Source organism: Lolium rigidum, chromosome 6, assembly GCF_022539505.1.
Source record: "Lolium rigidum isolate FL_2022 chromosome 6, APGP_CSIRO_Lrig_0.1, whole genome shotgun sequence".
Taxonomy (NCBI): domain Eukaryota; kingdom Viridiplantae; phylum Streptophyta; class Magnoliopsida; order Poales; family Poaceae; genus Lolium; species Lolium rigidum.
The window spans coordinates 58,544,708-58,688,886 of NC_061513.1; the positions used below are offsets into that span (position 1 = coordinate 58,544,708).

Here is a 144,179-nt window from a genome sequence, read left to right on the forward strand (position 1 = left end):
CTATTCACCAAGCTTACCATACAATTTTATTTATCACAAAACAAATGTTGATATCTTGCAGAGAACTGGAAAGAAGAAAACAAATGTTTTGGAAAAATCCCAGCTTTCGTTTTCAATTATTCAAATGAAAATAAATCCTAAATTCACATCTTTCAGCGTTGGCGATTACTTGGAGAAAACAGATGGTTGGGGGAAGTGTACAGAACGCTGGTACAGAAAACAATGATTATACATAATATGCATAAGAACTCACCTTTAGGAGAATAAATTATGAGCTACTTCTTCATATATTCTCTCATGAGACTTCTGATTTATTTTGAATTTGCACATTTTTCGTTAGTGTTTGATACAACGCCTAATATATTTTGTTGCAAAAGGGGATCACAAATCAGATGCTCATGAGAGTGAACTTTTCCTTCAATTTCCCTGCAAATGCCATATGAAATTTCAGCCAATGAACAATTAGTATGTATTCCAATTTGCTGCCAGTAATCTAGATAATTTCTGCTAGGACCACATAAATTGGCTACAGAAGAATGGTCGTGTGTAAAACCTGCTTTGCTCCTGATATATTGCATTTTTCTTGTACTGGTAAGAAAACAAGTAGGCTTCATCTTCATCATAAATCATTACCTCAAAATCTTCTATAAGAGAAAGGGGGGTTCCTTGTTATATATATCATGTTATTACGTTATGGGCTATAAATTGACACGTCTCAGCATTCCTGAACCTACAAATTCTAAAATAAAATAGTAACATGCTTGAGAAAATAAACTATTTGTTTGTATCATTCCAGTTTTATGGGATGCATATGTTGAATACAAGGCGTACATTAGCAAAAGGCCAGAGGATCATGTTGATATTAAGTAACAGTATACATATATTAATTTCCAATCTGCTGCACATTAGCTAGCTTGTTCAAAAGGACAACACCCGCCATACCCTGGAAGCAGCTGGCATTTACCAATTCTTTTTTCTCAATTTGGAGGATCTTTACAAAAATGACAAATATTAAATCCTTTCATATGATAGTAATTAACAAAAATCAGGGTTGAACCTAACAATTATCATCATTTAACTGTAGAATTATTGAATCTATTATCAAATTCATATCATCTCTTACAAGAGAAATCACCAACCAACATATCTGAGCAGCGGAAGAACATAGTATCATGAATCCTTAAGCATGCTAGCTAAACCTGGAGGTAGTCTGCATCAAATCAATTGATATAAGTGCATATAACCTGTAAATGATTAAGAAAATAAATGGTCATCTTAAGTGAACAACAAAGTTTTCACTTTATGGTGTTAATATTTAACTACCCTTCCTTGAATACATATTTGTGTGCTAATGCAACAATGTTCTCAATTACTGAAAGAATGAATGTGCCGCTACCTGTGGGTGCGGTGGGGTTGCACCACATGGCGGCTGTGCCAGGGTGCGTTGTACATCGGCCTTCTGGCCCTTCTTCTATGAACCAGATACGTCTCTCCATGACGTATCCTTGAAAAAAAAAATGTCACGGGGAAAAGGGATAACAGGTACTTATAGAATACATACATATAAGTATGAAATCAGCCAAGCTCATCTATGTCCATACAGAATGTAATATATTTAGCAGGAAACGAACCCTGCATATGTAAGAAACTGAAACTAAACAACTACAGCCATGTAATAATCCAAGATCATAAATTCGGAATACCTGATTGTATGTTGCAGCAGATAAACAACGGGTAGTTGCTGCTCCTAGCAATACATAAATGACCAAACTGAAGGAGAATCTCGAGTAAGTCCACCCTTAGATTGAAAACATCAAGCATCTGGTGCAAGTTATGATTGATACCACCTTGCATAAAAATATTGTATGCTGATATAGGAGAGGTGTTAGGGTTTGAACCTATGTTTGTAATCACAGCATCCAGAAGAGGCAAAGTGGCATCCAGTGAGGAAGGATGAGCGACATCATAGAGGAGGTGAGGCATCTCATCTTCCCGTCCCTAACATGGACCATTGATACCAAGGATGGCTGCCCGACCGCTCACCATCGCTAGGGTTTCATGGAGACGTGGGGTCGTGATGAATCGGTGTCCACAAATTGTGTGCGCAGTCAGCGACCTCGGCAACAAGCGGGCCTCCCCGGCGCTCGTCTTGCCGGATTCCGCAACACCACTTCATCGACGGCAAGCTCGCACCACGCGGGAGGCAGGCGGACAAGACAAAGACGGCGAGGCACACGGTGCGAGGGCGGAAAGCTGGAGGGTCAACAGCAGGAGCGAGGTCAGCATCGTTACGATAGTGGTATCGGCCCATTAGATGTACTCTCGGCCCAACGTATCACAAAACGCCCAACTCAACCTGAGGAGTAGCGGCCCTGTAATGATGGGCTGGCCTACTTGACGGGAATCAAGGACGGAAATTGCTCCCAGTGACGTTTCGGGCAATGTCAAGCGATCTGAAGCGTTGAATAGCAAGATCCGACGGTAATGCGCGCCAAATGGCTGTGAGAGGCCATAGGTGGTTACGTTATACTGTTAACTAATATACTACAAAATATATATCATCATTGGATATTCAAAGTTAATAAAAAGGCGAAACGGACAGGTCACCCTACTAAGAATAATGTGAACCATGCTTATCTGATTAATGGTATCAACAATAATAATAGTTCTCATTTTCATGGGCCGTGTAACAGGATTATAACGAGTACGCGTGCTTACATTTTCAGCTGCCAGCTAGGCCTCATTCCCTAGAAGTATATCTGTATATGTTCTAGACTTCAATTTATCTACAATCGATGGTGATGTTACGTCTGCAACGATATCTGCAAACTGCTAGAGATGGATGGGTCTCGTGTTATATATACTCACTTGGTATATCAAATTATGTCATTAATTTTTTTTTGAAATGAGGGAGCTCCTGCCTATGCATCACAGATGCATATGAATTTTTATTTAAACTTTATTCAACAGTGATCTTTCAAGATCATACTTCCTCCATCCCACCAAAAGCATCTCAATCTTGTTAAAATTTAGATGTATCTATCTACTAGATAATGTCTAGATACATCTAATTTTTTTAACAAAGTTGAAACACTTTTTGCGGGACGGGAGGGAGTACATCACAAAACCCGAAGCCACTATTTAACACCTAGAAACCTACCAATAGGTGAAGTAGCATGCATGCCATCAGGGCATCCACCCTAAAAACAGAAACAAACACACTACCAACAAAATACCAGGGCCATCACTGTCACCCTTTGACGAAAATAAGAGCCCACAACCAGTTTAGCAGACCCTTGGCAAGCACCTTTTCCCTCTCTTCAGAAGCCATCACCACCATCAAACCGTTGGCCCATCTTCAGGGCAGAGATCAACATTGCCCTTGCCAATCATGTTGTCGATGCCACCATGGAAGATCTATCGTGGGTAGCACCTGCCGAACATGCATGAATCTGCATAGCACCTGTTAGCCATGCATGACTTGACATCTACTCCTCCAGCCTTTGTCCACCGGCGCTGCTCCACAAACGATGCTCCCAAGAGAGAACATGACACCACAGGGCCACGATCGTCTATTCTGGAACACCAGATCCTACGGCTTTCCCCGAAGAAGCACAAGTAGGGCGAAAGTCATTGCTCAACGACCTTCATCAAGGTAACGGCCCAGAACGCCGCTATCACCAACCGGCTCGGTTTTCACCGACAACTATGTCTTCCTGACTCGCAGCTGGGACTAGAGGACAGACCTCGCGATCTGACAGGCCAGCCTCAGGCTGACCACCTCCAATGGAGAAGATGGACACCAAAGCCATGTTTGGAGAGGCTACTCCAGGGTTCCTCATGGTGCGGGAGAGGCCCAGGAGATCCTCTACCGCCGACGGAGCAGCTACCGGAGGAGCGGCGCGAAAATAGGCCTGCCTAGGCCCAGATCCGGCCAACCTCCACATCGTTGCCGCCCGGTAGTGACGCCGCCCGCAGATCGACGCATCCAAGCTGCCGCCACCCCACATCACGGTCTCAGAGGAGGCCTGGCCGGACGCAGCCGCAACTCCCTCTAGTCAACAGCCGAGGAAGGGTCGCCGCGGCCACGCCACCAGGACTTTGCCTGACAGCGCCTCGGGCAGCAGCGGAGGCGGAGAGCGCATGGGGAAGGTCGATAAGGACCGTCGACGGCTGCCATGGCAGTATATAAAGAGGAGAAAAGTGAATATGTACGCCGGAATTGGATAAAGTGAAATACAAACTAATGGAGACCGGACCTCCCCCGAGCTAGATCACAAACTTCTCTTGGCAATTATGCTTTGAAGAAATTCCCAAGCAAAGAAGGCCTGAAGATGAGGCTTTTTTTTTGAAACAAAGCGAGACTTGCCATTTTCGTTGATAAATAAGAAGATAACGGTTGGTTAATTAGCGGGAAACCGGCCAAAAACCATTACAAATGCACCAATGTCGTTATGGAACATGACTACATTGTACACAACCACCGACCGACCTGGCCACACGCCAATAGTCGGTCACACACGCCAACGAGAGACAGCTCCGACTTTGGCAATGAGCTATACAAGGGAAAAATGTCGGGCTTGCGCCGACTGAGTTTTCCAGAAAAGCCGCCAGTTGCTTGCCATCATGACCACCTGGACACCCTCCACCGTAGCTCTGACTCCACAACAACACATCGAAGCACGGAAGAACCCCTCAGACACGCCGGAAGGACCCATCGGACACACTAGAAGGACCGACTACCGAAGCCTAAGCCGCGACCCAAATGTCCTCGGGCAGCAGCCTCAGCAACATGCCATAATTCACTGGCCACAGGCTGAGGGGTCGACTCCGAGACGATGCCCCCAATGAGGAGAAAGATGCAAACAACGCCTCGATCGCCTGATCCGAAGGCTCTGAGGTTTCCTCCCAAAGAAAACTACGCAGCGCAGAGGAGCACACCTCCACGACAACCCCTCCAGCAAGGTCTACGACAACCACATGCGTCACCATCGCCGGTTCAGCGGAGGCAGGAACAAGAATTTATTCTAGAGATGCAACCTCGGCCATCCGCCAACCACCAGCCTCAGCCAAACTTCCCACACGGACAACAAACGAGGCCAAACCCTGCCGACGATCTTCCTTGCCAAGGCACTGCTGCCCCCCCACCTGCAAGCCGACCTCACCGCATCGGAGCAGGAGGCCGCATCTAGATCTCGCTGAGCTACCCATGATCTGCAGCAGAGAAGACACTAATCTTCCGCCAGCATCGTCGCTGCCCTCACAACCGAAGAAGCTAAGGACCGCCTTCGCCCACCACCGTCCCACCGCCCTTATGGAGCAGGGTCCATCGCCGCCGCGGTTGAATCAGGCGGTAGCGGTGGCACGACACTCCTGCTGTGGCTTCCGTGGTGCTTGCGTCTTTCCATTGGATACTTTCTCATGGCCCATATGTGAAGTTCTTAAACTGAAGGAGAAATGGAGCTAAGAAATATTGATTTTAAACCAAATAATTGTAACTGAGACATGAACAAAAAAATATTACCACTTAGTGTTGTAAATCAGTCTAGTCAGCAAAAATGTATTACTTGTCCACCATATCGAATTCCTCAACGCTCAAGTGGATATGCTAGGCAAAGAAGCATGTTGCAAATGTTCTACATAAAGACCTTTTTCGATAAAGGAAATATATTAATACCAAGTAGTCGATATGAATTACAGTAATCCTATGCAATAATATAAAGTCAAAACAACATCAAGGATGCACACACCTAAAATAAAAAGAAAATAAAATAAACCCGATGAACTGATTAGCAAAGCAGAAGGAACTACCACCACTAATGGCCACACTTGGACTGGAAAAAAGATTCTCCAAGAACAACATCTCTAGGAAAAGGGAATAGTGCACAAACACCATCATCGTCTGATCATCAAATCATGAGCTTTTACCCTGGAGAAAATCCGAACAAACTCTAGACAAAGTTTTCAACATGAGACGAATAGAGATCCGGCATTGGCAGGAGGTTGTACTAGGGTTTTCACCCTGGAAATCGAGACTTGGTGCCTAGAGTGCACAACCAAGAATGAAGCCCCCCTCTATGACCGCCCTCGCTTATCAAGTCTGCTGCAAAACGCCAATCATACGGCCGATAATCTCTACCACATTCAAAACCTTGCCTCTTTAAAATCCCGAACTCAACATGAGCCATCAAAGATCCGCTAGTATTCCAGGTGCGACCATCTTGATATTTCTTATCATTGTTAGCATCATAATACTCGCAGCTAAAGATTCCATGGTTGACGTACCTAGTGATGCTGACAAAAGTAGGTAGACGTGCCTCCTCGAAGCCACATAGGCAGACTCGCCCATGACGTGGTAGTTGTAGAGAGTTGCACATATTTAGTCAATCAAGCCTCTGGTGAAGCCGGAACTTTTCCCCATCCTCTTATCGGCGATTACGTTCGATCGCTTGCATATTCAAGGCTCTGACGCGAGAACAGTCTAAATCTATGGCGCACATATGGTGTTGATCCATTTGAGGGCCGCCGAGTACCCGGTAGGACCAACACCCAGCAGCGCTACGCCTGTCAAACTTGAACACCGCCGCCGGTGTTGCGTCGAGTTAGACCCGAGCAGCATGGCAAACCACACAAACTTTTTCAATGTGATCGGCTAGCCGAACTTGTCAACACATCCTGGCCCTGGACGCCTCCGCTGGTCACCACCATGCTACCTCACATACTTGGTTGCATCTGCGTTGTTGATCAGTTGCCGACGATGGTGCATGGAGCCTCCATGTGTTGTTTTAGTAATTAATTACAATCAGTATGGACTAATGTTTGCATTGAGTTTTACTTATAGGATTTGTCCATAGGCAATGCGTGTATCATATGTTGGCTTCAAGGTTGCAATAAGAAGATTTAGAAGAACATCTAGAGATGACCAAGGTGTTACTAAAGGTGTAATCCGAAGGATGGTCATGAGAGAGTTGAGCCTATGACAAGTGTGTCTTGAAGAATAATGTAACACCCCAACTTTTTGCAAGCTTGTTTAATTATCCAAAGTGCAAAAAATTAGGGGGAACAAAAACTTTTTCTATAGACTAATTAACATGAATTGCCTTGATCTGTTTGTTATGATGAATTGCCTTGATCTGTTGGTAGATAAATTGTCTTGATTTGCTTGTTGAGTTTTGTTTTGAGCTACCCTTAATAACAACACCTCTAGTGGTTAAACAAGCAACTCACTAAATAAAACACATGTGTGGCTTAGGAAGAATTGTTTTTCTTTTTACTACATCAAACCTCCCTCCCTGATGGCAACATGAGTGTGCCTACTTATAAGATTCCAACTTTGGCAGTTGATCTCTTAGCACCCACAATTGTTATTGGTGACCTCGAGTGCATGGATCTCATCTATGTCACACCCCCTACAACTTCCACGTCTTGCATGTCCCATTCTACCTTCACAATTCTTATTTCCACTTGATCTCCTACCCTATCCGGAGTTTTAACTCTAGATCACTTCTTCCTCTTTGACTTTTTTTTTATCTAGTTTAATCTTCACAAAACCAAGTGTGGAGATGATTGCTACATTGCGTAATAATCATCTACCCTTGAAATATTTTCCCAAAATTTATTCTTACTTTCTTTGAAAGAACATTTCGAAAACCCTATTTAATTTCTTCTCTAGTTTCTCATCCCCAAACTACTTCTAGTTTTATCAAACCTTTTCAAATAATTTTCTCAAATAAAATAGGAAATGTGAGTGGAATTTTAGACCACCTTATTTTCCAACCAAAAATAATTATTCTCTTGTTTTATTTTGTCTTCACCAAAATGCATGGTACACATGCCTTTCTTGCACTTTGCTTTACCAAATAAGTTTTGAGAAAGTTCCACTTAGCCTTACCTTGCAAATGAGCCATATCCTCTTTCCATCTCTATTTCAAGAAGCTCTTTCAAAACCTTTTCTCCACACTTGACTCCACCATTCAAGATTTTCTTTACCTTCAATTACTTGGAAAATAGTTCTTTTATCACTCCTTGTAATTCATGCAAAATCACTATGTGTTGAGCCTAGATCACCTCTAAGCCTTTATGTCTTGAGTGATTGGGAATCTCCCAAAAAAATCACCACTTCCACTACCATTTTTTTTTCTTCTCTTCATGAATCAAGTGAACATCATCACCTTGACCTCTCCACCTACAGCACCACATATTGAACAACCTGCATGGTCACGAGGCCCCTCATGTGAGAGCTAATCTTGCTTAGCAAAAGAAGAGGCCGGCCATGCCCTCTTGGCTCATGCACATATCTCTCTCTCTCTCTCTCTCTCTCTCTCTCTCTCTCCTATCTTGCTCCACCAATAGACTACCATGACCTGCACCCTACCACCCTAGCACCTCTGCATCCTTTCCTTCTCCCCATGGTCAAAACCTACACCACCACCTCTACTACCTCCTCCCCTTCCCAATGCCATCAATGGCATATGCATAATAAAGACCTTGCTGCAGCTCTCCTCTCTCCACCCACACCTGTACCAGCACGGGTTCAGGACCTCACACGACCTATGAACCATCCTGGTAGTAACCCTAGCCAACCCTAGTCCTCTCCTCTCTCCATGGCCCTTGGTGGCCACCTCCATCTTGGTCAACACGGCAGCGAGCACCCCAGGCCTCGAGGCTGCGCCTTCATGATGCCCTGGCATCCCTCTACCCAACGGGCATGGTCCCGAGGCAAGCCCAGCCCCGCAGCCTCTAGCCCATGCTTGCCAAGAACGTGGTCACCCCGCACTGGCCATGCCTGCGCGTTCCCGACCATCGTCGTCCCTCCAGTAAAATCCTTTGTCATAGGCCTTCAAGGCATCCTTCATAGACCCCAATGCAATGATCGGATCTATCCCGCGTGCCCTCTCCTTCCTTTTAGACGTATCGAACACCTTCTTGCACTCGTAGACACAGCCTCGTCCTGACCTACTTCGCAAGCGCCTTTCCTCGTTTTCAGCTGCACCTGACCCGCCTCTTTATGCCGTTCACAATGATGCCGCCCCTCTCCCCAATCGCCTCCAAGCACACCCCTCTCTCGGTCTCGTGCTCTCCGTCCACCGTGAGCCAGCGCGCGGCTATAAAAGCCGCCCGAGCCTCCCCCTTTCCCTCACAGTGCTCCTCTCCACCCCAAACACTCACTTGTCCCATGCCAAGGCCACTGAGGCGCTCCCCTTGGCTGCTGCTCACCGGAGGAGCCACCTCCTTCCCGTAGTCACCATGACGGTGTCGAGCAAGGAGGAGCTCGCCCCCGACTTCCTCATCCCTCCCTCTCCGTCCCCTTCGTTCCCCTTCTTATTTTCGCCCTAACGTGCCCCTTCTTCATTCTGCTCAGGCCTGCCTGTAGCTGCCGGCGTCGACGTTGGACCGAGGGAAAACGCCGACGAAGGAGCCGCCCGTGCCCCCACCGGGAGAAGTCACTGCCGGGCGAGAGGAAGGCGCCGAGCCCGCGCCTGCACCGCCCCACCTCGTCGCCACCCTGCCCAGTCCCCGCCGTCGACCGCCGCCATCCGCAGGTGAGGCCCTGGACCGCCCGTCCTTCGCCTGTTCTTCTTAGGCGCGTACGTGGTCGCGAGAGGGAGATGATCCCCGACCCGCGCGTGCGTGCATGGTTGGCCACGTTGGCCCATGCACATGGGCCCCGCACCAGGCCCCTCTTCCCTTTCTTTTCTTTTATTTCCCCACCTCCACCCGGAAAACCCACACTGGGCCGGCCCACTTCTCCACCCCCGCACGGCCCAGGATTTTTCCCGCCCCTTTTTATTTTGAAATCTCTGTTAAATTGTGCCAAAACCAGAGAGATTCAAATGTGAATATCTCTAGATCTACAGACCCAAATCAAATGAAACCAATTGCATTAGTTCAAAAATTCAAATATCTTTCCAATGCCACTGGTCCCATATTTTTAGGATTTGTGTACGATTTTTGGTGAATTAAACTTGTTCTATGTGTACTGCAGAATCTAGCTAATTCCTAAAATTGTAGGATTAATATTTTTGGGTGAATCCAATTGTGTTAGTCTTGTTGTAGTACTGGCCATCTAGGAAAAATATTGTTAGCCCCTTTTCATGCTAGTTTGTTACTATTTGTGATAATTGTGTATCACATGGTTTGATGAACCAAAAACCTTTTTATTTATTAAACCCTTTAACCACCACTTTTACTTAAAAACAGCCATCTTGTGTTTTAATCTTGCAAAACAAGTACCCCTGCATGCTTAGACTTGTTCCTTTTAAAACTTTTTTTTTTTGAAAGTTGAAATATGTTGTTGATTGTATGTTGCGTGCTCTTTTATTTTACGACGCTAGATTCGAGCGATGTTGGAGTTGGAGAGGAAGGATTTGAAGAATTTGAAGAAGTCCAGGGACAAATAAGCCAACCAAGGCAAGCCATCTCTTGATCTCTGAATGTTTAATCACATATTGTGGTTACTTTGTTGTTATTCTTGTCTCTCGATCTATCTTGTGTTGTTTCTACATATGTTGATGGTGCATGATCACCTGAGCATGTTTATTCTCTTTGACACCTCACCTACAACCCCCTTTAGTGAAATGGTGGTCATCATCATCATGATCTTGGTGTACCCCTCTAAGTGTGATGGGTATGCCCACTTACCTTGAGTGTATCGACCTCTTGACACCCTTTTTGCACCCCTTAGTGGTATGGTGGTTAGCATCATGCCCTCGTCGTATCTTAAACCCCTTGTTGATGCCTTGCATACTTGCTCCCAAGTATGTTGAACCCCTTGTTGATGTTATGCATACTTACTCTCGAGTATGTTGAACCCCTTGTTGATCTTATGCATGCTTACCCCGAGCATGTATGCCCCATTGACCACCTATCTTATCCTCTCCTTAGCGGTATGATGATTAACATCATGACCCTTGTTGAATCATCCTACTTGTGTTGTCCCTATGCATGCTTGTTCTATGTATGTATGATCCCCTTGACACCTCACTTATTATCTCCTTACTCGCTATGATGGCTAGCATCGTGCCATCATTGTATCTTAGCTCTTACATAAAACTTTAGGTTGGGAACCCCTCAAGGTTTACCTTGTTGTAAATGTTTATGAAAACCTTGGGTGAGATAACCTTACCCAAGTGTATGGTTTATGAAGGCAAAAAGGATCTTGTCAAAGATGATTGAGAAAAGGAAAGTGTGTGTGACTTGGGTTTTTGAGAAAAACGACACATGGTTCTTTGTATTCGCCCGGAACAACTAAACAGCGCAACCATAGCTACTCCAACGTGGGCACGGGGCTTAACTTGACGTTTGTTCTTCTTAGCATGAGGCACCGCACAACTATACAAGGGTACGGTTACCCCCGAGTCCGGGTTGTCATGGTTGGGACAATAGTATAACGGGAGGCCTTCGGGGCTGACCCGTCCGGAAGACACTATGGGTCTCCTGGCTTGGCGGTGGAGCCACGCTCTAGAGGAGGTGAGCTGCCACGGTGCCGGGGAGGTACATACTCCATAGGGTAGGACCTCGTGTTAAGTCGAATGGGCGAAAGGTTATGTCCGGGTATCCGTCGTGGCATATGTCGTTATGCGGGGATGATGCCCACACGATAGGTATCCGGATAGTTGTGGTGAAAGTGTGCAAACTCTGCAGAGTCAAAACTATTCGAATAGCCGCGTCCGCGGTCATGGACGGTTGGGATGGCCGTTACGGAGCTGTGTCGAGTTTTGGTTTTGAAAATGATTTCCAAAGGAAATGTGTGTTGGAAGTACCGGAAGGGTACGGGAAAGATGGTGTGCCGACCATGTGGAGATGGTCGAGGAAAATGAAACAAAGAGGGTGACCCTTCCTAGTGTTTCATGTAGAGGAACTCTGCTTTAACAAAGATATAGAGATGTCATAGGACTTTCTTAGTGTCCCCTTCAACTGTGATGTGGGATGCTATATCCACAAGAGAAACTGATTCTCTTTCACATGCTATATCCACCTGAGAAACTATTCTTCCTCTCTTGTCTTCTTTAGTTAGAATTGTTATCACCTTCTTGATGGTTTGCGAGTACAATTCAAATGTACTCACGGCTTTGTCCCTGGCTATTTACTTGGCCAGACACGGAGAACTTCGACGGATGAAGAAGGAGTTGACGACGTCTATGCGAGCTAGGAACGTCTTCCCGATCGGTTGCTCGTAGGGTTAAGGCGGATGACTTGGGCTCTACGCTCGCTGAAGTGATTCTGCTACTACGATGATTAGATTAGGCCCTTCGAGGCTATCTTGTAAAGGTGAGTCATGTGACTTTATTGTAAGTTTCTTATTCCGTTTTGTAAAGGATGATGTAATTTGATATCAGTTCGGTTATGTGTTCACCGCACACTGATCATGGGAACGTGAACTGTATACATAACAGGGTATTTCGGACAGCTAGTCCGGGGTCCCCACAGAGCTGGTATCAGAGCTATCCTGACTGTAGGAGACCTTAGTTAGCATGGACGTTAGTTAGGAAACAAGTACATGGAAAAAAAAAATTATGAAGTCAATTCTTTCTTTAGTCGAAAGCATAGCTTCTACTCCGCTTATTTATTCAAAGCTTCAAAATTCTTATCTCTCCGCTTTAAAAAAAAAATGTTTGGAAATTCTTACTCTATTGTCGCATCCACTTCAAACCTACATATTGGACGATGTTCCCAACTCAGACCGGAGACTCGAACTCGAAGATGACTCAATCCCTCAGGAAGACTCTTATATCTCCAACAGCAGCTATTGAAGATTGGATGCCAACGTAGTCGTGCGCTTGTAGGGATGGTAACATCATGTCTTCGGTTGACACCAAAGTCTGTCAGGGAGCTGACCTTGTTCCTCTTTGGACTCGCACTTTTGCAGTCGTCAAGGATCAAGTTCTCAATTTCTTGACTAGTAATTTTTAGGTTCGTCACGAGAAGTTGTCGTCTATGGAGCTCTTCAGCACATAATCCTCCGAAGGCCCCACATCCCTGGGATGTTGAGACCAGAAGTTCTACACAGTTTTAGCCTCTGCCTCAACATCAACGACTTAACACCAAGCTGCATCACCACTATCTGCTTTGAGAATCCTTGTCAAAGACGATGTCAACAAGATGAAGACATCAACATATGTGACTAGCCCCAAACCTATAGGATGTATAGGACAAACTCAATCGCTTCGATTGAGCTACCCCCACGTATTAGGTATCCCTAGATACTTAGAGTGCCTTGTTTGGTGTGTTGATTGCTTGTAGTTCCCTAGTGTGCTGCCTTGAGTGTCTTTTATCTATTTGGTGTGTGTATGTTTTTCTAGTCTTTCGGCCATAAAAATACCCTTAGCGTGATACCCCCGCATAGGAAGCCTCCCTAGGATGTTTTCACCCTCACCTACCTCGCCGATGTATCGCTAACTGCTAGTTAGTTGGATGGGTTAATAGAAGACTCTAACTCTAAAACCGTTAACAGTTGTTTTCCAACCATCGAAAAAACTAACCCAAACCCTATCTACACTGACTACTTTCAAGATCAGCTGGAGCATCTCTACTACGCCAAGAAAGCAGAAGCCCCTACATTCAAGAGTGACTGCACCTCTGCGAGAAGCCTTACTAACTTGGTCTGACCTTGGAGTATAATCGCGCTAACCTCGAGGATATCTTCTTGGAAACACCCTCTAACTTATCGTCTAACGAGTTGAGAGAACAATAGCGTCAGACCCAAGTTACATCACATGGTTCATCTGTTCCTCATCAAGTGAAGCTCATGAAGATACCTCAAGACTCAAGATTAGGTGTATTTTACCTACTCACTTCTTAAGTGGTATAAGTCAACACTGACCCTCAAGCTGAAGATTGTCTTCGACGGCCTTCATTGCTGCTTCATATGGAGACCAACCAGGCGTTTCATCGACTTACTAACTTACCGCGCGTTATATGGTCTAATAAACACCGTGAGTGCCTCTTGAAGTCGTGGACTACACAACGCCCTCTGAAGATGTTCGACTCAAGACGAGAGATCAATGACTTCTTCGAAAGCGTCCGACAAGACCCGTGGTTGAAGCTTAGAGTTTTTAAACCCTCCCCCGATGAACAATTTTAAGGGTGGAAGACTTCGTCTTCCACTAAAATTTAAAGTTAACTCTAAAAAGTTTTCAACCCTGCTAAAGCACCGGCTGAGTGCGCTAACTCTCCTTTAATCGTGGACTCTAACACCTGCTTGGAGTATTCAACCTCTTCATGAAGCTCACCATCGGCAGGAATCCATCATGTCTCCCAGAAGATGAAGCAACGACCTTCTCAAAAATGGCACATCTACAAAAGAATGGAGTCTAACTTTAGTTAAACTTTACAACCCCTCTAGTTCTATGCTTAGTAATCTCGGGACGAGATTATTTTAAGGGTGGAAGATCTGTAACACCCCAACTTTTTGCAAGCTTGTTTAATTATCCAAAGTGCAAAAAATTAGGGGGAACAAAAACTTTTTCTATAGACTAATTAACATGAATTGCCTTGATCTGTTTGTTATGATGAATTGCCTTGATCTGTTGGTAGATAAATTGTCTTGATTTGCTTGTTGAGTTTTGTTTTGAGCTACCCTTAATAACAACACCTCTAGTGGTTAAACAAGCAACTCACTAAATAAAACACATGTGTGGCTTAGGAAGAATTGTTTTTCTTTTTACTACATCAAACCTCCCTCCTGATGGCAACATGAGTGTGCCTACTTATAAGATTCCAACTTTGGCGAGTTGATCTCTTAGCACCCACAATTGTTATTGGTGACCTCGAGTGCATGGATCTCATCTATGTCACACCCCCTACAACTTCCACGTCTTGCATGTCCCATTCTACCTTCACAATTCTTATTTCCACTTGATCTCCTACCCTATCCAGGAGTTTTAACTCTAGATCACTTCTTCCTCTTTGACTTTTTTTTTATCTAGTTTAATCTTCACAAAACCAAGTGTGGAGATGATTGCTACATTGCGTAATAATCATCTACCCTTGAAATCTTTTCCCAAAATTTATTCTTACTTTCTTTGAAAGAACATTTCGAAAACCCTATTTAATTTCTTCTCTAGTTTCTCATCCCCAAACTACTTCTAGTTTTATCAAACCTTTTCAAATAATTTTCTCAAATAAAATAGGAAATGTGAGTGGAATTTTAGACCACCTTATTTTCCAACCAAAAATAATTATTCTCTTGTTTTATTTTGTCTTCACCAAAATGCATGGTACACATGCCTTTCTTGCACTTTGCTTTACCAAATAAGTTTTGAGAAAGTTCCACTTAGCCTTACCTTGCAAATGAGCCATATCCTCTTTCCATCTCTATTTCAAGAAGCTCTTTCAAAACCTTTTCTCCACACTTGACTCCACCATTCAAGATTTTCTTTACCTTCAATTACTTGGAAAATAGTTCTTTTATCACTCCTTGTAATTCATGCAAAATCACTATGTGTTGAGCCTAGATCACCTCTAAGCCTTTATGTCTTGAGTGATTGGGAATCTCCCAAAAAAATCACCACTTCCACTACCATTTTTTTTTCTTCTCTTCATGAATCAAGTGAACATCATCACCTTGACCTCTCCACCTACAGACACCACATATTGAACAACCTCGCATGGTCACGAGGCCCCTCATGTGAGAGCTAATCTTGCTTAGCAAAAGAAGAGGCCGGCCATGCCCTCTTGGCTCATGCACATATCTCTCTCTCTCTCTCTCTCTCTCTCTCTCTCTCTCCTATCTTGCTCCACCAATAGACTACCATGACCTGCACCCTACCACCCTAGCACCTCTCGCATCCTTTCCTTCTCCCCATGGTCAAAACCTACACCACCACCTCTACTACCTCCTCCCCTTCCCAATGCCATCAATGGCATATGCATAATAAAGACCTTGCTGCAGCTCTCCTCTCTCCACCCACACTGTACGCAGGCACGGGTTCGGGACCTCACACGACCTATGAACCATCCTGGTAGTAACCCTAGCCAACCCTAGTCCTCTCCTCTCTCCATGTCCCTTGGTGGCCACCTCCACCTTGGTCAACACGGAAGCGAGCACCCCAGCCCTCGAGGCTGCGCCTTCATGATGCCCTGGCATCCCTCTACCCAATGGGCATGGTCCCGAGGCAAGCCCAGCCCCGCAGCCTCTAGCCCATGCTTGCCAAGAACGTGGTCACCCCGCACTGGCCATGCCTGCGCGTTCCCGACCAACGTCGTCCCTCCAGTAAAATACTTTGTCATAGGCCTGCAAGGCATCCTTCTTAGACCCCAACGCAATGATCGGATCTCTCCCGCGTGCCCTCTCCTTCCTTTTTGACGTATCGAACACCTTCTTGCGCTCGTAGACACAGCCTCATCCTGACCTACTTCGCAAGTGCCGTTCCTCGTTTTCAGCTGCACCTGACCCGCCTCTTTATGCCGTTCACGATGATGCCGCCCCTCTCCCCAATCGCCTCCAAGCACACCTCTCTCTCGGTCTCGTGCTCTCCGTCCACCGTGAGCCAGCCGCGCGGCTATAAAAGCCGCCCGAGCCTCCCCCTTTCCCTCACGGTGCTCCTCTCCACCCCAAACACTCACTTGTCCCATGCCAAGGCCACTGAGGCGCTCCCCTTGGCTGCTGCTCACCAGAGAAGCCACCTCCTTCCCGTAGTCACCATGATGTTGTTGAGCGAGGAGGAGCTCACCCCGATTTTCCTCATCCCTCCCTCTCCGTCCCCTTCGTTCCCCTTCTTATTTTCGCCCTAACGTGCCCCTTCTTCATCCGCTCAGGCCTGCACCGTAGCCGCCGGCGTCGACGTTGGACCGAGGGAAAACGCCGACGAAGGAGCCGCCCGTGCCCCCACCGGGAGAAGTCACTGCCGGGCGAGAGGAAGGCGCCGAGCCCGCGCCTGCACCGCCCCACCTCGTCGCCACCCTGCCCAGTCCCCGCCGTCGACCGCCGCCATCCGCAGGTGAGGCCCTGGACCGCCCGTCCTTCGCCTGTTCTTCTTAGGCGCGTACGTGGTCGCGAGAGGGAGATGATCCCCGACCCGCGCGTGCGTGCATGGTTGGCCACGTTGGCCCATGCACATGGGCCCCGCACCAGGCCCCTCTTCCCTTTCTTTTCTTTTATTTCCCCACCTCCACCTGGAAAACCCACCTGGGCCGGCCCACTTCTCCACCCCCGCACGGCCCAGGATTTTTCCCGCCCCTTTTTATTTTGAAATCTCTGTTAAATTGTGCCAAAACCAGAGAGATTCAAATGTGAATATCTCTAGATCTACACACCCAAATCGAATGAAACCAATTGCATTAGTTCACAAATTCAAATATCTTTCCAATGCCACTGGTCCCATATTTTTAGGATTTGTATACAATTTTTGGTGAATTAAACTTGTTCTATGTGTACTGCAGACTCTAGCTAATTCCTAAAATTGTAGGATTAATATTTTTGGGTGAATCCAATTGTGTTAGTCTTGTTGTAGTACTGGCCATCTAGGAAAAATATTGTTAGCCCCTTTTCATGCTAGTTTGTTACTATTTGTGATAATTGTGTATCACATGGTTTGATGAACCAAAAACCTTTTTATTTATTAAACCCTTTAACCACCACTTTTACTTAAAAACAGCCATCTTGTGTTTTAATCTTGCAAAACAAGTACCCCTGCATGCTTAGACTTGTTCCTTTTAAAACTTTTTTTTTGAAAGTTGAAATATGTTGTTGATTGTATGTTGCGTGCTCTTTTATTTTACGACGCTAGATTCGAGCGATGTTGGAGTTGGAGAGGAAGGATTTGAAGAATTTGAAGAAGTCCAGTGGACAAATAAGCCAACCAAGGCAAGCCATCTCTTGATCTCTGAATGTTTAATCACATATTGTGGTTACTTTGTTGTTATTCTTGTCTCTCGATCTATCTTGTGTTGTTTCTACATATGTTGATGGTGCATGATCACCTGAGCATGTTTATTCTCTTTGACACCTCACCTACAACCCCCTTTAGTGAAATGGTGGTCATCATCATCATGATCTTGGTGTACCCCTCTAAGTGTGATGGGTATGCCCACTTACCTTGAGTGTATCGACCTCTTGACACCCTTTTTGCACCCCTTAGTGGTATGGTGGTTAGCATCATGCCCTCGTCGTATCTTAAACCCCTTGTTGATGCCTTGCATACTTGCTCCCAAGTATGTTGAACCCCTTGTTGATGTTATGCATACTTACTCTCGAGTATGTTGAACCCCTTGTTGATCTTATGCATGCTTACCCTGAGCATGTATGCCCCATTGACCACCTATCTTATCCTCTCCTTAGCGGTATGATGATTAACATCATGACCCTTGTTGAATCATCCTACTTGTGTTGTCCCTATGCATGCTTGTTCTATGTATGTATGATCCCCTTGACACCTCACTTATTATCTCCTTACTGCTATGATGGCTAGCATCGTGCCATCATTGTATCTTAGCTCTTACATAAAACTTTAGGTTGGGAACCCCTCAAGGTTTACCTTGTTGTAAATGTTTATGAAAACCTTGGGTGAGATAACCTTACCCAAGTGTATGGTTTATGAAGGCAAAAAGGATCTTGTCAAAGATGATTGAGAAAAGGAAAGTGTGTGTGACTTGGGTTTTTGAGAAAAACGACACATGGTTCTTTGTATTCGCCCGGAACAACTAAACAGCGCAACCATAGCTACTCCAACGTGGGCACGGGGCTTAACTTGACGTTTGTTCTTCTTAGCATGAGGCACCGCACAACTATACAAGGGTACGGTTACCCCCGAGTCCGGGTTGTCATGGTTGGGACAATAGTATAACGGGAGGCCTTCGGGGCTGACCCGTCCGGAAGACACTATGGGTCTCCTGGCTTGGCGGTGGAGCCACGCTCTAGAGGAGGTGAGCTGCCACGGTGCCGGGGAGGTACATACTCCATAGGGTAGGACCTCGTGTTAAGTCGAATGGGCGAAAGGTTATGTCCGGGTATCCGTCGTGGCATATGTCGTTATGCGGGGATGATGCCCACACGATAGGTATCCGGATAGTTGTGGTGAAAGTGTGCAAACTCTGCGAGTCAAAACTATTCGAATAGCCGCGTCCGCGGTCATGGACGGTTGGGATGGCCGTTACGGAGCTGTGTCGAGTTTTGGTTTTGAAAATGATTTCCAAAGGAAATGTGTGTTGGAAGTACCGGAAGGGTACGGGAAAGATGGTGTGCCGACCATGTGGAGATGGTCGAGGAAAATGAAACAAAAGAGGGTGACCCTTCCTAGTGTTTCATGTAGAGGAACTCTGCTTTAACAAAGATATAGAGATGTCATAGGACTTTCTTAGTGTCCCCTTCAATCGTGATGTGGGATGCTATATCCACAAGAGAAACTGATTCTCTTTCACATGCTATATCCACCAGAGAAACTATTCTTCCTCTCTTGTCTTCTTTAGTTAGAATTGTTATCACCTTCTTGATGGTTTGTGAGTACAATTCAAATGTACTCACGGCTTTGTCCCTGGCTATTTACTTGGCCAGACCTGGAGAACTTCGACAGATGAAGAAGGAGTTGACGACGTCTATGCGAGCTAGGAACGTCTTCCCAGTCAGTTGCCTGTAGGGTTAAGGCAGATGACTTGGGCTCTACGCTGCTGAAGTGATTCCGCTACTCTGATGATTAGATTAGGCCCTTCGAGGCTATCTTGTAAAGATGAGTCATGTGACTTTATTGTAAGTTTCTTATTCCGTTTTGTAAAGGATGATGTAATTTGATATCAGTTCGGTTATGTGTTCACGGCACACTGATCATGGGAACGTGAACTGTATACATAACAGGGTATTTCGGACAGCTAGTCCGGGGTCCCCACAAATAAGATGGATTGGCAGCTCAGTTATACCTTCAAGATATCAACATGATGAAGAATGAAGAAATGAAGTGCAAGTTCAAGTTCGAAATGAGCATCTAGAAGAGATCATATGCTTGAAGCTTGCCATTCTTATGGTGTTCATGGATATGTGAAGGCATGCCCATAGAAGGGGCTCTCCCATAGGAGTATGTGGGACAATTTGCAAGTCTTCAACAAGCAAGTATAATCAAGAGAGATGTTTCATCATTAGGTGGACAAGATCATCATCATCAACTTCAAGTGGAATATGCGCTAGGCAAAGGTATGATCTTGATAGGGTTTGTTTCTTACCGGTCTCGTGGTGTTAGTTGTGAGAACGGGTTATAGGATAGATAGCCGTACTATCAAGAGGGGTTCTCGAGTGAGTAATTGCATCATATCATTCGGAGAGAGGTCAAACCTTTTGCATCATTGGCATCATCTTTCTTGGTTGTTATTTGGTTCTTACCCATGTGATATTTTAGAGCTTTTGGTTATTCCCATGACAATCTCTAGTTCATCCAAAATGGATTTTGCACGTAAAACTTGTTGCATTTTGAGGTTAGAGGCTTCACCAGTTTGTCTTTTATAACTAGGTCAAACCTTTCAACATTTGTTGCTATACTCACTTTCTGGACTATGATGGTTCCCTGCATGATTTTGTAGAGCTTGTTACTAGCTTCAAAACAAGACCAAGATCATCAAAGTTGGAGTTTGGATGCTCAAGTTATACTCGTTCTCGTTTTGATGTTTCTGCCACTTTTCACGGGCGGATTATCTGGCCCTAATTGGGGGTGGATACTCCGGCCTGTGAAATATCCGGCACTTTTGAATAATCTGGCCAAATATCTGGCCCTATGCAGGGGCTCGCGCATGCGACGTTTGAAAGTCCTTAGCCGTTTTTCGAGGGACAGGGGCGGATAATCCGGCATGGGAGGCCCCCAACGGTCATATTTCGTTGGGAGGGGTATATAAGACCCCCTCTTCCTCCTTGGGCTGGTGGATTCTTCCCATCTCTCTCCTCCATTGTTGACCTTCAATTCTTCCCAAGTTTTTGATTCCTCCCATGATTCTTGCATATTCTTGAGAGAAAAGGGAGAGGAGATCAAGATCTACATCTTCACCAATCAAATTCCTCTCTTTATAAGGGGAATCACAAAAATCTAGATCTTAGAGAAACTTGGAGTTCTTTGTGGATTTCCTTTGTTCTTCCTCTCTTATTTCCCCAATAGCTTTGTAGCTTTGGTGCAATTAGAAAGTGAGGGACTTGCCAGTGTCATTTCGTGCATCGGTTTGAGCTTTCCATGAAGATTCGTGGAAGTGAAAGTGAGGATCTTGTTACTCTTGGGTTCTTGGAACCCTAGATGGATATGAGGCGTTTGTGACAATTTTCTGGGAGCCTCCAGTTAAATTGTGGATGTGTGCCCCAAGCTTTATGTAAGGCCCGGTTTTCACCTCGAAGGAAATCCCTTAGTGGAACCATGACCTAGACCTTTCTGGCGAGGTTCACCGGAGAATAAGGTGAGGCCTTTGTGGTGTTCGGTGTGTGGTGTGCTACTGCATCTTGGGGTGAGAACTTTGTGGCATTGGTGTGCATCGTGCAACCACACCTCAAGGTGAGTCCTCTTGTGGTTCTTGGGAAGCACTAAACCACCGCACCTCTCCAACAGAGATTAGCACTCGCAGGTGTGTGAACTTGGGGATAAATCATCGTTTCCGTGTGCCTCTGTTATTTCTATACCCGAGCTCTTTACTTATGCACTTTACTTTGTGATAGCCTTCTTGCTTGACATTATATATCTTGTTATCACATAGTTACTTGTCTTGCTTAGCATAAGTTGTTGGTGCACACAGTTGAACCGTATTATATAAGTTTTAGGCTTGATAAAATAAATATTAATTTTATTCCGCATTTATTAAGCTCATCCTGTAAAAAAAACTGCTTATTCACCCCCCTCTAGGTGACATATGTGTCCTTTCAGGCGACACCTTTTAATTGGCGCGAGTTGTCCTCGCTCTAGCCATTGCAGCTATAGTGTAGTGCCACTTGCATTTTACTTTTTTTCCCATCTCCTTAAGTTCATCTTGTATTCTCGGTACATACTACCCTCTCTTTTCATCATATCGGAGTTACCTATGGGCGATTGGAAACACCTGAACCATGGCACTATAGTACCACTTTTATGTTTTTATTGAACAGTTCTTTCACATCAACACTTCTATAGTAAGTCAGTAAGTAAGATACATCTACAATACTATAACAAACAGTCTAACGGGCAAGGGCACGGTGTACCGCCGCGACAAACTTCCTAGTATTTTTACTCTTCCAGCCATTAGCCATACGATGAAAATAAGCAGTATTAGTCTCATTGGAGGAGCCATCTTTCATGAACCATTTATGACCAATACAACTATTCATTCGCAAATTGGTACGCCTAGGGCTTTGGAGGTACGGCGGACCACGGCCCTCTCGCTGACGGGAGGTTTTAGTTCTTCTTTTTAGATATTTCCAGTGTCTTCTTCGGGATGGTGAGTTGGCGGTACGTTCTCAAGTCAGAATAAAATCCTCCCTGCCCTATCCCCACTCCGGCGGTGTGCCTAGTGCCAGGGAAGGGTGTCTGGAGTTGTCTTCCCGGTAGATCTTCTGGGATCCGATCGGTGTTCGTGTTAGTTCGTGCAGTTGCAATCTATGGTTCTCATCTTTGGTGATGATTGCAGCTCTAGTGCGGCTGATCCTTTGGAACCTCGACACCATAACTTCCCATCTCACTACTACAACAAGCTTTACTATGACAATTTTTCACTAACTTCAGTCAGGGTGGGGCGAGGATGACGGCGCGCCTTTGGTTCGCTCTAGTGTTTGTAGTCTTCGCTAGGTGGTTCAAGAATCTATTTGTGTTTTTTTTCATCTTTAGAGCATTTTATACTACTATTGAATTGATGATTATCAATACATCGGTAGATTTTACGAAAAAAAACAAGATGGGACAAAATCATGATGAAATCTAATTTTGAAAGTAGTTAGGTGTTCTTGTTTGGTTTGACACCGTGTCCGCGAAACTTATGAGCCTCCATTGTTGGACATTGATTTTTGTCTGGCCCACGATAGCAGGTAGTACAGACAACCTTTCTCCATCAGACACTGTAGTCATTAAAAGTCGAAAATGACAGATCGTACACATGGTTCTGGATCGAACCTACGTGCAAATTTGCCAATAATCATCGCACAAGAAAATGGGTAATAACGAAATAGTAGAGTACTCCTAGCGTCCGCGCGCGTCCGTTTGCTCGACCCTTTTGGTCGAAATCGACCGTGCGTCCGTTTGCGTCGGGGGTGGCTCCAGCGGCACGACGCATTTTTGTAGGACGAATCATTTTCTTTAAACATGAAACATAGTTTACATACTTAAAACATAAAAAATAAACTTAAACGCCTACTGCTCCTCGTCGCTGTGCTGCTCCTCGTCGCTGTGCTGCTCCTCGTCGCTGTCGAGCACGATGAGCTCCGGTATGACCCAAGGCCAGTTGCCATCCGGGGGAGCGTACGCCGGGCGCGCCGCCGCCGGTGCTCGAGGTTGAGGAGGCTGCGGCTGTGGCGGCGGTGGAGGCGCCCAGTACTGCGGCTGTGGCGGCGGTGGAGGCGCCCACTGCTGCGGCTGTGCTGACGGTGGCGGAGGCGCCGCCGACTCCAGGAGCGCCTGTCGAAGTGCTTCATCCGCCGACAGGCCCGGCGGCATGACGGCGGTGGCGTAGCGGGGCAGCGGCGGCTGCACAGGCGCGTCGTACTCGGAGACGAGGACGGCGACCTTCGCCATCTCGTCGTCCGTCATGTTCTCCGGGAACTCGAAGTTCCGGCCCTCCGCCAAGGCCTGCTGCCATTCGTGGAAGACGACAGCGACGTTGTCGTCCTTCACCTCCTCGCTATGGTACGCGAGCGCCTCGACATAGTCGTCGTCGTCGTCGTACACGGCGTAGGCTTCGTCGTCGTCGTCCTCGCGGTCGTCGGCGTCGTTGTGCTGCGTCTGCTGACGTCGCGTCCGCGCCTGCTGACGACGCGTCGGCGCGTGCTGACGACAGGTCGGCGCCTGCTGACGACGAGCCGGCGGTGCAGGGCCGAAGGGGTAATCCCTGTCGCCCATGGAGCCTGCCCTTCGTCTCCTGTCTGTCTCCGTGGACAGGTACGTACGCCAAAGCTCCGAGTCGATGGCGTACGCCGGATCATCGCGGAGGTCCGCTGGCAGATACCGCCTCCTGCGCCGGATCTCCACCGTCCGATCAAGCTCACGCGCAGGTACTGGAGGGATGGGCACCCGGCGGCAGCTGAGCCGCCAGCCGCCGTGAGCGGCGCACGCCGGACCAGGCGTCTTCGCACGTCATCCATTTGCCGTGCATGAGCCTCCCCACCGTGACGGGGAGCGGCACCCTCTTGCAGCCGCTGCCGGAGGCCTCGAATCGTTTTTCTTCCCCATGGCGCTGCGGCGGCGGTGGTGCGAGTGGAGGCGTGGTGTGGGTGAAGGAACGACGCGGCTGGTGGACTTTTAAGGCGGCCGCGCGCGGGATACGATGTCATTGAAGGTGGCACAGAAGCCCAGCCGCCGTCCGCCAGTGCGCGTGCAGAACAGGCAGCCGCGCCATTGATGGCGAAGGCTGCGGCGCAGACGCGGAAGCGCTGACCGCCGAAGCGATGCCCTCGATGCAGGCTCGCTGCCAGGCGGGCCCGGTGGAGAAGCGAGCGGACACCTTGCGCGTCCGTCGAGCGTCCGCAGAGACGCAAACCTGGCGCATATTTGGGCCAGGTTTGCGTCTCCGCGGACGACCCGGTCACTTTGCGTCGCGCCGCTGGAGGTGCTTGACGACGCATTTTCGATCAAGGCGGACATAAACGGTCGCTCAGTGTCCGTTTGCGTCGCGCCGCTGGACATGCCCTTAGCGAAAACAAACTAAACTCTTAGTTTGCCTGTACCCCTATATATATACGGCACCTCGTCTGGCGGTTTAAGCGGTCTCATGCATGTACAAGAAGATCACACAATCCCTCTCGTACTAGAGCTCAAAGGAACCACAGTAATGGGCAACCGCAAACTATTTGCAGTTGTCCTGTTGTGCTGCCTGATCGCCGTGGTCGCGGCGATGCCCGCAGAGCACGTCGAACTAGTACAAGACGGCGAGGCCATCTCGACCTACCTGGTGCACGTCGCGTACTCCCACTCGCCGCGCGCGACGCGAAACACAGCCCGCCTCACCCGCGCTTACACCTCTTTCCTCCGCGACACTCTCCCCACGGGCATGAACGCGCCAGCGCCCAGCATCCTCTACTCTTACGCGCACGCCATGACGGGCTTCGCGGCACGTCTCACGGCGCGCCAGGCGGCGCACCTGGAGGCCCAGCCCTCCGTCCTCGCCGTCATCCCCGACAGGCTGTACGAGCTCCACACCACGCTGTCCTCTTCATTCCTCGGCCTCACACCGTCCTCGCCGCTCATGATGGAGTCGAACAGCGCCACGGACGTTGTGATCGGCGTCATAGACACCGGCATCTACCCTAAGGACCGCGCGTCCTTCGCCGCCGACCCGTCGATGACTCCTCCTCCACGAACCTTCCGAGGGGGCTGTGTATCCACCCCCGATTTCAATGCGACTGAATACTGCAACAACAAGCTCGTAGGGGCCAAGTTCTTCCAGAAAGGACAGGTGGCTATGGCATCCAGATCGCCACTCGATGTGGAAGGACATGGCACGCACTGTGCCTCCATCGCCGCCGGTGCCCCTGTCCCGAATGCTAACCTCTTCGGCTTTGGGCAGGGCACCGCCAAGGGTACAGCCTCGGGTGCGCGCATTGCATCGTACAATGTATGCGGCGGCGGGTGCACGTCTAGCGACATCGTGGCGGGCATCAATGAAGCGATCGCCGACAGGGTGGACGTCATGTCCATCTCTATTGGTCTAAACGCTACACATCTGCTCAGTGATCCCATGATGACCGCTTCGTTCAGGGCCGTTCGTGAAGGCATATTTGTGTCCACCTCCGCCGGGAACTATGGCCCTGGCAAGGCCACCGTCAAAAACCTTGCCCCCTGGGTGTGTACAGTGGGCGCCTCGACCATGAACCGTGAGTTCAGGGCACCCGTCGTTCTCGGCAACGGGAAGACCTACACTGGCTACTCGCTTTACTCCGGCCCAGATCCATATGGTACAATGAAACCGCTAGTCTACAGCGGTGATGCTGGCTCAGATGGGTGCGAAGTTGGGAAACTTGACCCCAGCAAGGTCAAGGGCAAGATTGTCTTGTGCGCCGCTGGAGGCGCAGCGCAAGGATTGGCTGTCAAGCAAGCTGGTGGGGTTGGTGCCATAATCGCAAGCAGTGCAGCTGAGGGTGAGTATACCAGAGCCGATGCCCACCTGCTCCCGGCCGTTTCGGTCACGAACGCGGATGCCGTGGAGATCGCAAAGTACTCCCAGACTCCAAACCCAATGGCGAGCATCTCCTACTTCAGCACCGTCACGGGAGTGGTAAATCCACCTTCCCCGAGGCTCGCATCCATGTCCGGCCGAGGGCCGAACCGAGTGGCGCCGGAGATCCTCAAGCCCGACATCATCGCGCCGGGCATCCAAATCCTTGCCGCGTGGACGGGCGTAGTCTCACCCTCGCAGCTCGCCATGGACGCGAGGCGTGTCAAGTTCAACATCATCTCCGGTACATCCATGGCCACCCCACAGGTGAGCGGCATCGCAGCTCTACTCAAGGTGGCCAGGCCCGGATGGAGCCCAGCGGCGATCAAGTCAGCGATGATGACCACGGCCTACACTGTGGACAACACCGGCGGCGTCATCATCGACATGTCCACCGGCAAGGCGGCAGGGCCGTTCCAGATAGGGGCCGGCCATGTCGACCCCAACCGCGCCCTCGACCCAGGGATGGTGTACGACGCCGACGAAGACCACTACATCTCCTTCCTTTGTTCTCTAGGGTACACGCCCCCGATAATCGCCATCTTTACTGGAGGCCCTCCGGTGATGGACATCTGCTCGAAGCGCCAGGCCATCGCCGTGGGTGACCACAACTACCCGGCCTTCTCGGTGGCGTTCAAGTCGTACGAAGAGAAGGTCACGCAGCGCCGCGTCGTGCGCAACGTCGGGAGCAACGTCAATGCCGTGTACACCTTCAGCTATCTCGCTTCACCTACTGGTTGGAGTGCCATCGTGAATCCCTCCAAACTGGTGTTCGACGCGGAGCACCAAAATCTGGAGTACACGGTCACATTCTCGCTGATAAAGTCAGCAGCCAGCAAAAGTTCCCAGACGGAGGCGCACTCCGCACTCGTGTGGACCGACGGCAAGCACAAGGTGGTAAGCCCCATAGTCTTGACCTGGCCGGCTTCGACGGCTGCCGTGGCTGCCATGTGATGGGGATCTTCATGCGTGTCTACTCATTATTCCTCTTGTTGTGTGTAATATCCAAATAAGGTTTGTCAGCCTAGTGTCCGTTGAAAACTGTACCAGTATGTGATTAAGAAGGGACAATGTGTATGTACGTGTATATGGAAAAAATGCCATTGCATTGCAGCGGGTTGATTAAACAATTGTTCAATAGTACGTTCATTCGGAGGCTTTAATGGGCAGTGCTAGAAATCCTCCGAAGGCTTCAAATTTTCCGGCCTCCTACTTGCATGCGTGACACATGTCCACTTTCACCTGAAATTTAGACTTTGCTTCGTCGCAGCAAAAAACCTTCCGCTTTTGCCTCATTGAAGCAAAAAATGGTTCACCTAAAATAGAAGGAGTGATGCGACTCGTTCAGACTTTGTTTTGTCGCAGCAAAAAAAGTCCCGCTTTTGCTTCATTGAAGCAAAAAAAAATGGTTCACTTAAATACAAAAAAAGAAAAAGACATGTCGGACGGAGTAGGCCGGAGACTCGCCGGAGATTCACCGGAGACCTCGCCGGTGGGGGATGCTGCGACCGGTAACATTGGTGCTACAAGCCAGGGACGGTGGTGCTACAAGCCGGGGTGACTGCGCTACCATCTGGTGGAGGCGGTGCTTCAAGGAGTGGGCATTGATGCTACAATGGTACAATATTGTTGCTTCAGTTGTTCCCCTACTCTGCGACTTTAGCATAATAGTTTTGCTACAAGGTCTCCGACGATGTTCTCCGGCGAGGTCGTGTTTTTAATACAAATGCTGCAATGCTATAATAGTATATTATTTTTGCTACAATTGTTCGGTCATGTTGCTACTTTAGTACAAATGTTTTGCTACGAGGTCTCCGGCAAAGTATGGTGCTCCGGTGAGGTCTTCGGCGAGTTCTCCAGTGAAGTACGGCGCTCGGGTGAGGTCTCCGGGGAAGTACGGTGCTCCGGCGAAGTCTCCGGCAAGGTCCACAACCGAATGGTTTTTGTGTTTTTGTTTTTAGTCAAACCGTGTTTTGCTTCAATGAAGCAAAAGTGAAACTTTTTTTACTTCAATGAAGTAAAAGTGGGATTTAAAGCAAAACTGAACAAAGAATCCGATCTAACAACTCAGATTGATTGGATCCAAAGTTGGGGAATCCAAAGGTTGGGAGGTTTGTAGCCTCCGGAGAATATAGAGCATTTTCCTTCTCGTTATCTCCACGAAGGCACGAACCGAGCATGTGGCGTCTCTCCTTAAAGCAAATCTGTAGGAAGCCTATATATTTCACTCTTCACAATCTCCTCTTCTTTTTTGCATTCACATTTCAATGGACCCTCCAAATGTAACACTTGAAGCTACATTTATACAATGTATTTAATTGATTTCTTGTTGAAACAACAGAACTATCCACATGCACATGAGAATAATTCATATACGGAGTAATAAATTAATTGTACACAATGGAATATATCAAATCTATTATATACTAAAAGCAAAATAAGGATATTTAAAGGAGACACCACGTTAATCCACATGTACTAAAATTATTTGATCCGTTGATCTTAATTATAATGGTTAAGATTTAAAGCAAGAAAAGTTACGTAAATTGTTGTCATGTACAATATGTCACGTACACATTGACCAATTATAAGGATGAACAGTCACGTGAAAAGGAAAAAAGATGAGCCGTTAGAAAAAAATGGAACAAAGAGATATGGTACAAATTAAGATCACGTCTACGCTCAAAAGGATATCGTGTACTTACCTATCCTGGCCAGAAGATCACGTATATGATGCAGTCTCACGTAACGGAGCAGTCAGGCCACTAAATAAAAATAAATAGCTGTGATCTGCAGGTATGTTCATCCATTCAACACGTCTAAGGGAAAAAAAAGAACCAGCTGATTTATTTCCTTACAACATGTCCCGCTTAATATAGGGAGAAAAAATATATTTCCAGATGATATAGATGGTGCGTATATTCTCTTTACGGAAAAGAAACTAGGAATTCTCTCTCAAAAAAATAAAAGTAGGCATCGTAGCTAGCTTACCTAGACCATGGTTACACGGCAGATGTGATAATATAAACCGATAAGGTACTAATCCGTATAGTATATATCTAATGTATGCAAAAAAAATTGAAGCTGGTATTTCTGAATTTTCGTCAGAAACCGGTTTTATCGGGTACCACTGATATTTTTTTCCTACCGGATTACATTTTATGGTATTAATATAATTTGCTCAAATTTAAATAATTTTGAATTTTTTTGAAAGAATATATGAATTTGTTTTGAATATCTCGGGTCGAATAGCAGCAGGTATTTCCGATATTGCGAAGAACATGAAATAATGGTGCCTAGCGGTATTTTTACACAACATAAAAACGAAAATCTTGGTTGTCCATAGATTTTTTTCCGCAGGAGAAAAGCTACCGCCAATTCAAAATATATTATTCAGAAGAAAAGGTACGATGTATGTCGATCTACATGTACATATACCCGATATGATCTCATATCAATTTTTTTCACAGCAGTCAAATATTACCCGAGTTAATATTTTTTTCAAATATAAATATAATTTTGAAATTTTGAAAGAATATATGAATTCATTTTGAATATTTTTAGAAAAATACTGGCCGGTATTTCTGGTGCCTACCGATAATTTTACCCAACTGAGAGAAAAAACATTGACAATAGTAGAATGTTTTCCGCCTGAGAAAGCTACCGCCAATTCCAATTATATTATTCACTAAACTCGGTACGATTCATGCCAATTTAACGTACATCTATCAGATTGGATCTCACAAAAAATGGATGGAAATTAGGTGGAATATACACTACTAGCGATCTCTCCCTTAAAAAGAACTCACAGTGTTAGGTTGTCGAGAGGTATCTACCTAGGCATATCAATACAAGCAAAAAATTAAACTTTGTACACAAAGCTAGGTAGATCATGGTGGAAATGCAAATATATGCTAAAAATATAAAGTTTAAACTGGTAAAGTGACGTACCATGGTTTGAGTATATTGATCGGTAAATATGCATGTTAGAGCAAACTGGTCCAAACAAGTGGATTCTAATTTCGGTTATAACACATATAAAGAGTTACACATGTTTGTAAAAATAAATTCTGCTCTATGATGCAAACCTTACTCGGGGATAGGAAAACTGTGACAGAATCACATTGAAATGAGAATAAACCATTACACTGGAAATTATGAATAGATTACGACACAAACTACAATCCTGAATTTCTCTTATCTATCTATCTATTTTCGTGGACTATGTGACTATTGTTCCCCTTAATGGAAAGTGTCACTTTCAAAAATTAAACAGGATGCCCTCGCATTTGCGAGGGCCACACTGCTAGTTGAGTAAAATCTATGGCAGCTACCCGAACTTGTGGGAGGGGATCACATTGGTCATCGCACAAACGGAATACCAAGTTACGATCATTAAAGGCGCGTTATGTGCTCATAGACGATCACTGGGTCCAAACGAAACCTGCTGACATACATGCTGGGCTACTGGCTCGAACGGGATAGCTTCTTCTGCACTGCTGCTCGGTCAAGCCAAGCCAGCACGCGGGCGGCCGAATACGATGCGCGCCAAACGCTGCCTGCGATCGTGCCTGCTTTTTTTTTTTTTTTTTGAGAATAACCGTCCAACTTTTATTGATTAACTAGGAAAAATGCCCATGCGTTGCATCGGGAGGAGCAAAAAATACCATATCGCGAAATAAATTTTCTAGACCCTGAAGAATTTCAGTTCAAGTTTTTAACGGGACAAAGCGAAGTTTTCGTTTAAATTCACCTAGAATTTTTGAAACAATAATATATGAGATATTTCTTAGGCGTTTAGAGAAGAAATTCCAGAATATTTCTGCGGTGGTCATGCTTAATGCTTTCACATGTCGGTTAAAACCTGGAGGCCGTCTGTCGTGGGCGAACATTCCACGCACCCAGCAGCGAGATTACGTTGTAGGTCAATGGAAGGAACACCACACAACTCTTGAGCTATGGCGATTGAAGTTTCAGATACTGGTTGTATCCGGTTGCATCCTTTTTTAAGTAGCTTGGCCAGGTTTTGAAGCCTTTGTAATTCCGAGTAGATGTTGCCGATTTAGAAATGCTGCATCGCAAAGACAGTTCCAAAAAATGCTCCAAAGCAAAAGCCCGAGCATGCAAATTCTATTTGAAACAATCAGCAAGAGTAACACCATTATTTTGAATTGATAGCTTAGTTTGCTGCTATTGCTACTGAAGGACTGTAGACAAATCAAGAGAGCTCGGCTCCATGAGTTTCTTTATCTCATTCGCAAACACACAGGAAGCAAAAGTAGAGGGACGACCTGAATCTATGATCTCTTCCAGCCATGCAAGTTCTTTCTTAAGCCTCAAAACAGCAGATTTCAACTATTTGAGTGACAAAGTTGGGGTCATACACATCGTCAGCAGGATTGTGGGTAAACATAGAAACTCAGAAGAGTATTCAGCAATTGCCTGCTCAAGCGTTAGAAAATAGGCTGAGCAGCGGCATGACACTACATTGGACAGGAATAGAAAATTCCTCAGTAGTAATCTTTCAGCTCATCTTCTCCAAAAACATTTTCAAGAAACAAAGATCCAAGGTGGTGCAGCGCTCTTCAATCATTACAAGGAAATGCCAGCTTGGAGCAACAAAAATTTAGTGTCACCAATTGTTGCAAGACTAATACCGAACTGACTACTTTGAAGAGGAGAAACATCAGCACACCATGAGGTGGTACAGGACAAACAAGCATGAATCTTTAGGTTCACAATGAGCGGCAGCCACTGCTGGTTTCAGATCGATTCTGCCATTAACTACCAGATATTCACAATCCATCTGGTTGCTACCAATAGCCCATTAGGTCTCGCCAGCGCCTGAGCTTCGCCCGTACCTGGGCCCTGCGTCCGGCTCTGCCGCTACGCGCTTGCATGCACTTCGAGCCTGAAGGTGCACAGTTCCTACTGACCACGGCCGCGACGAAAGGACGATACATCGACGCCAGATTTCGGCATCTCGTCGGCAAGGTTGGGGGATTTGTTGACGGCGGTGTTGTAGATGCGGTGGTTGCTGAGTGCTGAATCAGCCTGAGAGAGGCGGGGTGTGGTTTGACAAGATACTATTGGAGATCAGGCTCCAATGAAGTCGGAAAAGTTCCCGACCTTTTTTTTTTTGATCCAGATCGATTCTGCACGGCAGTACGCGACGCGCGGGGGCCTGGTCAGCAGGCATTGTCCCTCGTCGCCGGACATCTCCTTGACCAACCGGAGCGGAACATCAAGACGGAGCGACGGAAGAGAGCATCGGCAGGCTGCCATGGCGAGCCGGATCATGAGCCGCTCGCTGCTCTCCTAACTCGCGAACCGCTTCCGCCAGGCGGCCGGAAATCGCTGGCAGAGGAGAAGATCTATACAGGGGATATTCGTGGGGGAGGGGGCAAGGGATTAATCGGAAATATAGGGGATCTGAGTTCGTTAAGAACTTGTTTAGGTTGGAGTTCGTGCGTGAGGAATACGCCCAAGCGTTTGAGTGCGTGCGGAAGGAAGACACCTAACCGGACGGATCCCCACACGATTAGGCCGTGGCATGAACCGGTACGTGGCAAAAGTGCGTAATATGCATTTTGGTGGGAGGGCAAAACGGTCCTAAAATAGTTGGACGAAAATTTTGGCAGAAACCTTAGCTCCTTTATTATTAGGTATAGATATAGATAATGTTCACTACAGATACATGGATCGGTACAATTTCGCCTGGCGAGGAGCATGGCTGGGCCGCCCCGCTGGTCTGGGACAGGCTACAAATGAGGCAGCAGCTGGGGCGACAGCTTCCTCGTGCACGCGGATGTCGCCAACAGCTACATCTAATCCTTCTACTGTTCTTGATCGCCGGAATGTGCTGCTATCGTCATCAAGCACTCCACCTGCGGTTTTGGATGCTTCTTCGACACCTAGCGCTGCATCAACTGCGTCTGCGTCCGCTTCTTCATCACCTCGCTGCCGCTTCACCAGCATTTGTGACCACGACTCCTTCACCCACGCCGGCATCACCCGACACGCCGGCATCGGCTGCACTCGCCTAGTTGGCAAACGGGGGAGGGACTACACCAAGATCTCCTTCTCCTGATGTCACACCTGTGCAGCAGCCCGGCTTCTTGACTCCGTCGAGGCGTACGTAGTGCTCGACACTTGGTTGGGGAGGATGGTGCAACTGCGACGGATCAGGATTCCATGTCCAACACGATGCATCGCAAGGCATCGTTCAACCTCGACACGCCAGGTACGAACAAAGTTGATAAATATTTTTTGTCTTTTACTACGCCACAAGTTTTGGCTAGGTTGAGTACTATAGGTATTTCTTTGGGTAATTCTTCGGATGAGGTTTTTGTGTCGACTAAGGAAGCATTTGGAGATTGTCCGTTTAAATGTCTCTCCTGAAGTTTCGAGTAAGTTGGATACCACCCTTATATATGATGATGACGAGCTGCATGCCAATACTGATGGTCAGCTCCTCACACATCTCAGGTGAGGTATGAGGTTGACTTAGACGAGGTAGTGTTTGGTTCAGTTTATGAACTAAAAACATCTGGCCGGACTAAGTCTTCTTCCACAAAGAAAACTTCTAGGCCTAATAAAAAGGCTAAATTCTCGAAATCCATAATTATTTCTAAATAAATGGCATGTTTGAGATTAGCAGAGGCCTTCGAAACTTGGCTAAACACTTACATATTGTTGATTATGTACGGGAACATTGTCTAGATTTTTTCACTATTTCTAAAATAGGTCGATGAGATTACTCGCAAAGTCTCCTAAACCGTCATTCTGGCGGGGCTGAATTTGCTTGGGTCTCTTGTCCACTTTGTGGTCGTTCTGGTGGCTTACTTCTCAGCGTTAGAACAGACACCATGGATGTGTTGGCCAATTCGGGTGGATAATTCCATATAAAAATCCACAAGCCTATCTGGCTTGTGCTTCCATAGATCCCAAATCTTACAATAATGTAAACCTTCGAAGGGGTATCGTGGTATTGTTTAATCTCATCCATCCTACCGATAATCTCGAACATGTATCATTTAATCTCAACTATCCTTGTGTTTCACTTAGGAAAACGTTTCAGTCTTGAGGGTCTAGGGAAGCACAAGCCTATCCGTAATAGGTATGATAATTAATTTCATGTGGAGTCTGGTTGTCGTGTATGGAGCTTCCCAGGATGAGTTTAAACATGCATTCCTTCGTGAGCTCGTTAACTTGGAAAATGATAACCGGTACACTATTATTATAGGGGGCTTCAATTTGCTAAGATTCCCTCGTGAGAAGAATAAAGGAAGGTTTGACAACCATTTTCCTTTCTTATTCAATGGTGTTGTTATTGACAGCTTGAATTTAAGAGAGGTGACAATGATTGAGAGACAGTTTACTTGGGCAAACACTCTCCCAGATCTAACATGCGAGAAATTGGACCACGTACTCATGGACTCAGATTGGGAATCTAAATTCCCTATGGTCATAGTACGAGCGCTTCAACGTATCTAGGATCTGTCTAGTCATGCATCAATACTCTTGAAAACCAGGACGCATAGGCCATTGGGCAAATGCTAGTTCAAATTCGAACTAGGGTGGATGTATCGCGATGGCTTTGCGGACATGGTTAAGAATGTTTGGTTAAAACTGGTCGCTGGGGAAACCCCATCCAAAGGTGGAACAATAAATTATGCGCTTTCCGTAGATACCTTGATGGATGGGAAGAGACACGTGACTGGGTTCCTAAAAAATTACATGCTTGTCATCAATTATTGATGATATCGAAGCCATAGCTGAGGTGAGACCGTTAACGGTGCAAGAGATTGAGTTAAAAAGGCAATCCAATGCAAAGTTAGCTGGAATCCTTCGGGAAGAGGAACTCAAATGGTACCAAAGATCTAACGCTCAGTTCATTTTGGAAGGAGATTCGACGATATATTTTTTGAGTCTCGCAAATGGAAGACACCGGAAAAAACTCATACATTCTCTTGTACATGACGAGGGCATGATCGAGGGTCACGAGCAACTCAAGTCATATATAACGAATTACTATAAAGGTTTATTCGGGGATCCGAAGGAAAAGAGCTTTCTCTATGGATGAATCCCGGATAGATGACATCCCTCAGGTGTCCGAGGAGGAAAATGCCATACTTACTGCTCCCTAGCTACACTGAGGCGGAAGTAAAGAAAGTTGTTTTCCAAACTAAGCACAATAAAGCACCAAATCCATATGGTTTTCCAGCATAGTTCTATCAGAACTATTGGGATATTATCAAAGTGGATTTACTTCACCTATTCGGTTCTTTACATCATGGATAAAATGAGCTTTTTTGCATGAACTTCGGTGAGATCATTTTACTCCCAAAGGTTGATGAATCAAAAAGCATCCAATAGTATAGACCAATCCGTCTTCTTAATGTTTGCTTTAAAAAAATTCACGAAAGTTGCTACTATTATGCTTAATTCGGTTGCAGATCAAGTGGTCCGTCCTACTTAGACAACTTTTATGCAACGAAGATATATCCTAGATGGGGTAGTAACATTGCATGAAATAGTACATGAGTTGCATCGTAAAAAGATGAATGGCGTGATCCTCAAGATCGACTTTGAGAAAACCTATGATAAAGTTAAGTGGTCTTTCCTTCAGCAAACACTCGGAATAAAAGGATTTTCTAATGAGTGACGCGCTCTAATTCATAACTTTGTTTTCGGAGGAAGTGTGGCCATCAAAGTCAATGATGATATTGGTAGATACTTTATGAAAAAATGTTTAAGACAAGGAGACACATTATCACCAATGCTATTTAATATAGTGGCAGATATGTTATCCATAATTATTTAGCGGGCAAAGGCTGATGGGAAAATGGAAGGAGTTGTTCCACATCTGGTGGATGGTGGACTATCTATTCTTCAATACACCGATGATACAATTATGATTATGTAACATGACTCGTAGGAAGCTCGAAACCTGAAATTAATATTATAACCTTTCGAGCAATTATCTGGTCTAAAAATTAATATCCATAAAATTGAGTCGTTTTGCTTCGGCGAACCTCAAGATGAGGCCAAACTATATGCGAACTATTTGGCTGTGGGATAGGCATGTTTACAATTTGTTATTTAGGCATTCCGATTCATTATCGGAGGCTGACATTGCATAATGGAAACAAGTCGAGGAGATATTGCAATAACGCCTTAGCAGTTTGAAATGGAAATTACTATCTCTAGGTAGAAGACTGGTTCTCATTAAGTCAGAACTAACAAATATGGTACTGTATATGATTCCATTCTTCCAGTTATCTAAAGGGATCTTACATAGGTTGGATTATTTCCGTGGCAAGGAGATAGTGAGAAGAAAAATACCAGCTTACTAAATGGAATGTTGTTTGCTGCCCAAAAGATCAAGTAGGTCTAGGTGTTCATGACATCGAGGTTAAGAACATGTCCCTCCTCGGTAAATGGTTGTATAAGTTGCTTACCGAAGATGGGGTGTGGCAAACCATTCTTAGGAGAAAGTATGTTGGCTCAAATGCGTTGTCCCAAGTTTTATGGAAACCTGGTGATTCACACTTTTGGGCTGAACTTATGGCGATAAAGAAGTTTTTATTTCCATATGGATGTTTCCCTATTAAGGATGGATCTAAGATATGGTTCTGGGAGGGAAAATAGTTAGGTAATACCACTCTTCGGAAACAATATTTGGACATGTACAATATTGTACGTCACAAAACTGACACGTTAGCTAAGGTGATGGTATCTTCCCCACCGAATGTGACGTTCAGACGAACTCTTTTTGGACCCCGGCTCTCGCATCTTGGCATGGGTTGGTTCAGCGTTAGGATTCGTCCAATTAATGCAGGGGTGTGATGAGTTCATATGGAATCTTACAACGAATAAAAAAATCACTATTGACTCCATGTATAGAGCTTTGTTTCAAACTACAGTGCCGATAGTTAATAATAAGATGTTCTGGAAATGAAAATACCTTTAAATACTTAGGTCTTTGTCTGGTATCTTCGTAGATGGGTTATTCTTACTAAGGATAACCTTGCTAAGCGCAATTGGTAGGGACGTAAGAGTTGCATGTTTTGTGATCATGAGGAGACAATAAAACACTTATTCTTCCACTGCCAGTTCACTAGATTTATATGATCAATCATCCAAATAGGTTCTACCTTGTATCCACCATGGAGAGTTGCCAATATTTTTGGTAATTGGCTAAATGAGGTGGATAGTAGGTTTAAGCTACTTATTAGGGTGGGTGCGCTTGCCGTTGTTTGGTCGCTTTGGCTAGGTAGAAATGATAAGTTTTTAATAATATTCTGTGTCGCACCACTGCTGGGTATCTTCTGTGGCGCATGCTTACCTTGTGCGCTACATAAGTTTTTAAATTTCTATGGCACATGTAGATATGCGCCACAGAATTTAAATATCTGTGCGCCAGAGAAGTTCAAAAAGGTGCGCCACAGAAAAGGTATTTCCTAGTAGTGCGAACTTCATGGTTGTTCCACATAGGCTGATCAGATACATTGCCAATATCTTGGTTGTTCCTCTCTCTCCGTATCTATAGTAATCCCATAGATATGTTTCCACCTCATTTCAAGTTTTGAACCCTTGAAACGGGTTGTTGTTGTATCCCATCACTTGGTTCTCACACTTTTCCCATGTCTCATATGCTCCTAGCACCCTCCCCCTTTGCACGACATACAACTTATTCATCTTCAAACACAAAAGATCGTATCAAACAGGATCAACATATGTAATTCACACAATACAAATCGACACACGGTTCATGCACGATTAAAAATCACAAACCATCACTAGTTTATCGAGGAGGACGGGCGGTGGGTGACTCAATTCAATCTATGATCGGTAAGCCAAAAGAAAGTCAGCCAAGCGGCCGATGGAGAGAAAGCTGATCTATATATCGGCAAAAATGACTCACTAAGGCAGCCGGTCATGGATCGGTGGACAAACCCTAATATGGGTCGCGTGGTCCCCAACGAATACCGTGGAGATCGACCTACGAGGGGGCGGTGCAGTGTGGAAGCATGTGCGGCTAGGTCAAGGATGTTATGATAGATGTTAGGGTCGCGCTAGGCGTCGGCCGACCGATCCCGCCCCCGGATCGGTCGCCGCACCGCCGTTCGTTCAGCGGATCCAACGCTCAGGAATTACTCAAGGACATGTCACTGTCATGCTGCAGCGGCGGGGTGTCAAGTGGCTTTTCAGGCTAGTCGTGTCGCGCGTTGTCTCCTTCCGAGTGCCTATACTGCTTTGGCCGCTGCTAGCTGTTGCCTGTGCGCACATGGATGGGCTCCACCTTTGCTACTTGCTTTCTACTACAATTAGGCAGCTCGCTCCAATCTTAGTTATCCATACAAAATGCACCAACTATTTTTTACAAAAACCATAAAGAGTGGCAACAAAAAAACCCATATATTTGTGAGCAATGCAAAGTTGTCAAGCAACTATTAGTTTAGTACAGATTTAATTACAACAAAAATCACTCACTACTTTCTACAAAAGTCATAAACTATGACAACAACAAAAATTCATATATTCGTGAAAAATGAAAAGTGGTCAAGCAACTGTTAATTTGGTACAAATTTAATTACAACAAAAATCATAAAACTATTTTTACAAAAATCATAAACTATTACAACAAAAAATCCATATATTTGTGAGCAATGCAAATGGTCAAGCAACTATTAATTTGGTATAGATTTAATTACAATAAAAATCACCAAACTATTTTTGCAAAAATCACAAATGATTACAACAAAAGTCCTTATGTTAAGTGGTCAAGTAACAATTAAATTACTACAGATTTAATCTATATCTATACCTAATAATAAAGGAGTTAAGGTTTCTGCCAAAAAGTTTCGTCAACGCTTTTTTTTGGACCGTTTTACCCTCCCACCAAACTGCATAATCCTTCAAAGCTGCCACTACCGGTTCGTTTATTTCGTTACGGAAACAAACATCCGAGGAGAACGATCCGGCTGCTGTCTAGGATGCTTCGTGGGCCTTTCCGCAGCCGGGCTAGGCCTTGGGCCTATGCTGGGCTGCCACGTGCGGGGATGTACCAACTACTGAGTTAAGAAGTATACATACATAGTTGAAAAGAGACAAGACGTATGGATAATTTGGATTCATTAGTCCCATCTCGTTCCTTTTCAACGATTATCAACAGTTTATAAACGTTCACAATTTCCTTGAGTATCAGCAAAGGGAAGTTGCCTCGGGAATCAAATGTGCTGGTGATCGACAAAGGATTAAACGAGACTATGTTGAGATGACGGATGACATTTGCCAATTGGGACTGGAAGGATTAAACAGGGCTGAAAGGAAAACGCCTCCCGCCGCCGGCATCGCCCCTCCGGCCAGGCAGCCGCCGCCAGCGCCCCTCCTATGCGCCTCCCGGCGCCGGGCAGGCCCTCGAAGCCCGTCGTCGTACACGCCCCCGCCGCTGCCAGCCCAGCGTCATCCGTCCCGAGCGCGCGCGAGCAGAACAGGAGGTCAGGAAGGTCCGCGTCCACACCAGGGACAGACGGGGGAGAGGTGAGGAAGGGAGGGGGAAGCCCACGTCAAGAGGGAGATGGAGATGCGGCGACCGGCGGCGCCTCTTGGGTTGATACGGTGACCGGCACGGTGGCGTTGTGGTTGTTGATCAGCTGTCTAATCAATCAGCTACACGGAACCTGACCTTCAAGCGCGGCCCATCTCTCACGTGCTTCCTGATAAGCGGGTTGGAGCCCATGAGTCAGAACTCTGGTGTAGTTGCTATAGTGTATTCAGGGCATCTCCAACCGGGCGACCCATCCCGCGCCCGCGCGTCCGGATGGGTCGAAACGGACAAAAACGCGGCCCAGCGCGCGGACCCATCCCTAAAACGGATGCCCGCGGCGTCCGGAACGACGCAAACCCGGCCCAAATCTCGGCCGGTTTGCGTGGCCGCGGACGCGAAAGGCCGGTCGCTCGCGTCCTCCCCTTGTCCGCCCGGCCCGCCTGTCTCGCCACCGAAAACACAAGGCCGCCGCACACATCTCCCCACCCGCTCCGCCGCCACCCACGGACCGGCGATTTCGGAGCGCGTCGACGCCGGCCATCGTCGCCGAGACGCCGGCAAGCGGGCGGAAGCATAGGTCGAGGTCCCGCGGCGCTTTCGCCGCGTCGTAGCGAAGCCGGAGGACGCCGGCGCCGGCGTTGTTGTCCTCTCACCGTCGCGACACCTCCCGCCGTTCGCAGCCTGCGCCGTTTCCGCCGGAGGTGAGCCCTCCTGCACCGTGTTTCCGCACCGCAAGTCGGCTGAGACGGCCATGGCCGCAGGTCCCTAGAGAAGCATTTGGATCGCCTCCGCTCGCGAGGTGTTCGTTCAAAAGCTCGAACTAATATGTGTCCCTTTTCGGATCATGGTGGACAGCGACGACGAGTACTACTTCAAGAACTTCATCGACACGTCGTCGGAAGAGGAGTCCGACGACGAATTTTTCACCGGATGTCTGCGGTGCTCATCCACGAGCACATTGTCTCGCAGATCCCCGTGTTCCGGGGTCGTTGCCGGGCGCGCGGCCGCCTTGGACCGCAAAGAGAACGCGGCCACGACCAGCTCTACAACGACTACTTCCAACCCAATCCATTGTTCGTGCCGCACTTGTTTCGCCGTCGTTTTCGGATGAACAGGCCGCTGTTCCGCCGGATAATGGATGGCGTCAAGATCTACGACGACTACTTCACGTGCGAAAGTGGATGCACTTGGCAAGGTAGGCCTCTCTTCGTACCGTAAATGCACGGCAGCGATTAGGATGCTCGCATATGGCGTTGCCGGTGATTTCGTAGATGAGTACACGCGCATGAGTGAGTCAACCGGCCCGGAATCGATGTACAGGTTCTCGCAGAGCGGTGATCGGTTCGTTCGGAGAACAGCACCTCCGGCAACCAAATGCGAGAGGACACGGCTCGTCCGTTGTCGATCAACGCTTCCGTGGGGTTTCCTGGGATGCTTGGCGACATAGACCGCATGCATTGGGAGTGGAAGAACTGCCCCTTTGGTTGGCGGGGGTCATACAACGGCCATTCCGAGGGGTGCACAGTCATTCTTGAAGCTGTTGCTTCCCATGACACATGGATTTGGCACTCATTCTTCGGAATGGCTGGCTCGCACAATGACATCAATGTGCCTTGCGGCGCTCTCCGGTGTTTGATAGGCTAGCGTACGGTCGGTCCCCCGATGTGGATTTTGAGATCAATGGCCACCACTACACCAAGGGGTACTACCTTGCCGATGGTATCTATCCACCTTGGGCTACACTCGTGAAGACAATCCGAAACCCCAGCTCGGAGCAGGAGGCAAGGTTTGCCAAAGAGCAGGAGGCAGCCCGGAAAGATGTCGAGCGGGCGTTTGGCATCCTCCAAGCTCGTTGGGCTATCGTCGGACACCTGCCGCGAGCCTGGGATGTGCAAACTCGTGGGAGGTGATGACCGCTTGTGTAATCATGCATAACATGATTGTTGAGGTAGAGCGGGATGATTCACTCTTTGATAATGAATGGGACGGCCAAGGAGAGTTGGTTACTCCTCAACGTGCTCCGGCATCATTTCAGGACATTCTTCATGCGCACCATGAAATTCGAGATCTAGCCGTACACAACCAGCTTCAGGCTGATTTGGTCGAGCACATGTGGCAAGCATGTAGGCAACAATGCTGCAAACAACAATGATGAAGGAGCCTAGAGCATTTTGTATCGTTTCTTCATTTTATTTGAATAATACTTTATCCTTGATTACATGGACTATGTAATGTATAATACATTTAGAGCATTTCAACTATTTTATATATTTTTTCTATAATTTATTTTGCGTTTTTCTAGTGATTTTACAAGAAAAACATACCATGGGGCGCCGCGACCCAAATCTGGCGCGTTGGGCGCAGCGCGCGACCCAAACGGACGCGCGGACGCGGGGCACCGTCCGCGCGTCCGCTCGGGCACGCAAACGGCCCAAAACGGACGGCCCAGCGCGTCCGTTTGGGTCGCCCGGTTGGAGATGCCCTCATACCTCCCGTGTAGCCCGGACCGGAGTGACAACTGAAGCTGGAGCAGATGCCCGCCAGCGGCATTTGAAGGTAGTTGTTTTTTTCTTGTTCATGAATGGTGATGGTGAGCGTCGTGAGTTGTATTTTTCTTTTACTTCTTCTCTTTCAACAAAGTTGATCTCTTTCTCTTTGATTGATCGGGCACTGGTTCTGCATTATGTTGCAGTGACAATATCCGAGCAAATATTTAAGTGGAACACCATAGTAAACCAGTTGGTGAACATCTGACCAACAAAATCACACCTCCCTGTGCATATAATTACTGACAAAAAAAGTGCACTGTGTTTTATTAAAATGCAAACTACCTATAGTGCAATTTTAGGTGACTTAGATTTTATGAAATATGAAGACTAGCTAAAGAGCAATTTTTAGTAAAACAATAATTTTTAGCAAAAATAGCTTTCTAGAAAGGTTCACATTTGGAACGAATGTAATATCGGCTAAAAATTAATCCGCCGCAACGCGCGGGCATGTTTCCTAGTTACAACAAAAGTCAACAAAACTTTTAATTACAAAAATAACAAACAATTACAACAAAAATCCATATGTTTGCGAACAATTCAAAGTGGTCAAGTAACAAATAAATCGCTATGGATTTAATTACAACAAAATGAACTAACTACTTTTTTACAAAAATCTCGAACGATTACAACAAAATCTATATATTTATGAACAATTCAAAGCGGTCAAGCAAGCATTAATTTGCTACAAATTAAGTTACAAATAAAATATTTAGCTAGCTAGGCATCCAACTAGACCATTGCTCTGCATGCACATGCTAGAAAAAGCATGCATGATACTAGTACCGCTGCAGATATGTGCGGTGCAAGTATCGTGCAAGAGGAAGCAACTAGTATCGTACATGTTGGTGTGGGGCCAGCACTATGCTGGTCAGCTGGTAGCGTGCGGCAATGGCAGATTGACCCACGTGAAGGAGCGGAATCTAGGCGCAGTTTGGAACGACCGATAACTCCCCCAGATCGGTTGCCCGAATACAAGTGTTTCCCTAGATGTTATATTAAGCTTCACGTGCGAGTATTTATAGAGATACAAGACTTGAAGCCTAAAAGGACTCACCTAGAGAGAAGTTACACTACTAAAAATCCCCTAATTTTTTGATGGTGAAACTTAATAGCTGACGGGCAATTACCAACGTTAGCTTCAATGGTCGACTGTTATCGGCAACCTCTCGGGTATGAATACCAATAACCGACGGTGCAATCTATTGTGTGACGGGGGATGGCCAACTCTCGGCTATCCAATCGAATGGCTGACGGTTCATACAAATATCTGACCATTTTGCTTGCAGTGTCATGGATTATCTTTCATTGGAGACAGATTACAAATACTAAACTGCAAAATACGATTACACAAAATATATCTCTAACATTATGTATCTGGTATGTATATTTTGGACCTTGTCTGTCTTTTGTGTGCACGGTTTTGGTGAATTGTATGTGACTAGGTGTTTGATATGACCTTTCCGTACTAGCGATTTTTATAATAATTTTTTTTTCATTATTTTCAGAAATAATACTCGGTTTCCATCTTTGTCACAAATAATACACGATCGGGAACATGTATCTCGATTAGAAGGAATCTGGAATAGCAAACCCGATAAGAGGTAGTTGGGATAGGCTACCCCGAATTATTTTGATTCTCTGCGCCCCGAGAGGCTATCCTCATCTCCAATCGAGATAAAGGAACCCGATTTCTAACATCTGCCAACGATTTGGTGGTAATGTTCACCCCGTTGTACACTTGCCTGACATCTGCCAACGGTTTCTAAGGGCATGTTTGGATTCCGCCCACACGCGTCCTGCCAAATCGTGGGCGTGCCAATTATTTGGCGAGCGAATTCGCCGCCGTGGTTTGGCCTGGCCATGGGCGGAAAAAGTGAAGAGATGACCAAATAATTGGAAGGGCGACGGGACATTGTTTTCGATCCAAACGATTACCTGAATCCTGAGTCAACTCCAAAATATTGGTTTGGTAGTTGTTGGCTGCAATCCAAACGGACCCTAACTTATTTTGGAGTAGGTACGCGCATAGGGCACAGTGCACTAGATGTCTAAACTGCTGCCAGGCTGGGGACCAGGCTGCTGCCCACTAGCAGACTCGGCGAACGCAAACCCGATTAGAGCAATTCCAGTAGCCTAGCCAGCTGTTGGCTATGCCTGCTCGCTACGTTATCTATACTAATTTGTAGCCCAACATATACAATAAATGAGCTATAAAAATGTGGCCCACCTTTCACTCTCACAAAATGCCTAGGAGCATGTGCTAGAGCTGGCTCTTGCATAAGAGCTCACTCTGCTTCTCTCTCCTCCTCTCTCTCCTCCCCTCTCTCCTCCAACTAAGCAATAATATACTATTTTAATCTTTATAGCCAGCTGACTAGGACTTATTGTACTTGCTCTTAGTCTGTGAAATAAAGAAATCGGGTCAATTTACCCCGATTGAAACATATGGGGCCTCCTTCGCCCCGATTACTGCAAAAGCTGAGGACAGCCTCGCATGGCGGCACACAGAATCAGAAGAATTCGTGGTAGCCTACCTGACTACCTCTAATCGAGTTTGCTGTTCCAAATTCCATCTAATCGGAGTGCGTGTCCCAGTGTATTATTTGTGACGAAGATTGAAATCGAGTATTCTTTCCAAAAATAACGAAAAAATGTACTATTAAAAAAATTCCGCTCCTGACTATTCATATTTTCGTTTTTATTTCAGAGATAAAAGGGTCTTCTTCGAAAGTTAATATACGCGTGCCCATCAGTATACTTTGCATCTTCAGTGCTATCTTTTTGTGAGCGATATTCGATGTTAATAAAAACATCGAAGCGGACAGGTCACCTACTAGAAAAAATGTGGACCATACGTGCCCTCCATCTTTTATTCTGGCATTTTTTACATGGTTGGGTATTTTATGGGATCTGATAGAGTTGTTCCTTGGGCACCGATGGCTGCGGCAAAGAAAAAACTTATGCCTCCATGGGGCCTCCGATGTTTGGACTTTTCTCCTCACCAGGTTAGAATGATAAAATTTCAGAAACCACATATTCTGGATAAAATTTCTTGGGGTGCTTGTCCCGAGATTTCCTAATATCTGACCTGCTGCTAGCCAATTTGAAAGCTCCACTCTGCCTCCCTGTGGGGTGAGATGCCCCACCTTCGACTGAATATCCTCCTGGAACTCGAGGTACGAAGGAAGGGCAACCCTGAGTGTGCATATATGGAACATGGGGGCATGTGAACCCACTTTTTGAAAAGTTCCGTTTGTGATGTCAAAACATGTTTTAAAAATCGAAACACAAAATGATTTCCCAGATGATCTTAAATATGTTCCCTGGACATGAGTTTCGTGACGAAAAAACTTTTTATTTTGTCTCGGCAAAAAAGTGAAATTTTGCAGGGCTATATAGTAGTATATATGTGACGTATTTTGTCTTTTTAGATTCTGAAATAAAAAAGTGGTTTCTCCGTGAAAACTTTCTACGCACACATGAAACATGCGTACGTACCCGGCTATTTTTATTTCAGAATTTTTTAACATTTAGAAAATGTATTTCCAATTAGGGTTCACATGCACCCATGTTCAAACCGGACTTTTCCGGGCAACCCTGACGTATCTCCTAGACAACCCTGGTGATTCGCACAACATCCATGTGGTGATGTGATCTTAAGGAAAATGCGCAAAAAGAAACGGTGCCCCGGGGAGTTGTCGGTGAAGGATTAAATCAGATGGGAAGCTGGATGATGTCCCATTCTTTCATGTTTTTGGCACTTTGAGCTGTAGTTTTAAGTACATTTGTTCTTAGTTTCGTTTAAACCTTTGATACTATTGTTGTTTCGGGTTGCTGGTATTTTGAGAGCAACTAGGATTGCAGCTTTTTTTTTTCAGCGATCTTTAAAAAACAGGCAGATCGGTTTCCTAGTTTCGATTTTCCTGTTTTCCTTTCTTTTAGCAACTTTGAACTCCTGTAAGATTTGGCTTCTTTTATGTGAAATGGAGCTGGAGAGTGATCCCTCTTGATCTAAAAAAAAGGTTAGACTGGTACATACGTTTTGGATCCATAAGGGCATCTCCAGCGGCGCGACGCATTTTAGCATCCGCGCGCGTCCGTTTGCGTCGACCCTTTTGGTCGAAATCGACCGCGCGTCTGTTTGCGTCGGGGGTGGCTCCAGCGGCACGACGCATTTTTGTAGGACGAATCATTTTTTTAAAACATGAAACATAGTTTACATACTTAAAACATAAAAAATAAACCTAAACGCCTACTGCTCCTCGTCGGTGTGCTGCTCCTCGTCCCTGTCGAGCACGATGAGCTCCGGTATGACCCAAGGCCAGTTGCCATCCGGGGGAGCGTACGCCGGGCGCGCCGCCGCCGGTGCTCGAGGTTGAGGAGGCTGCGGCCGTGGCGGCGCGGAGGCGCCCGCTGTTGTAGCCGTGCCGGCGGCGGAGGCGCCTAGTACCGCGGGCCGTGGCGGCGGTGGAGGCGCCCGCTGCCGTGGCCGTGGCGGCGGTGGAAGCGCCCGTGCCTGCGGTTGTGGCGGCGGTTGAGGCGCCCGTGGCTGCGGCTGTGGCGGCGGTGGAGGCGGCCACTGCTACGGCTGTGCCGGCGGTGGCGGAGGCGCCGCCGACTCCAGGAGCGCCAGTCGAAGTGCTTCATCCGCCGACAGGCCCGGCGGCATGACAGCGGTGGCGTAGCGGGGCAGCGGCGGCTGCACAGGCGCGTCGTACTCGGAGACGAGGACGGCGACCTTCGCCATCTCGTCGTCCGTCATGTTCTCCGGGAACTCGAAGTTCCGGCCCTCCGCGAAGGCCTCGCTGCCATTCGTGGAAGACGACAGCCGACGTAGTCGTCGCCGTCGTCCTTCACCCCTCGCTATGGTACGCGAGCGCCTCGACGTAGTCGTCGTCGTCGCACACGGCGTAGGCTTTGTCGTCGTCGTCCCCGCGGCCGTCGGCGTCGCTGTGCCGCGGCTCGCCGACGCCGCGTCCGCGCCTCTTGACGACGCGCGTCCGCGCTCGCCGACGACGGGACGGCGCTCGCCGACGACGAGCCGGCGGTGCAGGCCGAAGGGGTAATCCCTGTCGCCCATGAAGCTCGCCCTTCGTCTCCCCGTCCGTCTCCGTGGACAGTACGTACGCCAAAGCTCCGAGTCGATGGCGTACGCCGCATCGTCCGCGGAGGTCCGCCGGCAGATACCGCCTCCCGCGCCGGATCTCCACCGTCCGATCAGTGCTCATGCGCAGTGCACCGAGGGGTGGGCACCCGGCGGCAGCCGAGCCGCCGCCCGCCAGTGCAGCCGCACGCCGGACCAGGCGCCGCCGCACGGCATCCATTTGCCGTGCATGAGCCTCCCCACCGTGACGGGGAGCGGCACCCTCTTGCGGCCGCTGCCGGAGGCCTCGAAGTCGTTTTTCTTCCCCATGGCGCCGCGGCGGTGGTGGCGCGAGTGGAGGCGTGGTGTGTGTGAAGGAGCGACGCGGCCGGTGGACTTTACGGGCGGCCGCGCACGGGATACGATGCCATTGAAGGCGTCGCAGAGCCTGCACCGCCGCCCGCCGGCCGCGCGTGCGCAACGGCAGCCGCGCCATTGATGGCGAAGACTGCGGCGCGCACGCGGAAGCGCCGACCGCCGAAGCGATGCCCTCGATGCGAGCTCGCCGCCGGCGGGCCCGGTGGAGAAGCGAGCAGACACTTTGCGCGTCCGCCGAGACGCAAACCTGGCGCATATTTGGGCCAGGTTTGCGTCTCCGCGGACGGCCCGGCCACTTTGCGTCGCCCCGCTGGAACAGGCCCCAGACGCATTTCCGGTCACGGCGGACACAAATGGTCGCTCAGCGTCCGTTTGCGTCGCGCCGCTGGAGATGCCCTAAGCGTGTGTAGTACTTCTCATTCTCAATGGCATTATATTGCATGAGGATTAGAAGGATGTGTGCTAGACTTCAATTCTAGCTGCTGGCTAGACGCCTAGACCTCATTCCCTAAAGGGATGTGTGCTAGACTTCAATTTCGCTATATATATGATCGCGATGTTACGTCTGCAACCATAAGTGCAATATATACGCTATTAAAGACATACAACTGCCAGAGACGGACGGGTCTCCTATTATATACACTGACGCGGCATATTAAGTTATTTTATCTTAATTACCATATTGAGTTAAAAATTTACAAAAAGACATATGTTTAAGTGTAGCCGGGAAAAGGATAAATTAAAATACAAGCTACTACTATAGTATGTCTGCTAAGGTATGCATAATCGCTGTACTAATTAAAAGGCGCAAAATCGTGATACCATTTTATTTCTGAAAGAAGTTAGGCTGATCTGTCGGTTGGCCTAGCTAAGACACAGTGTCTGCGAAAGTGATGCACGATGACGCTCGATTTTTGTACACACAACATTCTCCAAAAAATTAAAGTTGAAAAGGACAAATCGTGCATGGTCCTTGCGCGGACGTACATGCAATAATGTATCTTCCGGAAAAGGAAAAAGGCAATTTTTGTCCATAATCATCACAAAAGGAGTGTACGTCAAAAGGAGTGTACGTCGTCAGCAAAACAATCCAGAATCTGTTCGTTGTGCCAGTAGCCCTATATATATGGCACCTCCGTCTCCAGTCTCATGCATCTTCTGAAGAGCTACACAATGTCTAGCACACATCCATTCTCAGTGGTCCTGTGGTGCTGCTTGCTCGCCGTGGTGGCGGCGATGCCGGCAGAGGACGTCGAACCAGTACACGACGGCGGCATCTCGACCTACTTGGTGCACGTCGAGTACTCCCACGCGCCGCGCCCCACGCGAAACACAGCCCGTCTCACCCGCGCCTACACTTCCTTCCTCCGCGACACCCTTCCTGCCGGCATGAACGCGCCAGCGCCGAGCATCATCTACTCTTACGCGCACGCCATGACGGGCTTCGCGGCACGTCTCACGGCGCGCCAGGCGGCGCACCTGAAGGTCCAGCCCTCCGTCCTCGGCGTCACCCGTGACAGGCTGTACAAGCTCCACACCACGATGTCCTCTTCCTTCCTCGGCCTCACGCCATTCTCGCCGCTCGTAGTGGCGTCCAACAGAGGCACGGATGCTGTGATCGGTGTCATAGACTCCGGTATCTACCCCAAGGACCGCGCGTCCTTCGCTGCGGACCGGTGGATGAAGCCCCCTCCAACATCCTTCCGAGGAGGCTGCGTCTCTCACCCCGATTTCAACGCCACTGAATACTGCAACTACAAGCTCGTGGGGGCCAAGTACTTCCACAATGGACACGTGGCTATGATGAGCCAGATGGCCGGTTCGACTCCGGCGTCTGGGTCGCCACTCGACGTGGAAGGACATGGCACTCACTGTGCCTCCATCGCCGCCGGTGCCCCTGTCCGGAATGCTAACCTCTTCGGTTTTGCGCGGGGCGTCGCGAAGGGTACAGCCTCCGGTGCGCGCATTGCCTCCTACAATGCATGCGGGACATCCTGCACATCTAGCGATGTCACTGCAGCTATTGATGAAGCAATCGCTGACGGAGTCGACGTCCTCTCCATCTCTCTTGGTTTTGACGCGGATCTGTACATTGATCCCGTTATGATCGCTTCGTTCAGGGCCGTTCGTGCAGGCATATTTGTGTCTACCCCCGCCGGGAACGAAGGTCCTTACGATGCCCCCGTCGGCAACCTCGCCCCCTGGGTGTGTACAGTGGGCGCGTCCACCATGAACCGTGAGTTCAGGGCACCCGTCAGTCTCGGCAACGGGAAAACCTTCACTGGCTACTCGCTTTACTCCGGCCCTGATCCATATGGTACAATGAAACCGCTAGTCTACGGCCTTGATGTCGGCTCACAGTTTTGCGAAGCTGGGAAACTTGACGCAAGCAAAGTCAAGGGCAAGATTGTCTTGTGTGTTGGCGGAGCTGCGGCGCAAGGATTGGCTGTCAAGCAAGCTGGTGGGGCTGGCGCCATAATCGCAAGCCGTGGAGACTATGGTGACTTTGCTAGGGCCGATCCCCACCTCCTCCCGGCCGTTACAGTCACGTTTGACGATGCCATCGAGATCAGACAATACTGCAACACTCCAAATCCAGTTGCCAGAATCTCCTACTTCAACACCGTCAAGGGATTTGTAAATCCACCTTCCCCGAGGGTCGCAAGCTTCTCCAACCGCGGGCCAAACCGCTTGGCGCCGGAGATACTCAAGCCCGACATCATCGCGCCCGGCGTCGAAATCCTTGCCGCATGGACGGGCGAAGCTTCGCCGTCGCAACTCGACGCCGACCCTAGGCGTGTCAAGTTCAACATCATCTCTGGCACGTCCATGGCCACCCCACATGTGAGCGGTATCGCAGCTCTGCTCAAGGTGGCCCAGCCCGACTGGACTCCGGCGGAGATCAAGTCAGCGCTGATGACCACGGCTTATAATGAGGACAACTCTGGCGGCGTCATCAAGGACATGGCCACCGGCAAGGAGGCAGGGCCGTTCCAGATGGGGGCCGGCCATGTCGACCCTAACCGCGCCCTCGACCCAGGGCTGGTGTACAACGCCGAATCACACGACTACATCTCCTTCATGTGCGCTCTAGGGTACACGACCCAACAAATCGCCATCCTCACTGGGGGCAGTACGGCGAAGGACATCTGCTCGGAGCACGAGGACATCGCCGTGGGTGACCACAACTACCCGGCCTTCTCAGTGGCGTTCAAGTCCTCTGACGACAAGGTCACGCAGCGCCGCATCGTGCGCAACGTCGGGAGCCACGTCAATGCCGTGTACACCTTCAGCTATCGGGCTTTACCTATTGGTTGGAGTGCCATAGTTGACCCCCCGGAACTGGAGTTCGACGCGGGACACACATCACTCGAGTACACAGTCACATTCTCGCTGCTGCCAGCAGCCAGCAATAGTTCCCAGACGGAGGCGCACTCTGCACTCGTGTGGACCGACGGCAAGCATAAGGTGGTAAGTCCCATAGTCTTGACCTGGCCAACTACGACGGCTGCCATGGAGGTGATGTGATCGGGAGCTACACAAGCGCCTATTAATATCCTCTCGTTGGATGTACGTATATCTAAGGTTTGTCCGCCTAGTGTCCGTTGAAAACTATAGTAGTAGTACGTTAATAAGAAGGGACAATGTGTATGTATGTGGATGTGGATACGCATGTGTTATTATCCAGTCAAATCTATACAGTTGGCTTGATTTGTTCATGTGCTGATGATACATGAAGAAGAATTAATCTAAATACCTACAAATGTATCTAACTTTTGTTAATAAAAACAAATGCATCTAAATTGTCAGAAAATTAAACTACAAGACTGAAAGCACAAATAGTAAATTCTACTTTGTAACATTTGTAGAAATCTTCTGGCTAGCATGATTTCCTGTAGACATACACATATTGCAAGTTCAGAGCTACAATTTCTATCATTTATTTCTGTACAGTGTACACATTCAGGAAAACCTACATGTTGATCGTGAACCACAGCGAACCCTCTTGAACCTGATGTATGGTTGGCATTGGCTTGATTGTTTCTTGTATTTTTGTTCTTCGAACTCAGGGCCTACATCAACCGTTTATGACATCATGTAATCAGGAGAGTCAAGGTTACTACATTAATTTAAAGCTACAAAATTTTGCCTATGCCATACCTGAAACTTTTTGGTGTACCAAGTTTCCACTAAATCTGCCCACTGTGTTGGTGGTATTCTGCCTTTACACCCTTTTGCAATATTCTAGCTCATAGCCAATTCATCGTTGAAGTGCTTGCTCTTTAGATAGCATTTGAAATCCTTCCACTTTTTAGCAGCAGAACTCAATACCCAAGCCTTCATAGGTTCAGGAATATTGAAAAAAATCTTGACTGTGTTCCACAACTTCTCATTATCAGACTTGGGCACCTTACTCTAGTTCATGTATGCTAGTGATATCTCCTTCCCTTTAACCAAGCTTCCAATGAAATTTGTTAGCCTGCTAGTCTTGGGACCACATGGCTGTCCAAGGTGGTTGAACACCAGGTTTACCTTGGCATTTGGATCATATTCATGCCAAAATCTCTTGAGCTTAGTAGGTGATACGTCTCCGACGTATCGATAATTTCTTATGTTCCATGCCACATTATTGATGATATCTACATGTTTTATGCACACTTTATGTCATATTCGTGCATTTTCTGGAACTAACCTATTAACAAGATGCCGAAGAGCCAGTTTGTTGTTTTCCGCTGTTTTTGGTTTCAGTAAATCCTAGTAACGAAATATTCTCGGAATTGGACGAAATCAACGCCCATGGTCCTATTTTGCCACGAAGCTTCCAGAAGACCGAAGAGGAGTCGAAGTGGGGCCACGAGGCGCCGCCACCATAGGGCGGCGCGGCCCAGGCCCTGGCCGCGCCGACCTATGGCGTGGGGCCCTCGTGTGGCCCCCCACGTTGCCCTTCCGCCTACTTAAAGCCTCCGTCGCGAAACCCCCAGTACCGAGAGCCACGATACGGAAAACCTTCCAGAGACGCCGCCGCCGCCAATCCCATCTCGGGGATTCTGGAGATCTCCTCCGGCACCCTGCCGGAGAGGGGATTCATCTCCCGGAGGACTCTTCACCGCCATGGTCGCCTCCGGAGTGATGAGTGAGTAGTTCACCCCTGGACTATGGGTCCATAGCAGTAGCTAGATGGTTGTCTTCTCCTCATTGTGCTTCATTGTTGGATCTTGTGAGCTGCCTAACATGATCAAGATCGTCTATCTGTAATACTATATGTTGTGTTTGTCGGGATCCGATGGATAGAGAATACCATGTTATGTTAATTATCAAGTTATTACCTATGTGTTGTTTATGATCTTGCATGCTCTCCGTTATTAGTAGAGGCTCTGGCCAAGTTTTTGCTCTTAACTCCAAGAGGGAGTATTTATGCTCGATAGTGGGTTCATGCCTCCATTGATACTTGGGACGATGGATGAAAGTTCTAAGGTTGTGTTGTGATGTTGCCACTAGGGATAAAACATTGATGCTATGTCTAAGGATGTAGTTGTTGATTACATTACGCACCATACTTAATGCAATTGTCCGTTGTTTTACAACTTAATACCGGAAGGGGTTCGGATGATAACCCGAAGGTGGACTTTTTAGGCATAGATGCAGCTGGATGGCGGTCTATGTACTTTGTCGTAATGCCCAATTAAATCTCACTATACTTATCATGACATGTATGTGCATTGTTATGCCCTCTCTATTTGTCAATTGCCCGACTGTAATTTGTTCACCCAACATGCTTTTATCTTATGGGAGAGACATCTCTAGTGAACTGTGGATCCCGGTCCATTCTTCTATACTGAAATACAAATCTGCTGCAATACTTGTTTTACTGTTTTCTTGCAAACAATCATCTTCCACACAATACGGTTAACCCTTTGTTATAGCAAGCCGGTGAGATTGACAACCTCACTGTTTCGTTGGGGCAAAGTACTTTGGTTGTGTTGTGCAGGTTCCACGTTGGCGCCGGAATCTCTGGTGTTGCGCCGCACTACATCCCGCCGCCATCAACCTTCAACGTGCTTCTTGACTCCTACTCGGTTCGATTAAACCTTGGTTTCTTATCGAAGGAAACTTGCCGCCGTGCGCATCACACCTTCCTCTTGGGGTTCCCAACGGACGTGTCAATTACACGCATCAAGCAAATTTCCGGCGCCGTTGCCGGTAGATCAAGACACGCTGCAAGGGGAGTCTCCACTTCACAATCTCTTTACTTTGTTTTTGTCTTGCTTTATTTTATTTACTACTTTGTTTGCTGCATTATATCAAAACACAAAAAAATTAGTTGCTAGTTTTACTTTATTTACTATCTTGTTTGCTATATCAAAAACACAAAAAAATTAGTTACTTGCATTTACTTTATCTAGTTTGCTTATTTACTACTGCTAAAATGGCCACCCCTGAAAATACCAAGTTGTGTGACTTCACAACCACAAATAATAATGATTTCCTATGCACACCTATTGCTCCACCTGCTACTACAGCGAGAATTCTTTGAAATTAAACCCGCTTTACCGAATCTTGTTATGCGAGAGAAATTTTCTCGGTGTTAGTTCCGATGATGTTGCTGCCCATCTCAATAATTTTGTTGAATTGTGTGAAATGCAAAAGTATAAAGATGTAGATGGTGACATTATAAAATTAAAATTGTTTCCTTTCTCATTAAGAGGAAGAGCTAAAGATTGGTTGCTATCTCTGCCTAAGAATAGTATTGATTCCTGGACTAAATGCAAGGATGCTTTTATTGGTAGATATTATCCCCCCGCTAAAATTATATCTTTGAGGAGTAGCATAATGAATTTTAAACAATTGGATAATGAACATGTTGCTCAAGCTTGGGAAAGAATGAAATCTTTGGTTAAAAATTGCCCAACCCATGGACTGACTACTTGGATGATCATCCAAACCTTCTATGCAGGACTAATTTTTTCTTCGCGGAATTTATTGGATTCAGCTGCTGGAGGTACCTTTATGTCCATCACCTTGGGGGCGGCAACAAAGCTCCTTGATAATATGATGGTTAATTACTCTGAATGGCACACAGAAAGAGCTCCACAAGGTAAGAAGGTAAATTCTGTTGAAGAATCCTCTTCCTTGAATGATAAGATTGATGCTATTATGTCTATGCTTGTGAATGATAGGACTAATGTTGATCCTAATAATGTTCCGTTAGCTTCATTGGTTGCCCAAGAAGAACATGTTGATGTAAACTTCATTAAAAATAATAATTTCAACAACAATGCTTATCGGAACAACTCTAGTAATAACTATAGGCCATATCCTTATAATAATGGTGACGGTTATGCTAATTCTTATGGGAATTCTTACAACAATAATAGGAATACACCCCCTGGACTTGAAGCTATGCTTAAAGAATTTATTAGTACACAAACTGCCTTTAACAAATCCGTTGAGGAAAAGCTCAATAAAATTGATATTCTCGCTTCTAAGGTTGATAGTCTTGCCTCCGATGTTGATCTTTTGAAATCGAAAGTTATGCCTAATAGGGATATTGAAAATAAGATTGTTACTACAGCAAATGCCATCCAAGTTAGAATTAATGAGAATATAAGATTAATGGCTGAACTGCGTGCTAGGTGAGATAGAGAAGAAAATGAAAAACTAGCTAAAGAGAAAAATGTAGCTAAAGTTTGGACTATTACCACCACTAGCAATGCTAATGCTCCACATGTTGCTGCACCTCCTACTATTAATGGTAAAATAATTGGTGTTGGCAATGTTTCTACTCCTAGTGCAAAGCGCGCAAAATTACTCGAAATCGCTAAAACTCGCTGAAATTGCACTGTGATAAAACCGCTGAAATTTTTTCCAACCTTGGGGATGATAATCCCATTGCTTTAGATTGTAATGATTTAGATTTTGATGATTGCCACATCTCTGAAGTTATAAAGTTCTTGCAAAAACTTGCTAAGAGTCCCAATGCTAGCGCTCGTAAACTTGGCTTTCACAAAACATATTACAAATGCTCTCATAAAAGCTAGAGAAGAGAAACTAAAACTTGAAACTTCTATTCCTAGAAATCTAGAGGATGGTTGGGAGCCCATCATTAAAATGAGGGTCAAAGATTTTGATTGTAATGCTTTATGTGATCTTGGTGCAAGTATTTCTGTTATGCCTAAAAAGTCTATGATATGATTGACTTGCCACCATTGAAAAATTGTTATTTGGATGTTAATCTCGCTGATAATGCTAAAAAGAAACCTTTGGGGAGAGTTGATAATGTTCATATTATGGTTAACAATAATCTTGTCCCCGTTGATTTTGTTGTCTTGGATATTGAATGCAATGCATCTTGCCCCATTATATTGGGAAGACCTTTTCTTCGAACCGTTGGTGCTACTATTGATATGAAGGAAGGTAATATTAAATATCAATTTCCTCTCAAGAAAGGTATGGAACACTTCCCTAGAAAGAGAATGGAGTTACCTTATGATTCTATTATTAGAACAAATTATGATGTTGATGCTTCATCTCTTGATGTTACTTGATATACACTTTCTGCGCCTAGCTGAAAGGCGTTAAAGAAAAGCGCTTATGGGAGACAACCCATGTTTTTACTACAGTATTTTTGTTTTATATTTGAGTCTTGGAAGTTGTTTACTACTGTAGCAACCTCTCCTCATCTTAGTTTTATGTTTTGTTGTGCCAAGTAAAGTCTTTGATAGTAAAGTAAATACTAGATTTGGATTACTGCGCAGAAACAGATTTCTTTGTCTGTCACGAATCTGGGTCTAATTCTCTGTAGGTAACTCAGAAAATTAAGCCAATTTACGTGAGTGATCCACAGATATGTACGCAACTTTCATTAAATTTGGGAATTTTCATTTGAGCAAGTCTGGTGCCTCAATTAAATCCATCTTTACGGACTGTTCTGTTTTGACAGATTCTGCCTTTTATTTCGCATTGCCTCTTTTGCTATGTTGGATGAATTTCTTTGATCCATTAATGTCCAAGTAGCTTTATGCAATGTCCAGAAGTGTTAAGAATGATTGTGTCACCTCTGAACATGTTAATTTTTATTGTGCACTAACCCTCTAATGAGTTGTTTCGAGTTTGGTGTGGAGGAAGTTTTCAAGGATCAAGAGAGGGGTATGATACAATATGATCAAGAAGAGTGAAAGCTCTAAGCTTGGGGATGCCCCGGTGGTTCACCCCTGCATATTTTAAGAAGACTCAAGCGTCTAAGCTTGGGGATGCCCAAGGCATCCCCTTCTTCATCGACAACATTATCAGAGTTCCTCCCCCGAAACTATATTTTTATTCCGTCACATCTTATGCACTTTGCTTGGAGCGTCGGTTTGTTTTTGTTTTTTGTTTTGTTTGAATAAAATGGATCCTAGCATTCACTTTGTGGGAGAGAGACACGCTCCGCTGTAGCATATGGACAAGTATGTCCTTAGGCTCTACTCATAGTATTCATGGCGAAGTTTCTTCTTCGTTAAATTGTTATATGGTTGGAATTGGAAAATGCTACATGTAGTAATTCTAAAATGTCTTGGATAATTTGATACTTGGCAATTGTTGTGCTCATGTTTAAGCTCTTGCATCATATACTTTGCACCCATTAATGAAGAAACACTTAGAGCTTGCTAATTTGGTTTGCATATTTGGCTTCTCTAGAGTCTAGATAATATCTAGTATTGAGTTTTGAACAACAAGGAAGACAGTGTAGAGTCTTATAATATTTACAATATGTCTTTTATGTGAGTTTTGCTGCACCGTTCATCCTTGTGTTTGTTTCAAATAACCTTGCTAGCCTAAACCTTGTATCGAGAGGGAATACTTCTCATGCATCCAAAATCCTTGAGCCAACCACTATGCCATTTGTGTCCACCATACCTACCTACTACATGGTATTTATCCGCCATTCCAAAGTAAATTGCTTGAGTGCTACCTTTAAAATTCCATCATTCACCTTTGCAATATATAGCTCATGGGACAAATAGCTTAAAAACTATTGTGGTATTGAATATGTACTTATGCACTTTATCTCTTATTAAGTTGCTTGTTGTGCGATAACCATGCTTTCTGGGGACGCCATCAACTATTCTTGTTGAATATCATGTGAGTTGCTATGCATGTCCGTCTTGTCTGAAGTAAGAGAGATCTACCACCTTAATGGTTGGAGCATACATATTGTTAGAGAAGAACATTGGGCCGCTAACTAAAGCCATGATTCATGGTGGAAGTTTCAGTTTTGGACATATATCCTCAATCTCATATGAGAATAATAATTGTTGCCACATGCTTATGCATTAAAGAGGAGTCCATTATCTGTTGTCCATGTTGTCCCGGTATGGATGTCTAAGTTGAGAATAATCAAAAGCGAGAAATCCAAAATGCGAGCTTTCTCCTTAGACCTTTGTACAGGCGGCATGGAGGTACCCCATTGTGACACTTGGTTAAAACATGTGTATTGCGATGATCCGGTAGTCCAAGCTAATTAGGACAAGGTGCGGGCACTATTAGTATACTATGCATGAGGCTTGCAACTTATAAGATATAACTTTCATAACTCATATGCTTTATTACTACCGTTGACAAAATTGTTTCATGTTTTCAAAATAAAAGTTCTAGCACAAATATAGCAATTGATGCTTTCCTCTTTGAAGGACCATTCTTTTTACTTTTATGTTGAGTCAGTTCACCTATCTCTCTCCACCTCAAGAAGCAAACACTTGTGTGAACTGTGCATTGATTCCTACATACTTGCATATTGCAGTTGTTATATTACTCTATGTTGACAATTATCCATGAGATATACATGTTACAAGTTGAAAGCAACCGCTGAAACTTAATCTTCCTTTGTGTTGCTTCAATACCTTTACTTTGATTTATTGCTTTATGAGTTAACTCTTATGCAAGACTTATTGATGCTTGTCTTGAAGTACTATTCATGAAAAGTCTTTGCTTTATGATTCACTTGTTTACTCATGTCATTACCATTGTTTTGATCGCTGCATTCATTACATATGTTTACAAATAGTATGATCAAGATTATGATGGCATGTCACTTCAGAAATTATCCTTGTTATCGTTTTACCTGCTCGGGACGAGCAGAACTAAGCTTGGGGATGCTGATACGTCTCCGACGTATCGATAATTTCTTATGTTCCATGCCACATTATTGATGATATCTACATGTTTTATGCACACTTTATGTCATATTCGTGCATTTTCCGGAACTAACCTATTAACAAGATGCCGAAGAGCCGATTCTTGTTTTCGCTGTTTTTGGTTTCGAAATCCTAGTAACGAAATATTCTCGGAATTGGACGAAATCAACGCCCAGGGTCCTATTTTGCCACGAAGCTTCCGGAAGACCGAAGAGGAGTCGAAGTGGGGCCACGAGGCGCCGCCACCATAGGGCGGCGCGGCCCAGGCCCTGGCCGCGCCGACCTATGGCGTGGGGCCCTCGTGTGGCCCCCCACGTTGCCCTTCCGCCTACTTAAAGCCTCCGTCGCGAAACCCCCAGTACCGAGAGCCACGATACGGAAAACCTTCCAGAGACGCCGCCGCCGCCAATCCCATCTCGGGGGATTCCGGAGATCTCCTCCGGCACCCTGCCGGAGAGGGGATTCATCTCCCGGAGGACTCTTCACCGCCATGGTCGCCTCCGGAGTGATGAGTGAGTAGTTCACCCCTGGACTATGGGTCCATAGCAGTAGCTAGATGGTTGTCTTCTCCTCATTGTGCTTCATTGTTGGATCTTGTGAGCTGCCTAACATGATCAAGATCATCTATCCGTAATACTATATGTTGTGTTTGTCGGGATCCGATGGATAGAGAATACCATGTTATGTTAATTATCAAGTTATTACCTATGTGTTGTTTATGATCTTGCATGCTCTCCGTTATTAGTAGAGGCTCTGGCCAAGTTTTTGCTCTTAACTCCAAGAGGGAGTATTTATGCTCGATAGTGGGTTCATGCCTCCATTGATACCAGGGACAGTGACAGAAAGTTCTAAGGTTGTGTTGTGCTGTTGCCACTAGGGATAAAACATTGATGCTATGTCTAAGGATGTAGTTGTTGATTATATTACGCACCATACTTAATGCAATTGTCCGTTGTTTTACAACTTAATACCGGAAGGGGTTCGGATGATAACCCGAAGGTGGACTTTTTAGGCATAGATGCAGTTGGATGGCGGTCTATGTACTTTGTCGTAATGCCCAATTAAATCTCACTATACTTATCATGACATGTATGTGCATTGTTATGCCCTCTCTATTTGTCAATTGCCCGACTGTAATTTGTTCACCCAACATGCTTTTATCTTATGGGAGAGACACCTCTAGTGAGCTCGTGGACCCCGGTCCATTCTTCTATACTCGAAATACAAATCTGCTTGCAATACTTGTTTTACTTGTTTTCTTGCAAACAATCATCTTCCACACAATACGGTTAACCCTTTGTTACAGCAAGCCGGTGAGATTGACAACCTCACTCGTTTCGTTGGGGAAAAGTACTTTGGTTGTGTTGTGCGGGTTCCACGTTGGCGCCGGAATCTCGGTGTTGCGCCGCACTACATCCCGCCGCCATCAACCTTCAACGTGCTTCTTGACTCCTACTGGTTCGATTAAACCTTGGTTTCTTACTGAGGGAAACTTGCCGCTGTGCGTATCACACCTTCCTCTCGGGGTTCCCAACGGACGTGTCAATTACACGCATCAGTAGGCCCTCTTTCACCTCTTTTTTTCTTCGCTGAAACAAATACACCAAGTACATAACTTAAATCAGTAAGCAAGCACAGAGAATACTTGTGTGTCCAACAATTCTACTATAGTGCTCTAAGAACATACTATAACCTGGTGTTGAAACATTCAACATGGGGTCAGCTTGCGTTTCCTCATTTTCTTCTTCACTTTCATGATGTGATTTGTGACCTTGCGTTTCCTCATTTTCTTCATCATTCATTGTGTCATTCTGGATTGAAAATACAAGCATTATAATACATTGCTATTCTGGCCGAATAATAATAGGCTTGCATTCAACTTACTTGGAGAGGGAAATTATAGCTTCCATTATTGCAGCTGAACTTAGGAAACTTGGAAATACTTGTGTGTCCGACAATTCTTCTGGACCTGTCATGTTTGGACCTGCAAGTAATAAGAGCAAGTTAGTATAATGCTTGGACCTATCAACAAATAAACTATTAGTTCTTACTGTACCAACTAACCAAGAATTCATCATCACTATCATTATTGGATTTCATATCGAAGTAATCCCTAACTGGAGGAGACACCACGGCATGCCATTGAGGTTCTGTAGGATCTTGCACATAATAGACTTGCTTGTCTTGACTTGCAAGTATAAATGGTTCCGAAGATGTATCACTTGCATCATACAAATGATTGAAGTTCACTAGAGTTATTCCAAATTTGTCGTCCCTCTTTACTCCGATAGGTCTAACCCAATCGCACTTGAATAGAACCACATGTGATGAGGACATCTCTATGATAGATACAACCAATACTCCTACAACCACATCTCAGGTACATTCGTTACTAGGAATCCTTCCTGATATATATGAGAATATGATGCTGCCTAAATCAAATGTTTTTATATTATTTAGGAATGGATCTAGCATGGACGCCAAGCATTGGATTAGGAACGTGCATGGAGATGGCGATAGACACCTGTAAGGATTCGGGATGGCGTTGCAAGCGAGGATTTCGGAACATTGAAGCCACCATAGTGAAGCAACGTTGGTTGGATGAATTATACAAGTTACTCCATCATAAAATTCGTCCAAAGAGTTATTTTTGGTGCTGCGTCACCTTATTTAATGGGCCAGGCCCATGTATTTTCGGATTAGGTATTTTAGAGGATTTTAAGAGGCCATATAAGTGGAGGAAGGCCCATTTAGGGGTGTTTTTGGCCAACCCTAGCTGGTTGGACGAAAATCCCTTGACTTCCCCATATATATCCCTCTGTAGCCGTCATTAGAACTTGGATTTTGATTAGATTAAAAGTTAGCCATTGCTGCAACTCTCGTGTACTTCTTTTGAGGCCAACGCCCAAAACAAGACCGACTCTTCGGAATCCCACCTTTCTCAATAAAGCTTTCATCTTTCATCCGCAATATTCTGATTGCAATATTAGTTCTTACTTGTTCTCGATTTCGGGTAGGAATTAAGACCCTCGGCTGGTCAGGCTGATCGTGCATCCGCAAGATCAGTAACTCCTGGAGATTGTCCTAGCGATTGCATTGGCGCACGAGCTTTGCACGTGTAGTCGGATCGTCAAGCACGAACTCCACCAACAAATCGATCTATCCACGTCTCATCGAAAGATCGGCCACCTTTTCCCTATCAAGTGGTATCAGATTTCAGGTTGCTCGGTGAGATTTACAGTTTTCCTAGTGTAGATTTGTTTTTCACCTATAACCCAAAAAAAAGCCCCACAAAAAGAAGTTAGATTAGTTCATCCTCGCCTAAAACCAGTCTTAGCCTTTTCGCTATCACCACTTTGTTTTTGTTTTGTTGAATTTTCGTTGCATCGTGTGTCAAGTTGCTGGTTTTAGTGTCTAGATTTTTAGAGTTTCGAGTTCTAGTCATATTTTCTCGCGTCTCTGAATCTCATCCATCTTTTGTTTCCGCCTTGTCATCTTCGTCGCTTCCGCCTTCTGCCACGCTACATCTTTATTTCTTTTCGTCATCTTGTTCATCCACCACGCCACATACTGAGCATATCCTGATGATGAGGATATGATTACCTCCGATTTGAAGGCATATCTTGGTGAAAAAGATGAGACTACGTCGAGGACGACTTCAATTCAAGTAGGGGAGGATGATGAGGACATCTCTATGATAGATACAACCAATACTCCTACAACCACATCTCAGGTACATTCGTTACTAGGAATCCTTCCTGATATATATGAGAATATGATGCTGCCTAAATCAAATGTTTTTATATTATTTAGGAATGGATCTAGCATGGACGCCAAGCATTGGATTAGGAACGTGCATGGAGATGGCAGTAGACCTGTAAGGATTCAGGATGGCGTTGCAAGCGAGGATTTCAGAACATTGAAGCCACCATAGTGAAGCAACGTTGGTTGGATGAATTATACAAGTTACTCCATCATAAAATTCGTCCAATGAGTTATTTTTGGTGCTGCGTCACCTTATTTAATGGGCCAGGCCCATGTATTTTCGGATTAGGTATTTTAGGGGATTTTAAGAGGCCATATAAGTGGAGGAAGGCCCATTTAGGGGTGTTTTTGGCCAACCCTAGCTGGTTGGACGAAAATCCCTTGACTTCCCCATATATATCCCTCTGTAGCCGTCATTAGAACTTGGATTTTGATTAGATTAAAAGTTAGCCATTGCTGCAACTCTCGTGTACTTCTTTTGAGGCCAACGCCCAGAACAAGACCGACTATTCGGAATCCCACCTTTGTCAATAAAGCTTTCATCTTTCATCCGCAATATTCTGATTGCATCATTAGTTCTTACTTGTTCTTGATTTCAGGTAGGAATTAAGACCCTCGCTGGTCAGGCTGATCGTGCATCCGCAAGATCAGTAACTCCTGGAGATTGTCCTAGCGATTGCATTGGCGCACGAGCTTTGCACGTGTAGTCGGATCGTCAAGCACGAACTCCACCAACAAATCGATCTATCCATGTCTCATCGAAAGATCGGCCACCTTTTCCCTATCAACATGTCTTTTATTTGAATAGTTTAGTTCAATAATTTCTACGATTCTGCAATAATATTGAACATCTCCTAGGGCTGGATTTTTGTCTTTGGCACTAGAGTAGCTAGAAGTCTTTGCACACAGTGATACACCATCACATTGCATGGACTTGCGTGCCACCTGCGTGAATCCATGAGCAACCTATCGTTGCCATCAGACACCGACATCGAGGGAAGCCGTCGGGATGGCGGCATTGGTGGGATAGAGCTACCACGCCGAGCAACTCTAGCTTTCCGCCGACGGAGGGCGAGGAGGAGGGGGAGGCCGTTGCCCACGGCGGCCAGGATGAGGAGGGGGACGCTGTTGGCCACGACGGCCAGGACGAGGAGGAGGAAAATGAAGAGGATTCAGATGCAAGGTGACACGGCTGGAGGCGAAGGAGGCGGCCGAGGAGGCGGCGGCGGCAAGGAAGGAGGCAAGGGCCCGGGCGAGGATGCGGGCGCAGGCGGAGGCTCATCATCCGTTCACCGACGACGAGGAACTGAGGAAGACCCCAATGACCACTCGTCGGACGCATCGACCGCCAGTACCTCTTCGGATGAGGTGACGAGCAGGAAGCGCGTCCGTGAGAATGACGAGGCGGGGCCTTCAAACAAGAAGTACCGTTTACAAATCTGTATGTTTTCGCAGTTTGTATGTTTAATTTGTTCGAACTTGTTGCACAAATTTCAAAATATCGATTCTACTTAATTAGAAATGTAAGGACAACGATTTATATTTCACGTGGCATGATCAAACACTCGTTGGAGATACTTCGCATAGGCACCCGTGGAAGCAATTTCGGAAGGGGTTCATGCAAACTTTAACCAAAGAAGTATCTCCAAAATATCAATTCTAGTACTTAGAAATGGGTCGGGCCGCTAGGGTTGCCCCGACGCAAACGGACAATTTACGCCTAGCAACCATTTCATCGTTCGTGGGCTGACGGAAACAGATGAGCGCGAATAATTTAGACGTCCGAAATACATCACCCTGTTGAAAATGCCCTCAAAGTAGCGTATGGATCCGGGGAATGGAAGATCTGGAGTACTCATCCGTGTTGTGAATGTGCAGCAGCTGCTCCTCTAAGTGGTACTGATGTTACTCCATGCGGCAGTTCTGTTCCGAATATTCTTTGGTGTGAAACCTACTCCGTACAAGATATACCTGACTGTTTTTCTCTTGTGACGCCCTGACCCTGTTTTTTTTTTTTTTTTTGCTGGAAGACCCTGTTAACTGTTTATGGTATACTGGTTCAGATACACTGAACCTGGTCACATGTTGTTTGGCGAAGACGGGGCAGGGGAAAGCTCAATGTATCTAACGTGACGTGTGCGGTCGAAGCTAGAATTGTTTTGCTGTGCTTTTTTATGTTATGCTTTAACTGGCATGTCTCTTTCCACGTTCCTCGGGCAAGTACATTTCCATGGCTAATTAGGTGGCAGGGGAAAGCTCAATGTATCTAACGTGACGTGTGCGGTCGAACGTAGAGTACTACACTTCTGTCTAATTTTTTATCTCAACTTTATCAAAGTATGCATGTATCTAGCTAGGGTAGATACATGCATACTTTGGCAAAGTCTAGACATCCTTTTCTGGATGGAGGAAGTACTAGTGTAGTATTTTTTTTTTTTTTTTGAGATCAAGCGGCTGCGACTTTATTCAAGTGGTGGCATCATCACATGCCAAAAGGTTCACAAGATACCCCGGAGGTACCGCTACCCACGAGTTAGAACTCTTATTCTCACAGCCATCTTTCGCTAACTTATGTGCGACGCCATTACAAGCCCGACGCACATGCACTACCGAATAATCAGCAAATCCTCGAAGGAGAAGCTTGATTTCCTCAACCAGAGGCCCCTGGATCGACCTGTCCACCTCGTACGACCGCAGCTTTGCCACCGCCCCCAAGCTGTCCGTTTCCAACTCCAGTTTGGCGACCCCCATCGCACGGGCTAGGATCACACCTTGGCGACACGCTAGAAGCTCGGCGTTCTCAGCATCGCACACGAGAGGGAAAAAATGGCAAGCTCCGGCAATGAAACTCCCATGATGATCCCGCAGGACCACACCGCCACCTCCATAAGCTCCACCTAACGGCATTGCTCCATCAGAGTTCACCTTGTGCCAACCGGATGCAGGACGCGCCCACTCGTGTGGCTGAACCGGATTTGTTGCTGCCTTGGTCTGTGCCATCGCTGCCCATTCTTCAGCCAAAAACAAAGCCCTCCTCACAGTACTATCCGGGCTCTCAATGCCCTCCGAGTGCCTAGCTTCGTTCCTCGCAAACCAGATCTGAGACAGCAGAGTCATCGCCATGGACAGCTCTTTTTGGCCCAATCTCCCGAACCAGCTTAGCAGCCAATTCTTCAGGTCATGATAACGCTGGATATTGTCAGGTGGCGCAACCAAGGCCAGCTTTGTTCGCTGTCTCAGCAGCTCCCAAGCATGGTGTGCATGCGGACACTCCCAGAACCTGTGCTTCAGGGTTTCCTCGCGATTGCACACCACACAGACGACACCATTCTTGATTCTGCGCCGCCTCAGCTCACCACCCACTGCAAGCCCATTTTTAACTAGTCTCCAGCAATGTACCTTAGTTTTGTTAGGGACTGCCGCCGACCAAATAGCCAGCCAGCCCTTATGTTCGTCACTAGACATCGATGATCCAGGATTTCCCAAAAGGTTCCTCTTGATCTGCATTCCGAGGTGGTACGCCGATCGGACACTGAATACCCCGTTCTTGGTGTAGTTCCATGCTAGATAGTCAACTGTTCCGGCATTACCTACGGGTATCTTCAGTATGTCCTCAACATCCGCCTCAAAGAAAGTATCACAGAGCTTCGCTTCATCCCATCCTGCACCGTTTTCCATCAGTAGCTCACTGACCAATTCCACCTCCTTGTTCGGATGATGCCCAAGTGGCCGCTTCACACTTTCCCTGGGAATCCAATTATCAGACCACACCCGCACCCTCTGGCCATCCCCAATGCGCCATATGAGCCCCTCCTTGAGAAGCTCCCGCCCGTGCAAGATACTCCTCCATGTGTACGACGCTCGTTTGGGACATTTGGGAAACCACCAGTCTTAAAATATCTTGCTTGGAGGACCCTAGAGCAGAGTGAATCAGGATTAATGACCATCCTCCATGCCTGCTTCGCAAGTAGAGCCTGATTAAACACTTCATAGTTTCGGAACCCCATCCCTCCATCCCTCTTAGCTTCGCACATGCGATCCCAACTAACCCAATGGACCTTGCGCTGGCCGTCCGCAGCACCCCACCAAAATCTTGATGCAATAGACTTCAGAGAGTTACATTGGCCCTTATTCAGCTGGAAGCAGCCCATGGCATAGGTGGAAACCGACTGCAGCACCGACTTGACCAGGACCTCCTTGCCCGCCTTTGACAGCCCTTGTCCTTTCCAACCGGAGACCTTTCCCCTTGATCTATCTGTCAAGCTTTTGAAAGCACCACCTTTTGACCGCCCAACAACAGTCGGTAAGCCAAGATACTTCTCCGAGAGTGCTTCACAATTGATACCAATGATGGCCTTGAGCTCCTGCCTCGCCTCCTCATCACATCCCATACCAAAGAATATGGATGATTTCATATAATTAACCTTCTGACCGGAGCTCGCCTCATATTTACTCAACACCGACCGCAGGCCTTCCATACTGCTCAAGGATGCTTCCATGAAGACAATGCTATCATCGACGAATAAAAGATGCGTGACCGTCGGCCCATCCTTGCCAAAACTAACTCCCGCTAGCTGCGCATCAGCCTGTGCTTGGCGTAACAAGGCGGAGAAACCCTCTACACAGAAAAGGAACAGGTACGGTGATAGAGGGTCGCCTTGCCTCAGTCCTCTCGAAGGAGAGAAAGAGTCCGAGATCACGCCATTCAGCTTCACTGTGAATCTCACGGACATAACACACCTCATGATCATATCCACCCACCTCACAGAGAAGCCCATACGCAACATCATATCTCTCAAAAAACTCCACTCGACCCTGTCATACGCTTTCATCATGTCGAGCTTGACCGCACACAGCGCCTTTTTCCTCTTTCTTGTTCGAATTGCATGCACACACTCATAGGCTATGAAAACATTATCCGTGATGAGTCTACCCGGCACAAAGGCGCTTTGCTCCTCAGAGATGAGAATGGGGAGGATTTGTTTCAGCCTATTAGCCGCCACCTTCGCAGCAATTTTATACAGGACATTGCAGAGACTAATGGGTCTGAACTGAGAAAGCAACTCCGGTGAGTTAACTTTAGGAATAAGCACCAGTACCGTATCATTGAAATCAGCCGGGACCTCACCCCCAGCCAGGAACTCCCTAACTGCTGCGCATACGTGGTCTTTTAGCAACGACCAGTGTCGTTGATAAAACAAGGCAGGAAGTCCATCCGGCCCCGGCGCTTTGGTAGCCCCCATTTGAAAAAGCGCCACTTCAATCTCCTTGTCGGAAAACGCTGCTGTCAGCGCTTGATTCATGTCGTCAGTAACCGAGTTAGGAACTAAATTCAGAATCTCATCAGAATCAGTCGAGCCCTCCGAGGTATAAAGGTCCTGGTAGAAGGCCAGTGCCATTCCACTCATTCCCTCGTTGGTTTTGCACATTGTTCCGTCTGGCCGGCGCAAGCCAAGGACAGTATTTCTACGCCTCCGGTGAGACGCCCTGTTCTGAAAAAATCTCGTGTTACGGTCGCCTGCCTTGAGCCAATCTTGTCTCGATCGTTGTCTGAACATAACCTCCTCCTTCTCATATACAGCATGTAGTTGCTGCTCAATCTGCCGGACCTCCTGTGTCGGACCCGCACCTAGAGCCTGGACCCGTGCATCCTCCAATTTCGATTTGAGCTTTTTGATTTCAGCTCGCACCGAACCGAAGGATTCAAAACTCCACCGCTTCATCTCCTTAGACACGTCCCGCAGGCGCCTCCACAGTCCCTGGATCCCGCCCACTCCTTGCTCCGTATTTTCCCAGGCCTCTTTCACCATCACCTCGTACCCCTCATGCTTTAGCCACATCTCTTCAAATTGGAAACCCCGTGCTCCCCCAGAAATCCGCCTCGGGGGCTCCTCATGCACCTTGATAATCAGAGCCAGGTGGTCTGAGGTCTCCGTTATCACATGCTCTACACTGGTCAGCGGATAGATGTCGAGAAACGACGCTGTCGCCGTGCCCCTGTCCAATCTCACCTGAATATTATCCGCACCTTCTCGCCTATTATCCCATGTGTAATCATATCCAGAATACCCAAGGTCTGTCAAGCCGCAGTCGGCTAGACACTCACGAAACGCCTCCATCTGCATCTCTCCACGCTGATTACCACCGAGCTGTTCCGACGCCTTTAAGATTTCATTAAAGTCCCCCACACATAGCCATGGCAGATCATCCTGCCTCTTCAGATATCGCATTGCTTCCCACGTCCTACCCCTAAGCTCAGTTCTTGGCTCACCATAGACTCCAGTGAATCTCCAAATTTTGCTTCCAATGGTAATCTTGGCGTCTATATAATATGTACACCATGGGCGCACAGACACCTCCACTCCATCCCGCCACCATAACGCCAAACCACCACTCCTGCCCACACAATCAACAGCCACTCCATTTGAGTAGCCGAGGCTCCATTTTAGCTTATTCATATCCTGCGCTCTCTTCTTAGTCTCGCAAAGAAACACCACCTCCGGATTGTAAGACACCGCACAGGTCCCTCGGTTCGCCTACCGCCGCGTCCAACCCCAAACCACGGCGAGTTAAGGCTTAAGCAATTCATTGCTGCCGGCGGCCTCGCTCCGCGGGGTCCGCCGATGGATCACCAATTCTGTCAAACACCGAAGATGTACGCTGTCTTTTACCGGCCGATTCAGAGTTGCCTTCCCCCACAACCTGTACAGTGACCGGCATCCAAACCTGCTTGGTTCCTCGTTTCCTAGATCGAGTACCCAGTGGTACCTTCTCCTGTGCCTGAACCGGTGGGACAGCAGCATTCCTTGGTCGCCTTACAAACGTACCGTTTTTCTTTGCCCCAACCTCCATAGGGTCAACACCTCCTGTCCTTTCAGCCTCCTTAGCCCAGCGGCTTTGCAAAGGACTAGTTGCAAAATCACCTCTACCGTCGTTCTCACCAGTGCGAGACGAGCTAGAATGGGTGTAGTCATTGAACAGCCTCCGACGTGGGGGCAAGTCCCTCACAGACGGTTCCCGCCACGCCCCATAATCAGATCCCGACGACCGGCTGTAGTAGCTGCTAGATGACATAGCTGGACGCGCCATGGCAGGAGGTTTTTGACTTCTCCTCGGCGACGCCCTAAGCCATTCACCCCATTGCTTCACTTCTTCCTTCTCCACTGGGCATCCATCCTCACCATGAACCAAACGACCACAATCAAAACAGAAATGCGGGACTTTCTCATATTTCAGATCAAACCATCTTCCCTCAACATCATCATCAGATTCCTTCACACTTACTCCCTTGGTCACATTAAAGTTGTGTGAGTTTTATCTAAATTCAGATGTATGTATACACTAAATTAGATTAATCCAAATTTTAAGAAATCCTAGATAATGTTGAGACCGGGGGAGTACTGCATCTATAATGCATGATATTATATACTCCCACCGTCCAAATAATTTCGGAAATTTATCTAAATTCAGATGTATCTATACACTAATTAAAGAGTGTCTTATATCAAAATTTAGACAAACTTGCGACATCATTTTATGAACAGAGGTAATAGTAGTATCATATTTTTTATATTTATTAATTTGTAGAATCTCACTTCAAAGTTGCTTAGAAGATCAGTTTAACATTTATTTTTAGTTCTACGTGTTATTATACGGTATATACTGATGATAACTATGACTCTCTTATCATAAATTATAGTAACACATCAGCTTTTTGCATGTATAGAATGCATGATACAACCTATAATACACCCATTGTGTGTGTAGTTCTACAAAAGCGGCACTTTTGCTAAGCTTATACGATGTCGAATAGGTCCACCTAAACAACAACCCTTGGATAAATTTTACAAAGCTTTGCAGGAGGTTAATGGTGAATACAATAAAACGTTGTTTGGCTCGTAGTTTTAAACGACCATACTCCCTCCATTCTAATGAATAAATTTTCTTTGTTTTTCATGCTTTTTCTTTGACAAAAATTGCTCGAAACATATAAAGATTGTTGGTACAAAATTGACATCGTTGGAAAGTGTTTTTCAAAACGAATCCAATGATACTAATTAGAGCAAGTACAATATACTCAATATTTGGTTCCTTAAATTTTTTCAATCAAAGTTGCTCTTCAAATGCGTATGCGTCTTATTCATCGAAACGGGGGTAGTATGACACAAAGATGAGCCCTAACGCGATTAAAAAGAAAAAGGTAACATGCCATCTTATATTGAGCCGAAATACTTGAGCACCTCCGAAGTACTCCTCTATTCGAAAATAAGTTAGGGCTCCTTTGATTCATGGGATGGGAAAATCATAGGAATAAAAAAACATATGATCTATAGATGTCATGTCTACTTAAATTCTATGAAAACATAAAGTATGTTTGATTGTAGCAAAAGAAATTTTCCATTAGGTATGATCTAATGTTTTTTCTACTCCAAAATTTCCATAGGGTTACTTCCTATATAATATGTTCCTATAAATCGAACAACCTATGTTAATTTTTTTCATAGGATCTAAATTCCACACAAATTCTATACAAATCCTATGAATCAAATAAGCACTTAAACCCAGCATATCAAATAGATGAGCAAGGTCTTCTTGCCGGGCCACTCTCGTGTTCGGCAAGGAAGATCGAGTGAAATCTCCGCGGAGTCCGGCTACACGCAACAGTCCACAGCAAACGCCTCGATGCTGAACTTGTGCCGAAAACACAAGCAGGTTCATGCCCACCGACCCCAGAACCCAAAAGCACATGGATATGCAGGTCTTCAACACAACACTTACAACCCTGTGCCGTGCGTACCGAACAATAGATTTGCACCAGGTCAATGCGCTCACAGCTGAGGTCATCTTCGCACTTTTCAAAAGAAAAATATCATCGCTCGTCATCAATAAAAAAACAAAAAGGATTACACAAATCGATTACGCCAGCTGGACCGTTGGCTCATCGGACGACCAAAAGCAGAGGCTACAGCACATCTCCTCGCTCTGCGTCCGGTTTGCCGTCCAGGTTCGTCCCCCCGGCCGCGTTCCATTCCCCCGGACAGACCACCAACCCGTTCCTTCACTTGCCTGGCTCCCGTCGATACAACCAATCAAATCCCTTTCTTCCCTCACCATCTCAGATTCCAACGCGTCGTCCTCGTCCTCGCACAATTGCCAAACACCAATTCCCCTTCCTCCCTCTCCACACGCCCATGCTTCTCTCCGCCGCCGCTCCCGCCGTCGCCGTCGCCGCCCCTCCCCTCCGCCGCTGTTGTTGTAGCCTCTGTTGTCCTTGTTGTCGTCCGTGCTGCTGCTGAGCTGCTCGATTAGCTAGCTAGGGTTGCGGATTTGCGTCAGGCGATCGAAGGGAATTCCATGGATCTCTCGCGGCCCGAATCGTCGGACCTCTCGCTCGGCCTCCACCCGCACGTCAACGCGCACGCGCGCGCCCACGCGCGCGCGGCCCCGCTGCGCCTCTTCGACGACTCGGAGGACGCCAAGACGGAGGGCAGCGTCGGGGGCGGCGGCGGCACCGGGGACGCCCCCGACGACGACGACGACCAGCACTTCTCCCTCCTCGGCCACTCGCTCTGCGTCAAGCGCCCGCGCCAAGGAATCCACTGGTCCGCCGCCGAGGTCTCCTCCTCATCCTCCTCCTCGCGCCCCGCCAAACGCCAAGCCACCGCCGCGGATCTGGACTCCCGCCGCGCCGCGGTGCGCGCGTGGGGGAACCAGCCGCTGGCCGACGCGGACACGGACGTGCACGCGCTGATGCAACTCGAGAAGGCGCGCCAGGTGCGGGGCATCGAGCTGATCGCCTCCGAGAACTTCGTGTGCCGGGCGGTGCTCGACGCGCTCGGCAGCCACCTCACCAACAAGTACTCGGAGGGCCACCCGGGCGCGCGCTACTACGGCGGGAACCAGCACATCGACGCCATCGAGCGCCTCTGCCACGCGCGGGCGCTCGCCGCATTCGGCCTCGACGCCGCCGCCTGGGGCGTCAACGTGCAGCCCTACTCCTGCACCTCCGCCAACCTCGCCGTCTACACGGGGCTGCTCCTCCCCGGCGACCGGATCATGGGCCTCGAGCCGCCCTCCGGGGGACATGTCAGCCACGGCTACTTGACGCCTAGTGGGAAGAAGGTCTCTGGCGCATCGATATTCTTCGAGAGCTTGTCGTACAAGGTCAATCCGCAGAATGGGTACATCGATTATGATAAGCTAGAGGAGAGGGCCATGGATTTCCACCCCAAGATCCTTATCTGTGGTGGGAGCTCCTACCCACGCGAGTGGGACTTCGCACGGATGAGGCTCATAGCTGATAAGTGCGGTGCGGTGCTCATGTGCGACATGGCGCATATTAGTGGACTTGTTGCAGCCAAGGTATATGAAGGAACTTTTGTTTATTTATCTTATTATTATGGTTAATTATTCGATTGCATCTTTATTGTTGTGCTTAAAATATACATGGGATATGTCTCACAATAACCATAGGTGGCAAAATTAGTTGCAAACTTGTGATTGCTTCAACTGCAAGCTTAACTCAAGATGCTTGCCTGTACATAGATATGCTGTGATAGCTTATCCATTACCACAAAAGTAAAGAATATTACGTTTATCGGTTTCTGATATTCAGAGATTATGCTGCAGACTAGTTCAGATGATTAGGCACAATATTAGTACTCCCTCCATCCTAAAAGGGATGTCTCACATTTATCTGATTCAGATGATGAGGCACATTATTAGGAGCTTATGTAGTTTTTTCATTATGCATGGTGATTTATGCTTGACATATTGTATTAATCTTTGCATCTTATGGAGAAAAATTGTGTCGTAGTTTGTCTCATATAATTATGATATTGCTGTAAATTAGTCTAATACTGTGAGCAGTAGTGCAGTAAAAAATCGCATGTCCCCATACAATATATATTTTTACAGTAAAAACTTAAAAGGAGCAATGCAACACATTGCATTATATCCTTATTTGCTGATATCTGATCAATTTATAAATGTATTTTGAAAATACGACTGGTGAATTCTTCTGATGGAGCATTTAGGACATGATATTATCATTAGATTAGATCACGCCAACCATCAGCCTGTTGAGGCCAATCAAAGCATTTCTTTACCCTAAGATGTAGTCTGAGAGAACTATGTTCTCAAGTGATAAATGTTATTGGTTAACCAGCTACTTTTTGGTGTTTTTGGTGATGGAGTAAGCAATCGAAATATTAGTTCATGCTCTAGACTTGAAGAACCTTACTTATCTATGAACACACTGTACCTCTTGATAAATCTTCTAAATTGCTTGTACTGCTTAATCTGAGTATTAGTTGCCGTTTTTTGAACTTTGACATACTTGGCTAGCTGAGCATTATTACTGTCTCCTGAACAACTGTTTCTTATTTTCTTTATCAGGAATGTCGCAGTCCATTCGACTACTGTGATGTTGTTACTTCAACTACTCACAAGAACCTAAGGGGTCCTAGAGGTGGAATAATATTTTTTAGGAGAGGGAAAAATTTGCGGAAGCGAGCTGGATCATTTGCTCAAGGGAATGAAAGTGATTATGACTTTGAGGATAAGATAAACTTTGCTGTCTTCCCTTCACTGCAAGGAGGGCCCCATAATAATCATATTGCTGCTTTGGCGATTACACTGAAGCAAATTGCTACACCTGATTATAAAGCATACATTCAACAAGTAAAGAAAAATGCTCAAGCTTTGGCATCCGCCTTGCTCAGAAGAAAATGCAGATTGGTTACTGGTGGCACTGATAACCACTTGGTACTCTGGGACCTCAGAACTTTTGGCTTGACCGGTATAGCTCTATCTTTTACTTTGCATCAAAACCTGTTCTCTAAATCGGTTAATGCAATGTATCTAGTATTCCCTGCAATGTATCTGTTATTCCCTTATTGTCTTTTAAGAATATATGCAATTTATGTTCCATCTAATGATTTCTACATGGACAAGAAAAAGGGAAAATAAAATGTTTCTTTACATACATGGTAATGTTGTTTGAAAATCAGCAAATGTTCAAATAATAATGTCACGTGGGCACCATGTTTATTTTTTCAAAGTAATGCACGGTTTTTGTTTAGACATTCAGTAATCTTAAACGTGTTGTGTGAAGTAGTGATGCATTTGGCTTACAAGCAGTTTTGCTTCAATTTTTGACAGGCAAGAACTTTGAGAAGGTCTGTGAGATGTGCCACATCTCTATAAATAAGACTCCAATATATGGGGACAATGGCTCAATATCTCCCGGTGGTGTGCGGATTGGTTAGTTCTTATAAGATGACATCCATTTACTTTTTATCCATTTGTTTGTTGTGTGTGAACAAATATAAGTATTTGCTGTTGCTTATGGTCATGTTGTTCCATGCTGCAGGAACACCTGCCATGACTACTAGAGGTTGCCTAGAGGATGACTTCGAGGTGATTGCAGACTTCCTCATCAGGGCGACACAGATAGCTGGCAGTGTTTTGAAAGAACACGGTAAAGTTCAGAAGGAATTTCTGAGAGGCCTGGAGAACAATAAGGACATCATAGAACTTGGTAATCAGGTCGAGGCTTTTGCGTCCCAGTTTGCGATGCCAGGAGGTTTTGATGTATGACTGTACATATATATTACTACATCTTTGTTGGTATTGTCCAGATTCATCAGCAAAATAGCAACTATTTTGTCATCAGACCTTTTACGCAAAACTGTAAGTTGCTCTCAACAGCAGCGCTGTAGGAAAGATTTTTTGTAGTTAAAACTGGTCTTGATTCTTGACACAAGCAATTGTGTACAGGCTTGCTGCATCAAGTCGTTAGTTGAGATTTATGTATGTAGTGAATCTTCGCATAACAAATTCCGGCTTCAAGTCCTTGGTTGAAATTCTAGCTGTCTAGGCTCCAGAGCCCAGACTGAATGAGCCTAAGATATTTTAGCTCGGCTGGCTTCTGTATGGATTGCAGTATACTTTGCATATTGAACACTTTTGAGTTGCAGTTGCTCTATATCTGTAGCTTTGTTGTTTATCTGCTGTTAATAAGGCTTAAAGCTTATGCAATGAGTTGTCGGATTCATTAAATCTGTACTGATATATATGCACAGCAGTGTATAGTAGTAATGCGCCAGAACATACTCATAGAATCATATTGTCGGAGTATTCTCTTCAGTTGCAATGACATCGTCAGCATTTTCCCAATTGATAGTAACATGACCTTTATTATGTTCTTTGATGTCTTCATTGCCTGCCTTTGGACAACAGTATCCGCACCAGTAGTGGACCCGTAGTAGCATTTACTCTGTATTTGCAAATCTCTAGTTTTAGCATTCTACTCGTACAGTACTTTTCATAGTTGCAATGTTGCATAGCATTTGGGGAGCAAGTTTTACTTCCCATAAAGGCATCTCCAGCTCGACGCATTTCGGACGTCGAAACGGACGCGTCGTGTCCGTTTGCGTTGGTCGAAATCGTCTGGGTGTCCGTTTGCGTCGGGGGAGGCTCCAGCGGCGCGACGCATTTTTTTTCTTTCCATTCATGCAGCCATAATTTACATCTACACTACTTAAAAAGGAGGAACATGTTCCTTATTCTGCCCACTCTTCCAATACGTCAAGATTTTTGGTCGTCCGTGTCGTACTCCCGTCGCGCACTTGGGCCATCCCACCCCGAGCGGAGAAACGTATGGGCCGCCAGACCCGAAAACACTCGCCCCAGATGCCATGGCCCAAAAACACTCGCCCCAGATGCCATGTCCTCTTTTTTTCCCCTATTCAACCCACGCCGCCGCCCCTCATCCTGACCCCCAGCCGCCGCCCCTCGTCCCGGCCGCCCGGAGATAATCTCCCCCGCCGCTGCTCACCCCGCCGCTCGGAGACAACCTCCTCCGCCGCCTTCCCCTACAAGTAACAGTGCAGTAGAGAGCTTCACAAAACAGGGATGCTTTAGATGCATCAGGAGCAAGCAGATGGTGGGCATATTTGCCTCAGTCTGGGTGAGAAGCAATCTTAGGCCATACATTCGCCATTTGAATGTGTCATGTGTTGGATCGGGTATCATGGGCTACCTAGGGAACAAGGTACACTTTACATCCATGTGTGAGCAATAAGACATGCATATGTGCAATCTCATGAGTGTTAACCGTGTACTTTGATATTTGGATTTCAGGGTTCAGTGTCAGTTCGATTCTTGTTGCACGAGATGAGCTTTTGCATTGTTTGTTGTCACCTGGCTTCAGGTGGCAAACAAGGGGATGTACTGCTGAGGAATTTTGATGCAGCGGACATACTTGCAAGGACGAAATTCCATGGCGATGGAAATAAAAAGCTGCCAAAGAAGATCCTTGATCACGAGTAGGTTTACAGCATCACAGCTCACTGACCTTATGTGTTTCTAAGTTTTTTGCTTTTGGTAATCCTCTTAGATCTCGTGAACAGGCAATCCCAAGGCATCTTTAAATTTTGTGTTCAGTATAAAACAACCTTAGATACTTATCCCTACACATAGGATTAGCTTCTACTCTGTTACTCAAATGATTGTGTTCTTTAGTTCATAGTTGATGTGACATGAGGGTATCCCAGCTGAGAACTGTCATCACATCAGTACCTGCAGAACCTGGCTAAGTACTGTTGTAATGACTAGAGAGTGCACTTCGTGCTGTTAGGCCTTGGGTTGCCTGTGTGTTGTGTTGGAAGCCGGTTGTGGCCCAACTCGTGTGCGAGCGAAGGGAGATAAATACCCTGCTCCTTCTCTGTATCGGTATCGAAGGAATAGAACTCTGAATCGACTCATCTCGTTTGCTTCTGTTTCCTCACCTCTTGCTTCTAATTTCTCATCCCCAGTTCAAATCCTTTGTGCGATTCTGATCCCCATCAGGTCAGGTCGTCACAAATTGGTATCTAGAGCCAGAAAAATCTCCACAAAAAATTTTCCCCGCCGCGCACTCGCATTCTCTCGGCATTGATCCGTAAATCCGGGCGCAGGTGCGGATTTACTTCGGTGAATCTGCGCGAAATCCTTAGCTCGGTTCGATCTGTTTGGAGGAGTCGCGACGGCGTCGTCCGTTCGGCCTTCGGCGCAGACGAAGCAGGTGTTGATGGCGTTGGAGGAGTCCGCCACGTCCACGCAGTTGCTCCTAGAGCAGCTGCTCAAGCGCTTCGATCCAGCGATCACCGTGAGTCTCGCCGTCGGCATGTCGTGCCAGAACTGCTTCCGCGATGTGATCCCACCACTAGCGCGCCTTCTCTAGGTAAATGATGTTAAGAATCCTCCCAAGGACAGCCAGTGTAATTGATCCATGATCAATTATGTTGCGCGTCATTCATGGATTTTCTTTTTGTTCGGATAAAACAAGCTGGTGAAAGTGGATGGCTCCATCTGTTATAAGTTGCAAGCTCAACATGTTTCTTCATTTTGATGATGCTTACGCCAGCTGTACTGCATGGTTCAGTTTATCATCTCCCCTTGGTGCGTGCAATATACAAATTGATAGATATGGACTTTGTGGTTTTCTTTACTGTTTTCATATATTCTGCCTGCTGGTAAGTTTTGACCTCAATGGTGATCAGTTGGCAGTCTGAATAAGTTCTATGGTACTGATTTTGGTACATACTTATGCCTATTTTCTACTTTAGTGCATAACTACTTTAGTGCCTAATATACTGATTTCTATGGTCCTGATTTAGGCACTAAAGTAGTATGTCCCAGGCAACATAGATTAGTATATCCCAAGTTACATGTCTGTTTATGAAATCATGTTACTATAATCTTTCCCTAGCCATTTTAGTGCCTCTTTTTTCACTTGTGCTCCTAAGAGATGTGATTGCACCTGAAATGACAGTCACGTTCTGCTTCCTGGTTAGCTCTTGGTCAGCGTTACAAGATAGGTAGAAAGAAACTTGTGCTGTATAGAGTTTATTTTTAGCCAACCACAGCAATTTTGGAAACATGATGTATAGAGTTAGTGTCTCCTGGACAATATTTATCACCGACTGCCCGCTTTCTTGCATACTATTGACATTGTTATTGTTAGGATACCATTAGGCATTGCCATGTAGTATGGGAAAAAAGAAACAAGCATGTAGAGTTTATGAAATTCCATTAGTATGGAAGGCACCAGTTAATGTTCCTAGCTTCAAACATGTATCAGAGATAGTTCCATAGCCTTAAACATTTTCTTCTTTCCGGTCTGCTTATAAAATGAGTGGATCTGCTTTACTTCTTCTATTTATTACATGGATCATTTGCTTCCATATAGTAACCAACCTATATTGCTTTGAGGAGACAAAAACAATAGTGTTGTACATATATACAAGTTCTTCAGATTTTTCTATTTAAATCTTAACCACTAATTTTAATAGTGTTGTACATATATTGCCTTTTTGATAGTGTTTTAGGTCGCTGTAGCGGATTTGTTGGTGATTCCATATGCTATGCAGTCGGTCTATTTGTACAGCCTATTAAATCTACACTACTTAAAAAGGAGGAACTTGTTCCTTATTCTGCCAATACGTCAATCCCTTCGTCGTCGCTCCGTCCATCCATCGCTGCACATTTTGCAATTTAGCCCCTAATGACGTGGGAAATTAACCAGCAGTCCAAATTTCCTTCGTTCCCAACTCCAGGCGCAGCCCGCACTCCTCCCTCACGCGTCGTGCACCGCCGCCGCTTGTAGAGTGGAGACACCTCCTCTCCAGCGGTCACCGGCGACCTCTCCTGCGCCAACCTCCTCCCGATGTTCCCTGTCATTGGGAACACCACATGCCGCCTCTGCGACGTGACGCCACCGCCGACGCCTCGGAGCCCCGTGCTTTTCCAAGATCTGCATCTCGCTGGCGGCCGCCAACAGCGCCTTCACGGATCCCACGACTTGGCGTCGTCCCTCTGGACAACCCATGGCGCATGTGCGGGCGAAGCTGGGTAGCTCATCTTAGATGACGATGACGGCCGGCCGGCCGCCCACGGTGGCACACATGACCTCACACGAAACCCGCCTCACACGAAGCCGCCACAGAGCCTCCGCCCTCACAAGGTATGGCCTCCTGTACCAATCTTCTTCCCGCACTGATATGCCTCACGCATCTGTGATGTTGGATGAGATTCGTACCGTGGACAACTTATGCAAGGTACTGCCAGAAGGTTCCTTCGGCTACAAATTGCTGATGAGATGAAACAGCGTGGGTACATGAGGTCAAATCAATGGACAATGTTGGAGACATTAGCACTCATTGAGGTTTGCTTCTGAACTCTGCTATAGCTGAATGACAAATTTATGTCCACACTATTTTGTTTCTGCGTACATTCGATTATTTGCTGTCTCACAATGCCATTCTGATTATTTTTATGATCTTGCTTCACCCAATCGTTCACTTGTTGTGTGCATTAGAGAACTTGCATTTTTTTAATTCAACAAATATGCTTCTCCGTCTAAACAATGTTTCCATTTGATATAGGTATGGCTTGCTGGGCTTGCTGTCACATATGGACTCAACTTAAATGCTCGGATGTCAAGGTGGATATTGAGCTTCTGTAAATTAAATTACAGCTTGCCTGAAACCTAGCTCAGATTTAGGTTTGATTAGTGAAGACCTGCAGATCTATTTTATTCTTAGGAGGTTTTTTTAATACACCATCTGATTAGTTTTCCCTGTGTTGTTTGCATCAGCGGTGTTTGATGCCATTTAACCTAAGCTGTATGATAGTTTATCCTGATTTTAGCAACCTGATTAGACATAAGCAACACTGTTTTTATCCATGATGCAACATTAGTTAATTCTTGATTCTTCCCCGTGAATTTGATTACTGTCTATCAGGCTAACAGTTGTTGTAATATTTTTTATTGCACAGAGGTCAAGTCCCTAGAAAATTAAAATGAGCTGCTGGAGATAAACAAAAAGGATTTGAACGGAAACATGGACAGTCAAGGGAGGTTGCTTGATCTTGATGTCGCCTCTACTTTATCATTTGTGAAAGCAAAAGTAAGATCATTAAAACTAAAAGTCATTCAGAGATCATTTGACATGCTTGAAAGATTTTGTGTTACAGATAACTAGAAGTTGAATCTCCATTTTTATTATGGTTTCTGGAGTTAAATAGGATATTTATTCAGACTATATTCCATTTTATTTTCTTGAATTATATATGATCTTCTCATGTAACTCGTTCTAACAACACCCTTTTTTGCATATTTCAGTTCATTACACCGTCATGTTAGTCATGTACTAGGAAATGATGAAGTCAGTACATTATTGGGTACTCTTTATTGATTATATTTCAGTTAGTGCCTTGATTCACGAAGGGTTGCAAAATATATGGATGAAAGGTCATAGAAGTACTACATTTGGAGTAAGTTTCTAAGATACCAAGCTGCCATAATTTAACTATTTTAAATTGCAAGACAAATCAGTTTATACAATACCAAATTGTGGTTGTTATTTGTTACATGTTGGTTCAGGCATTTTCTTGGGTGACTCCCTGCCAAGGTGCTTAAGATGTGCTATGGTTGATTCGTAAAGCTTAATGTTTATAATTTTCTTTTTTGGATTTGTTCCTCTCGCTGGATGTCAAGTCTAGGTTAGGCTATACTTTTCAGAACATACTATTCATTTTGGATGTTCCTTGAGGTACATCTAAAAAAATTTGCTCACAGAAGAGATGGAGTTTGGGATTCCATTCTAGAATTGGTTGCCCTTTTTCAAAAGAGGTCATACAAGTTAGACTCTAGACAGATAATTTGGCTGACAAAAAAGTTTATCAACCTTTGTTCCTGCTGCAATAGTTATCTGTGTTGTCATGTATTTTATTCACTTCTTTACCAAGATGCTAATATGTATTTTGTTCATTTAAGCTGCCGTGAAGCTGGTTCCTCCTCCGAGTGCCCTTTTGAGATTGATGCTGAAGACTCCGTGCCTCTACTCAACCTTCTGTGTTTTTCAGTTCCAGAACGGTGACACCGCCATCATAGTCGTATCTCCTCGTACTGGTCGTTTTCCCGACCCTTGACTTGTGATTATGTGCGCTGAACCGATGACTGCCCTGGACATCGTGTTTGCTTCAGTTGAGGATTTATTGGTATATTATCCATATAAAGTGAAGATTTTTCTCTAGATATATGACAAATATTTTCAAGGACAAGTATGCAGGTTCTTAAATCAAACCTTTGTATTTAATTTTTTTAGGGCAATGCTCGTATCTTAGTTCTTCTTTTCTAGATTTGCTTTGGCATACCTTTACTCATCTTATTTCCCTTCATTGTCTTTCTCTTCACTTTGCAGGCTTGGCCAATCCGTTTTGAGGCTTTATAGATTTGGTTATTTTACTTATTTCAAGTTTTTGGCTGATCTGCTTCGAGGGCATCTAGGTTTGGTTGGATGGGTCTTGGTTGTAAATTTATTGCTCTTCCTCTGCATACTTTAGTGGTTTAGGACTATCTTCTTGTAAGGAGAGAAATAATATTGTGATATTTTCTCTAACTGACACTTCCTTATGATTGATGTTTCCATGGGTAAATAAATTTATGTTATCCCTGTATATGCTTAATGCCTTAGGTCTATCTTGCCAGGGAAGGAATGAAAATAAAACATTATTTATCTCTTCATGAGTATGATTATGATGTTAAACAAATGAAATTTCCGCCCTGAAAGAAAGAACATTGTTTATGTTGCTAGGTAAATGCATTTTTTGTTCAGTTGCAAAAAGATTTCTAACTGCAAACTAAAGTATCAACACACTTCAATAGAGTAGGATAAATGCATTTTTCAACCATCCAAGCCAGCTTTAGTGCACTTCTCTGCTATTGTGTGTTTTAAAATTGATTTACTTCCCTGCTTTCCTTTGTTGACTTAAACGGTATTTTTAGTTTCCAATAACTGATGTTGCAGCCTTCTAAATTGCAGGTTTTAGGTCACTACAGAAATTTCAGTAAACCCCTCTGAAATTCATGCAATCCGGTCTTGTAGTGAGGTCATAGTGCTGTCCGTGATATGCGTCGCCTCCATCTTCTTTCCTGTAAGTCATATGGACGAATTGGGTTCTCAATGTTCAGCCATGAAAGTATTCATTTTAGTCTATGAACACTCCATGAGCGCCTACTTTCTGAGTAGTAGATTGTTGCCATACTTATTTATCTCGGTCCATTCAATTTCACTACGCGCAGAAGAAAATGCGTTCTTGAATTACATTAGTGCCATCTTCTTGAATTACAGCTAGATGTGTTCTAATTAGTCCAGACATAAATACAAGAAGGGTAATACAAGAAGGGTTTTATGTTTAACTGGCCCATTGCAAATATTTTTTAAAAGTATGAGCGTGAAAGAGGCAAGCAAATACGTGTTCTGTGTTTGGTTGCAATGAATTGGGCTCTAAATTAAATTGGCAATGGAAAACCAAATCAACCAATTCAATGGAATACCACATAGAGTGTTTGGATGCACGTGGTATTGAGCTATAGAACAGGTTTCAATGGAATACCAATTCCTGTTTGGATGTCACATGTGTAGAAATGAGAGTATTTCTGACAGGAGAGGGGAGCCAGGGGGAAGGGGACCAACAGGGAGAGGCTCGGTACAGGAGAGGGGAGGCCGCCGCTCGCCCGCCGCCTATCGCTGACCACTTCCCGCCGCCTCTCTACCTCCTGCCGCCGCCGTCCAACTAGCTAGGGTTCGGGTCGCGCGGGGAGTGGGGAGCCAGGGGATGCGTCCACCGCCGGAGGAGATGGCTGGCCAAGGCTTTACCACCACCCACGGCCGCTCGACCACCTTGCGCCGCCGCCCGAGCACATCACGCCGCCGTTCTACGCTAGGGTGCAGCTAGGGGAACGGGAGGACAGGGAAGAGGGAGGGCATGGGCGAACGGAGGAGACCGGACAGGGAAAGGGAGGGGGAGAGGGGAGGCGGCGGAACGGACCTGGCGGCGCCCCCGGGGAAGGCTTCTCCAGCGCGGCGACAGAGCAGCTTGCAGCTTGCAGCTCGTACTTTCTGTTTTCGTTTTTGGGAGAGAGAACGCGAGCGAGCGAGAAGCCAATTCCGAGGCAATATAGAGGTCTGGAGCACTGTACTCGTGAACCGGTAAGTTGGCCGCACGGGGGAAGGGGCGCGGAATTGGTTCCGAATTCTATAGCCCAATACTGAGTACAACCAAATACTAGAATTGGGCTCCTCAATTCTAAAAAGCCAATTCAGAGCCCAATTCATTGCAACCAAACAGGGCAGTATAAAACTTAATTAAAATGTGTAGACTACCAATTTTATGTACTTAAACATGAGATGTTCCATCTGTACCATGCACAATACAGCGCGGTTGATTGTTTCCTTTAGCCAAGAAAAGAACCATAGTTTCTGATATGGATTTGAAATGCAGAGGAGGAGTTCGTCCCGGAGACACGCCTAAGCTGTGGCTTTAATGGCACGCGGTCTGACATCTTCGAGACATCTTCGAGCTAGCAGGAGGTCCTCGTGGAAATTACCAATCAAGGATCAACAGGTTTGTACACTGCAGGTTCCTTCGTATATGACTTTGTACATCGCATGATCAGCCATTCTCTTTTTTTGAATACTGAATAGTACACTATTTTTTAGTCTTACGCGCGTTATTATTATATTGCTGATGTTGTGTTCAATGAACTGAGGTTTCACTGCTCTCCAATAACCTTGTTTGCCTAAAGGTGCAGGGTTTTATCTGTCTGACTAAGAAGCACTAATGTTTCGTTGGAAAAAAAACAGAAATTCACCGATGAATATATTCCAACAAAGCAAGCATATAATGGTATCTTCAATACCACAATAATCATATTAAGGAGCTTCAATTTAACTCTTACTTTGAAAGCTTCCAGGTATGTACATATTGATCCCTTTATAAGTAGATATTCCAAGTATGATACATCCTACTGAATTTTCATGCTCATTTTGTTCCCTAATTTTGCTTGACTCTCAACCTCACCAGCATATGCATTCATAAAAAGTCACGACAAATTACATTACATTTGATGGATATTAATTTAGTTCATGCTAATCTCTATTTTCTGGAATATATATGGAGGCAACTCATATTTGCTTGGCTCTCAATCTCGAAATTCATGGATTATGTAATTTTTAAGCATGATATTCTAAATACCAGATGTTTACCTGATTTATTTAGTGACAAGTTCAATCTCAGAGATCTTGGTGCAGAATATCAATTATTGATGCTTACTATTCATGTATCAAGCTTTGAGATTTGGAGGCTCTCATTTTAACGACCTTCATTAGCTACAATTTTCACAGAAGCTGAACTATGATAACTAGATGATACCCCGCGCCTTGCTGCGGAACTTATATCTTCTATTTTTTATGATGAAAAACTTGAAAACACAACATACATTATTTGAACAGAAAGAGATACCAATGAGATCAAAGAAAGATCTGAAGCAATATTGATATTTCCATATGAAATGTTGAATGAATACATGAATAGATGAATTGCATTAACATAAATTCAATGCTTCCCGGCAGTCAGGCTAACTTGTAAGAGCGCAGAAACAATTGTATAGTACATAAAAGGTACTCTGTTAGCGTAGACAGACTTCAAAAAAGACTACTGAATTCACTTGCACCCAAATGATGAATCTCTGTGTTAACCATATGCTGAATTAATGAACAAAATAGGGTCAGATGAAACTGGAAATTGCTTTTAGATCATGTGCTCTGGACGCAAGAGAATTCAAATGAAGAACAAAAGATCTGAAAAGTTCACATGGAAATATTATAATATATACAATGTTCAACTGTGCATTGAAATGTTAACACATCTTTTGGGGTTTGTCAGACAGATTGGAGTACTGATATTTATATTTAGCTAACTCTTCTTTTTCTTGAGCAGCTCATAGATGAATACATACAAAAAAAAAGACATTATTTCTTTTGGTAAGGAAGTGCACTGTACTGGTAGTACTCGGCATGATTATGTAAGAATGATAAACAATAGAAGAGGCCAAAGACACATCAAAGTAAGAATCAATTACTTAATACCTGCAAAAAAAAAATCAATTACTTAAAGAAAGACATGAGCAACCACCTGATACAGTTTAAACAGCTGAAGGCATCATCAACAATAGACTGCTAAGCTTCAAAGGAAGCGTGATGCAAGGGATTATATATGTAGGTTGTGTCTTACCTAATAAATCTCGAGGCAGGTACCTAATAAATCTCGTGAGGAGGCTACAATTCGTAGCGGCGAAGGAGATGGTGCGGAGGAGGCCACAGGTCGCGGCGGCGGAGGAGATGGTGCGGGACTATCATGTGGAAAAAGGGGTGACGTGGCCTCACGAGAGACCGGGAAATTGGGACCAACTATTTAGAAATAGAAGATTAGTCAGCCACGCATCTCCGATGATGTACATCAACTATTTACTATGTAAAAAATTGTAGTTTAAGAATTTTGATAAACAGTTAAACTTATCATCCATTGTAATATCTAAAAATACAATTTTATAAAGTCCAGGAGATAATTTCTTTTTCTGTAGACTCGTCTAATTTTCCACATTTTCTTTCCTTTGATAAGTGATTGGGTAATTTGAAGAACTTTTATGTCCTACCATTTTATTTCTTTCATTGGAATGTTTAATCGACATCCATTGTAATACAATTGAATATTATTTTGTCCAGTTGTATGTGATTCACAACTTGTGGCCTGTTATTAACTTTGTTATACAAGTAGGTATGATCAAATTGCACTATATTATTATTCTATTCTCTTATTTGTGATAACTCTTACCGATGGTGGTCTTGCGTAGAAAGAAGTCACGAGTATGCACCTGCGATCGGACGAGCAGCCACGCGAAGAACTTGGTTTTGGACAGCGAACATTCTCAAGATAACGTCAGCATGAGATGATCTGAGAACTTGGTTTTGGACAGCGAACATTCTCAAGATAACGTCAGCACGAGATGATCTGAGCTGAAGAGATCAGGGAAACCAAGAGGGTGGTCTGCTGGGTTGCTAGCTTGCCTTGCGGGTGACTACTCTCCTATAGTAGCTCGGATATTTTCACGTACATTACTTTTATATATTATGGCAATCAAAGATACTTTGAACCCCGTGGCAACGCACGGGCATTTGTACTAGTTAATAAAAAAACATAAAAAAAGCCATAAAGGCGTGCTAAAAGTAGCTGCTGCCTACTGGTTGTCGTCGCTGACGAGGTCAATGAACTCCGGCGTCGGCCATGGAAGCTCGTACGCCGGCGGTGGAGGAGGTACCGCCGCATGGGCATCACGATGGCAATTTTATCCACGGATCTAGGTATCCACGGATATTCGACCCGCCGGGCACGAGTATGGAGGGTCGATTGTGTCCATGGATTTCATGGGGCGGATATCCGATAATTCATGGAGCGGGCACGGGCAGAGCTTTTGCTCCGTGGATATTCGATGGATATCCAACTGACATGTGGGACCCATCACTTCAGTAGCATCGGAGTGTGTCTTTAGTGCTAGCGGGAGATTAATTAGTGCACATCGTAGTCGACTTGCTGCAAAAATAGCAAAAGCTCTTATTTGTTAATTATTTATTCTTTTGATGATTTTTCAATTGTTAAGCTTTGGTGCTTTTCCAATTGTAGGATTCCAATGAATCCATAGTCACGGAAGAATGACTGAATGAGGCTACAATAATCCAAGATTCAACTCAACCTTTCTACTATATTTTGCTATATAGTTTTAACGCATTAGATGTTGTGTTGGAATCTTATAATAAAAAGCACTGTCTATATATGTTCCGTGAGATCGAAATGAGACATCTATTGTATGGTGTGATTGTGTGAGATTTAACATATTATAAGTAGTATGTGATTGATATATTGTTGCTTTGATCTTCCTATGAATTATCGACATAATTATGCCTGAAATGCTACTGAAATAATGTTGAAATGGGCCAAAATATTCATGTTAGCTTATTATTGATGAAATGCAAGTGAAATATTGGTGAAATGGTACTCAAATTTTATGGGCATGGATATTCATGGATATCCGGGTATCCAACGGATTTGGATTTGGGGCGACATCCATGCTCATGGATAATTTCGTGGACGGGGCAGAGCGAGGCTGATGGATTTGGGCATGGATCTAGTTTTCCTATATCCGTCCAAACCCGCTCCATTGCCATCCTTACATGGACAGGAGGCTGTGGCCAGGGATCCCACGCCGGAGCAGCAGGCGGAGCGCGGTCGTTGGAACGCGTCGGCGTTGCCGGAGGAGTCGCCGGCCTCCCCTGCGCGAGCGCTGACTCGCGCAGCTGGATTGCGAGCCCCTTCCACAAAGCGAGCTCGTTGAGCTCGTCCTGCGCGTTGTTGGCCAGTGCCATGGCAATGGCCTCCTCCTCGGAAAGGTCCGGCGGCTGGGTCTCCGGATCCCACGCCGGCCCGCCGTCGTCGTGGCCGTAGTCGACCATGTCGACGTCCTCGTCTGCGTCCTCGTCCTCGTCCTCGTCCGCGTCCACCTGGTCGTTCTCTTCTTCTTCTGCGGCGATCTCTCGGTTGAAGAAGTCCACGTCGCCGAGGTAGCCAGCGCGGCGGCGCGCGTCGAACTCCCACGTCCCGAATAAAATCCAGTTGTAGGAGTTCAGCGCGTACGCCTGATCCTCCCGCAGATCCGGCGGCAAGATCGCTCGGCGGCGGCGTACCTCGTCCCGCCGCTCTCGGCCTTCGCGCGGCACGGGGGGGGGGGGACCGGCACGCGCCGCGAGTTCAGGTACCAGCCCCTTCCCGGCAAGTTCGCGTCTGGCCATGGCACCGGCCGGTTTTCCTACCATAGCTGCCGCGCGAGGTCAACGCGGACGTACCGGCCGACCCGTGCCTTCTTGCCGGAACGCGAGCCGCTAGCCTCCTGGTCGTTCTTCGTCTTGCGGAACGACCAGCATTTCTTTCCCATGGCGTCGGTGGGGTGGATACTGTGGGATTTGGCAATGGTTTGGTCGTGGAAATGGCCGCCGGCAGCGTCCATTTAAAAGGCTCCGACGCCATCTCGCCTTCAATGGCCTGCCAGTGCAACGTCTACTAGCTGCGCACGCTCGCGGAAGCCGAGGCACGCCATTAACGCGACCCTGCAAAGGCTGCAGCGCGCCGCCCGGAAGTAATGCCGCGGAAGACGAAACAGTTGTGCCGCTGTCAGGCGGGCCCGTGCGAGGACCGAGCGGACACTTTGAGCGTCCGCACAACGTCCGCAGAGACGCAAACCTGGCGCATATTTGTGCCAGGTTTGCGTCTCTGCGGACAGTCCGATCACTTTCCGTCGCGTCGCTGGAGGTGGTGCACGACGCATTTTCGATCACGGCGAACACAAACGGTCGTTCAACGTCCGTTTGCGTCGCGCCGTTGGATATGCCCTAACGTGCATTTTTGCAGCAGCACAACCCAGATTCAGCTTATCGACGACAATACCGATAATTTTATCTGGTAAAGCGCAAATGCAATGGAGGTGAGAAATCATCATCAAAACCTGGTAGCATCCTAGCAGCTGGTACCTCGGTAGTCGGTAGGTAGATGACCCTGATTACAGTTCCAGCTTAGTGGTGGACAGGGGCGGAGCTCCCATTCTGGCAAGGTTTGGCGCCTGCCAGAGGTAAACTCTGTCGGGAGTACACATATTACATGTTATTTCTGTACTATAACCTGCGCCATGTGCATGTATTTGGGCTATTCTCGCTCTCGCGTGTGAATTAGTGAAGAAACTGTCCAGCGAACAGGTATGGGGCCTTCAGGGGCGGAGCTCCCATTCTGGCAAGGTCTGGCGCCTGCCAGAGGTAAACTCTGTCGCGAGTACACATATGACATGTTGTTTCTCTACTAGAACCTGCGCCATATGCATGTATTTGGGCTAATCTCTCGCGCGCATGTGAATTAGTGAAGAAACTAGTCCAGCGAACAGGTATGGGGGCATGGGGCCTTGGTGGGCTTTAATGTTTATTAGGTGGAGAGGCCACTTATACGTACATGTTAGCCACTTAGCCTATCTAGACGGAGGTTGCTCCTGATCAATCGGATCGATCACAACTCGCAAGGCGGCGTGAGAGGAAAACAGTTGCAAAATACGACGACGAGTTTCAGCTAGCGAGCGGTGGCTGGTGGCTCAACGAGAGGAAGATTGGGCAGAAAACAAAGGTTATTGCAGGGGACTGTGATTAACATGGCGCCTCGGAAGAAGAAGATCAAGGTTAGCGGCATGTGTAAAACGAAAGGTACAAGTCTTCAGTCTTGCCCTGCCCAAATCAGTGGAGAGTTGGCGTGCAAGATTTATTAAGTGAGGTACTTTTTTGCATACATAGGTTTGTGTTAGTTCCTGTACGAGCTGATTGTAGGAATTGATTACATTTTGTTTCGCAAATTTTCGAGATATATACACCACTTCTATTTTTAGTCATATGTATTGCTTATGCTTTGTCGTTTTCGCCATACCAAAAATTTAGTTCGTCCTCCGCCATTGGTGGTGGTTAAGTTATCATCTCCTCCTTGACTCGTGGGCCAACTTGGGTTGTTTGCTTCCCCGGACTTGACCATGATGGGACGTACGCTTCTATACGGCGATGATGATTCGCTAGCATCGATCGGTTGTTTCGTCTGTCGCCGGTCCATGGACACCGCATCACATCGTCAGCTCCCCCGTTTCTCGCCTCCGGTGAAATGAAATGATGGCTCGGCGTCCATCGATCGATCGAGCGAGCGAGCAAGACGACGATCGGGAGGGAGAAGGGGTCCGTTTGGCTTGAATGCGCGGCAGAAAGGGGTGCAGCTTCCAGCTGCCGTTTCAGAGTCAGAGACTCTTTAATCATTGCGACGCTCTGCCGCCTGCCTCCCCGGACATGAGTTCAATCAGACAAACACCACAAGCCAGGCGGAGGAGGGAAGGAAGCAGTCAGCGAGTCACAGTTGCCGCTGCAGCTGCTGAATGTGTTGTGTTGTGCCCATGGTCTTCTTCCTCCTATTCTTGCTCTAGTGGAGTCTTCAATGATGATGATGGCTTATGAAGTTAGCATGAGGAAGTGATGTCGCCACTACAAGTTAAACAACTCAGATCTTTCAGTAGGCGATCGAAAAAGAAAGCACATACAGGAGAGAAACGAGAGATCTTGGCACTTTATACCACTTTAATTTGGGGTCTCGTTTGTTAGGGCATCTCCAACGGGACGGCGCAAATTGGATGCCAAAATTGTCTGGTTGCATCGGCCCGCGGTCACAGAAATGACCCCCACCTAGGGCGCGCCACTTGAGCTCATTTTCGCCTCGTTCATCCGATTCACATCAATGTTGCGCTGACGGACTTCGTTTGACCTAAAAACCCCTATATATTTGACTACCCAGGGTTTCGTCGAGACTACGGCGACGGATATAAAACACGCATAAACAGAGAGTCAGCATGCCGCCACCGGCGAAGATCCGAGGGGGAAACGCTGCCGCTATCGCCTCCGGTAGACTCCACCCCCCTCCGGCGTGGTCATCATCATCATCTTAATCAACACCATCTGCACCATCTTCATCTACCCCTTCTAATCTCTTGGCAAACATGATGTATGATAAAATTGTTTTCCCATCATCTATTGTATCTCTATCTTGATGTTTGAGTAGTGACTTGTTCTTGAAAATTGTGATATAGTTTGTTGTTGGTTGCATACAAGTACATGTTATCTTCTATGATGATCTTGTTGTACTAACATATGAGTGCAAATATATGTTGGGGGATGCACATGGTTGTCACCGTTGCCTATTGATAGGATGAGGGATAGCCGAAGTTTGACAGAAACTAAATTCCAAGTCTTAGAGATACATGTTGTATTAATTCATGGTTAATCAACGGGCGTATTATCATGGAGACCTTAGATCTAAATGTGGTGGTTGGACTTTATGCCTTAATAATTCCCTTGTTTGCTCTTAGTTGGTCTTGGGATCAATCACTAGGGATGTATTTGCTCATGTATATGGCTGCACATATTCATAGCTCCTCCTTAAAAGAAACAATAAAAAGAGTATTTTTGTGCTTCATTAATTGTGACAACCAACCAAATGAAATAGTAATTTTTCTGAACATTTACTCCTTGAGTTACTCCACTTTACTTCATTTTACTCCACTTTATATCACTTCACTTTTCTTGCATTAGTTTCACTTCTTGCATTTTAATTTCAGCACATATAGTTTTATAGTAGAAACCTATTCACACACACAAAAACATTATAGATCCTAGCTTTGCATAGAAGGCCATATAAGTGGGTTATAGGGCTTTAAAGAATAGATAGTTACCTTCAGATTCTCGTGGGTTCGACACTCAAATACTTATCGAATTATACTACGGTGATCCCCTACACTTGGGGGTTATCAATGAGCAACTCAAATCATACATAACAAATTATTATAAAATATGTTTGGGGAACCTGAAGAGGCAATCTCACTTAGTGACCTTTAGCAGTGCCCAACACTCTTGCCAGATTGACTTTGTCCTTCTTAGAAGAATGGATATGAGGGCTTGCTTGAATCGCAAGGTGGTCCTGAGGAGTGTATTGTGGCGCAACATAAGCTTGTGGGGGTGGCTTTCGCTTTAACGATCGTGTGACGTAGAACAAAGGCGTCAAAACCCATAGAAGAAAGTGGTGGAAGCTCAAAGGAAAATCACAATAGACCTTTAGGGAGAGAATGATCACGGAAAAACCATGAACGAAGAGGGAGATGCAAATAGCATGTTAGTTAAGATGGCAACTTGCATTCAAAAGGCATCTAGGTAGGTGTTTGGAGTGTGAAAGCGTAAGAAGCCTCGAGCTAAGGAAACATGGTGGTGGAATGTGGATGTCCAAAAGGATATCAAGGAGAAGGAGTGATACAAGAGTTGGCACGAAGATAAATGCACAAGCAACATGGTGAAGTACAAACTGGCGACAAAGAATGCAAGGCGAGCCGTGAGTGAAGCAAGGGGACGACCTATGATGAGATATATGACGAACTAGTCAAGAAGGATTGAAGAATGATATCTACAAGATGGCAAAAAGTTCTTGAGAGGAAGATGACGGACCTCAACCAAGTTAAATGCATCAATGGCGAGGGTAATCGACTTCTAGTGAAATATGAAGAGAGCAAGAATAGATGGAGGGACTACTTTGATGGGTTATTGGATGATAAGAATGCGACCAATATGCCCGAGCTGGATAACTCCTTTAATGACACCAACAAGCATTTTGTGTGGAGGATCCAAGAGATTGAGGTTAAGGAGGCCCCGAAAAGGAGGAAAGGCCCTTGGTCCTGATGATGTCCAAATTGAGGTGTGGAGAAGCCTTTGATACGTGGTAATAGTATCGCTAACTAAGCTATTCAACCAAATTTTTTGGTCAAATAAGATGCCCGAAGAGTGGATAAAAATCATACTAGTACCTATCTTCAAGAATATAGGTGATATTCAAAGTTGAACTAATTACTGAGGAATTAAGCTTGTTAGACATAATATGAAACGTTGGGAGAGATTCATTGAGCATCGCTTGAGTAGAGTGACAATTGGCATTAAAAACCAATTTGGTTTTATGCCCGGGAAATTGACTGCAAAAGCGATTTTCTTACATCACCAACTTATGGAGAGATATAGGGAGTAGAAGAAGGACCTACATATGATATTCATTGACTTGAAGAAGGCATACAACAAGATAACAAGGAAGGTCATGTGGTGGGCGCTGGAGAAACACAAAGTTTTGATCAACAAAGTATATTACCCTCACAAGAGATATGTACGGTAATATTGTGACAAGTGTTCGTGCAGGTGATAATGAGACCGATACCTTTACAATCAAATAAGACTACATCAAGGGTCAACCTTGATCCCATACATGTTTTCCATAGTGATGGATGAGGGGACGAAGTATATACAAGTAGATATCCCTTTGTGTATGCTCTTTGCTGATGATATGGTGCTACTGGATGACACCTGGGTTGACATAAATAGGAAGTTAGAGCTATGGAGACAAACTTTGAAATCAAAGGGGTTTATAATTAGTAGGACCAAGAATGAGTACTTGCGATGCGACTTTAGTGGTGCTAGATGCGAAGACGAATATGTTAATTTGGACGGACAAACAGTGCCTAAGAGGGAGACCTTCCGATACTTGGGATCAATACTGCAAACCAATGCTGCTATGGATGAAGATGTTTGCCATGGGATCAACGCAGGATGGCTGAAGTAACGACAAGCATCTGGCATCGTATGTGACAAGAAGATCCCACGAAAGCTAAAAAGTAAATTCTATAGGACGAGAATCAAACTGGGGATGCTATCCAAAGTAGAATGTTCTCCCACTAAAAGACAACACATCCAACAAATGAGTGTTGCAGACATGTGTATGCAAGGGTGGATGTATCACCATACAAGAAAGGGTGGATTAGGAATGAGGTAATACATGATGGGCTAGAGCTGTCACCAGTCGACGAGAAGCTCTAGTACAACACCGACTATGGTGATTTGATCATATATCCAACAAAAACCTCCACAAACACCAACTAAAAGTGAAATTCAAGGAGTGGAAAATACAAGAAGGGGCAGAGGACAATCAAATTTTACATGAGCGGAGGCGGCAAAAAGAGACCCGAGGGACTGAAATGTCCCAAAAGATTTAGCTCTTGATAGACCCGCATGGAAATCAGCGATCCATGTGCCCGAATCTTAGTTTACTTGTTTTTTCTCTCTCTCTCTCTCTCTCTCAATGTTTTGGTTTCCTTATGTTTCTGCTGGATTTCATATCTAGCATACCCCAACTTGTTGTTGTTGTTGGCTTTTGATAGGACCCACATGGAAATCAGCGATCCATGTGCCAGAATATTAGTTCACTTGTTCTTTTTTTTTCTTGCTCGTTGTTTTGGTTTTCTTATGTTTTCGTTGGGGTTTTATATCTATCCTACCTCAACTTGGCTTGGAAAAAAAGCTTTTTCGTTGTTGTTGAACTTGAAGAAGACAACTTCTCATTGGAAGAATCCCGGAGAGATGACATACCCTAGGAGGAAAATGCCCATCCTACCGCGCCCTTTACAGAGGAAGAGGTAAAAAACATAGGTTTTCAATGGAACACAACAAAGTCCTAGAGCCAGATAGATTCAATTCCCGACTGATTTCTATCGGAATTTCTAGGAGACCATCTAATCAAACTTGCTAGAATTGTTCGTCATTCTTCATGTTGGACAGCTAGACCTATTTCACCTAAATTTCGGAGAGATAATTTTGTTGCGAAAGGTTAATGAAACATAATGAATCCAACAATTTAGGTCTATTTGTCTTCTTAACGTTAGCTTTAAGATATTCAGAACTTACCATGTTGTTAGTCCCACTCATAATGCTTGTATCTAAGGAAGGAATATTCTAGATGGAGTAATAAATCTTCATTAAATAATTCACCAACTTCATTAGATTTTTTTAATGGGGTGATATTTTAGATTTACTTTGAAAAGGCTTATGATAAAGTCAAGTGGTCTTTCCTCCAGGAGACTCTCGGAATAAAATGTTTTTCTCATGAGTGGTGCGCTCTCATCTATATTTTTTTCTAAGAAAGTGTTGCCATAAAAGTCTATGATGACGTTGTGAAATACTTTCTAACAAAAAACTGTTAAGATAAGGCGATCCATTATCACCGGTGCTATTTAATAAAAAGGCTCATATGTTAGTAATAATCATAAAACATGCAAAAAATGATGGCTAAATTGAAGTAGTACAACACCTAGTCGAGGGTGGCCTGTCTATCCTCCATTATGAAGATGATACGATTCTCTTTCGGAACATGAGCTTGAAAAACCGAGAAATTCAAAATTAATATTATCAGCTTTGGAGCAGATTTCAGGCCTCAAAACAAATTTTCACAAAAGCGAATTGTTCTGCTTCGACGAGGCTCAGGACGACGCAACCTTTGGCTCTGGGAAATTCCAGTTTCCTATCAACTATTTAGGCATTCTGATACGTTATTGGAGACTTAGAAATGCTGAATGAAAACACATCAAGAAAAGGCCACAAAAGAGATTAAGTACCTGGAAAGGAAAATTACAATCTATGGGTGGATGTTTGGTTCTCATTAATTCAGTACCAAGTAACATGGTACAATATACGATTTCCTTCTTCCAGCTACATAAGTGAGTTTTGCAATGCTTAGATTATATCCGATCAAGATTATTTTCGCGAGGAGATAGTGAGAAAAAATAAATATGGACTGACTAAATTGAATATTGTTTGTGGCCCTAATTATCAAGAATGACTTAGAATTCATGACATTGAGGTCAAGAATAGAGCCCTTCTTGGTATATGGGTTTTGAAGCTTCTTACCGAAGACGGGGTGTGGCAAACTCTTCTAAAAAGGAAAAAGTACATAGGCACGTGCACTATCTCAGGTTTATTGAAAACCCAGGGACTCGCATTTATGGGATGGCCCAATAGCAACGAAGAAATACTTCTTCCTATATAGTTCATTCTTAATTAAGGATAGCTCGAAAATAGGATTCTAGGAGAACAAGTGGCTAGGCCATGGCACACTCCAGAAGCAATATCTAAGTCTATACAATATTATGGGTCACAAAAGCAATACAATCGTTAAGATGTTGGAGTCTTTACTACCAAATGTGACGTCCAGAAAAAAACTTGTTGGTCCCAAGATGGCTTCTTGGAATGTCTTGCTACTGCATTTGGATTTGGTCCATTTGACGCAAGAAAATGACGAATTTCAGTGGAATCTACATGAAAGTGACAAATCATATCCAAGAAGTCCATCCTTAATTAAAGAAAACCTTTTGAAACACAGTTGGCACGGAAGTACAAATTGTGTATTCTGCCACCATGACGGGACGATCAAAAACTTAACTTTCCAATACAAAATTTCTTGATCTTTATGGTCAGTCATCCAAGTAGGTTCGACCTTATACCCGCCACGTAGCGTTGCTAATATACTCGGCAGTTGGCTAAACGGTGTGGCTCGTATGTTTAAAATACTCATTAGAGTGGAAGCGCTTGTCATTATTTGATCGATATGGCTACGTAGAAATTGCCTTCATGGTTGTCTCTTTAGTGTGTGGAGAATCGCGTCATGTTTATGAAGGTGTCTACACGGTTAGAGGACACGACGAGTGATATTTTTATGATTTTATCCAACATGAATGACGATGTAATCTACGAATCGGCCCTTCATCTCCTTAGGCATTTTTATAGTTTTCAGAGGATTACTTGTAATGCATTTTTTTTTATCTTTTTGATGATGTTTGGATTTGAGATCTTGTGTAATGATTAAGACTTTTTTTAAGTAAGAAAACACACTTCATCAGAAGAAAAGGTGACCAGCTCCTGATAAGCAAAAGAAAATGCACAATACCTTTGGCTTTTGCCACCAGTGGATCGTGGATGGATGTTGAAGTTGCTTAGTAAGTGGCAAACACAAGTGTTGATGAGATGTGACTTGACTTGCACCTGAGGTTGGCGAGCTAGCACCATCACCACATCGATCATCACACGACCTTTATTAATTAGGGGTCCTAGGATGAAGCCAGTTGTAGTTAAGCATGCTACTACTAGTTCCGGTATGAACATGAGACGTACCATCCCAGATTCCAGCTTCTTATATAACGCAAAATAATCAGTTTGGTAGATGTAGCTGTCGTGCAGATGCCCATGCTTCCTTGGGCAGGAATTAGCGGAAACACTCTTGATGCTGAAGCTTAAGATTAAGCTGGAAACCGGAAAAAGTGCAGAGAGGAGAAGAAAAATTGAGCCATCAGTTCTTTCGCCCTTGTGACTGACTGACTGGCTGACTGAGTGAGAGACACCACCTAGCTAGCAACAGTCCGACACACGCCAACCTCCAGCTCCAGGCGAGCAAACAAAAAGCAGCCTTTCGTTCCCCAACTGCTTGTGCTGCCCCTGCAACAACAAAGATCTCTCCATCTTCCTCATCATGTCTCTCCTTTCATGGCAGAGAGACATGGCAAGAAAGGAGCAACAACATGATGACCTGACCAAAATGCTGCGACATCCACACTCTCCGTCGATCCCCAGACCGGCACTGCCACTACTACTTCTTGCTGCTAGCTAAACATGTCCTTCCTCTACGGCTACGTACTATTATGGGTCGAGCGACGTTGCTTTACTTGTACACTACCACCAGTCCACCACGCGCTGCGACTGCGAGCAGGCAGGCAGGCGACAAGATTCCAGGAACCATCATCATCATTCGTGGAGGTTCAGTGGCTGCAGAGGTCCGACAGCTCCTTCCGCCCCTCCACAATGTCGTCCAGGAAGTCGTCCAGCTGGCACACCAGCCCGTCGGTGCCGGCCCGGAGCACCTCCACCCACGCCTTGAGCTCCTCCGCCTTCTCCTTCACGGCCCCGTCCTGGTCGACCAGCTTGCTGCCGCCCGCGGCGGCTGCGGCGGCCGCGCGCTCCACCTCCTCCCGCGCCGCCTCCGCCGCAGCGCGCGCGCTCCGGAACTCGTCCATCCTGATTGTCCTTCCCGCCGCGGCGCCGTCGCAGGCCTCCTCCGCCATCCTCTTCTGCAGCTTCGCGATGGACGCCATGAACCCGCCGCTTGCGCTGTCCGCGCCGTCGGCGGACGAGCAGGGAGACCCGGAGGCGCAGGCGCCGCCCGCGAGGATGAGCAGGAGCAGGGAGCTGGCGTTGTGCAGCGCGTAGAGGAGGCCGCGGAAGCCGTTGAAGCCGCAGAGCCTGGCGTCGGCGGCGCGGCGCTCGTCCAGCTGCAGCGACAGCGGCGCGATCCTCGACTCGGACAGCGCCCGGTTCTCCTCCTCCGCCGCCATCGCCTCCCTCCTCGACGCCGAGAGCGCCCTCATCACCTGTTGCCATTGCGCGATCAGGTTAGAACAGAGCGTGCACGGACAGAGTGCCAAGAAACAGAGCAACAAGAAGCCACACGTACAGGACTGGATCACATCACACACAGTACAGAAAGAAAGGAACGATAGGAGAAAAAAAAAAGTCGACATGATCATTCATGATTACTGCTCTTTTTTCCGAAAGAAAAATCATAATTATTGCTGGAGACGAGACAGATGAATGATGTTCGAGTAAAGTTGGCGAGGAGTCACCAACCTGGCGGGTGGAGAGCGGGGACGGGTCGTGGAGCCAGTCGTCGAGGGCGGCGACGGCGCAGGACGCGGCGGCGCAGTAGCGCTCGACGGCGGCGAGGCCGAGCTTGACGGCGAGGCAGGCGTCCCAGAGGCGCGCGGTCTCGTCCATGTACTCGTCGAGCCACCGGCCGCCGGGGGGCAGGTGGAGCTGCCCCACGAGCATCGTGAGCTGCGAGTGCAGGCCCCTGAGCAGCGCCGCGGCCCGGAGGAGCGCGGGCAGCGACGACAGCCCGCCGCCGCCGCCGCTGAGCTCGTCTAGCCCCCGCGCCAGGGTCGTGAAGAAGGCGTTCACCATGGCTCCGCAGTGAAGTCCGCGCTAGCAGAGCAGAGTACTGTGCTGTGAGGCTGGCTGGGATCGACCGAGCTGGCGGAGGCTGACGGCGCGCGGCTGGGTATATATAGGGCTCGCCCGCGCGCGCGAGGTGCAGGAGGAAGACGAAGGAGAGGAAGTGGAAGAGGGGGGCTAGCAGCTAGCTAGGAGGAGGGAGGGACACGACGACAGACACGATGGGGGGGTGGGGAGTGGAGTGCAATGATGGGTGTCTACAGGAGGGGGAGAAGGGCGATGATGAGGTTGGGGCAGCCATGGTTGTTGCCCGATGCCCGCTTTGCTGGGTCGTGTGTGTGTCTGTCGTCCTCCCGCGCGCCCCTCTCGCGTCGCGGGAGCGAACGAGCTCGGGTTTGCGCCTTGTCCGTGCGAGAGTGAGCAGGTTTTGTGTGTACGGCTCCGCGTGTTGGTCCCTGCGGTGCGGTGCGGCTCACTGGACTGGAGTGGAGGAGTGGTGTGCTTTGAGTTGCGTTATTTCCGGAAGATGTCAGTATTTTGCGTGGTGTTGTTGGGAAACTGCTTTTTACCTAGTAATTGTTTACTCCGTGGCTGTCTACCTATATTTAGCAGAGGTACTATGTTTAGGGGTTCCTCTTCTAGAAAAAGTCAAGTCATGGGTTGTGTCACTTGTGTGCTAGCAGTTGAGATTTTATTTAAAAAAAAACAATGTCTGAATGTTCAGTACCCACACTCTGTTTCATACTACTCCAAGGTTTTGGTCAAAGTTTAACTTTGCCAAGTTTGACTACGTAAAAATATATTACTATTATACAAATTAAAATAACATCATTCATACCGTGACACAATATAGTATTTTTGCACCCATCGTATCTTTATGTTCTTATGTTCATAAAATTATGTTTTTGTGTATAAATAATTATTTTTATATTGACTCATAACAACAAAAATGGACATAAAAACACATTGTACTAGTCATTACATAGTAAAAACACCAAATAAAACATATTTTGTACAATACGTAAACAAAGAATTATGCCATGCATATTTTCTCTTATGTTCTACTCAACTTTTGAAGTAAGAGAAAATTTATGTGACGTAAAAATCATTTACTGTTGCAAACATATATGATAGATGTAGAATAACTATATATTCTGCACCCTCAACAGTTGGCCAAAGATTACAAAAGCTTATCTTTGATCAAACTTTATATGTGGTGTAATAGTATAAAGCAGTGCGAGTACATTAGAGCCCATTTACTTCCCCCACACTTAAGTATGGTCGTATGGTTATCCTCGGTAAACACGCATACTAATTAGACAAATGTAAAAAGGAAAATCACAAAGTAGTAATAAAGTTAGAAAAGGAAAAATTCCATACCTATTATGATGCATCACTTTTTTTACCGTGCAGTTTTAGGCTCCAAGTATGCAGTTCTGAGACTTTATTTTTAAAGCTTAAATTGCACCAAATTAAAATATGTGTAAATTTAGAATTGCTTTATAAAAGTTGTTTTGCTATCCCTACGCCATTTGATGGCATCATGATTCATGCATATGAGTTGCAAGTTGGATTGCAACTGAGTTTTTTCAGTTAAGGGTTGCAACAGAGATTTTTTTAGTTGCAAGTAGAAATACAACTAAGAAAAATGCTCCGGACCGTTAGATTTGCTTCATGGTCCGTGCTAGTCATCAATTGCAACATGGGTTGCAGCTGAGATTCAGTGAGATCATCTAAACGAGAATGAAGTTAGTTCTTAGTCGACTGAGAACTAGTCACACCCTTAAAAAAACCAAGACCTTTATGTGCAACTACATAGGACAAAATGTGCAAACTACCCCGTTACACTGAAAATATATATGGAATTCCAAACTACATAATTACAATAACCGGATTGCACATTTTTTAACCCAAATTTGCATGAAAATAGTGCGGCTTCAAGCTTCAAAATGTGCAAAGAAATCAATTGCATATTCGTAGACCAAGCTTGCACAAATTTAATCATGTGCAACTTCAATGTTCAAATTGTGCAAACTACCCAGTCGCATAGTTAAAACCCTAAAAATCTACCAAAGCAAACTTTTTGTAATTTTGTGTTCGAAAATGTGCAAACAACTAAAGTCCACCCAAAATCGCACGAAAAAGTACCAACAAATGTATATTACAGAGTGTGCAGCTACCCTCTTACACATTCTAATCCTAAAATTGCAAAAAAAAACAAAATTAAAATTTGAACCACTATAATTAATAGAACTAAATCTGCTTCATGGTATCGATTTATGGTTTAGATTGCTTCTCATGGTGGGTGCGACGGCAGTTATCTGGACGCTATGGCTATATAGAAATGACAAGATATTTAACGATAAAATTGTTCTATCTTGCAGGTTATATGCAGATGTACCGGTATTCTCCGTTTGTGGTCACCTCTTCAACGAATGTAGAACCGCGATCTATTTATAGAGGTCTGTACACGATTGGAGGATGCGGCGAGGGATACCTTTTGCAGAAATGGGTGGCCGCATAATCTACGGATTGAAGCTCCACCTGCCCCTTAGTTGTTTTACATTTATCGACACGATATGTATTATGCCTTTTTATCTTTTTGATACTTGGTTCTGAGACTCATAAACGGCTATGTGCATCCTGGTTATGCAGATGCCGAGTGTAATTGCTTCTGTAAGTTATAAAGCGCCCATTATCTAAAAAGTAGAACTGAATCTATAACTAAAAATAAATTTTAATAAACAAAATCAAATTATTAGGCTTGTTAAGATGCGCTTTGACCAATAATGACTTCCTTTTTTTGAAAGAAAATTATGTTGGTCTTTCATTTTCCAGCCTAAGGACATCTGCACACTCAAAATCGACACAGAACCATTGCCTGAATCAGTCACGATTCAGGGTTTAATTAAGCATTGCGGCCGGATATTTAGTACCATCAATCTCATCACCTTACCTGAAATCTCAAGCTTAGCTTTTGCTGCGTTATTCGATTCTATCTCACACGCCTTCCTTTCCTCCCTCCTTTATTTCCTTTCCAACTCAGAGATGCAATTCTTATCCTGGCAGCGCCACTACCCCAAATTCTTCGACAGATCGTTTACTTCAGAATCTAGCTCAGCCATGAAAATTTCATCACGGAACCATTGACCGAATTTTTTTTGTACAATTCAGCAGGTATTTTTTTCACCCAGTTGGCCAATGGCAGCTGCATCTGGCGGGTGAAACACGGCCTGGCCTGCCTGTCAGCGACGGCCGGCGGTTGAAGAAGTAAATTTCGTGCACGGCGTCGGAGGGACGATCGCCCGACATGCACGAGGGAAGCGTGCATGGTGCCGGTCTGTCTGAGCAGCGAATTAAGTTGCGGCGACGAAGCTCTGCGCTTTGTGTCCCCGCCTTGTTAACACGCTGAAACATCTGCATTAACTTGCCTCGTGCACGTTATTGCGGAAACAATCGGTAGATGGAGCAGTAGACACGATGATACGCGCGCGGCAGCCATTGCAGGGTTTACACGATCATACTGCTCTAATCTACACGATCATATGTCGACACTGCTCTCGCTGTTTGTTACTGCCTGTAAATTATGTCTCCCAAGTGAAGTGCCCTCATCTGTTTTTTTACTGTCTTGTGTTGTATACTTGTATTGCTACTGTTTTTGTTGTTGTTGCGGTGTACCTGCCTTATTTCTGATATATATATACACACTATACCCTGTATTACGAAAAGTTTTTGTCTTGCACATGCCTCCAGTCAAACTTCTAAGATTTGGATTATGAATATATCAATCATTAAAAATATGAAAATCCTATGTAACGATTTGTCTAGAAAACTCCTTCTAGAATCATATAATTAAATTTATTGGTGTTTACAAAGTAGAGATTTCTAGCTCCTGACCTCTAGTATCCCCTTTATTTTAAAAATTCTAAAAATCGATTCTACAAGTTCTATAAATTATGAAAAAAATTTGGGTGTATTCAATGATGTATTCTACAACGTGTGAAATCCCAATTTGAAATAATTTGTAATTTGAGCTGCACAAAAATGAAAAAAATGAATTTGAGTATAGTAAATAGTACTTATTTTGATAACTCCAAATCTACCAGGTTTTGTCATTTTTGTGTAGCATGTAACTTAAAAATATAGTGTTGTGGTTTTATATGCTAGTAGGAACATCATTGACTACATATCGACTTGTTAAAAAAAAATCTGAAACCTTAGATTTTTTTAAAATAAAGGGAGCATTAGGGCCCGGTATCCAAAAAGACTTTTCGGTGTTTCCGGCATCGCATAACATTATGCATAACATTAACAAACCTTGCAAAGGCTTTTTTTTGTGACACTGACAGAGTAGATTTTTTTTTACAGAGGGCATGCTTCCAGTTGCTATATTTTGAAGAAAAAACAGATAAGCGTTGAAGCGGTGTAAGATTGGTAACCCCTAATAGTGCTTATTTTATTGCTTGTGTGCATCCCATAAGGTTCAGGGTGAACTTTTTTTAGATCCCGAGCTTTATATAGCTTTTTAGAAAACAATCAATTCCTATTTAAATGTAAAACGAATATGAGAAGATATACGAGTACATATATAAAATATATTGTCAAATGTGATCCACACAAAAATAAAAGTGTGGAGTGCATTACTGAGTTGTTTTGTCTTTTGGGAGCCACAATTTATTTTGAACTTTTAACTTATATATATGATTTTTGTTATTGTTTACTTCCTGCCTGGGAGCCAAAATATTGACTATGAACTGGCTTTGCGAACATGATTTTTCAACATCCTAGACGCTGTTTAGCTCCTCTTTTTATCTGAAGTTAATGTGGACAAACTGTGACATCCGAAAAGAGAAAGTTGTAGCTGAGCTGAGCAGAGCACCATAACACCAACACCTCGACTCACTTCTATTTTTTTTAATTTGACACTAATTCACAACAATAATCTACAGAAAGCGGAGTTTAGTGAAGGGAAATCCAATTATGATCAGGGGTGCATATCGACCCATTGAATGAAAAAAAATTTCAAAATTTCAAAAAGACTTTGAAATCAAATCCCACATGTACATTTAGACATTCTATGTTCGTACACAAGTTTTTTGGGGGGGGGGGGGGGGGGGAGCATTTTTTTGTGTCTGTGTAAATTCTGTTGGATGCTCCAACGTGACTATTCGCGGAACATTTTTTGTCCTTTTTACACACGCCACACAAGATGTTCTTTTTTCCCGAAATCTTGTCTGTGAATAAAGAATATCCGGATGTATACACAAAATTTTTATTTCACAATTTTTTGAATTTTGAATTTTGTTTTTATGCATGTTTTATAATAGGTTCATATGCACCTATGAGCCAAAGCACCATTAGGTGCATATGAGCTTATTATTAAAAATGCATAAAAAACCAAAATTTTAAAATATAAAAAACCAAAATAAAATTTTATACTTGTACATCAAAATAACACGTGATAGCAAACCTATGCAAATATAAAATCCATCGGTGGTTTGCAAATATAAAATTCATCAAATTTGTCTTTTTTTTGTTTCTCTCAAATAGCACAACACACATCAAACCTCAAACTTAGCATACCAATATAACTTTTCTACTACAACAATGTGCAGATTTTTTCTAAACTTTTTTGTGCTACACTAAAAATCTCTAAACAAAGTGAGGGTGTAGAAAAAACAATCTCGAAAAGAGAATGGCACAGAGTGTAAAATTTCCATCCAGCGACTGAAACATACTGCAAGTTTGTTACATAATCTTGGTGCTCATATCAGTTAGCACAATGATGCTCAAGGCCCCCATATGTCGGACGGCGCTTTTGACTAAGATTGGCATTAGCAGCAAATCGTTTCTGCCCACTCGATCGATCGATATATTCCTTTGCTCTTTATCTAACGACGCTTTGATTCCATCCCACCAATGTGATACACTCTGGTGAAGGAGCTAGGTAGCAAGCCGTGTTGCTGTTATCTTATATCATATCAACAGAGCAGCATATGCAATCGCTAATCACATGGATAAATCTTGGCAAAAGGGGGGGATGATTTTGGAGGATGGGCGGTTAGGACGCCGGCCGTGGGGATCTTGGAGAATGTGATGCTTCCATTGATCCTTTTGCTTGGCGAAAGAAGCATACTTAATAAACAGTTAAACAAACACATGTGGTTCCTGTAAACAAAACCCTTTTTAAAATGTGCCGGAGATGCTAGCTAGAGAGCCAACAGCCTCCTAAGCCGTGATCTCGCGTGATCTAATCGCGGGGTTATTGTAATGCAGGCATGTGATAAGTGTCTAGAGGCTCGCGTCTTAAGATCAGGAAAGATTGATCTGCTCCTGACGAGGAGATCCAAACACGACAACCCGATCGGATTGTGTCTCGCTCAAATTAGGTACTACAGTTATCCAAGCACGTGGTAGTTACTAGTAGTGTCTAATTATCTAATTAACGTGTGACTAAGCTGCACGGTTTAGTAGCATGAGTACAGGACAGCAGAAATATTCTTATGTATGGGAGAAAACGGGTGCAGGAGCAAGCAAACAGTGGGCTACGATACAATCATCTTTTTGGCATTCGATTTCGTTTACGCTGCACCCATCATCCACATGCGTGGATCGAAGGAAGGGGGACACGTACTGCTGCCGAGCCCTGTCGAGTGAGTCCCATCATGGTCACTCATGGCGGTAATTATGGCCGCAATTATGCTCATCCAAAAGCCCACAGGGGCAAATTGATCTACCAGCGAACCCTAATGGAGGGGGATTAGCAATAATTGTCTCATTGGTTCTTTCGACCACCGATCGATCGCCATGATCACCCGTCGCTAATCGCCGCGCCAAACGGGCTCCACGGCGGTGCGGCGTTCGCGTTGATTTGATGAGTTTGCACGGCGGCGACAGAAACCCCAGAAAAGGCTGCGGCCATCGGCCATGGCCTTTGATTCTTTTTGGACATGGCATGATGATGGCAAACGCCACTGCCCGGCTAATTAACCCAACCGGCCGGACCCCCGCCGTAGAGCAATAATAATACTACTCCGGCCGGCGGGCGCTCGCTTTTGCTGCCGGGCTTGTCCTGGGCGGTAGGTGACACCATCTCAGAATCAGCACTGCTAGTTGCTGATCTGCTTGCGCTTCCATGCTCCAGGGAGGGGGAGCTCGGCTAGGCTGTAAAGATCGCGGAGCACGAGTAATTCCTTGTCCATGGCGGGCTGCCGCCATCATGCGGTTTCGATATCGGGGCGAGGGGGAAACCCACATATATCATCTGTCGACCCGACACGCCAGCACGGACGCCGATCGATCGATCTCAGGAGGACGGCCGGACGGCCGGATGGGTGAATGCCGGCGACGAGTATGCGCCTATGCGGCCATGATGCGGCTCGGTACGGCCTGGCCGTCGCAGCTGCCGTTTGTTCGCGTCTCGGGAGCTAATTCGCTCGCCTTGTTTAAAAATTTGGAGAGTGCTGCTTCGATATCGCGGTAGTTGGGGTGCATTGCAGCGTTGCAAGTTGCGGATGAGATCCTGCCCGGATTCGGACGTGGTTGTGTTTCCGCCGTCTCGGCGGTGGTCGTCGTGGTGGCCTGGCGAATCTGCTCGGGGTGATTTTTTTTTTTTTGGTTACACGTGACTACGTGAGTAGTAGCGTGAATATCCAGTCAACTTGACTCAACTCGACTTGCTCAACTCAACTCGTTAACATCACAAAGCTTAAAACCTCAAAATGGCACGACTCCGTAAGTATTCGAGCCGGCTCGATAAGCTTGATAAGCTCATTAAAACAACTGTAGAATGTAATCAATTCATTGTGGAGTAAGAGCAGTGCAAGACTGATGGTTCATCATCTAAGCCTCTTTGTGTAAATTTTGTTGAATTTACTTGAGTGTTCATGTTTCTTTGGCCTACTAGTACTAGCATTGGGTTTTCTTTGATGTTGACTAGTCTATTTGCTAGCATAGCAGCACAAGGCTAGTAACGAGCTTACCGAGTATTCACAACTCGGATCATTGACCTTGTTTTCTTAATAAGCTAAAAAACCCAACTTGGGTTGGCTCATTAGTGGGCGATTTCGAGCTGAGTCAAGCGGAGTTGTCGAGTACTCGTTCAGCTGATGAGGAAGTAAGTCGATGAGGAAATATGCCGATGAGGAAGCAGCAAGCCGGCAACAAAGAACCTGGATAGAGGCGAGCAGTCGCACCAAGGAGCTTCCCCAAAACCTTATCGCTCGTTTCCTGGTAAAGGACCTCAGCGGATGTAGTTTCGGTACCTGCTCTCCCGGATGGTTGTACACGAAGTCGACAGGATGGAAAAAAGACAATAAGGTGACGCAAGAAAAGAAATACACGCAAAGAGAGAGAGAGAGAGAGGACATGTGTGTCCAATCAATTATGTCTCATAGTCTGGAACGTGGAGCCGCCTTCCCGACCAAGCCAACACACGGTGGAGTAAGACTCTCAAAGTTGGGTATGTGTCATGTGTGTTCGACACGTACACGACCAGTGGGAAATTGCGGGCTATAGGGGCTGCCCACATAGGACAAAACCCATCTACACCAAACACTAATTCTAGGGCGATCGAAAATACGAGATTTAGATTAACCTTAGGACAAACATTAATTCAGTTGTAATTCATGCGCAATTCGAAACTCTTGGCAGCAATTACAACGTCATATGCAATTGAATCCATTACGATAGAAATCCGACGATCCTAGAGCTGGCTAAGCTCTAAGTTAATTCTCGGCTGACCGGAAAAAATAGATGCGATTCACCAAGAATTAACTTAATTCTCATAACATCACCCACTATTAGTTGCAACTCATGTCTTCCTCATCCGATATGGATCATGCGGCTACCCTCATTTTACGTGACGGCCGGCCTTTAAAAAACAGTTTTGAAACAAAACCCAAGCAAAAAATTGCAATTTTTGTTAGGCCCAAGAGCTTCGAGACAAAAGATCATGGCTTCCACGAGATGGATATTTTTGGTAAGCTGAGCTTGAAGAATATTTTGCACTTAAGCTTCAACTAGTAAATGCCATCTGTAACACCCACAAGGATATTCTTAGATTGTAACCAATGAGAAAGTTTGACATATTCCGTGAGATGATGCTCGATTAGTAGGTCAAGATTAAAGAATTACATCATCCTCTTGTGCCGCATAGCTTGGAACATTGTCAAGGCATTTCTCTTGGATGCGACATAAGTATACTAGAGGTTCCAAGTGTAATAGCCTTATTTTGTCTAACCACGGTAGAAGCCAAAATTTTGACATGCATGTTGCCATCTCCCATGGTGATGGGTATTAGTCGAGAAGATCCATTATTCATGTTCATGGTAGGGGTGTGGGAGCACAGTGACTTGTGCTAGGAGACACATCCGTTCCATAGCCAACGATGCCAGATTATAAGTGAGAAAAATTGTCCATCCATAATGGATTTTTGAATGTCAAGAAATTCATTGGACACGGACAATGGCAAAGTTCACAATTCTATTATATAATCTGAGATTAAAAATGGTACTCCCTCCTATTCATATCAGGTGCCACCAATATAGATGTATCTAGACATATTCTCTATGTACATTCATACTAGTGGCAAGTAATATGAGTCGAAAGGAGTATACTACTTGGCAGATTTTCTAGAAACATCAACTAAAAAGAGTTACTCAAAAATACTGACATGTAACAAATGTAGAACCTCCAAATTATTGTTGTGGTGCCATCTCCAATGATGATATGTGGAACTCGAGAAGAGTCGTTGATTGTGTTCATAGTAGTGCAACCATGAGTTGTGCGAGGAGACCCATTTGTGCCATAGGCCACGAAGTCGGATGGCATTGGAGAATTTATCCATGCCCAATGGATTTTTTAATCCACAAAAAGCTGACTTCGAAACAATATACTACTTGAAAGGATTTGCTAGGAACACCCAGGTAAAGAGTGGCTACTCGAAAATGTTAAGATTCATGCACTAGCCACTTGAACCAAAAGTCCGAACTGATGGAAAGGGCTAGGCAATCTACTTATACACTTCACAACACCCCCACTCGCGTGTGACGGGAGAAGAGAAAGTCAACACGTGAAAGAAGAAGAGCACACCGAAACAGGACATCGAGCGGTGGCTAAAGAGGGGGGCAACAACAATTTTTAGTCTTAATTGCGAAAACCGGGGCAACAACAATTTTTAGGCTTAATTGCGAAAACCATGTGAAAGCCAGGATTTGAACTCGAGACCTGGGGCTCTGATACCATGTTAAGATTCATGCACTAGCCACTTGAACCAAAAGTCCGAACTGATGGAAAGGGCTAGGCAATCTACTTATACACTTCACAACAGAAAAATCCTAACAACTCTAGCAAATGTAGGGGCTCCAAAATTTTGGCCATGCGAAACAACATGACCGTGTTAGTCCCTGGATCGATTCACACCACACGCACAGAGTTCCAGTTCCGATAGAGTACACATAATGCACTATTATTGCAAAGCGCATGTTCTAGAATTTGCGATTGCTACAAGTCGTTTAGCACTAAGCTAGCCCAAATAGAGCATTGTGAAAGGAGACACATTTGTACCGTAGCCAATGAAGTTGGATGACAAGGGAATATTTGGTTTTTGGATGTCAATGGAATTTTTTATTTCACAAGAAGAGCCGAATTCAGAAAGGCTAAAAACAGGATAAGCAAAAATAATACTAATAGTTAACGCTAGAAGGAGGGCTTGAACCTCCGACCTTGTGGTTAACAGCCACACGCTCTAGCCAACTGAGCTATTCCAGCTATGATGTTAATTCACCACATGATCACCTAATAATTGGCCAAACTTCGAATCATCGGATATAAGTAGCAAACGTTGATCAGGACCAACTGGACAAGTAACAGACTGTGATCGATCAAGCTGTGTTCAATTCCCATCTATTGCGGTAAAAGACGCCATTTAAAAAAAAATTCCCATCTTTTTTTTTGGTTTGCAGACAACAAAATTTCTTGATGAAGCTGTGCATAAGTTAGATAAGGATGGTTGTGCAAATAAAGTGTGTAATACTACCTGGGTAGGTGTGCTTCTGCTTGTATTGCGAACCTGTTAATTTCACCGTTGTGGAGTAATGAAATGACAGCCATTTGATCTCAAAAGAAAATTTCTTGACATTGCTTTGGCACAAGTGGTCCAAGCGATCCAAGAGAGAGATTAGAAACTGACGAATCATGTACAACAATTCAAAAAACCGGAGGGTCCCAATTGCATATGGTATCGTGGGTGGCTGAACTGCTGTTTTGTTTGATCATGTCCCTTCACATACATTGGACGGCCCAGATTTGTGCGGAAACTGGTAGCACACACAAGCCTGGTAGCACTAGATAATCTCCCGCCAATCGCACAGTAGTTGGCCATTAGCTAGTTAGTGTACAAACACGGCAGGTCTTGAGATTTCCAGGGCCCGTGTTAGGATTTAAAACCCTTGATATATATATTAAGAATATAATTAAGTATATAACAAATGTTACCAATAAATATTCAAAGTGCATTCAAACCTAACATATTTATAGATATTAACTTAAATTATCGATAAATGTATTTGTGACTCAATCAATCGTATACTCTTTGCCCTGTGAAATGCATAACTTTTAGATGATAAGATTTATTTGACACCGTTGCGAGAGAAGTCCTTATCGAAGACAAATAATCCATCGTTCGTGGAGCGATGAGTTGTTGTATTTCCTTATCTTGGGTAGTGGGTGAACAATTTCATGCTTCTTCGATTCGGCCTCTATATGGAATTTTTCTGCTTCATCTGTTTAAAATAGGTATTTCAACTTTATCTAAATATGAATGTATCTCTAATTAAAATGCACCTAGATCCATCCGTATCTAGAGAAAAGTGAGACACCTATTTTTAGACGGAAGGAGTATTAAAGACATAAGGTGCATGACAAAAGCAATATTTCAATTAAAATATTTATACATATTGTATTAATATTTCTTCTAATATCATACTCTACCTAAAACCGATCATGGTTTGGTGTCTCTTATTATTTTTTAAGAGATAATCTCTTAGTTAAAGGAAGACAATCTTCTTTTTCTTATTTCTCTCCTCCGGGCCAATTACAAAAAAAAACTGTGTGGTAACCCTACAAAAATGTGATGTTTCTGGACTAGCCCGCCTTACAGTCTTACTTACAAGAATAATGTCAGAAAGAGATTTTGTTAATTGTTACCATCACCGATGACGAGCATAAGGTCAGCGAGAGATTTTGTTACCATCAGCCGATCACCGCTGGTACATCTAGCTAGTGGCTGCACAGAATAGCTCTTGTGTCTGATGAATAATCGAAAGGCCGACGCTAGGCGTCGGTGGGCTGATGATTTGACCAAAATCGGTCGTCCTCCGGACCGTCAGATTGACATCCAATGCGCAGAACCAGATGCAACGCATGTTTGCACTTTAACCCCCCGGTTCTTTCAAAATCAACCCGCAGTGCAAAGACTCTCCATTTAATCCGAAAGGGTATATCACTTTGGCTTTGTCTTTGTCGATATTAACAACAAATATGCCACTTTGCTGACTAGGCCTGAGGGTATTACAACAAAAAATCACCCCGTATACAAAACAAATATACAATTACAAAAAAAATTACCAAAATTTATAAACAAATAATACTGCCCTAAAGTGGATGAACCAACATTTTTTTTTGCGCTCAATTGATTTACAACAAAAGTCGCCAACATTTATACCAAAAACCGCAGACTAGTACAACAAAAATCCATATGTTTGCAGACAGTTCAAACTTGTCAAGCAACAACTAATTTTCTATAGATTGAATTACAATAAAAATCACCATCTATTTTTATAAAATTCACAAATAATTACAACAAAAATCACTTGGATTTGGCAACAAATTCCAACAACAAATTTGGATGTTTACAACAATAGTTAACAACATAAACCCAACATGTAATTTGTTAGTTTACAACAATAGTCAACAACAATTCCAGCAACAAATTTGGATGTTTACAACAATACTTAACAACATAAACCCAACATGTATTTTGTTATAAAAATATGTAAATATCGTCGAAAAATCTGAGGAAACTCACAACTTGTAGCAAACCTTTGTGACATCTGAATTATACTTTTCCAACATAACGTATAAAAGCTTGTTACATTTCTAAATAACTAATGCATCATCGAATAATTAAACCAGTGGAACCACAACCTTGTGGCAAACATCCGGTTAAAATATTACAACATCGGGCGTGTACTCTCACTAGAAAACTCATACGCTTTTGCTACAACATTAACAAACTTATGCAATATTGGAAAAATCAAGGAGGAAACTTAGTTGTACCATCGTCCATCGGCCCTATACCTGCCGGAGGCCCATCGGCGATCGATGACCCGTGCATGTTCCCACTACTCCATAATCTTCCCTATGCTCGTCGTAGTCGGTCGGAGGAATCGCACGGCGTCGCAAATGTTGACTCAGAGGGGTAAAATAGCCGACGGACGATGACGGAGCGAACCAACAAACACCGCGGCGAGAGCGACCAAAAAATAAGAGAAAGTAACAACCACCCCAAAGAAGAGCAAAGCTAGTTACATGCTAGGAAAAAAAATCAAAAGCTAGCTGCCTGAGAGCCTGCATAGCTAGCAGCGAACCAGCAAGCAACCGATCCACCATGCATGCAGCATGCACGCTAATCCTAGCTCGTGATAACAGCCCGCGTGACAAAAAAAAACATACTTCCTCCGTCCACAAATAAGTGTACATTTGAGTTTTTGAATAAGTCAAATTTTAACAATTTTGACCATTTTTTTTATCAAAAAGTAGCAACATGTGTGACATCAAATTACTATATTATAAGATCTTATTTTGAGATGAATCTAGTAATGGTAGTTTAGTGTCATAAATGTTGTTACTTTTTCCTAAAAAGTTGGTCAAAGTTAATAAAGTTTAACTTATCTAAAAACCCAAATGTACACTTATTTGTGGACGGAGGGAGTAAAAACATGCGGCCACGTGAGACAGTAGGGACTAGCGAGCGACCCACGCGCAAAGGAAGATTAGGTGCGCTGCGTCAGCACGACCGATCGCTAGCGCCGGATCGGTCGGCTGATAGCGAGCGTTTCCCTAATCGAAATGCCAAGATCATGGGGCCTGTCTCCAGCTCTACGAGCGAGCCATCAATAGGGGCGGGCCTAAACCGCAGTGCGTTTTTGGCCCAACACCATCAAGTCCAGAGCGAAGTGTTCATCACCTTCTCTGGTAAAAAAAAAGTGTTCATCACCTTCAGGTTATGTAGACTTAAACCGCCGTGCTTTTTTTTTTTTTTGGTTTGCAGACAAGTCCCCGGCTACGAGACAGTGTTCGCTTTTTGTGTGTGTGTGTGTTGTATCTTGGGCAAATCTATCATTTGGTATCAGAGCCTCGTGCGATCGAGATCGGAGTCTCCATCATCGTCAAGCTGTGTCACGAGCGATGGAGGAAGGTATGCTGCCCGGTAAGTTGCGTCATCGGCGGCAAGGAGGTGATGGCCAAGGTGCGGAGGCCATTAGCGCGAGAAGTTCATCGTCCATGTCCGAGTCGTCGACAAGGTGCGTCATCGACGACAACATGGAGGCGAGTCACCGGCGAGGTGTGGCACCGGTGGCGGACATGGAGGCAAGTCGCCGGCGAGCTGCGACACCGGCGGCAAACTTGTGGCTGCGAGCGCGTCACGGCGGCGTGCTCGCGATGAAGACGTAGGAGGTGTGTCTCTCGGCGAGGCCAATGGCGACGGCGGCAATCGGCGTGCAAGATGGCATTGGCGGCCATCTGCGAGGTGCACCGACGACATCGACGACCACATGCTTCAATGGAGAAATAAGTAATAGCAAGATTTGGGAGGTGATTGTTGGAATAAATCTTGTTATTAGTACTAAGTTTAGAATTTGATCATGTTTATTTGTTTGAGTTGTTCGTGTAATCGAGTTGTCCGGCCAGAAAGCTGCGTAGTATACACACATGGAGATGAGATCAGTGTGTATGCAAGCTAATGGTCTGGTTTAGGAAGAAGTACGTGCAAACGCTAGCTAAGAGGATATGCTCAAATGTACCAGCGAAAAACTAGATTTAGTTGTGACCAAGTTTAGTCAAAAGAGAAGGTGCATGCGTGGGCAGTTCTTGCATGCAGCTGCACGTACCAGGTCGTGTGGCCGTTGTGCTTAGGAATAGGTCAGATGGTTAGCAAGTGTGTGTGCTGAGTTCAGACGAGGAGTTGAGAGAAATACAGAGAAAAGCACAAGTGTGCGTGCTGCGAAATTCTACATGTGTTATGTTCATCTTCTCCAGTGTATAGTTGTGTGTGTGTTGTATCTTGGGCAAATCTATCAATCAGCACTTCCTTACCAGAAGAACTAATTTGCTATGTAACATCTGAAGAGCTTGTTGAGACTTTTGAGCACCCGAGGGGGAAGATGAAGATCCAAGGATGGATGCATCATGTGTGGGCTGGTCATCACCCTCAGGTGATTATCGTCAGCAAAGTTATCCCGACACCCATGTGTATCTATCACTGACGTCGCCAAATGTTATCGCGTCAGTCCAGTCTCGCGATCGCTGTCTAGCTTTGCCGCATTTGAAGGGAGCTGACGAACCGTTGGTTTCGGCAAGTACAAGGTACTCCCTTCGGTCTCTTTTAATTGACTCGAATTTAGTACAATTTTATATTAAATTTGAGTCAATTAAAAAAGAAGGAAGGGAGTATAAAATACTAAATCCTATAAAGGATCATAACATGGTATTCATTACAACAACACATTCTTTAAGAATCAAAGTCTAACTTATTAACACTTAAAATTGCAACTACCTTTGTGTGTAATTTAATTCACTTCTAAACTTATTACCAAATAAGGTAAACCACAGGGTTTAATAATTTATAACTTATTAAATATATGAAATATCATAAAACTAAATCCGTTTACATTACGAATTAGACTTCAAACTATTTGAATAAAATTAACTATGAGTATTTTGAAACTCATGTGGTCATGCCTCGATGAAATCAAACCTAATCATTCAAAAATTGGACATGACATTTGCTATATTTTAGACATTTTGAGCACAATTATAATATAGAGACAATGATATATGATATAGTTCATAATTCACAAGTATATGACCATATGAAAGTAGATTTCAAACTTTGGAAGTTAAAACTTCCAAAGAAAACCATACAATGTATATCCATTACAATCCAAATCACTTAGGAATAATTATTACAAACACGAATTGAATATTACAAGTAGGAATGAATTATGAATACAAATGAATATTACATCGGCAAATGAATTAAATCCTAAGCTAAGTTGATCTTGGAATCCTCTTGATCTTCTTTTCTTCTTCTCACCTACAAAACTAGTAATCAAATAGTGTAAGGAGAAAACTTAGGAGGCAACAAAGGGCAAATGCAAACAAGATGGAACCATTTGGAACTTAACACACAATTGATCTTGTTTACATCAATCCATATCACTCAAGAAAATGTTTACTTAATATTTAGTTCACATTGTTTCAGCCACCATTTAAATGTTAAAGCCTACAACTATATAGTAGCAGCCCACATAATCAAATCAGCTCATAAATCCATCTAGTGCCAAATGCCACTTGGCTGTCCAAAAAAGAAAGCTAACTAGGGGATAATGATCAAGTCACCTAGAATGAAAATATCTCCAATGACTTGAACCCTAAGAAAGGACAATGCATGAGAGCAAGCCACACAAGTAGCTTACTCACCCAAACAAAGCAAGAGTCACCACTTGAGGTGTCAACTTGTGATGGACAACAAAAGCCTATAAAAGGAGCCTCATATCAGCCATTTTGATCACATAACACCATGGTACAAGAAAACCAACGAATTTGGGCCACTCCATCCATGAATTAGGATCAAGCTGAAGCAGCTAGGAGGTAGAGACATGCCACAAGACGCAGGTTTTATCTGAAATCCAGAAGAACAAGCTGCAGAAGATGGCAAGGTATAATCCATAGAAAGAGAAGAGAGGAGTGTAGCAAGGGAAGGAAAATCTCACCAATATACCTATGCCTCAGATCTAAAATCATCATTGGCTAGAACTAGGAGCAAGCAATAGTAGTTATCCTAATCAGAATTATGGGAAAGTAAAAGAGAGAGATGTGGGGAATATAATTTACAAGCAAAACCATGCAGATCTGGATATCAGCTATGCTCTGTCCAGAAATGCTTGTGTGCATCACTTAAGCACATCACAACCACCAGGAATCAACCAACAAATACATACACTTAATCCAGATAATATCTCATACACATGGATGATCCTATGATCACCAAGAACACTAAATAGCACATCCATAAATCAATATCAGCAAGTCAGCATGCTTATAAATATCTGGCAGCAAGTATATAACAGGAAATACATGTCCAATCATCAAGAACTTGCAGAACAATACCAAGAATATTTAAAACAGTAAAGGAAGTATTAATAGGTCATTTAATTGCATGGTTTTGATCAATTAATTGATCTAGCACACATTTAGGATGCTAACAATATATTTCAGCACATATTTGTTTCATGTATAAACTTCTGCACCTTCCATACACATGGAAATGTTTGCTATCTACACTGCACAACATTTATATATTGTTTGAGATATATGTATGTGGATCATATGCATCTTAGGATGGATATGATCATTTTACCGGCAATCGTACCTATAGTACTTCCAAATCATGAAAATCTACAAGAACATCTCGAAATTGCTTTACTAGATGGCTAAATTAAGTATAGCATCTGTTCATGCTAGTTTTACTTACATAGCACATGACTATATCAATCAAAGTGTATCCAAAACAGTAATTACAATGCTCCTTGGTGATCAAAGGATCACCAGGAACTTTTCTAGCAATTCAATCATCTACAATCAGTAGCCTATAACCATTTGAGTAACCAAGACCAAATCCCCTGAAACCCACAGTTTCTGTCCAAATCCTAATATGCTAGAATGATCTAAACATATAGCCAACATTTACGAGTTATCTAGACAGCAAGACCAACACCCGGACCTAGATGAATCATAACTTGCTGCTGTATGTACAACTCCAATCATATAGCAGTAGAAACAAATCTACAGGAGATCAATAGCATCACCCCAAATTACACGCAACATTACTGCTCCCTGCCACTACCCAATCACCAGATCATAGGAAGTGTTACAGAAAGATAGAGAGGAGAAACAGCTCACCGAGAGGGTGGCTACGTTGTAGCCACAGGAGGCGTAGCAGAGGAGGCGAGCTCGACGCGGGGGATAGGGAGGTGGTCATCAGCGTCTGGGTAGTGGAGCTGGGCTCGAGATTGATATCAAGGACGTCGGAGTGGAGCAGCACGAGCAGCCGGAGGCGCTAGCGTGGGGGAGTAACGCCGGCTGCCCGAGCCAAACCCACGGCAGGGTTAGACGCGGGGGAGCGCGCGAGAGCGAGGAGACGTCACGGTGAAGGGGAACCGGTGGAGAAAACCGGGGCGGAGCCTCGACGGCAAGCGGGGGCGGAGGATGTGGCCGGCGGCGGCCGGAAGGGCAGGGGACGGCGACGCATCGCGGGCGTGAGACGGTGCAGGTGGGGAATTTCGAGCTACAGAGAGAAAACGGGAGAGATAGCAATGTGCGGTCTTACGCCGTGCTCACACGGCGATTTACACAAAAATAAACCTTTTCTGAAACTATAGCACATACTGACCCATCAAGCAAACTATTTCACTCATCTAATCCTTTTGTGTGGCACCCCTCCCATGGGCGTCACACCTTAATGTGTGGCGCCCGTGCGTGCGGCGCCACTCTCCCATCCGACGTGGCGTCCTCGACGCTGAGGTGTGCTCGAATCTGACGTGGCAGGACGTGTGGCGCCGCTCACACCGGCGCCACACTTTGAAAGTGTGGCGCCCGTGGTAAAGGCATCACACATCCTGTTATGTTTGCACAAAACATACTGTAAGACAATTCTCCAGGGACTTGGCCGTTTTGGCGACTCTATTTGTGTGGCGCCGACGCCAAGGGGCGTCGGTGTCACGGGCGCCACACAAAGAGGCTCGCCAAAACGGCTAAGGACTAAGCGTCCGGAACCCTGGATGTTTTCGACATATAAGTTTACAGTGTAGTGTGGCGCCGATGCCAAGGGCGCCACACAAAGAGGCTCGCCAAAAAGGCTAAGCACTAAGCGTCCGGAGCCCCTGGATGTTTTCGACATATAAATTGATGTGTGTGGCGCTAGTGTCAAGGGCGTCACACTTTGACTTGTGTTAAAACCATGAAAATTCCTACCTTATTTTAACAGTTTTCAATACAACATTGCACACAACATGTATGAGACAGCATAATTGTTCAGATAACACATATGGTTCGACGACATTAAGGTGCGAATTACAATAAGGTTCGACGACATCAAGGTTCCACAAGATCAAGGTTCATACAACATCAAGGTTCGACAACATGAAGATAGCCAAAGAGACATCACTGCGTGGCGAAAGCTCCCTCCCCCTTCGCCTTCTTCTTCCTAGATTCTTCCTTCTCCCTTATGTCACGAGCCAACTGAACCATGGAGTCGAAGAAATGGTGGCGCTCCTCCGTCTTTGAAGCTTTCGCTTGAACTCTTTCCTCCTTGATGCGCTCCGCCTCCTTAGCCACCTCCTCTAGGTGCATCCTATTTGCCCTCTCCCTGGCTAGTTGAGCAAGTTGCCAGTTCCTCTGGTATTTTTCCCTCCATAGACGGTCTCGTTCGGCCTGGAGCTTCTCATTCCTCTTCTTCGCGCCATAGGTATTCTTGATACTCCCTTTGCATACGGTCATCTTTCGCCTTCTTCTTAGTTATCTCCTCCTGTCTCTTCCTCTCAAGTTCTTCCTTCTCCCTCTTCCGCACCGTCCTCAAAGCCTCCTCCCAAACCGACTCCTCCTTCTCATTGCCCTCCCACGCCCCCTTCCCCTTGGTTGGTTGAGTTGCCATACCTGTAAACAAAATTGAAAAAACCAAAGTTACTCACGGAATAGGAAAATAGATAGTACAATGCAATTAATAACTTGGAGAACCATACGGATAAGGCCCCGCTAGGTATCCTATCATACTAGTACCCCGACGTCCACCATGGCGACCTCTACTAAGCCCTACATGAATCCTTGGTTGCCTTGGAGCTTGTCGCCATTGTGGTTGATGTCTTGCGGCTTGTTGGCTTGGAGCTTGTTGGCTTGGAGCTTGTTGGCTTGGACCTTGTTGGCTTGGAGCTTGTTGGCTTGGAGCTTGTTGCCTTGGACCTTGTTGGCTTGGAGTTTGTTGCGTTGAAGCTTGTTGCGTTGGAGGTTGTTGCCGTGGGGCTTTTTGCCTTGGAGCTTGTTGCCGTGGGGCTTGTTGGCTTGGATCTTGTTGCCGTTGGGTTTTTTGGCGTGGAGCTTGTTGGCTTGGAGTTTGTTGGCTTGGGGTTTGTTGGCTTGGAGGTTGATTTGAAGCTTGTTGGCTACTTGATGCTTGGCTTGTGCTAGCATCATTGCCCTTTGATTTTTTGCCGGGTGTACATTTCCTTTTATTGTGCCCCTTACTATTGCATGATACACAATTAGTTGGCTCGCGAGCCTTTTGGAATAACTTGTTTCCTGAATGACCCCATCTATCCATATCTCTGTGATACCTCTTTGTCTTTCTTCTTCCATGTTTCACAACCTTCCATTTCGGATCTGGCCAAACTTGCACTCCATGGTAATCCGGCCATTGTGATTGGTCAAAGTATGGAGAAAACCTTGGAGCCCATGTCCTCTTTGCGGTGACCCAGCATACCACTGCATGTTGTAGTATACAAGTCGTTGATATGATCTTCATGAAGGGACTTCTTCACAAATATCACATCCCTCAGAGTGGTACAATAGAAACATTGCAGGTCATAACACTCGATAATATATTACAATCAGATTCTTAACAAGTTGGTATTCTCACAGGTCCGATGAGAACACCCTACAACATTAGGTACTATTACAAACCAACATAGATATGAAAAGAGCTCAGCAACTTATTTAAGTATGCCACTACGCTGCTCGGCTCTATAATACTAAGGTATATCACTACTCCTCCACCTCCATGTCATCGGGTCCGTAGACTATCCCATAGTCTACTCCTTCAACTCCTCCGGAAAGATCAGGTTCCTCGTAGATCAGCTCGTAGCTTCCTCCTGGTGCTCCATCGGTAATGGCCTCCACTTCCGTATCACAGTCTAGCAAGGGTGTCGAAAGAAAGTTAGTACAGGGGTACTCAGCAAGTTCAAAAGAGTAAAAGGTGTTTGATGCACTAGCTACGACCCTCGATCGAAAAATCTTAGGTCAATGCATGTTTCGAAATCATTTCTTCAAAAGGTTTATTTTATTCTCGAAAACTATGCCCGTAAGTCTTCACAGAGTTGACTAGAACTTCACGGAGTTCCTTTCCTCGTCGCGTTTGCAGCTCCCTTCCCGAACAGGAGTGACGAGCCACAATTTAATACACTCGCAGAGGTGCGTTACTTTTCCCATAAGAGATCTCACCCTTTTTGCCATCCGCAGGGACTTGCCCCCGTTCACACTTCCTTGGTGTGAGGCCAGGTATAAAGATCCAAGCCCACACCGCCTTCTCCGCGACCTCGCGGACTCCACCCTTTTGTAAGTCTCGTCTCTTCCTATATCTATGGGTAGACTAACACAGCACTTGTTCTCTCCTATACCGTTAAGGTAGACCGATCCGAACAACTTATGTGCCCGATCCTATACACCATAGATAGATCGATCCGGACAACCCTTACAATCCTTCATAGACCAATAATAAGTCTACCCTCTCCCGTATCTAATGGTAGACTATGCAGGACCACATGTCCCCACCTTTACCAAAGATAGACTCGATCCGGCAACCCTTATTACCAATCCGTTGGCATGCGAGAGGGAAAAGATACAACTGGCTTCCCAGCAGCCATTATAGATCTTATGGTCAACGCGATATGTACGGCGCTAGAATCACTGGACGGCATTGGTACTTAGTCCTAGATGAATAGTACCCTTGCAATGGAACCTCCACCAATCAACACATACCATGGTTCCATTGCCACCACATAGTCATATTCATAATTGGAAAAGTAACGAGCTTTATTTTCAATGCAGGAATGATAAGTAATATAGCTTTGCATTAAAGTGATAGAAAATACTCAAATTGACATGAGCAAGGGTGAACTTGCTCGTGGACTGCGAGATAGTGCAGCTTCAATGCGTTGGATGGAACCCGGACCTCGGGTTCCGTAAAGAAGCATCATTGTCCAGTAAGGACAATGTTATAAAATCCAAATGATGCATGCATGGATGTATTATTTTATGTTGAATCCCTTTACCCCAATGAGTTATTACAATTTAGGGTTGAGTTAAGATTTATGCCTTTGGCAGTAATTTGCAATTGTTTTAATGTATAAACCACTTTAATTCACACAAGGTAACATAATTCAAAGTAAAACTACTTTATTTTGGTGATTCATTATTTATTCCAAAATAATTTGAAATAATAGAGTTGTCTCTATATTTTTGAGAATAAAGAGGAATAGAATATCTTCCTTTGGAAAATACCTTTTTCAAATAGAAATGACTTGGAATAATAGAATTTCATTTTGAAATGTTTAAAAATAAGTATTTGAACTTATTTGGGATTTTTCCTTGATTTATTAATACAAGGAAATATAATTTGAAATTCCAAATGTTTATTTTAAATTCATAAAATTCACAAATTTAAATTTGTTCATTAAATTTTATTTCATATTTTATTCTTATCAAGAATAATTTTTCATTTACCAATCCAATTTTTAATGGATTTTTAGAGTTGTATTTTATTTATTAAAATTTGGTGAAATTCTGGTTATTTTTAAATGTGAAATGACTAAGATACCCCTCCTGGCCCCTATTGGGCCAGCCCATTAACCTAAGCCCATGGGACAGCCCACTAAGGCGTGCCCCATAGCGGCTCGGTGGAGCCGAACGGCCCACCGCTCTCACTCACTCGGCCCTCTCTCACTTTTCGTTCCTAACCCTAGCTTCTCTCTCGCGACGCCCTGGCGATGGCGTCGCCGCCATGGCCGCCGCCGCGCTCCGGCCATCGCCGTGCTCCTCCGCCGTAGCCACCTACCAAACCAGAACCGCCGCGCGCAGATCTATCGATCTGTCCGCGTGGTTCTCTCATTCTCTTCCTCTCCTGGCGAATCGCCTCCGTTCTGGATCTCGTGGAGAATCGCCTCCACGAACTCCGGCGAGCTCTCGTCCTCGCCGACGATGGGTGCGCCCCTGGGGTTGACTTGGCGCGGGTGCTGCTCGCAGTACTCGTGCCGTCGCCTCAGGTGCTCGCTACGGTGGTTTTGGGTTCGCCGGCGTAACGTCGGCGCCTACCCTGGATTTGCAGCTGTTAGGGCCGCGCGAGCACTGCCTCGCCATGCCCTAGCCTCTCGCTTCCGTGCGCAAGTAAGTGTTGCATCTCCACCTCTCCTCTCGTGCGCCTCCCCTTGTTACTGTTCTTCTTCCTCCTCATGCTCTGCTGCTCTCTGGTGATCCTGTGATCACACAGAGCCATGCTATTCCTATGCAATTTGTCTGTGCTTTGATTAATTGCAAGTTCATGGTCCAATTACCAGTTACTGGTACTGGCACATGCTGCTTTACTTGCTATTCCTGTTGTTCTTGCTTCTCTGCTGCTCCTAGCATGCTCTACACTTGCCATGCTCTACTGTGCTTGCTCAAGAGCTGACTATGCCATGCTATGCTTGGTTATGACTTGCTTATGCTTACTCGGTCTATCATGCTTGCTTGTCTAGGTGTACTTGTGTTGCATCCGTGACACTTGTGTGTGTGCCGGAGGTGCTCGTGATATGCTTCAGTGTTACCCCTCGCAAGCCAATGATCCATTGGATCATTCTTTGCTTGTTGGCTAACCTCTCTCGTGTAACTTGGCTTGCTATGATTGATCCATTTGATCAATTGATTGTCGATGATGGCTTATCGAGCTAATACTGTGGCTAAATGATTCAATTATCTGGTGATGCTGATGCTCAAGCATCACTGTGTGGTTGCTTACTTGTGCTGTTTCTTATCTTAGCTACCTAGACTTGCTCTAGTGGCTATAGATTAACTGTGTTGCTCAACAGTGTGCTACTGTCAGTACTTAGCATGGATCTGTGATAATTTCATGCTTGTATTAATTAGATTATGATGAACTGCTTATGCAGTGATGATTTAATTACTTGTTTGTGTCTGAATCCATTTCTGGATAGTGATGCTTTGTATTTGTCTTTCTCTTAATTGGTGCTAAGTGTGATGTGACCTCAGTAGCCTTGCTACTGACTAGTTGCTCACATGGTTGGTTGGATCTTGTTGGCTACTCATCTTTGCTCGTATATTTGGGGATCATAGTAACTATGAATGCCAATATACTTGCCTGTGAAGAAATCTAGGGTTTCTGATGGTTGTATGCTTAGGATTTATTGTGTAGTCTTAGCTGCTAATCCTTGCCATCTACTGGTGCTATCTATGCATCAAATCTCGGCTAGTGTGTGCATCTCGTGCATATGTGCTAGTTTCGTGTATAAGATCCGTACCTAGATGCTTTCTATTTTAGTGGCTTTTGGTCGGCAAGTAATCCTTGGTGAAAACCAAGTGATGATCTACCCATATGAGCATCTCGCTCATCTCATGCTTAATTCATGCATATGATGGATTAGATCCATGAGATCTTTTCCAGGAACTAGGTATACCTTGTTCCAGCCTCCTAGAAAGAAATGTTTTGTTGATGCGGACTTGGGTTTGTGTCACAGCCTCTTCACCTCCGTGTCTTGGATGATCTTCTCAGGTCACCATGATTTTCGGGGTTGAGTGGGTGTGTATGTGTTGGTTCTGTTCTTGCTCAAGAACTGGATGAACTCGAGCTTGTTCTTGCTTCACCCTTACCTGGTGAATCTTTATCTGGTCGACTGGTTATGATTTCTAGGGTTTGTGCCCCTTTTATATGAACCCTACTTCTATTCTTGCATTGACACACAAGCCTGGCTTGCTTTGGTGACTAAGCTGATGCATGGCCTTGTCTGTTATCGCCCAAAGACACTTGAGTTGTGTGCTCTCATATGCCGAAACTTGAGCCCCACTTGTGTGCTCGTGTTTGGTCTCGTCGTCGTCCTTATCTTGTGTCGTCCATGGTTTTGGACCAAGCACAAGTGTGCATGACACTTGGTTCTGTCCAAACTGAATTATTTGGCTAACACTAACATTCTGGCTAGTGTTGGTGTTTTACTTTGCAGGTTTTTGAAGATGGACATGGCCATGAAGAAATACTTCAAGTTATATAGTCTGAATTTTAGTTTAGGAATAATATTGTAATCTTCAGTTTTATTTCTGTTTATTATTCATCCATTCTTGTATCAAGAATTTTGTAAAGACAATGTAATTTGTGTTGTGATATCAATAAAGCCCAAGTTTTTGTTTATGAGCTTTTGATTTATGTAATATTTATATTCTGGAATAAACATTGTATTTATGATTCACTTTGAAATTCAAAGTTGTTTGAATTCATAAGTTGTGTTTAAATTATGCATTCCTTTTATATTGTTCAATGCTTATTGTTAAATGTATTAACACTTGTCAAATGAAATCAATTCCCCAAATCAACAAGATACAAAAGAGATCATGTCGAGATTTCCCTAACTCACATTGCCTAACCCTAAGTGCAAAATGAGAGAGAACCTCGATCCCTCTTAGGTTTAGTTGCAATAAGGCGCGAAAATTTCCCCGTTTTGCGATGAAATGCACATCCCATTTCTAAATCTACCCTTCGTTGTTCCTATGTTCCGGGTTATTACAACCTCTCCCCTTAACGTAAACTTCGTCCCGAAGTTAAGATTGGTACCTGAACATCTCGGGGTAGGACTTCCTTAATTCTTCTTCCGTCTCCCAAGTTGCTTCTCGCTCAGGATGATGTTGCCATTGAACTTTGCAGTATTTGATTGCTCTGTTTCTTAATTTCTTCCACTGTACTTCCAAAATCTTTTCAGGCTTCTCCACATAAGTTAAGTCTGATTGTAGCTCTATTTCTTCATGTGTAATGGGATCATCAGGTGCCTTCAAACATTTTCTGAGTTGTGATACATGAAAAACATTGTGAATTAGACTGAGTTGTTCCGGCAGTTCCAACTCAAAAGCTGTTTCTCGGTTCTGACTGAGTATCTTAAATGGTCCTATGTATCGAGGACTTAGTTTTCCTTTTACTCCGAACCTTTTGAGTCCTTTCATTGGGCTAACCTTCAAATATACCATGTCTCCTACTTTTGGTTCCCAAACTCGTCTCTTCTGGTCGGCATAACTCTTCTGTCGACTTTGGGCTATCTTGAGTCTATCTCGGATCACCTCGATGACTCCTTGTCTCTCCTTGATGTAGTCCGGTGTAAACTCCTTGTTCTCTCCGGTTTCAAACCAACAGATTGGTGATCTACACTTCCTTCCGTACAATGCTTCGTACGGTGCCATCCGGATACTACTCCGATAACTATTGTTATATGAGAATTCCGCCGATGGTAGATGGTCCTCCCATGAGCCTCCAAAGTTTAGAGCACAAGCTCTAAGCATGTCTTCAAGTATCTGATTGGTTCTTTCGGTTTGTCCTCCGGTTTGTGGATGATATGCTGTACTGAAATCCAACTTTGGATCCCAAAGCTTCTTGGAGTTGTTTCCAAAATGCTGATGTGAAAATTGAACCTCTATCTGAGACTATCTTCTTTGGTACTCCATGCTTGCTAACAATCTCCTTCACATATATATCCACAAGCTTTTCTGCAGTATCCTTTGTATTTACGGCTATGAAATGAGCACTCTTGGTAAGTCTATCCACTATTACCCATATCATATCCTTCTTCTTACTAGTCATTGGTAGACCAAGAATAAAATCCATTCCGATTTCATCCCATTTCCACTCCGGTATCTCTAGTGGTTTGAGTAATCCCGCAGACTCGATGTTTTGCTTTCACTCGCTGACATGTATGGCATTCAGAGACATATTGAGCTATCTCTCTTTTCATGTTGTTCCACCAGAACATTTCCTTCAAATCCATATACATTTTAGTACTTCCCGGATGTATTGAATAAGGGGTTTCATGTGCTTCCTTCAATATGATTGACTTCACTTCTGGGTCATCCGGTACACATATCCTCTTTTGAAAGTATAGAGAACCGAACTCTCCGAGATTGAATTCTGACGGTTTACCCTCTCCAATCCTTTTGATTTCTTCTTGGATGAATAAGTCGTCTACTTGTTTCCGAATGATTTCATATTTTAAGTCTGAGTACATTTCATCCATGATCCTCATGGTTGCTATGCTTCCCACTGTATCACCTTGGATAAACAGAATCTGAGCTTCTTCTAGTTCTTTCCGAAGTTCCTTCGAATCTCCCATTCCGTAGGTTGATTCTCGTACTCTTCCCGCTTAAAGCATCTCGCTACTACATTAGCCTTGCCTCGGTGTATAGTTGATTGTCAGTTCATAGTCCTTAATCAACTCTAACCATCTCTTTTGTCTCATGTTTAATTCCTTCTGAGTGAAGAAATACTTCAAACTTTTGTGATCCGTATACAACTCACATTTGGATCCATAAAGGAATTGCCTCCAACTCTTCAAAGCATACACAACTGCCGCCAATTCTAAGTCATGTACTGGGTAGTTATGTTCATGTGGCTTTAGTTGTCTTGATCCGTAGGCTATCACCTTACGATCTTGCATTAGAACACATCCAAGTCCATTCTTGGAAGCATCACAATACACCGTGTAATCCTTTCCGGGTTCCGGACCGCTAACACCGGTGCCGTGGTTAACTTCTCCTTGAGTGTTTGGAAACTCGGTTTCACACTCATCGATCCACACAAATGGGGTATTCTTCTTGAGTAATTTTGTCATTGGTCCCGCAATCTTCGAGAATCCTTCAATGAATCTCCGATAATAACCTGCCATACCAAGGAATCCTCCGATCTCCTTAGCATTCTTAGGTGACTTCCATTCTAATACCGACTGAACCTTGCTTGGATTCACTCGCTATTCCCTCTTTGGTTATGACATGTCCAAGAAATTCTACACTATCTAACCAAAACTTGCACTTGCCGAACTTTGCATATAGCCGATGTTCTCTTAAAATCTGCGTAACTATCTTCAAATGCTTGGCATGTTCTTCTTTATCTTTGGAATAGATCAGAATGTCATCGATAAATACAATCACAAACTTGTCCAAGTACTTCATGAATATCTTGTTCATCAAATTCATGAAAATAGCTGGTGCATTTGTTAGTCCAAATGGTACCACCAAGTATTCATGGTGTCCATACCTTGACACAAACGCTGTTTTTGGCACATCTTCCTTCTTGATCTTGATTTGGTGATATCCTGACCTTAAATCTATCTTCGAGAAGACTCTAGCTCCTTGAACTTGATCAAAAAGATCTTGTATTCTGGGTAAAGGGTACTTGTTCTTGATGGTTACATTGTTAAGATTCCTGTAATCTCCACACATTCTCCTTCCTCCATCTCTTTTATCAACAAAGATAACTGGTGTACCCCATGGTGACACACTTTCTTGGATAAATCCCTTCTGTTCCAGTTCATCTATCTGAGCCTTCAGTTCCACTAACTCCTTTGGCCCCATCTTATATGGTGGTTGAGCTATTGGTGCTGTGCCTGGAATTAGATCTATGGTAAACTCGATCTCTCTATCGGGTGGCATTCCCGGTAGTTCCTTGGGAAATACATCTTGAAACTCATTCACTACAGGGATATCTTCAATCTTCACCTCCTTCAGACTATTCAGCTCCAATCCTATCTCCAACTGAGTGTACTTGTCTCCTTGAAACACTATCTGACCTCCTATGGAGTTTCGGAGTGATACTGTCTTGTCTCCACAGTTGATTACTGCGCCATTCTCCGTTAACCAGTCCATTCCTAGGATGACTGATATGTCCTTCATGGGGATGATGAATAGGTCCGCGAAATATACACAGTCACAAATGGTTATGACCTGTGCTTCTTTCACGTGGGTTACTAAGATCGTTCCCCCGCAGATAAGACAGTTATAGGTGTTTCTAACTTAGAACATCTAAGCCCGAATTGTTCCACAAATTCCCGTGCAAGGAATGATGTAGTTGCTCCCGTATCAAATAATACTCTGCCAGGATGGGTAAGAATGCTGAGCGTACCTAAGACTGCTTGGTCCGATTCTCCTGCTTGCTCCAAAGTTGTGCAATTCAGCTTCCCATATGGCTTTCCCCTCTTGTTGTTGTTGTTGTAGTTCCGGTTGTTGTTGTTGTTGTTGTTGTTGTTGTTGTTGTTGTTGTTGTTGTTGTTGTTGTTGTTGTTGTTGTTGTTGTTGTTGTTGTTACCTCCGCCTCGTCCTCCGGAGCTTTGTCCACTCCATGACGCCTTGTTTGGACACTCTGGCTTGATGTGTCCCTCTTTCCCACAACCATAGCATATGATCCTGGGCTTCTGACAATCCTTTTGGAGATGTCCCCTTTGCCCACAGTTGTTGCAGATGATCTGATTCCTTGGGTTCTGATTCTGACCTCCTCGGTTATACTGATTACCAGTAGGTCAGAATCGTGGTTTGAAACTCCGATCTGGAGTCGGTTTACTGACTGGATACTTCCTTGGCTCGATACGAGCCCTCTTCCTCCTATCCTCCTGGACCTGCCGGTAGTCATCCTCGAAAGTGATTGCCGAATCAATCAGCTTCCTGGAATTCTGCGTACCGTGCCAACCTCGCTTGCATCTTCATGTATGGATTCATGCCTTTCATGAATCGTTTCTTTCTTTTCTCCTCGGTGTCCACTTCCTCGTGTGCATATCTTGACAGTCTATTAAAATCTCGGACATACTGCATGATAGGTGCAGTATTCTGATGCAGCTCGTCAAACTCTCTCTTCTTCAGCTCCACCACGCTCTCCGGAACATGGGCATCCCGGAACTTCTTCTTGAATTCCTCCCAGGTGAACACCTTTTCTGGAGGGTGTACTGCCACAAGATTCTCCCACCATGATGCCGCTGGACCCGACAACGGATAAGTGGCATACCGAATCTTTTCTTCATCATTGCATCCAACGGTCCTCAACTTTCTTTCGGTGTCCATGAGCCAGTCTTCTGCATCCATTGGTTCTGGGGCTGATGCAAAAGGTAGTGGTCTTGCATTCTGGAAGTCTGATAAGGTTACTCCCCTGCCTTCATTACCCCTATCATTGATGACGTGGGTAAAGAAATCTTGCATGTTCTTGTTTTGACTCTCCTGGTACCTCCTCCTATCTTCTTCCATTGCCCTCATGTACTGTTGGAAATCTGGATGCATCATTGGGTGTGGTGGTGGTGGTGCATCCTCTGCTCTAGCTGCGGCATCCGCTTCCTCATTTTCTTTCGCCTCCCGCTCTCTCCGAGCATCTTCGGTTTCAACTAACGCCATTTCCCCCTAGTCCTCGTAACAAAGAGCGATTACTCATAATTACACCATGCAAATGTTTTCTCGAGCTCAACTCATTGCCCGTAACTAGTCACACAATGAAATCAAGAAGCAAATCCAAAGCAAACATTTATTATGTATATACACCGTATATTACATAACTTACACACATATATTACATGTGGTACTTATATAACCACTTATTTGGCTTCAAGCCCAAGCCAACGGAATTTAAAATACGTTCTAGTACAATACCACCTATACTACTTTATTCTTCCTTGGAGCTCTACTCCTCATCGTCTTCGTTCGCCTCCGCATACATTCCCGGGGTCCATCCGGTACGACGACTTATCTTCCGAACACCGTCCGGAACAAAGGTCCTTCCAAGTAGGGTATGTAATCCGAATCGGACGAAGTGCCGAGACAGAGATCAGTCATGCCAAAGTAACCGGACAATGACTCGTATGTATCCCCGTAGGATACATACCTCCTTCATTGGTCATCCATGAAGGGTTTCGATTCACCCGCCCCTCATCTTCTTCTTCTTCTTTTTCACTCCGCAGCTTTCACCTTCCTCGTACCGTGATGGTTTTGAGAATCCCATCTCCAAGTCTAAAGAAATGGAATCAGTAGCTTTCTCTTCCTTCCCATAGTGTCGGTTAATATACTGGTTAACCCCGCCACTTTCATCTCCAGTGTCACATGGAATGGGTTCCTCCTCATCTCCATAAGGTTCCCCGAAACGCCAACCGGTTGAGTTTTCGATTGGTGACTCGGAGCAGTTTAGGTTCCATGAGTTATCTCCCCCATATCCAGAATCATATGATGCTGACACATGTGGATAATGTGGGACAAAGTTGGGTGTAAGTGGATCTCTCTGGGTTGCCTGGCCACTCCAATCTACAGGGCTGTTTAGGCTAAAGAAGGGTGTTGTATATTGGGGTTGTGCCCTCAGATCATGCATCCGAGCTTGGCCTTTATCAGGGTCCGTGAACTCAGCTAGCATGTGGTCAATCTCACCCACCATCTTCACGTGTAGAAGATACATCGTAGTCGTAAAGACTTACAACTGTCCATGTGCTGCGCTGCAACTTCAGGATGTTTGTTTGCCATCAGCAGATGATTCAGAGCGGGATCCTCATCTTCCTCGGCATGAGGTATATGAGAATACTCCGAACATAGCAGTTCTACTGACTTGTGCTGCCTTATTTCAAGAATTGCCTTGAATATGGCCATGTGAAAGGCTGTGGTAAAGGTTTTGGCTTCTCCGTATGGCATTATACGGCTCATCTCCAGTTGCATAGGTAGTTGAACTGAAACTCTGTACTTGGCTACTATCTCTCCATCATAATAGATGTACTTGAAAACAGGTATCCGAGTTTCACAATGAAGTTCCTTCAGCATCCCACGCAGGAGATCTGTAAGTGGTCCCTCATAATCACCGAGCCAGCCCTCAACCTGCCTCAAAGTCCTCTTGGGAAACGTGTACGCCATTATGGCTGTATACAAAAGCAGAAAATTAGTAGTGATAGTGTATAATAATAGTTATAATAAAGAATTATCGCACTAAAATATATGATTTGTCTATTCTCAAGTGAATAAACATCATATTCTTAGAGAATCCTTTACTATTTCAACTTGACTCCTACAGGTTTCTTCCCTATACTAGGTTTTTCCAACCTAAGGTCGCAACATTTGCTCTGATACCAGCTGCGGTGACCCGAAGATACCACCGCATGTTGTAGTATACAAGTCGTTGATATGATCTTCATGAAGGGACTTCTTCACAAATATCACATCCCTCGCAGTGGTACAACGAAACATTGCAGGTCATAACACTCGATAATATATTACAATCATGATTCTTAACAAGTTGGTATTCTCACAGGTCCGATGAGAACACCCTACAACATTAGGTACTATTACAAACCAACATAGATATGAAAAGAGCTCATCAACTTATTTAAGTATGCCACTACGCTGCTCGGCTCTATAATACTAAGGTATATCACTACTCCTCCACCTCCATGTCATCGGGTCCGTAGACTATCCCATAGTCTACTCCTTCAACTCCTCCGGAAAGATCAGGTTCCTCGTAGACCAGCTCGTAGCTTCCTCCTGGTGCTCCATCGGTAATGGCCTCCACTTCCGTATCACAGTCTAGCAAGGGTGTCGAAAGAAAGTGAGTACAGGGGTACTCAGCAAGTTCAAAAGAGTAAAAGGTGTTTGATGCACTAGCTACGACCCTCGATCGTAAAAATCTTAGGTCAATGCATGTTTCGAAATCATTTCTTCAAAAGGTTTATTTTATTCTGAAAACTATGCCCGTCGGTCTTCACAGGTTGACTAGAACTTCACGGAGTTCCTTTCCTCGCCGCGTTCGCAGCTCTCTTCCGGAACAAGGGAGTGACAGCCACAATTTAATACACTCGCAGAGGTGCGTTACTTTTCCCATAAGAGATCTCACCCTTTTTGCCATCCGCGAGGGACTTGCCCCCGTTCACACTTCCTTGGTGTGAGGCCAGGTATAAAGATCCAAGCCCACACCGCCTTCTCCGCGACCTCGCGGACCCACCCTTTTGTAAGTCCTGTCCTCTCCTATATCTATGGGTAGACTAACACAGGCACTTGTTCTCTCCTATACCGTTAAGGTAGACCGATCCGAACAACTTATGTGCCCGGTCCTATACACCATAGATAGACCGATCCGGACAACCCTTACAATCCTTCATAGACCAATAATAAGTCTACCCTCTCCCGTATCTAATGGTAGACTATGCAGGACCACATGTCCCCACCTTTACCAAAGATAGACCGATCCGGGCAACCCTTATTACCAATCCGTTGGCATGCGAGAGGGAAAAGATACGACTGGCTTCCCCGCAGCCATTATAGATCTTATGGTCAACGCGATATGTACGGCGCTAGAATCACTGGACGGCATTGGTACTTAGTCCTAGATGAATAGTACCCTTGCAATGGAACCTCCACCAATCAACACATACCATGGTTCCATTGCCAGCCACATAGTCATATTCATAATTGGAAAAGTAACAGTTTATTTTCAATGCAGGAATGATAAGTAATATAGCTTTGCATTAAAGTGATAGAAAATACTCAAATTGACATGAGCAAGGGTGAACTTGCCTGTGGACTGCGAGATAGTGCAGTTCAATGCGTTGGATGGAACCTGGACCTCGGGTTCTGTAAAGAAGCATCATTGTCCGGTAAGGACAATGTTATAAAATCCAAATGATGCATGCATGGATGTATTATTTTATGTTGAATCCCTTTACCCCAATGAGTTATTACAATTTAGGGTTGAGTTAAGATTTATGCCTTTGGCGATAATTTGCAATTGTTTTAATGTATAAACCACTTTAATTCACACAAGGTAACATAATTCAAAGTAAAACTACTTTATTTTGGTGATTCATTATTTATTCCAAAATAATTTGAAATAATAGAGTTGTCTCTATATTTTTGAGAATAAAGAGGAATAGAATATCTTCCTTTGGAAAATACCTTTTTCAAATAGAAATGACTTGGAATAATAGAATTTCATTTTGAAATGTTTAAAAATAAGTATTTGAACTTATTTGGGATTTTTCCTTGATTTATTAATACAAGGAAATATAATTTGAAATTCCAAATGTTTATTTTAAATTCATAAAATTCACAAATTTAAATTTGTTCATTAAATTTTATTTCATATTTTATTCTTATCAAGAATAATTTTTCATTTACCAATCCAATTTTTAATGGATTTTAGAGTTGTATTTTATTTATTAAAATTTGGTGAAATTCTCGGTTATTTTTAAATGTGAAATGACTAAAATACCCCTCCCGGCCCCTATTGGGCCAGCCCATTAACCTAAGCCCATGGGACAGCCCCACTAAGGCGTGCCCCATAGCGGCTCGGTGGAGCCGAACGGCCCACCGCTCTCACTCACTCGGCCCTCTCTCACTTTTCGTTCCTAACCCTAGCTTCTCTCTCGCGACGCCCTGGCGATGGCGTCGCCGCCGTGGCCGCCGCCGCGCTCCGGCCATCGCCGTGCTCCTCCGCCGTAGCCACCTACCAAACCAGAACCGCCGCGCGCAGATCTATCGATCTGTCCGCGTGGTTCTCTCATTCTCTTCCTCTCCTGGCGAATCGCCTCCGTTCTGGATCTCGTGGAGAATCGCCTCCACGAACTCCGGCGAGCTCTCGTCCTCGCCGACGATGGGTGCGCCCTCGGGGTTGACTTGGCGCGGGTGCCGCTCGCGAGTACTCGTGCCGTCGCCTCAGGTGCTTGCTACGGTGGTTTTGGGTTCGCCGGCGTAACGTCGGCGCCTACCCTGGATTTGCAGCTGTTAGGGCCGCGCGAGCACTGCCTCGCCATGCCCTAGCCTCTGCTTCCAGGCGCAAGTAAGTGTTGCATCTCCACCTCTCCTCTGTGCGCCTCCCCTTGTTACTGTTCTTCTTCCTCCTCATGCTCTGCTCGCTCTCTGGTGATCCTGTGATCACACAGAGCCATGCTATTCCTATGCAATTTGTCTGTGCTTTGATTAATTGCAAGTTCATGGTCCAATTACCAGTTACTGGTACTGGCACATGCTGCTTTACTTGCTATTCCTGTTGTTCTTGCTTCTCTCGTCGCTCCTAGCATGCTCTACACTTGCCATGCTCTACCGTGCTTGCTCAAGAGCCGACTATGCCATGCTATGCTTGGTTATGACTTGCTTATGCTTACTGGGTCTATCATGCTTGCTTGTCTAGGTGTACTTGTGTTGCATCTCGTGACACTTGTGTGTGTGCCGAGGTGCCTCGTGATATGCTTCGATGCTACTCCTCGCAAGCCAATGATCCATTGGATCATGCTTTGCTTGTTGGCTAACCTCTCTGTGTAACTTGGCTTGCTATGATTGATCCATTTGATCAATTGATTGTCAGTGATGGCTTACTGGCTAATACTGTGGCTAAATGATTCAATTATCCGGTGATGCCGATGCTCAAGCATCACCGTGTGGTTGCTTACTTGTGTCGTTTCTTATCTTAGCTACCTAGACTTGCTCTAGTGGCTATAGATTAACTCGTGTTGCTCAACAAGTGTGCTACTCGTCGCACTTAGCATGGATCCGTGATAATTTCATGCTTGTATTAATTAGATTATGATGAACTGCTTATGCAGTGATGATTTAATTACTTGTTTGTGTCTGAATCCATTTCTGGATAGTGATGCTTTGTATTTGTCTTTCTCTTAATTGGTGCTAAGTGTGATGTGACCTCAGTAGCCTTGCTACTGACTGGTTGCTCACATGGTTGGTTGGATCTTGCTGGCTACTCATCTTTGCTTGTATATTTGGGGATCATAGTAACTATGAATGCCAATATACTTGCCTGTGAAGAAATCTAGGGTTTCTGATGGTTGTATGCTTAGGATTTACTGTGTAGTCTTAGCTGCTAATCCTTGCCATCTACTGGTGCTATCTATGCATCAAATCTGGCTAGTGTGTGCATCTGTGCATATGTGCTAGTTTCTGTGTATAAGATCTGTACCTAGATGCTTTCTATTTTAGTGGCTTTTGGCTGGCAGTAATCCTTGGTGAAAACCAAGTGATGATCTACCCATATGAGCATCTGCTCATCTCATGCTTAATTCATGCATATGATGGATTAGATCCATGAGATCTTTTCCAGGAACTAGGTATACCTTGTTCCAGCTCCTAGAAAGAAATGTTTTGTTGATGCAGACTTGGGTTTGTGTCACAGCCCTTCACCTCCAGGTCTTGGATGATCTTCTCGTGTCACCATGATTTCGGGGTTGAGTGGGTGTGTATGTGTTGGTTCTGTTCTTGCTCAAGAACTGGATGAACTGAGCTTGTTCTTGCTTCACCCTTACCTGGTGAATCTTTATCTGGTCGACTGGTTATGATTTCTAGGGTTTGTGCCCCTTTTATATGAACCCTACTTCTATTCTTGCATTGACACACAAGCCTGGCTTCCTTTGGTGACTAAGCTGATGCATGGCCTTGCTGTTACTGCCCAGCACACTTGAGTTGTGTGCTCTCATATGCTGAAACTTGAGCCCCACGTGTGTGCTCAGGTTTGGTCTCGTCGTCGTCCTTATCTTGTGTCGTCCATGGTTTTGGACCAGCACAAGTGTGCATGACACTTGGTTCTGTCCAAACTGAATTATTTGGCTAACACTAACATTCTGGCTAGTGTTGGTGTTTTACTTTGCAGGTTTTTGAAGATGGACATGGCCATGAAGAAATACTTCAAGTTATATAGTCTGAATTTTAGTTTAGGAATAATATTGTAATCTTCATTTTTATTTCTGTTTATTATTCATCCATTCTTGTATCAAGAATTTTGTAAAGACAATGTAATTTGTGTTGTGATATCAATAAAGCCCAAGTTTTTGTTTATGAGCTTTTGATTTATGTAATATTTATATTCTGGAATAAACATTGTATTTATGATTCACTTTGAAATTCAAAGTTGTTTGAATTCATAAGTTGTGTTTAAATTATGCATTCCTTTTATATTGTTCAATGCTTATTGTTAAATGTATTAACACTTGTCAAATGAAATCAATTCCCCAAATCAACAAGATACAAAAGAGATCATGTCGAGATTTCCCTAACTCACATTGCCTAACCCTAAGTGCAAAATGAGAGAGAACCTCGATCCCTCTTAGGTTTAGTTGCAATAAGGCGCGAAAATTTCCCCCGTTTTGCGATGAAATGCACATCCCATTTCTAAATCTACCCTTCGTTGTTCCTATGTTCTGGGTTATTACACTCTTTGTGGCTAGGATGGAGAACTCGGACTCCCGAACGGTGATCGGGTTATTGTAGTCGACACGTCTAGTACGTGCCACTGTTAGCAAGTGGGAGCATGCATAATGCAACAAAGAGGGCCTCTTACATGTGCATTCACATGTCTTTAGGGACACACGGAAATCCCGGCCTCCGTGTTGGACACCACATTGTGTGGTGCCTCCCGGCTCATTCACTTGGTAAACCCAGTCAACATTGTCATAACATGTAGCCGTTTGGGAGTCCGCCTTCCTCGCCTGAAATTCCATGAACTCTTCAACCTTCCTTGGTACTCGCAGTTCTTAGCAATTTTCTTCTCCGTTTCTTTGGTGTAGTTTTGGAAATAGACATTCAACTTCTCAAATGTGTATTGAATTATTGCCGTCTGATACGTCTCCAACGTATCTATAATTTCTGATGTTCCATGCTAGTTTTATGACAATACCTACATGTTTTGTTCACACTTTATATCGTTTTTTATGCATTTTACGGAACTAACCTATTAACAAGATGCCGAAGTGCCAGTTCCTGTTTTCTGCTGTTTTTGGTTTCAGAAATCCTACAAAGGAAATATTCTCGAAATTGGACGAAATCAACGCCCAAGATCTTATTTTCCACGAAGCTTCCAGAGAGCCAGAGAGGGGCCAGAGGGGAGCCCTGGGGGCCCCACCCCACAAGGAGGCGCGGCCAGGGGGGCGCCAGCCTATGGGGGGCCACCCCCTGGCTCCTCCGAGGCCGCCCTTCCGCCTATAAAGTCTCCCAGATGTAAAAACCCTAGATCAATAAGCCACGGGACGAGAAAAGTTACGCAGCCGCCGCCATCGCGAAGTCAAGTTCGGGGGACAGAATTCCCTATTCTGGCACGCCGCCGGGACGGGGAATTGCCCCCGGAAGCCATCTCCATCGACACCACCGCCATCTTCATCACCTCCTGTCTCCCATGATGAGGAGGGAGTAGTTCTCCCTCGAGGCTAAGGGCTCTACCGGTAGCTATGTGGTTAATCTCTCTCTCATGTATCTCAATACAATGATCTCATGAGCTGCCTTACATGATTGAGATCCATATGATGAGCTTTGTAATCTAGATGTAGTTATGCTATTCAAGTGGATTTTACTTATGTGATCTCCGGAGACTCCTTGTCCCACGTGTGTAAAGGTGACAGTGTGTGCACCGTGTGGGTCTCTTAGGCTATATTTCACAGAATGCTTGTTCACTGGGTTATGATTTGAGTTGGATGTCTCTATGAAATTGTGGTGTGTTAGTACCTCCTATGAATGCTCAAAGTGACAGCGTGGGGTGTTTATTAGTACTTGGGAATACATCTTTAAGGTTTGCTTTTGCATCCCAACATGGTGAATTAGTGTTCGTTATCCAGCTAGAGAGTAATTCAGAATAGCATAGTGAAGTGCTTATATTTATATTCAATTATGATTGCATTGTTGAGAGTGTCCACTAGTGAAAGTATGATCCCTAGGACTGGTTTCTAAGCATTGAAACACCGTTTCCAACAAGTTCTGCTACATGTTCGCTTGCTGCAATATTTATTTCAGATCGCAATTACTGTTTGCTACCATCTATACCACCTGTGTTTTACTATCTCTTCGCCGAACTAGTGCACCTATACATCTGACAAGTGTATTAGGTGTGTTGGGGACACAAGAGACTTCTTGTATCTTAATTGCAGGATTGCTTGAGAGGACTATCTTTGACCTCTACCTCCCTGAGTTCGATAAACCTTGGGTGATTCACTTAAGGGAAACTTGCTGCTGTTCTACAAACCTCTGCTCTTGGAAGCCCAACACTGTCTACAAGAATAGAAGCACACGTAGACATCAAGCTATTTTCTGGCGCTGTTGCCAGGGAGGTAAGGTAAAAGGTATTCACATCCTCCGACTACTAAGCTATTTCCTAGCACTGTTGCCGGTGTGTGAGTGCTCAAAGCTATCTCCTTTAGATTCTGCAATTTTATCTTTTTGTCTCTTGTTTTTATTTTCACAAGTTAGGCTTAATGGAAAACAACAACAAAATTAGAGATCTTTATAGTATTTATCTTGAATTAGGACATGATGTGTTTGAAGAGAAAATTAAAAAACCCATGGAACTTTGTTTGCAAAATACTTGTAGCAATGTTATTAGCATGAACTCTTTGAACACCATTATTGCTAAAGCTATGGAAGAATTTAAGCTTGGGGAAGCTGGTTGTGATATTTTTAGTCCCCCAAGCATGGAGGGGAAAATTTACTTTGATGATACTTTACCTCCTATATATGATGTTTGCAATGATGAATATGATATTTTCAGTCCACCTACTATTGAGGAGAAAATTAATTATGATTACAATATGCCTCCTATATATGATGATTATGGTGATGAGAATAATAATGATAGCTATTTTATTGAATCTGCTCCCACTACAACTAATAAAATTGATTATGCTTATGTGGAGAGTAATAATTTTATGCATGTAGCTCATGACAAGAATGCTTTATGTGATAGTTATATTGTTGAGTTTGTTCATGATGCTACTAAAAGTTATTATGAGAGAGGGAAACATGGTTATATGCATCTTAATAATATTAAGTTTCCCCTCTTTATGTTGAGAATTTTTAAGTTACTCGTGTTTTATCTTCCTATGCTTGTCACTTTGTTCTTCATGAATTTATTTGTGTACAAGATTCCTTTTCATAGGAAGTGGGTTAGGCTTAAATGTGTTTTGAATTTGCTTCTTGATGCTCCTTTTGCTTCATTTTCTATTTTCATGAGAGCATCATTAAAATTACTGAGCCCATCTTAATGGCTATAAAGAAAGCACTTCTTGGGAGATAACCTATGTGTTTATTTTGCTACTGTTTTGTTGTGTCTTGGAAGTTGTTACTACTGTAGCAACCTCTCCTTATCATGTTTTTGTGCCAAGTAAAGTCTCTATAGTAAGGTTGATACTAGATTTGGATTACTGCGCAGAAACAGATTTGCTGTCTGTCACGAATTTGCGTAGATCTCTCTGTAGAAAAATCAAAAAAATCTGCCAATTTACGTGCGTGATCCTCAGATATGTACGAAACTTTCATTAGTTTTGAGTTTTTTCGTCTGAGCAAGTTAAGTGCCTCTGAAAAATTCGTCTTTACGAACTGTTCTGTTTTGACAGATTCTGCATTTTATTTCGCATTGCCTCTTTTGCTATGTTGAATGGATTTCTTTGTTCTATTACTTTCAGTAGCTTTGTGCAATGTCCAGAAGTGTTAAGAATGATTATGTCACCTCTAAATATATGAATTTTTTTATTATGCACTAACCCCCTAATGAGTTTGCTTTAAGTTTGGTGTGGAGGAAGTTTTCAAGGGTCAAGAGAAGAGGATGATACAATATGATCAAGAAGAGTGAAAAGTCTAAGCTTGGGGATGCCCCCGTGGTTCATCCCTGCATATTTTAAGAAGACTCAAGCATCTAAGCTTGGGGATGCCCAAGGCATCCCCTTCTTCATCGACAACTTATCAGGTCACTTCTAGTGAAACTATATTTTTATTCCATTACATCTTATGTTCTTTACTTGGAGCGTCTTTTTGTTTTTGTTTTTGTTTTGGTTTGAATAAAGTTGGATCCCACAATCCTTGTATTGGAGATATACACGCTCCGCTTTTTCATATTGAACACTTGTGTTCTTAGTATGCTTTAATGTTCATGGCGAAGGCTGAAAATTGCTTCGTTGATTGCTATTTGGTTGGAATCAGAAAATGCTTCATATGGTCTTGAATAATTTGATACTTGGCAATTTTTTTGAGCTCACATAGATCATGTTTAAGCTCTTGCATCATGTAGTTTAAATCTATTAGTGGAGAACTACCGTAGAGCTTGTTGAAATTTTGTTTGCATGATTGGTCTCTCTAAGGTCTAGATATTTTCTGGTAAAGTGTTTGAACAACAAGGAAGACAATGTAGAGTTTTATAATGCTTGCAATATGTTCTTGTGTAAGTTATGCTGTACATGTTCATACTTGTGTTTGCTTCAAACAACCTTGCTAGCCAAAGCCTTGTACTGAGAGGAAATGCTTCTCGTGCACCCAAACACCTTGAGCCAAAACCCATGCCATTTGTGTCCACCATATCTACCTACTATGTGGTATTTTTCTGCCATTCCAAAGTAAATTACTTGAGGGCTACCTTTAAAATTTCATTCCTTTGTCTTTGCAATATATAGCTCAGGGGAAAATAGCTTAAAAACTATGTGGTGATGAATATGTAGCTATGTGTTTTAGTTCTTATAAGTTGCTTGTTGAGTGGTAACCATGTTTCTGGGGACGCCATTGATGACCCACAAGTATAGGGGATCGCAACAGTCTTCGAGGGAAGTAAAACTCAAATTTATTGATTCGACACAAGGGGAGGTAAAGAATACTTATAAGCCTTAACAACTGAGTTGTCAATTCAGCTACACTGGAAAAGCACTAGTAACAGGGGTGATGTGAAAGCAACGGTAATATGAGAGCAAGTAGTAACGGTAACACGACAGCGATAGCGTAATATGAGAGCAATGGCACCGGAAAATAGTTGATACTACTTCCAATGACATGTAGAACGAGTATATGATGATGAGAGATGGACCGGGGTTCCCGACTATCTACACTAGTGGTAACTCTCCAATAACAAGTGTTGGGTGAACAAATTACAGTTGGGCAATTGATAGGATTGAAATAGCATTAAGACGGAACATCAAGATTATTAATCATGTAGGCATGTTTTCCATATATAGTCATACGTGGTCGCAATGAGAAACTTGTACAACATCTTTTGTCCTACCGACAGGTGGCAGCCGGGCCTCTAGGGAATCTACTGGAAATTAAGGTACTCCTTTTAATAGAGCACCGGAGCAAAGCATTAACACTCGGTGAAAACATGTGATCCTCATACCTACGCCTTCCCCTCCGGTTGTCCCAATTTCTGTCACTTTGGGGCCTCGGGTTCCGGACATAGACATGTGCAAACAACTTGTAGATACAATCTAAGCAATAAGTATAGAGCTTAAATCTAAGATCATGCCACTCGGGCCCTAGTGACAAGCATTAAACACAACAAGATTGCAGCAACAATAACTTCACAAACTTATATAGATAGACTAATCATAATGTAACAATCCATCGGATCCCAACAAACACAACACCGATTACATCGAGATGAATCTCAATCATGTAAGGCAGCTCATGAGATCATTGTATTGAAGTACATGGGGGAGAGAATACCAACTAGCTACAGCTAGAACCCGTAGTCCATGGGGGAACTACTCACGGAGCATGATGGAGGCGGTGGCGTTGATGGAGATGGCTTCCGGGGGCACTTCCCCGTCCCGGCGGTGTGCCGGAACAGAGATTCTGTCCCCCGAATTGGATTTTCGCGATGGCGGCGGCGCCCCTGGAGTCTTTCTGGAGTTTCGTCAATCCGTATCGAGGTTTTAGGTCACCAGGGCTTAAATAGGCGAAGAGTCGGAGTCGGAGGGTGCCTGGGGCCTCCCCCTCATAGGCTGGCGCGCCCAGGCCTGGGGCCGCACCACCATATTGTGTGGGGCCCCCAGTGCACCCCTCTGGTCCCCCTCTGACTTTCTGGAAGGTTCCGGGAAAAATAAGGTTCTGGGTGTTGATTTCGTCGAATTCCGAGAATATTGCCCGAACAGCCTTTTACGGAACCAAAAACAAGAGAAAACGAGCAAGCTGGCCCTTCGGCATCTCGTTAATAGGTTAGTTCCGGAAATTGCATAAAAACATTATAAAGTGCAAGCAAAACATGTAAGTATTGTCATAAAACAAGCATGGAACATCAGAAATTATAGGTACGTTGGAGACGTATCAAGCATCCCCAAGCTTAGTTCCTGCTCGCCCTCGAGTAGGTAAACGATAAAAAGAGTAATTTTTGTAGTGACATGCTACTTACATAATCTTGATCATACTATTATAAAGCATATGAGATGAATGAAGTGACTCAAGGCAATGATCTATAGTTGCTAACAAATAGATAACATATAGCAAAACTTTTCATGAATAATACTTTCAAGACAAGCATCAAAAGTCTTGCATAAGAGTTAAGTCATAAAGCAATAAATTCAAAGTAAAGGCATTGAAGCAACACAGAGGAAGATTTAAGTTTCAGCAATTGCTTTCAACTTTCAACATGCATATCTCATGGATAATTGTCAACACAAAGTAATATGATGAATGCAAATAAGCAAGTATGTAAGAATCAATGCACAGTTGACACAAGTGTTTGCTTCTAAGATGGAAGGAAGTAGGTAAACTGACTCAACATAAAGTAAAAGAAAGGCCCTTCGCAGAGGGAAGCAGGGATTAAATCATGTGCTAGAGCTTTTTAAGTTTTGAAATTGCATAGAGAGCATAAAAACAAAGTTTTGAGAGGTGTTTGTTGTTGTCAACGAATGGTAGCGGGTACTCTAACTACCTTATCAACCAGACTTTCAAGAGAGGCTCCCATGAAGGACGTTATTTCTACCACCATGGTAGATCATCCCTCTTCTCTTTTGTTTACACATGTACTTTAGTGTAGTTTATTTTTATTTTTGGGTGACACTCCTTCCAACCTTTGCTTTCACAAGCCATGGCTAACTGAATCCTCGGGTGCCTTCCAACAATCACATACCATGAAGGAGTGTCTATTTATTTTAGTTTTATTTAGATGACACTCCTCCCCACCTTTGCTTTCTCAAGCAATGGCTAACCGAATCCTCGGGTGCCTTCCAACATTTCACATACCATGGAGGAGTGTCTATTTGCAAAATTAAGTTGCTTACTGATGAATCAGAGCAAAACATGTGAAGAGAATTATTAATGAAGTTAATTAATCGGGGCTGGGAACCCCATTGCCAGCTCTTTTTGCAAAGTTATTGGATAAGCGGATGAAGCCACTAGTCCATTGTGAAAGTCTGTCCGAAGTAAATGACAAGATCGAAAGATAAATCACCACATACTTCCTCATGAGCTATAAAACATTGACACAGATAAGAGATAATAGCTTTTGAATTGTTTAAAGGTAGCACATGATCGAAGTATTTGCTTGGAATGGCAGGAAATAACACATAGTAAGTAGATATGGTGGACACGAATGGCATAGGTTTTGGCTCAAGGTTTTGGATGCACGAGAAGCATTCCCTCTCAGTACAAGGCTTGGGCTAGCAAGGTTGTTTGAAGCAAACACAAGTATGAACCGGTACATCAAAACTTACATAAGAACATATTGCAAGCATTATAAGACTCTACACTGTCTTCCTTGTTGCTCAAACACTTTTACCAGAAAATATCTAGACCTTAGAGAGACCAATCATGCAAACCAATTTCAACAAGCTCTACGATAGTTCTCCACTAATAGGTTTAAACTACATGGTGCATGAGCTTAAACATGATCTACTTGAGAGCTCAAAACAATTGCCAAGTATCAAATTATTCAAGACAATATGAGGCATTTTCTGTTTCCAACCAAATATCAATAAGTGCAATGGTTTTCAACTCCGCCATGAACATTAAAATAAATCTAAGAACACCAGTGTTCATATGAAAAAGCGGAGCATGTCTCTCTCCCAAACAAGGATTGTTAGGATCCGAATTTATTCAAACATAAATAAAAATAAAAATAAACAGACGCTCCAAGTAAAGAACATATGATGTGACCGAATAAAAATATAGTTTCAATAGAAGAAACCTGATAAGTTGATGAAGAAGGGG

General features: G+C 44.7%; 5 protein-coding genes, 1 long non-coding RNA gene and 1 other non-coding gene across 11 annotated transcripts; 5 read left to right on the forward strand and 2 right to left on the reverse strand.

The window, feature by feature from the left end:
• The first annotated feature begins 24,851 nt into the window (after positions 1 to 24,851).
• Positions 24,852 to 27,378, forward strand: LOC124667547 (subtilisin-like protease SBT1.4). The gene has a single exon (XM_047204814.1). It carries the CDS (start codon positions 24,907 to 24,909, stop codon positions 27,241 to 27,243), a length of 2,337 nt encoding a protein of 778 aa, XP_047060770.1. The 5' UTR covers positions 24,852 to 24,906; the 3' UTR covers positions 27,244 to 27,378.
• A 21,677-nt stretch (positions 27,379 to 49,055) lies between these two features.
• LOC124659312 (subtilisin-like protease SBT1.4) lies at positions 49,056 to 51,573 on the forward strand. The gene has a single exon (XM_047197226.1). The coding sequence runs from the start codon at positions 49,091 to 49,093 to the stop codon at positions 51,380 to 51,382; it is 2,292 nt and encodes a 763-aa protein (XP_047053182.1). The 5' UTR covers positions 49,056 to 49,090; the 3' UTR covers positions 51,383 to 51,573.
• A 20,498-nt stretch (positions 51,574 to 72,071) lies between these two features.
• On the forward strand, positions 72,072 to 75,554 carry LOC124661931 (serine hydroxymethyltransferase 7-like). The gene is made up of 4 exons (XM_047199816.1): positions 72,072 to 73,155; positions 74,191 to 74,593; positions 74,956 to 75,057; positions 75,167 to 75,554. Exons 1-4 carry the CDS (start codon positions 72,148 to 72,150, stop codon positions 75,391 to 75,393), a joined length of 1,740 nt encoding a protein of 579 aa, XP_047055772.1. The 5' UTR covers positions 72,072 to 72,147; the 3' UTR covers positions 75,394 to 75,554.
• A 1,041-nt stretch (positions 75,555 to 76,595) lies between these two features.
• Positions 76,596 to 82,130, forward strand: LOC124668380 (type IV inositol polyphosphate 5-phosphatase 9-like). Of its 5 annotated transcripts, XR_006991664.1 has the most exons (7): positions 76,596 to 76,849; positions 76,939 to 77,123; positions 80,223 to 80,281; positions 80,617 to 80,747; positions 80,963 to 81,114; positions 81,617 to 81,911; positions 82,044 to 82,130. XR_006991664.1 is itself a non-coding variant. In XM_047205534.1 (3 exons), the coding sequence occupies exons 1-3, from the start codon at positions 76,739 to 76,741 to the stop codon at positions 80,263 to 80,265; spliced, it is 339 nt and encodes a 112-aa protein (XP_047061490.1). In that variant the 5' UTR covers positions 76,596 to 76,738; the 3' UTR covers positions 80,266 to 80,446. The 5 variants fall into 5 exon arrangements, 1 of the variants encoding a protein (XP_047061490.1); XR_006991662.1 differs by having other exon boundaries at positions 80,617 to 81,114; XR_006991663.1 differs by lacking the exons at positions 76,596 to 76,849; positions 76,939 to 77,123 and adding exons at positions 79,565 to 79,801; positions 79,906 to 80,002 and having other exon boundaries at positions 80,617 to 81,114.
• Positions 82,131 to 82,668: 538 nt separating this feature from the next.
• LOC124668381 lies at positions 82,669 to 84,970 on the forward strand. Its single transcript, XR_006991666.1, has 3 exons — positions 82,669 to 82,776; positions 84,127 to 84,249; positions 84,431 to 84,970. It is a non-coding gene; the product is annotated as an uncharacterized LOC124668381 (long non-coding RNA).
• Positions 84,971 to 97,564: 12,594 nt separating this feature from the next.
• LOC124668517 lies at positions 97,565 to 99,440 on the reverse strand. The gene is made up of 2 exons (XM_047205639.1): positions 98,832 to 99,440; positions 97,565 to 98,575 (listed from the first exon to the last, which is right to left on the reverse strand). The coding sequence occupies exons 1-2, from the start codon at positions 99,162 to 99,164 to the stop codon at positions 97,967 to 97,969; spliced, it is 942 nt and encodes a 313-aa protein (XP_047061595.1). The 5' UTR covers positions 99,165 to 99,440; the 3' UTR covers positions 97,565 to 97,966.
• Positions 99,441 to 109,851: 10,411 nt separating this feature from the next.
• TRNAN-GUU lies at positions 109,852 to 109,925 on the reverse strand. Its single transcript has one exon. It is a non-coding gene; the product is annotated as a tRNA-Asn (tRNA).
• Positions 109,926 to 144,179: the final 34,254 nt, after the last annotated feature.

Excerpts from the sequence above, each read along its gene's own strand:
- LOC124667547 (XM_047204814.1), top strand. The coding sequence starts at position 24,907 with ATGGGCAACCGCAAACTATTTGCAGTTGTCCTGTTGTGCTGCCTGATC.
- LOC124659312 (XM_047197226.1), top strand. The coding sequence starts at position 49,091 with ATGCCGGCAGAGGACGTCGAACCAGTACACGACGGCGGCATCTCGACC.
- LOC124661931 (XM_047199816.1), top strand. The coding sequence starts at position 72,148 with ATGGATCTCTCGCGGCCCGAATCGTCGGACCTCTCGCTCGGCCTCCAC. Across the intron at positions 74,594-74,955 it reads CAGAACTTTTGGCTTGACCG|GCAAGAACTTTGAGAAGGTC; the intron begins GTATAGCTCTAT and ends AATTTTTGACAG. Across the intron at positions 75,058-75,166 it reads TCCCGGTGGTGTGCGGATTG|GAACACCTGCCATGACTACT; the intron begins GTTAGTTCTTAT and ends TCCATGCTGCAG.
- LOC124668380 (XM_047205534.1), top strand. The coding sequence starts at position 76,739 with ATGGTGGGCATATTTGCCTCAGTCTGGGTGAGAAGCAATCTTAGGCCA. Across the intron at positions 76,850-76,938 it reads TGGGCTACCTAGGGAACAAG|GGTTCAGTGTCAGTTCGATT; the intron begins GTACACTTTACA and ends TTTGGATTTCAG. Across the intron at positions 77,124-80,222 it reads AAGAAGATCCTTGATCACGA|GTATGGCTTGCTGGGCTTGC; the intron begins GTAGGTTTACAG and ends CATTTGATATAG.
- LOC124668517 (XM_047205639.1), bottom strand. The coding sequence starts at position 99,164 with ATGGTGAACGCCTTCTTCACGACCCTGGCGCGGGGGCTAGACGAGCTC. Across the intron at positions 98,576-98,831 it reads CCCCGCTCTCCACCCGCCAG|GTGATGAGGGCGCTCTCGGC; the intron begins GTTGGTGACTCC and ends CAATGGCAACAG.